Consider the following 109834-nt stretch of genomic DNA (forward strand, 5'->3'; position numbering starts at 1 on the left):
AACTCTAACAGTGTTCCCATATAAACACCGCAAGTTCAACAAGAAGGAAGGTCCATCCAGGGCGACCAGCCTGGGAGGGCAGGGAGGGGTCCCAGCCTCTGCTGGAAGCTGGGAACAGGCCCCAGGGAAGGGCTCACTTGATGTCCCCCTGGTTTGTTCATTCCCTCTGGAAACACCGGGGATTGGCCACTGCCAGAGGACAGGACACAGGGCTGGATGGACCTATGGGCTGACCCAGTCTGGCCCTTCTGGTGTTCTTATATAGACCCCAGATGGATCTGCCCCTGCCGCGACCCAGGAGACCCCGCTGCCCTCCCAGCGCTGCGACAGAGCCGAGTGCTGCCCGCGTGGTCCCTCTCCCCATGGAGCGAGTAACACGGCGAGTCCCAGAGCGGGAGCTGAGTTAGTCTGTACCTATGAAACCAGCCAGGGCTCCTGGGCCACCGTATAGACTAACAGAGATTTTGGAGCAGGAGCTTCCGCGGGCAAAGACCCGCTTGGTGAGACGTGAGACAAAGCAGAGAAGACGCGTGGCAGCTTTAAGCCTGAGCCGGGTCCAGTCAGCGGCTGGCCCGAGAAGCCAGAACACGTCCGCGCTCGAGCTGAGGGGGTCAAGTATTTATTTAGTTCCCTTTCTTTTACTGAGGGATTCGATCCTGTGCTCCCGCCAGCTCATTGCACGGTTATTTGCCAAAGAACGAGCATTCCCAAGAGCCTCAGTAGTCCCCGTGACGAGATGGTGCAGGGGGAAGCGGTGCAGTGGGGGGGCAACAGGCTCAGTCCCCTGCAGGGGTCCCTTTAGTTTCTTCCACCCATGGGGATGGAATAAATTTTGTTGTGCACACCAAGGTCTGTGTGGATGTGAACCACCAGGAGAAACACACATGGCCCACTAGGGGCGCTCTGCTAACCGGCCAGGCGGCACCTGGCTCTCTCCTGTGCGGCCGCCCCAGTGCTCAGCTTACAGGGAAGGCTGGTCCCCCAGGCCAAATTTGTTTGTACTGAGCATGCTCAGCCCCCCAGCTGACGCTGCCACCCTCACTCTGCCCACACCCCCACCACCACTCTCCCAGTACACACAGCTCACCCCCTATCCAAACCTGAACTGAACTGGGGGAGCTGCCGGGCCAGGTCTGGAAGCCTGTGTTTCCCCAGCCCTGCCCTGTGACCCAGGCAGCCTCTTTGGGCCCCACTCCCCAGGGGTGTTGCCCAGGCCTGACACTGGCTCCTTATGCCCAGTCAGAGCCAGCGTGTGCAGCGGCAAACGGGGCCAGGCTGAGCGGAATCTGCCCTACATGCCCGGCCGGCGTCTCTGCTGTCCCGCGTTGGTGCCGGCCCCCCAGGAGCATCCCCCAAGCTGCCCTGCGCCCACAGCCCCTGCACACAGGCAGCCAGGAGCGAGCTGTGCTCCAGACGGATACAGGCGTTGTGTCCCCAGCCCAGCGAGACCGGTGATTGCCCTGCTGCTGCGTGGGCGGCTGCCAGCCAGGGCCATGGGGAGGGGCTTCCTCTCAGGAAACTCCCCCCCCCAGCACCCCCATCTCCTCCCAGTGTCCAGATCACAGCAGAGCCACTGGCCAGCGCAGCTGAGTCCCAGCAGGCAGGCGATGGAGTGAGCCCCAGAGTCCCCCTCCGGAGCACGGTAAGGGGGCAGTGTGGGGCTCCTGCCCCCCCATGAGCCTCTGTCCCACCCTCGTGGGGCTCTCACTCCAGCCGGCTGGGGGGTGGGAGGCAAAGCTCTTCACTAACCTCTGCAGAAGCTGGGCAGGGTCAGTTCCACAGGTGGGGGAAACTGAGGCAGGGGGTGGGGAAGGGAGCTGCCTAGTGTCACACGGCAAGTCAGGGACTGAGCCAGGAAGCAGGACCCTGGAGTCCTGCCGTTAGCTCCCGGCTCTGCCCAGTAGACCTGACTCCTCTCCGCAGCAGGGGCAGGGGGTGGGGTGTGGTGTGGCAGGGTCACCACGCCACCGCCAGGGCTGCAGCCGGGTACATGCCCTGAAGACTGGGGGGCCGGAGCCAGTTCTGTGTATGTGCCCCGGTGACGGGGGAGCTGGAGTCAATGCTGGGTACACACCCTGGGGGTGGGGGTTGAGACCGTGCTGGGTAAGTGCCCTGGGGCAGGGGGAACCGGTGCTGGGTACGTGCCCCAGTGCAGGGGGAGGCAGAGGTGGGTACGTGGCCTGCCAGCTGGGGGCCCCGGAGCCGGTGCTGTGCAGGTGTCCCACTGACAGGGGTTGGCATTGCCGGGTGAATGGGAATGAGCCAAGTCTCTCCCCAGCTGTTGCCTTCCCTGCCCTGGTGAGGCCCAGGGGCAGCTGGCCCAGGCACAGGGGCCCTGCTCTGGGGTCAGCTCCCTAGGCAGACTGGGGCGACTGGCCTGGCCTTAGCGCTGCACCCCGGGGTCCCCCCATCCATCCTGCTTGCTCACCCCCTCCCCAGACACCCCAACTTCACATCCCCCCGGCTTCTGCCCCCCCAAGCTCCCTCTCTCCATTGTCTCTCTGCCCCCCTTCCTCAGCCCTTCCAGCACCAAGGTGCACTTGGGCCCAGGAGGCTCAGGGAGAGGCCGGGATGGCAGAGGCAGAGGCTGGAAATGTGGCACCAACCAACCACTAATTGACCCCCCCACCAAGCTTCAGGCAGAGCCCATCCCCCCTTGTCACAGGGCAAGAGACGCCTACCAGCATCTACTGTCTGTGCCACAGAGCCCAGGGCAGCAGCCAGGAGTCCTGGCTTCCAGCCGCCCAGCTCTAACCACTAAGACCCCCCCGACCCTCCACAAGCCAGGATAGAACCCAGGAGTCCTGGGTCCCAGCTGCCCCCCTCTAACCCTTGGAACCCATTCCCCTCCAGGTGCTGGGATGCAACCCAGGAGTCCTGGCTCCCGCCTCCCTGTTCTAACCACTAAGACCCCACCACCCTCCCCAAGCCGGGGTAGAACCCAGGAGTCCTGGCTCCCAGCTCCAACCACTAGACCCTGCTCCCTGCCTGGTGCTGGATTCGAGCCCAGGAATCCTGGTTCCCAGCTCCCCTCTGCTCTAACCATTAGATCCCAGGACTTCCTCAATTCATCTCTCCAGGCAGCTTCGCCAGAGCCTGGTGGAGTTTGATCCCTGGCTCTGCATGTTACTCCTGAGAAGGGCAGAGCCCTGCCCTGGCCAAGGGAGCAGAGCACACGGGCGCACCGGCATTGGCTGCGTGGCTGTAACCCTGCCCAGTTGCATGGTCTGCCCTGGGGCGCCCCGCGAGGTCTCTGTCCCTGGGCGGGCTCGCTCGCTCGGGGCCTGGCCTGTCTCAGTGGCCCCCTTGTCTGCCAGCATGAGGGGCTCGGCCTCCCCGCGTGGAGGGCATCTGTGGGACCGCTGCGGAGCAGGGGGTGGGGCCGCATTTGTGTTATGGTCTGGGGTACCGTAGCCCCCTGGGGCAAAACTCAGGCCCCTTTTTAATGCCCCAGCCTGTGCCTAATCTCCCCCTGCCCCCAGGGCTGTTTCTGGAGTCCCTACACCCCAGTCCTCCCTCCCATTGCCAGGCCCTGCCCCCCCCGAGCTCCCTGTGCCACCATCCAGGGCTGCCCACTCCGCACCCCTGGCCCAGCACAGAGAGAGACAGACCAGCTTCCTGCCTCCGCCGCCCTCCGGGGTCATTTCCTGGCCTCCGCTGATGTCTCCGGAGCTTGGGGATGTGACTCATGGGCTCGCCGCCCCATGGGCCCTGGCACCACACCAGCCTGACTCCTGGTCTGCTGCTGGGAGCACCCCCTGGACATGGGGCCAGCAGCAGAGGGGCCCGGTGCCCGGCTAGCTTCTAAGACAGGCCGGGAGCTGCCAAGGGGCTCAGGCGTGGGCCTGGTCTCTCTGCAAAGGGCTGCCTATTCAGGGACAGGGCTGGGAAAGGCCTGTCCTGGTCTGGGCCCTTGGCCGTTCACCAGCCACTTCTAAGGGCTCGAAAATCCCCAGGCCGACTCCTACGGAGGTGGGTGCATCCTCCTGGAATCGGGGGGCATGGGTTCTAGTGGTTAGAGCAGGCAGAGATGTGGCATCAGTTCTTCTCTTGCTTTAGGAGATTGGGGTGGAGTGTAGTGGTTAGAGGGGCTCTGGCAGGGGGTGGGGTGCAGTGGTTAGAAGGGCTCTAGCAGGGGAGTGGGGTGCAGTGGTCAGAGCAGTGGTTCTGGGAGGGGGTGGGGTGCAGTGGTTAGAGCAGTGGTTCTGGGAGGGGGTGGGGTGCAGTGGTTAGAGCAGCGGCTCTGGCAGGGGAGTGGGCTGAACTGGTTAGAGCAGTGGTTCTGGGAGGGGGTGGGGTACAGTGGTTAGAGGGGCTCTGGTAGGGGAGTGGGATGTAGTGGTTAGAGCAGCGGCTCTGGCAGGGGGTGGCGTGCAGTGGTTAGAGGGGCTCTGGCAGGGGAGTGGGATGTAGTGGTTAGAGCAGCGGCTCTGGCAGGGGGTGGGGTGCTGTGGTTAGAGGGGCTCTGGCAGGGGAGTGGGGTGCAGTGGTTAGAGCAGCGGCTCTGGCAGGGGGTGGGGTGCAGTGGTTAGAGCAGCGGCTCTGGCAGGGGGTGGGGTGCAGTGGTTAGAAGGGCTCTAGCAGGGGAGTGGGGTGCAGTGGTTAGAGCAGCGGCTCTGGCAAGCGCGTGGTCCCGATGTGGGGCCGTTTGGGCCCAGTGTGACATTCCCCAGAGCCAGCCCCTGGTGACACACCCCGGACTCCTGGGTTCTCCAGCTCCTACCCTGTCTCTCGCACACCCGGGGCTCCCCCTCCCGGCTCACCCCGGGCCCTGTCCAGCTGCGGGCGGGAGGGGGGCCTGCAGGGGTTCCCACGTGTGGGGCTCGCTACAGGCCCGGCACCTCCCCCGCGCCCGGTACCAAGCCCCGACGCAGGGCCGCGGGGGAGCGGCTGGGGCCAGCCTGGATCCGGCCCCGCGGGGCTGCGGGTGTGAGGGTGCGGCAGGGCCGTGGCCCCGCTGTGTCAGAACGGGGGTGCACGGTTGTGTCCGCGCGTGTGCGGGCTGCTGCCCCCTGGTCCTGCCCCACAGCCCCGGGGGGCTCAGCGCCGGCTGGTGCCGCCCCTCCTGCCCCACAGCCCTGGGGGGCTCAGCGCCGGCTGCTCCTGCCCCCTCCTGCCCCACAGCCCAAGCTGCTCCCCGCGGCGCTGCGCCGCTGGAGGCGGGGCCGGGCCGGTAGTTCCCGCAGCCGCGGGGCGAGTGTGGGGCCGCTGGCAGCAGCGCGATGCAGAGCCAGGTACGGGCCGGGGGGCCGGGATCGGGTCACGGCGTCGGGGCTGGGCACTCCCGGGGGGCGCTGTGTGCGAGGGTCCGGCGGGGAGCGGGTTCGGTAGGTCCAGGGGGTGCCTGACGGCCGGCCTGGGTGTCTGGGGGGACGTCCTGGAGTTGCAGGGTCCTATGGGGCTGCAGGGAGGTGTGGGGAGACGTCTTGGAGCTGCAGGGTCCTATGGGGCTGCCGGCCGGCGTGGGGGAGGGTTCCGGGCGCTCTCCGCTGGTCGGGGCGTGTGGGGATCTGGGGGGCTCTGTACCAGGCTGGAGCCCCAGGGCACGGGGGGCCTCGGTTGTCTGAGGCACCAATTTTTTCCCCAACTTCATTTCACCCACCGACTCCGGTGGGACCAGCCCCACCTGCTACCTGTCCCCACCCACCTTGGGCAGCCCCTGGAGGTAGGGTTGGGGGTGGGGAGCCCCGGGTGGGCTGGTGCTCCTGACTCTCTCCCCTGCGCTCTCCGTGCCGAGGCTGGTGCCAGGCCCAGCGGGCTAATGCCAGCTGCCCCCAGTGCTCGCCACTCGCGTGGCCCCTGCACTGCTGCCCACTCACTCCCCTGCCAGGACTGCGGGTGGACGGCGCAGGGCCGGGAGCGTGGCTGGGCTGCGGGAGGTTGGCAGGAGGCATCACCATCCATCTCCCCCCTCCCAGGCTGGACCTTGGCGCACACGGTGGCTGGGAGAGCCCCCCCCCACTCCGTTCCATTGCTCGCAGGGCTCTGGCTAGACCTGTGCCAAAGCCACCACTTCCGTGCTGGCAGAGCAGGGCAAAGTCCTCACCTGGGCCTGCCCCAGTGGGAGCCAACCTGTTTGTCTGCACTGGCTTCAGGACAGAGGGGCCCTGCCTCGGTGAGGCCCTTTCTCCCCCGCCCCCCCGCCACCCAGCTGTGTTTACTCTGCTCCCAGGAAGTGGCAGTTTTGCTTTTGGCTTGGCTGGGGCGGACTGCCAGGTGGGGGAGGGGGAGCGTTTGGAAACTGAGGCACAGCCCAGCTCCCCCCCCCCCGTGCCCCCCAAGGCTGTTGGGAAGAGGCTGCAGGTTGCCCCTGGGGAGGAGATGCCCTGCTGGCAGCTTGCTGCGGCCACACACCAGCGTGGGCGTAGCTGGCACCCTCTTGCCCACAGCCCTAGCAGAACTGGGGCAAGCGGGGATCAGCCCCCACCTAATCCCAGTCCCTTTTGCTGCTGGGCCCTGCCCAGCTGCCCGACCCTGGGCAAGCCAAGTGCTTTCCCCGTCCCCCCCGCTGGCTCTGTCTTGTCTGGGTGAAAGCGCCTGCATGAAGAGCTGTGCGAAGAAGCCCCGGTCTCGGAACCACTGTGATCCGAGCGTTCACCCAGATCCTGGGGTCCGGGGGGGCTCGGCCTGATTGTGCATCTGAGGCTGCAGCCAGGCTGGGATGGGTGGTGACCGAGGTCCGTGAAAGGGGTTGGAAGGAATCTCACACCCGCCCCCCCCCCCCCGTGGGGCAGTTCCAGCTCCCAGTCTGTGTCCCTGTGTGTATCCTGCATTGTGCGCACCTCTGTGGTGGGGGTCTGTGGGCTTGGGTTCAGTGGGGTGGGGTGCAGAGAAGGGGGTGGGGGTGGGAGGCAGGCAGAGGGTGGGGGAGGCAGGGGGGCCGTGGAGAGGGGTGGCGTGCAGAGAAGGGGGTGGGGCATGGAGAGGGGTGGGGGTGGGTACATAGTGGAGGCCAGGGGAGGGGGCTGTATCCATCTATTTCTTTTGTCTCTTGCACTGCATTATAAAGGGCTCTGGTGACCTGCTCTGCCCAGTCCAGCGTTTGCAGCAGGTCTGGGATCTTCAGCTTGGCTTGGTTTTGTCTCTGGAAATTCCCTTCCCACTTGTCTACAGCAGGGGTGGGGGTGGAGGTGGAATTTGACCAGTTCTACTGGTGTAACTAGGCCCTGCCTAGCCGGGGTAATGCACTGCAAAGGCCCTTACCAAACCTCCCCTTCCCCCCAGGACACAGACACCAGGATTGGGTTAGCTCAGCCCCCGGGGTACGACCTTGTGCACACACGCAACCCGTCCCAGCCGAGCTAAGTCAGTTCAGCCCTGCCAGGGCGCTGGGTGCAGCTCTGCTGGTAGGAAGGTGCTGGGAGCGGCAGACGGGGAGTGAGCCGTCTTCGCCCCTTGGTCTGGGTGTTGCAGGACCATACTATGTAGGTAAACATCCACACTGTGCCCTCGGGGTGGCGCTGAGACAAGCATGGTGTGTGAAGCGCAGGAATGCACGGAGACGGCCGCCTAACAAAATAAGCCATCCTGGAGCACGTGGAAGACTCCAAGTCTGTGGCTCTGTCCTGCAAGACCTCATCCCCTAATCAATAATATGGTTAGTCCTTAAGGTGCTGCAGGACTGCTTGTTTCGTTTGGTGAGGTGACTGTATTCAGCGTAGCCTCAGACCTGGCCTGCTGGGTTAACCGCTTTGCTCCTCTGTGCCTCGGTTTCCCCACCTGCAACTTGGGGGTCAATGACACTGACCTGCTTTGTAAAGCACGTTGCAACCTACTGTTGACGAGCTGGGGAGGTGCGTTCTGTGCAAACGTTTTCCGGGGGGGCCAGGCCCGAGCAGGGGGAGGCTCCAGGGGCTGTTTTCCAGTGGCGCTTCCCTGGCCCAGAGTCTGTTAACATCCCAGTGATGAGAGAAATACCACTGCAGCTCCACACTGTTGCATTTCATTTCAGAACGAGGACTGTGCAAGCATGAGAGACAAGTATCAGAGGGGGAGCCGCGTTAGTCTGTATCCTGAAAAACAGCAAGAGGTCCTGTGGCACCTTATAGACTAACGGCTAATTTGGAGCATAAGCTTTCATGGGCAACGACCCGCTTCGTCCCTGACGAAGCGGGTCGTTGCCCATGGAAGCTTATGCTCCAAATTAGCCGTTAGTCTATAAGGTGCCACGGGACTTCTTGTCGTTTTTGAAGAATGACAGAGTGATCTAAACAGAAGTGGAAAGGCCCAATGCTGAAAGCAAAATCCCTGCAAGCGGCTTGCAAACTTTTTCAAGACACCAGGGCAGAGACTCAAATGTGTCCCTCAAATCAAAAAACTGTGGTAAGAGAACCCAGAGAAGGGCCATGGACGTTAACCAGCAAAGCAAAAAAAAAACCCAGCGAGAGCCCAAAAGGGATCCTTGGAAAACTGGAAGTCAAATCCGAGTAGGGAAAATCAAAGGGAGCTGAGGGTCTGGCAAGGAAAGTGCTCAGTAATCCCCCGGTATGTGCCATTTCGATTTGCGCTTAACTCGCATTAATGCAACCTAAGTGCAAATCAAAAGTGCTTCAGCTCCCAGCTGGGGGAAGCAGGGCAGACAGCCATGGAAGGAGCAGGGTGTGCAGGCAGCTGTGGTGGTGCAGCTTCTCCCCAGCTCCCCTCAGCTGGGGGAGCTGGGGAGAAGCCATGCCTGGCTGCTGCAAGCCCAGGGGTGCTGGGAGCCAGGCAGCTGCTTGGTTCCCAGCTTCCCGCCCCGGCTCCAACTTACGTGAAATTTGAGTTAAGCGAGGGCGTGCAGGAATGCAACCCTCACATAACTCAGGGGACTACTGTAAAAATATAATTGGGAAGGTCAGCAAAGAATTTGAAGACCACTAGCCAAAGACTTAAAAAGTAATAGCAAATGTATAAATGTAAATGCATCAGAAGCTTGCGAAAGTAAAAAGTAATAGCAAATGTGTACATATATAAATGCAAGAAGCTTGCAAAGCAACCTGTGGAGCTGCTCGACGATTGAACAGCAAACCGAGCAGTCAAGGATAGTAAGGTCATTGTGGAGCAATTAAACCTGAACCGTTCCTTTTAGGTGACTTGGAAGGGACCTTGACAGGTCATCGAGTCCTGTCCCCTGCCCTCATGGCAGGACCAAGCACCTTCTGGATCAGTGCTTCCCAACCTGGGGTCCATGAGGGTGTTGCAGGGGGTCTAGGGAAAAAAAATAAAAGAAATAAAAATGGTCCTAGGAAATAATTTTTAAAAAATTGTGAAGTTACAATTAATTACTGTTTTTAAATTAAATAATCTTCCAATAATGTTATGAATTGCTGTCCCAAGATCTAGCTTGTGGTTTCCTTTTTCAAGGAGTGACTTGTACAGCGTGGCTAGAATTGCTTCGATGGGGATCCCTGAACAGTTTGGGGCGGTGGTTGGGGGTCTGCAGAAGTGAAAAGGTTGGGAACTGCTGATCTAGACCATCCCTGATTGATGTCTGTCTAACCTGCTCTTAAATATTGCCTAGGGAGGTTGTGGAATCTCCATCACTGGAGATAAATATTTATCTCCAGTGATGGAGATTCCACAACCTCCCCAGGCAATTTAGTCCAGTGCTTCACCACCCTGGCAGCTGGGAAGATTTCATTAATGTCCAACCTAAACCTCCCAGGCTGCCATTTAAGCCCGTTGCTCCTTGGCCTGTCCTCAGAGGCCAAGGACAATTTTTCTCCTTCCTCCTTGTAAACACCCTTTTAGGTACTGTGAAGCTGCTATCATGTCTCCCTCAGTCTTCTCTTTTCCAAACGAAACAGACCCAGTTCTGTCAATCATCCTAGGTCACCTGAGGAGCTGTTTCAGACTGAGGTGTCATGAGCTGAAGTTTGGAACAAACTGATAAACTAAACAGTTATAAGTCACCAGAACCAGGTGGTGTCATAAGAACATCCATACTGGGTCAGACCAAAGGTCCGTCCAGCCCAGTTGCCTCTCTGCCAACAGTGGCCAGTGCCAGGTGCCCTGAGGGCCGGGGGCGGGGACTGAAGCCAGCGATAAAGCGATTAGTCTCCTGCCATCCATCGCCAGCCTCTGACAATCAGAGGCCAGGGACACCATTCCTACCCCTGGCTAATAGCCTTTCGGGGACCTAACCTCCATGAATTTATCTAGCTCTTTCTTAAATTCTGTTTAAGCCTTCACAGTCTCCTCTGGCAAGGAGTTCCACAGGTTAACTGTGCGCTGAGTGAGGAAGAACTTTCTTTTATTAGTTTTAAACCTGCTACCCATCACCCCAGAGTTTTTAAGGAACTCAGATATAAAATGGCAGAGCTACTACCTGGGATCAGAGGTGATTGACGTGTGCATTCCAGCGGGGGCACCAGCCACGTGTCCCTGCCCTGTCCATGCCCCTCCCGTGCTCCACCCTTCTGCCCCATCCTGCCCCTGCTCTACCCAGGCCCCCCTCCTTCCCACCCAGGGGCACCCCACTCCACCTGGAGCAGCCCCCATCTGCAGCAGGGGGTGTCCCTTCCCCATCACCGTTCTCCCCCCGCCCCCTGTTTAACCAGTTAACTGGTGAAACTTAGCACCGAACTGCTTAACTAATTGCCCAGGCTTGTACGTCCCTAGGTGGGATACCAGGCATGTGATACAGAGCGCCTGGCTTGTGGGATGGGGTGCCTGGTATGAGATGGGATACAGGGTGTGCCACTGGGGTACAGGATGTGTGATACAGGGTGCCAGGCCTGCTCTGGGGTTCACAATGCAGGCTGGGGTCCTGGGGGTGCAATAGAGGCTACCTGGCCTGTGATTCAGGGTACCAGAGGTGTGGTGTGTTACATGATGTGGCACCAGGGTACAGGACAGGTGATAGGAGGTACCAAGTGTGCCCTGGGGTACCGGGTGTGCGGTACGGGGCAGCTGGCATGTGGGATGGAGCATGGGCCCTGTGATGGGCTGGGCGCCTGACCCGGTCCTGTGTTGCCAGGTGCCAGGCAGTGGCGGCCATGCCGGTCCTTAAGAACCCCTGCAAGCTGAAGATGGCCAAGGCCAACGGGCCGGCGCTGGGCCCTGGGGAGCTGATCCTGGCCGACGAGCGCAGCACCAACCCCTTTGCGGAGGACTTGGAGGAGAACGCGGGCGACTCCTGCCTGGGGGGCCCCAACCCCTTCCTTGAGGAGGAGGAGGCGGAGGAGGCGGCGGTGGAGGGCAGCGGCTTTCAGCGCAACCTTTTCACCGGCAGCCTGGATGGGCGCTACCAGCGCCGGGCGACGCTGGAGAGGCTGGTGGGCCTGTCCCCCTTCCGGCTGGGCAAGGGCAGGAAGGGGGCAGGCAAGGAGAAGGGGCTGGAACGACGCTCCTTCCTGGGCCGCCTGCTGGAGGGGGAGCCGGACAAGCAGAAGGCACGGCGCTCCTCCGAGGACTTCAGCCTCCTGCAGCGCCTCAACGGGCGGCGCCGGGAGAGCCCGGGTGGGCCGGAGAGCGGCACCCCTGAGCCTGGCGGCGCCCTGGAGCCCAGCAAGCGCATGTCCTTCCTCAAGCTGGGCCGGGCGCGCCGGGCATCGCTGGCTGACAAGCCCGGCCCCCCAGAGGCCCCAGAGCTGGCGCCCAGCACCCAGGAGGGGCAGGCTGTCGCCCAGGCCAAGGAACCTCTGTCAGGTGAGCTGGCGCATGGGAATGGGACACCGGGCCCTGTGTGTGCCTGGGGGGCAAGCCGGGGCACCCCCTCCCGGGGCTGTGTCTTGTCAGAAGTGGGGGAGCCATGGGGCTGTTCCCTGCCTGCCTCCCCCTCTTCAGGACCCCCCACCACCACACACAGCCCCTCTGCCCTCCTTACAGCTACCCCTCCCAGGAGCCTGTGCCCACAGGGCCCCCCCTTTGCTCCCCGCTCTGCCAGTGAGTCTGGCCCTGGGGTGACGGATCCAGTCACAGGCCTTGCTGCACACCGACTGCGGTTGTACGCTCCCAGCCCCGGGGGTGCGAGTTCTGGCTCTGGGAGGGGAGTGGCATCTAGCGGTGAGATCGGCAGAGCTGGGACCCAGGACTCCTGGGTTTTGCCCCTGCTCTTGCACCTTCATATAAGTCTATTTGCCTCCCTGCCTCAGTTTCCCCATCTCCGTCATGGGCTGTCCCCAGAGCTGGGCAGGCAGCATGGCATTGCTCTGCATGGCCTTGAGGCCTGGCCCTGGGAGCAGTATCGGGGCAGCCGTGCTGGGGGCACAGCCCCTGGAATAACGGGGGGGCCGTGGGCAGCACAGGCTGGAGCCGTCTGCCGTGGGTGGGCCTGGCAATGCCTCAGGCTCAGCCCTGGAGGGAGCCAGCAAGGAAGGGCCCTGCCCTGCTCCCAGACCCACCTGGAGGCTAAGCAGATAACTGGATCCTAAAGCTGTGCCAGGGCCTAGAATAACAGGCCCCTTATCACCCCACGGATCAGCTGTGGAGCCGCTCTGTCTCCCCAGCGCCTCACCCCAGGGCACCAGACCCAGCCAGCCCTGGCCAATTAAGGATCCTTTGAGGTGGAAATACCACCCCACCTCCTGCCCAGCCCCGTCTGGGCTTTGTCCCTGGCTCCAGCCCAGGGCAGTCTGGGGGGCCCTGTGGTTATCAGCCTCTGGTGCTGGGAGCTCACACGCTGCATGCAGGGTCACAGACCCACAGGTCCTGCCCACGCGTGGCGGGTCCCAGGGGACGAGGCAACAGCCCTTCTTGGGGGCCCACTCTAAGGGGGTTCAGCCCCTCCGCCTCCTGGGACCACACTGCGCTGAGTCCTCACCACACCTGGTTCTGCCATGGTCCCCCCTGAGGTCCCCTCTCTCCCCCCTGCCCCCGTCCTGCATGCCTGGAGGGACTGGTGCAGCCCTGTTCTCCAGACCAGAGCGACTCCGCCAGCAGGAAATGGGGGTTATTGAGCCTCCAACGCAGCATAAGAGCTCTCAGGCCTGGCTTCCCTCAGCCCAGCACCTCTGAGTCTCTCCTGCAGCCAGGCGAGCCCGGCCTGCTCCCTCTGCCCGGTCTGAAAAACCTCCTTCTTCCAGCCGAGCCTCCCATCTCCCCCTCCAGCCATGACTCCCTCGTCCTGGGGCTTCTCCACCGGCTGGGACCAGCAGGTCAGGTCACCAGCGTCCTCTCTCCACAGTCCATTGTCATCCAGCTGTGCCAGGCCACCAGTCGCTGGGGTCTCCTTTCTCCAGCCCACTGGCTGGGCCCCTGTTCCGAGCTGGTCCCTGGACCAGTAAACACCCTCTTCCTTCACCTCCTTAAACCGAAACAAAGCAGCACAAATGCAGCACTTGAAAGACTAACACAATGATTTGTTCGGTGATAAGCTTTCGTGGGACAGACCCACTTTGTCAGATCAATTTCATTTCCAATACAGCCTGGCATTTATAAGTACAGAGCACCAAAAGGAAAAAGATTGCAATAAAGGCTGACAAAACAAATAGGGTAGAAGAAGGGACACACAAATCTTCTTCTGGTGGTGGTAGGGGGGATCTGGCGGGTCAGACTGATGCTCGTGGGGGTGGTGGAAGAATTCTCTTAGACAGAGGCAATGGAAGAAGGCCTCGAGATCACCACAAAATTGTATTAGGTTTGTGGAAGTGATGGGGCGAAAAAAGGAAGACCCTGGGATAAGAATCAGAGGGGTGGCCGTGTTAGTTTGGATCTGTAACAGCACAAAGGGTCCTGTGGCACCTTATAGACTAACAGAAAAGTTTTGAGCATGAGCTTTCATGAGCACAGACTCACTTCATCAGATGCTGACCAGTCTATAAGGTGCCACAGGACCCTTCGTTGCTGCCCGGGATAAGAGAGAGTCTTCAGCTGGGTTAAGTTCGTGGCTTGAAAGGTTAACAGTATTGTCCGGTGTGTTGTGGTTCTAGTCTTTTTGATTTGTTGGTTTTTCTTGCAATTTTTTTTTCCTTTTGGTCCTCTGTACTCGTGTACGTCAGGCTGTACGGGAAATGAAATTGGTCTGAAGAAGTGGGTCTGTCCCACGAAAGCTCATCACCAAATAAATCATTTTGTTAGTCTTTAAAGTGCTGCGTTTGTGCTGCTTTGGGTTGTTGGAGTACAGACTCACCCGGCGACCTCTGTTACTCATTAAACCGGTAACCCCCAGTGACACCAAGTGCCTTCTCCTCTGCATGCAAACCCAGGGACCCCCCAAAACCCCTCCCTGTGACACAGGGGCACTGGAACACTGCATGGCGGTTGGGGGGAAGGGACACAGGGCTGCGCTCAGAGGCACTCTGGGTTGTCCCCCCAAACCCCTTGGAAGATCCCCAGGCAGGTGCTATGGATGAACCGAGGGGGCCCTGCCCTTGGCACCCACCAGCGCCTGCCCCACTCCCTGCTGCCCTCTGCCGGGCGTGGGAGGCCTCCGTTCAGTGCCTGTAGAGAGCCAGTGTGGAGCCCTGTGGTGTCTGCAGGGTGGCTGGGCCACCTGGGAGGGTCTCTCCTGCTGGGGCAGGGTTTGGCAGGCACAGGAGCTGGGCCCTGGGGTCAGGCTGCTGGCCACTGGGGTGAGGGCAGCGGCTGGCCTGCACCCCGCACCGCCTGTCCCTAGCTAGTCCCTCACCCCCACCCACCTCAGTGCCCCTCACTCCCCGTCCCCAGCTCCCTGCCAGCCCAGCTATGGGGGTCCCATCCCCCCACGCTGCGGGCGCCCCTCACTCCTGACCCGCAGCCCCTGGCCGGCCTGGCGGTGGGGTTCCCCACTGAGCTCTGCTCTGTGCCCCCAGTGCTGGAGATTCTGACCCTGATCCAGCAGCGGGACCTGCTGGCGGCGGACGCGCACATCATCGAGCTGGAGGCGGAGTGCGGGCAGGAGGCGCCGGCCGCAGGCGGCGAGGCCGGGGAGGGCGGCAAAGCCGGCAGCCGCAAGACCAAGGACGTGGCGCTGCTCTACGAGGCCCTGCTGCAGCAGCTGTGGGCCGTGCTGGCCGAGGCCCTGGCGGCCCGCGCCGCCTACCCGCCCCTGGGGCTGGTGGTGCAGGTGATCGAGCAGGAGGAGGCGGAGGACCGGCGGGGGGCAGGCGGCACAGGGACCCGGCCCCGGGCCATGCGCCGCAGGTGGGCCGAGGCAGTGGAGCGGGCGGTGAGCGAGCGGCTGGGCCGGTGCGCGGAGGAAGGTGGCGACGGGCCGCTGGCCGGGCAGGTGGAGCGCCTGAGCCGCTGCCTGGTGGAGGACTTAGGCGCCGTCAGGAGCCACCTGCTGCCAGTGTATCCCCCCGAGTACCAGGCCCTGGGTGTCTACGCCCGCAGCTACCACCAGGCCCTGGCGCGGATCGTGGGCCGCCTGGCACGCAGCAGCCTCTCCATTGCCGAGCTCTACTTCCTGCTGGACTGGCACAGCAACACCTACCCCAGGTGAGGGCCGGGCTGGGCGGTCGTCTGGGGGGGCAGGGAGGGGAGGGGCAGGCCAGCTCTGGGGCAAGCAACCGGCACTGGGGGGAGGGTGACAGGGGGCTGACTCCGGGGGTGGGGTGAGACCAGGTATCCAGAAGCAGGAGTGGGGGGCGGGGCCTGGCACTGGGGTGTGCAGATGAGGGGCGGAGCCTGGCACTGGTGGGTGGGGCCCAGCACTAGGGTGTGGGATGAGGGCGGGGCCTGGCATTGGGGGTGGATGGAAGGGTGGGGTCTGGCACTGGTAGGTAGGACCCAGCACTGGGGCGTGAGGGGCGGAGCCTGGCATTGAGGTATGGGGGTGAGGGGCGGGCCTGGTATTGAGGAGCGGGGCCCAGTGCTGGGCCCCTGTGAGCTGCCACAGGGCAGGACCCCACGCGAGCCCCCGAATGCAGCTCAGGGAGGGCCCCCATGGCTGTCTGCTCCCAGGGAGGTGCTGGGGCGGCTGGACATCGCCCCACTGCTGAGCGCCCATGAGCAGGAGCCCCTGCTGCCCCCCGAGACCCAACGCCGCCTGGAGGACGCCTGCGTCGCGGCCGTGGAGGTACCTCCCTGCCCCATCCCCCACGGCACCTCCAGCCCCATTCTGCCGCCCCACGGCAGCCCGAGGCCCCTGCCCTTCCCCCTCCCCGGTGGTGCCACCCCATTCCTGCCTGGCCCCCCCCACTCCCCTCCCCATGGTGCCTCTGAGCTGGAGCAGGGGGTTCGCCCCCAGCCGTCCCAGTGGTGGGGGTGTCAGTCCTTCGAGCAGCAGCTGGGAGGCAGAGGGGGGTGGTTGGTGCGGCCGTTGCCAGAGCTGCAGGACCCCTCGGGAGCCGGCCGGCTGGGGGGTGGTTCTGGATGACCCAGCCCCCCCGCAAGGGCCCCAACTTGCCCCGTCTTCTCTGTCTGCACCAGGCCAGGGTGGCGGCCGACATGAGCCGGGAGCTGCGAGAGGAGGAGCAGCGCTGGGCTCAGGAGCCCGGGCGGGACCACGGCCAGCAGCTGTCCAGCCGGGTGATCGCGGTGCGTCGGGGCAGGGCGGGGCTGCTGCCCTGGGCCTGGGCCTGCCCCCAGTGTCCGGGTTCCCCCAGGCCTGGCCCTCCAAGTCCCTCCCACTGCCCCCATGTCCCACCCCCACCCCGGCCCACGGATCCCCTCCTGCCGCGCCTGACCCTGGGCGTCGGGATGCCGTGTGGATCTGCGCCAGCTGCCGGGGGCGCAGGGCACAGATGGGCTCTGCCTGGCTCCAGGTGGGCGGGGAGAAGTGCCAGCGACAGGCAGCAGCTTGGAGCCCGGTGCCCCCAGGCTCCCTGCTGCCCAGCCCCCAGCTGCCCACCCCGCCCAGCCCCCTCTCACCCCAGCCCCCAGCCACCACTCCCCCCAGCTGCTGAGTCAGGCCAGGTTGTGCTCAGCCCAGCTGGAGCTGCCCCGAGTTGGCAGCTTGTGGCCCCTCCCCAGGTGGTGCGTGGGGCTAAGGCAGGGTCTGCTGCCCCCCGCCCCTTGCTGTGGTTCGGGTGCCTCGTACCCACTGTAGGCAGGGGCTCCTGGGCTGTGCATCCAGTGGTCTGGGGGTGCTCCCCGCCCCCCAGCAGCTCAGCAGCCTGACCCGCTCCCCTCAGATGCTGAAGGTCCACGCGGACAGAGCCCCCCGGATCACGCCGGCGTTCGGGGAGCAGATCGTGCTCTGCTGCCTGGCCGGGCTGGCCGAGTTCCTGCAGAGGTACTGGGTGGGGGCGCTACAGTGGGGGCTGGGCAGAGCTCCTGGGGGACAGCCTGGGGGGAATCCCGGGGGGGCAGAGTGTAAGGGGGCTGGGGAGGCAGCACCTCTGCCCCTTGGTGCAGCCAACACCCCCCCCTTCCAGCATTGCCCGCGGCCCAGGCTGGGGGACCAGTGGCCCGTACGGAGACACCGGCCCTGTTCAGATTCATCGCCGGTGGAGCAGAGGCTCCCACAGTTCTGGCTGCAGCATCCAGCTCAGCAGCCTGGCGGGAAAGGGGGACTCCCTCCCCGAACACCAGGCAGGAGGACACTGGGGGGGGTGTGCCTGGTGATACAAGGATGCCCTTTCTGGACTGGGCTGTCCCTGGTGGGGGGGATGGGGATCCCCCCCGGGTTGTCCCAGGTGTGGGGGTGGGGATCCCCCCGGCCTGTCCCTGGTGTGGTGGGGTGGGGAGCGCTCAGGACACCCCTTCAGCATGTGCCGCTCCTTGGCAGCTTTCAGAGCAAGGTGGAGCGGTTCCACGACCGGCTGGGCGAGAGTGGCCCCCCCACCGACAGCTACCTGGGCAGGACCATCGCGCTCGTCAACTGCTGCCCCCCCTTCAGGTGAGAGCCTCTCTTCTGCCTGCACAAACTGGGGAGCAGGGGTGAGCCAGCCCTTCCCCCCTCCCCACCCTGGGTCCGTGGACATGAGAGCCTATAACAGGACCCTGCATACCCTGAAGTGACTATGCGCCCCCCAGCCCCTTGCTGCCTCCCCTGTGGTCCTGCCCCTGCGCTCCCCCCAGCTCCCTCGCTGGCTCCCCTGTGGCCCTGCACCCCCCCAGTCCCCTCGCTGGCTCCCCTGTGGCCCCGCCCCTCCAGCCCCCTCCCTGGCTCCCCTGTGGCCCTGTGCTCCCCCAGTCCCCTCGCTGGCTCCCCTGCGGCCGTTCCCCCACCCCCAGCCCCCTCGCTGGCTCCCCTGTGGCCCTGCCCCCCCAGCCCCCTTGCTGGCTCCCCTGCAGCCTTGCCTGGAGGGCCCGTTGCTGCAGGGCATCGTAGGCCGGCTTGCTGATGGGCGCTCTTCTCCCAGGGATTACGTGGAGCAGCTGGCACGGTTCGGTCACCCTGAGAGCGACACCCCCCGGTGCCAGGCCAGCGCCGCCTTGGACAAGGTGACTGGGCTCTGCAACCGTGTCCTGGCCCAGCACCTCTTCGAGCAGCTCCGGGTAGGTGGGTGGGTGTGAACGCAGTGTTTGGCCCCCAGGCACAGAGCCAGGTGAGGAGCGTCTGTGTCACAGGACACAGCATTAACAGGGAGCCTGTCAGATGGGCCTGTCTGAGCTGGGGCGGAGACCCCCCTTCAGGCTGTTACAGGTGTGAACAGAGTTCCTGGTAAGCTGAGTGCTTGGGCGGCCGCCCAGGAGAGATTCAGGGGCTGAGTAGCAGCACCCCCAGCCAGCAGCGTGTGTCTCTGGTGGTGGTGCGCATCCTATAGGCCTTGGTGCAGGTAACAAAATTTATTCCGCCCCATGGATGGAAAAGCTTAGAGGGAACATTGGTGGTGAGCGGTGCCAGGGGACAGCAAAGGGCTGGGCCTGGCTGGGGAGAAGCTGCACCAGGGGGCAGAGGGCTGGGCACAGCTAGGGAAGGTGCCCCAGTGGCAGGGCACTGCCGGCAAGGGGCTGCCCCTGGGTGCTCTTTGTCCGGCAGAAGAGGTTGTGCCCTGGCCCAGTTCCTAGAGGCCTGGCTGAGCTCTGGGTGTCGCCTGGTCCCCATGTGCTCCCTGGGGGTGCCGGGCTCTGCCCTTGCCCTGGCACTGAGCCTGGCCTCCCCCACCAGCCCTACTTCCACAAGCTGATGAAGAGGAAGTGGCTGAGCAGCTCCGAGGCCTTTGACACCATCGTGGTGCTGCTCACGGACTATGCCCAGAAGCTGCGCAGGATGCAGCGGGAGCCGTACCAGGTGGGTGCAGACGAGGGCGCGGCCGCCTGCCCCCGGCTCCATGGCCATTGCCCAGATGCCCCTGACGACTCTGGTGCCACCCTGGGGTGGGCACGTACCTGACCCTGCCTCGTCCTCTGTCCTGTGCTTCTGCCCCAGATCCTCCACTGCCCCTCACCCAGCACTGTGCCCTTGCCCTACCCCTCTCTTGCCCCCAACGGTTCCCTTGCAGGCCCTGCCCCTATGCACTGCTCTGCCCCCAGCCATGGTCCTGGCCCCTCCCCATCTCCCAGCTGGGGAGTGTCTGGGGAGGGCTTTCCCTGATGCATTGCCCTGGGGGTGGAGAATAGCCTTGGCGCCGTGTGCCCTGGCCACGCCCCCATCTGCCCTGTATGGGCCCTGGGGGCGGAGAATAGCCTTGGCACCGTGTGCCCTGGCCACGCCCCCATCTGCCCTGTATGGGCCCTGGGGGCGGAGAATAGCCTTGGTGCCGTGTGCCCTGGCCACGCCCCCATCTGCCCTGTATGGGCCCTGGGGGCGGAGAATAGCCTTGGTGCCGTGTGCCCTGGCCACGCCCCCATCTGCCCTGTATGGGCCCTGGGGGCGGAGAATAGCCTCGGCGCCGTGTGGGTGTGGCATGGCGGCAGGGAGTGGGGCCGTGGTGGGTGGGGGCCCCCTGCAGGTTGGCCCAGCAGCGTCCCTGGGGACTCCCCCTGCCCCGGCGGCTGAGCCCGGCTGTGTGTGCTGCAGGCGCTGGTGAGCGAGGTGCACCGGCGGGTGCTGGTGGAGTACGTCCGGCCCCTGATGCAGGTCCGGCTGGTCTGCAGCTCCGTCAAGATGAGAGGGAAGGTGGCGGCCCGGCTGGCGGACGAAGGGCGCCAGCTGCAGGAGCTCTTCAGCCGGCTGGTGAGCTGGGGAGAGGTGGGGCTGACTCTCCTGGGTGGCTCGGGGGGGGCGGGTGTCCTACTGGGTGAAGCTGCTCCAAAGCCCCGCTGGAGAGGGGTTGGAGGGGTCCGCCCATAGGGGGGTTCCGGGGCAGTGCCAGGCACAGCGGGAAGGGCGGGCGCAGGCTGGGACTTGGGGGCTGGATTACAGAGCGAGGGCGAGTGCCCAGCGTGGGCTGTTGCCTTGTGTGGTGGGACCAAGACGGGGACCCCACGGCGCTGAGTACTGCACGGACATGGAGTCCGCCCTGCACAGTGGGAGGGGAAACTGAGGCACGGTGCTGGGCTTAGCACCAGCCTCCAGCCCTGCCTGTGGGGCCAGCCCCCTCCGGCTGTTGCGCAGCTGTTTGGCTGAGTTCCTGGCGGGTAAGGGCCTCTGCTCCATCGGTTCCTCCCCTCAGTCTCTTTGGGGGTGCCAGCCCCTGTGCAGCACAGGAGGGGGTCGGGGCGGGGGATGTTCTAAGCCCCTGACTCACCCTGGCTGCACCTGCTGGCAGGAGTCGACCTCGTCCTGGCTGAATCCCGCAGTGCCTCACCTGGCCGAGATCCTGCAGCTGGAGGACACACCCTCTATCCAGATGGAGGTGGGGGTGCTGGTGCGGGACTTCCCTGACGTCCGGTGAGTGGGGCGGGGGGACACCGGGGGACCCAGTCTGCACCTCCCCCAGCTGGGAATCTCAACCCAGCCTCAAGGGGAGGCCCCCCCCCAGGGTACCTCCCTCCACTGGCTGTGGGGGGTGCTCTGAGCAAAGCCTGCTTGCTGTGAAGCTGTCCCCTGGGCTGTTCTGTCCGGCCGGCGGGTGCCGTGCCCCAGCCCTGCTGCCCGTCTCAGGCAGGGGATCCACATGGCACCCCAGGGTGCAGCGCTGCTGAGCTATGTCCCCTTCCGTTCCTCCACTTGCCACGGAGGCATGTGAAACAGCTGCCGCAGCTCACCCCAGAGGTGGCTGCATTGCAAGGCTGGGGAGAGGCGTGTTCCGGTGAGGCCCTGCTGGGAGTACAGCTGCTTCCCCCGGCCCAGCAGGACCCCAGCCCACTTCCTCCTTGGGCCCCGGCTGAGTGTCTCAGAGCCAGGTGGGCTGTGGTCCGTGTTGGAGTGGGGGTTCCCCGGGCCCTGCCCCCGATCCCCAGCCAGAGCTGACTTGTTGTGCTGGGAGAACAGAAGGGTTATTAGTCCACAGCACTGAACAGACTTGTCAGCACAGAAACCATCAGTGCCATCAATCTTGGGGAGAGGGGCCCAGAGGGGACCCTGAGCCAGGCCCTGGTCCCACTTCCTCCCTCTCCAGCCAGCCCAGACTGTCCCCCTCAACAGCCCAGTTCCAATTCAACCCAGGCCAGGCCCCTCCTCCCGCCTTTGTCCTGTTTCCGGGGGGAGAAAGGGGTCGCCCGGCTGCCCAGGTGACCAAGAACCTGGAGCCCCATTGCCTCCGTGTGAGACGTCATCCCTCTGAAACGCTCCTCACAAGCTATGCGCTGCTGCTGTGCCTGGGGAAACTGAGGCACCCACCCTGCGTTGCTGCAGGACAGTAGGAAACACAGGCCACCCAACCAGGGGAATAAACCCCTCCCACCCCCTTTGTCCTATTCCACTGCGCAGAGAACAAGCAGCAGGTGCCCAGAGCTCTCCGGGGAGGGACCTGGCCGGCTTGGCCTGCAGCAGCCGTACGTCCCTAGCAATTCCCTGAGTGAACCGGACAGGCACTGCCCTGGGGTAGGGGCTTCAGGACTGGGGGTGCCGGGGAGGGGCCACTTGACTGCACTTTGCCCCAGGGACCCCTGTGCCCCCCACCGTGACCTCTCCTGTCAGGGGCTGTGGGCCGTGCCCAGTGAGCGGGCTCGGACCAGCGTGTGCGTCAGGTAGCTGGTGCCTTTAGGGACGGTGAGCTCCCATGATGCACCTGGCCAGGGGTGTGATGCAGGTCCATGGTTCATTCTGCTCCCTGGGCCAGCAATCAGCCGCCGTGTGAGCCAGGCCTGCTGGGGCAGGGAGAGCCACAGGTCCCTCTGGCTGAGCTGCAGGATACAAGTGGTGCTTGTGTGCCAGCGCCCAGCTCAGCCAGCCCTGCCGAGGGCGCCAGGCTCAGGCCTTCAGCCGCGTCCTTGCCAGGGTCTCCAGCTGGTTTTCCTGTTCTCCTCCCATCTGTCGTGCTCCAGGGACTCTGCCAGCTGCCCTGGGCCTCCGGCTGCTGTTTGCACCATGTGCAGACAGCTAGGGGACTCCCCCACATGGCACGCACTGGTGCAAAGGAGCGAGGCCCTGGGAATCACAAGAGCAACAGGCGAGCTGGCTGGCACCCTAGCTAGCAGGCGGGCGCAGTGTGGACCTGCACGAGCAGGGTCCCACCCTTCCAGGCGCCCCACGGCTGCATCAGCAGGGACAGTCCCAGTGGCAGAGCGCTGTCTGTGCAGGAGCCAGGCCCGTTCTGGGGCAACGGCTGCTGCAGGGCGTCCTCGGCTGCTCCCACCACCTGGGCTCCAGCGCTGTGCCCAGAGCTCACAGGCTGATCCAGCTCAGCAGCCCCCTGGGCGCGGGCCGCCCCCTTCTGCCACCGCCCACCTGGCTTTCCCGGAACCCGGAGTCACAAGCCACGTCCCCGGAGGAGGGGAGATAAAAATACCCACGGCCCTGCCTGGTGCTGGGCTCTGCTCTGGCTGCCTGCGTCAGCCGCAGGGCAAAGGGGGCCTATCGCACGCCTCTTTCCATCTTCCGGGCGCAGCGCTGGGAGGTGACGGACGGCCTGCAAAGCGTGCCTGGCGACGTTTCCTGCAGCCGGCCGGGGCGGGGTGGCCGTGCTTCAAGACGGGCCCGGAGGAGTAAACAAGTGGCTGGACTCAGACAGGAAGGGGGCCCAGGAGCGACTTCCCTGGCTGGGGCGGAGGGGTGGGGGGGCAGAATCTGGTCTGGAGACCCGTGGGGAGGGGCCAAGCGTGGAGCAGGGGGAGGTCGGCGGTGTCTACCCCGCCCATGCGACCCACCTCTGTCCTTTCCCTGCGCCACAGAACCCACCCGCACCCAGGCGGCTGCACTGCAGGGCAGGAGTTTATTTAAAGGCTGGGAAAATGCTCCCCCTGAGCAGGTGACAACTGCATCCCCAGCCCACTCACAATGGGACTTTTCTGGCCACTTTGGCTGGGCGGTGGTGGGACCGCACCCCTCATGGCCAGGCTGAGAAGCTGCCCTGTCTTTGGGCCAGGGAAGAGCTTATTCCCAGGTTTCCACCACCAGCCAGGCAGTGCCAGAGATCAGACCCCTCTGCCCTGCGAAAGGATCTGGGGCAACTGCTCCCCGAGAGGCTCCCCGGGAACCAGCCTCTGTCAGCTGGCTGCCTCTTCCCAGCAGTGAGATTCCCAGGGGGTGGCCCTGGGCCTCGGCGCTCCTGGCTGCCAGGAGGGAACCCCTTGCGGCTGTGCCAGACGCGTCTTCCCGCCTGGAGTGGGTGGGGCGTGGCACACTGTGGGCCAGGCGCCAGCTCCTGCCACGGCCCGGGAGCGGCCAGTGCCAACGCTGACAGGGCCACGCTGCAGAACCGCTGCGGGCCAGGCCCAGCACGCTCCCCTGGCTCTCCCACAGCGGAGGTGGGTGGGGGTGCCGTGTGCCGGAGCCGGGGCTTTGCTGATTACACGGGCGTTCTGCCAGCATCCTGCAAGTGCTGGCCGGAGCTTCCCAGCCTTTAAATAAACTCCTGCCCTGCAGTGCGGCCGGCTGCCCTCACAGGGCTTGTGCCGGGGGGAGCACACTGACGTGTGCGAATATCCCCTCTTCCCCCGCACACACCACTTCGCTGGCCTGGGTGTCTCTGCCCAGGCGGGACACGGCTGCCCAGGCTGGGGGTGTGGGGTGCTGCCCCTGGGCAGGTGACAGCTGCATCCCCAGCCCAGTCACAATGGGACTTTTCTGGCCACTTTGGCTGGGCGGTGGTGGGATCGCACCCCTCGTGGCCAGGCTGAGAAGCTGCCCCCTCTTTGGGCCAGGGAAAAGCTTGTTCCCAGGTTTCCACCACCGGCCCTCTGGGCGGTGCCCTGGTGTGGCTCTGGGCGCAGCTCAGCCCTGCTGGGCTTGTGCCCACTGGCATGGGTGGGCATGGCTCTGCTCAGGGGACATGGGGTGTATGATCTGGCTGTGCCCCATGCGTGTGTGCTGCGGGTGGGCATGGCCCCAGTGGTGTGGCTGTGCCTGGTGCGTGTGGGCCATTGGTGGTTGTGGCGTGGCCCTTGGGGGAGTGGCTGTGTGCCAGGGGTGGTCGTGGCATGGCCCCTGGGGGCGTGGCTGTGTGCCAGGGGTGGTCGTGGCATGGCCCCTGGGGGCGTGGCTGTGCCCAGTGGCGCAGGGGCTGTTCTGAGCAGTGCCTCTCTCCCGCTCCTTGTCCCTGCAGGAAGAAGCACGTGGCAGCCCTGCTGGATGTGCGGGGGCTGCGTGGCCAGGCCCAGCGCCAGGAGATCTTGGCGGTGGTGAAGGACCTGGAGCTGAGCGAGGACGAGGTGCCGCTGTGCCGGGAGCGGGCCTTTTTCTCCGAGATCGCCACCACCCATGAGGTGCGCTGCTTCCCCGGGGCCCTGCCGCGCCTGCTGCCCGCGTGCCTGGCCTTCGGGGGCCGCCTGCGCTGGGGCCGCCCCAGTCCCGCATCTGGCCTGCGCCAGCGTCAGCTCAGCGAGCACGAGGCAGAGAGCCGGGTGTGAACTGAGCCCCTCCTGCAGATCCCAGCGCCAGAGCCAGCTGGCAGGTTCTGTATCCTGCTGGCCCAAGGCCGGGTCAGCAGCCCACAGCCAAAGTCCCTGTGCATCGGTCCCAGCCGCCTGGTGGGTAAGGCCGGGGCACAGGCATCCGCCCTGCTCCCCTCTGGCCCCAGCGCTCCATCGTGGACTTGCTCTCCTCTGCCCCAGGCTGCAGCCTTTGGGCCCTGCTCAGCCCGGCCTCCAGGACCTAGAGAGGCGAGAGCCAGGGCAGCTGCCTTGTCAGGATGATGGGCCAGGCCCCGGGGGCTGGTGCTGGCTGCAGCTGCAGGACCTGAGGCCAGGCAGGTACAGCTCTGAGCCTGTCTTGCAGGCCCCGCTCCCTGCTCTGCCCCTGAGCAGGGAGTTGGGGATGTCCCAGGCCTGCAGGTAGACGCTGCCGTGACCCAGGCACGGGAAGGAGCAGAGGCATGTGACAGGCTGGTGGGAACCCCCTTGACCCTTGTGGTCTGCCGTGCCGGCCTCCGGATGCCCCACTTCCCCGTGCCCGCTGACAGGACAGCACCGACCTGCCAGCGCCCCTCCTGACTGCAGTTTGCCAGCCCCACGGCCGCCTCGGACCCCCCGAGTGCTGGGCTGCAGCTGAGGCCGGGGGAAGAAAGGGCTGATTTCCCCTGGGCGGTCCCTCTGCCCCAGAGGCATTTGCCAGCGTCTGAGGCCCCTACTTCTGTGCCTCCACCTGCCCTAGGCCACCTGTCCATGGGGCAGGGACAGTGGGGGAGGTCTGGCTCAGCCAGGGCTCAAGTTCAGCCTGTAACTGTATGATAAGGAATAAACACTAATTTAAAAGCCTTTCCTAGGTGTGTGGGGTCATGTGCTCGGGTGGGGATCTGGCCAAGCTGAGCTCCCCGTGGCTCCTTGGGGAGCAGGGGGCTCTTCCCCTCCCAACTCCTTGGCTGGTGGGACAAGGAGCAGCTCCTGCTGCAAGCCACAGCACGAACGTCGGCCCTCGGGGGACCCGGAGCCAGGGCTGGTGCCAGGGCCGGGGGTTTCCTGTCTGTGCCGTGGGCAGTGCTTGGCACAGGTGGGCATGTATCTCCCGTAGGGACTCTGCCTGGCTCACACGCACGGTGTGACCCTTTGTCCCAGCCCTGCCTCACCGGGACCCCTCCTTCCTGCCCCCGGCACATCCTGTGTTTTCCAAGAACTGCCTGGCCCGGCCCCTGAGGCACACCACGTGGCAGCCAGGCAGGGGACCCGGCTCGTCCCACAGCCAGACACAGCGTGGATCTGTGCCCCCTGACGGGAGTTTGGGGTGAGGTGCCCCCACCCCCAGGCCCCCAATCCCCAGGGGAGTCCAGGCATTGGGAGGAAGCAAGTCCCTGCAGGGGATGGGAGCGAAGCTGGGAAAGTCGCCGGGGAGGGACAGGTTCCCGCACATCTGGGGCTGGGGGCGATCGGGGGAGGGAGAGCAGCAGGCTCTTATCACCCGGCCTCTGCCAGCGATGGATGGGCCTAGGCCAGAGAAGCCGGAGGCAGGGCCTCCAAGGCCATAGGACTGGGCCCAGCCTGGGTGAGGGGACCCCCCGGTGTCCTGGGCTGGGGAAGGGAGGGGGCTGGCCAGAGCGTGGTACTGTCTGTCTCCCCCAGGCCCTCCCAGTACCAGGGCCTCAGACCAACCCCATAGCCTCTGCTGAGTGACCCTGGGGCTCCCAGCACCTGGCTCTGTCAGTGCCCCTCAGTCCCGACCCACAGCCCCCCGCCAGCCCACCCCCCCACAGCTCTGCCGGTGCCCCTCAGTCCTGACCCACAGCCAAGGTTCCTTCTAAAGTGCATGGCCCCACCACTGCCTAATGAGCCCTGCACGAGGGCTCAGAGCTGCCGTGCATGGAGCTGCAGGGTTGGATTAGGGAAAGGGCTTTAGGGGCTGTAGTCCTGGGTAACAGGGACCCCTTTAGTTCAGGCCCCTGGGCTGTAGCTCCGAAAGCTGCCCTGTTCTGGGCCAGCCCATTCTGGGCAGGGGTGGTGGCTCTGTGCGCTGCCTCCCCCTTTCCTCCCAGTGGAGCCCCCGTGCCTGTCCCCACAGCTCCCATTGGCTGCAGTTCCTGGCCAATGGCATCTGCAGGGGCTGTGCCTGCGGGTGAGCGCCAGCAGCATGAAGCCCCCAGTCCCCCACCACCACCAAGCAGGAGCTGTCCAAATAAGTGCCCTGCCCCAGCCCTGGGCTCCCTCCCAGACCCCACACCCCCACGTTGAGCCCCCTCCTGCACCCCACCCCAACCTGCCTTAGCTGCTCCCCGCCACCCAAATACCTCAGCCCCCACCCCAGCCAGACCCCTCCTCCCCCCCACCTTGAGCTCCCCTCCCCCACTGCAAACTCCTCCGCCCCACCCCCGCCTTGGATGGTCCAGGTGTGGAATGAATTTTGTTACGTTCACCGGCCGGGAGGGGCCGCACTGCACCTCATCCCCATGGGGGTGCACAGAAGAGTCATTCTGCATGTGGCCATAACCAGGTCAAGGGAACCCGGCTCAGCCCCCTGCCCCCAGCTCTGACCACGCCCCTCGGTCCTGACCTGCAGCCCCCTGGCCTCCAGGTGTGGCCCTGCCCCAGAGTGTGGCTGCCTTGTGCCCAGGCATCAGTTCATCCCAATGGGAGGCTGGGGGGTGGGGTGGGGGCCTGACGTGTGCAGCTGCTGAGATCCGGCCTCTGGCACAAACATCCATCACGGCCGCCCGACACCCGCCAGCCTCGTGTAAACAGGGCGAGGAAGGGAGGCCATTCATCCTGCTGGATGTAAACTGTGCTGATGGCAGAAGAATAGCCAAGGAGGCGGCCAGGTCCCCCTGACACTGCTCCCAGCCAGCACCCCCCCCCACACCTCTTCCAGGCCCCCTCCCAGCCAGCACCCCCCCACAACCGGGCCAGGCCCCTCCCCCACTATAATAATAAATGGAGAGACACATCCCATAGGGCTGGAAGGGACCATGGAGGGTCAGTGAGTCCAGCTTCCCCTGCGCTTGGCCGGACCAAGCAGTATTCCTGGCAGAGGGTTTTTATAATCTATTTGCTCCGGCCCCCTAACTGGTCCCCCCCGAAGGGCTGGGCTCACAGTCCCGGGTTTAGCAGACCAATGCTCAAACCCCTGAGCTATCCCACCCCTGCAGGCCTGTTCCCTCTGCTACTGCACCCAGCCAGCCTCCCCCACCTACTCCAGGCCTCCCCACTACACACAGTGCTTCCAGCCAGCCCCAGCCCCCTCCCACCTACTGCAGGTCCCCCTCTGTAATGGGGTTCAGGGGTCCCCAGCCTCTGCACCCTGTCCGCAGGCAGGAGTGACTCAAGCAGCAGGTAGAACGGGAAGTTTATTAGTCGACACAGGCGCAGCCCAGCACAGAGGTGTCAGTACAGCCGGCAGAGACAGTCATTCCAATCCACCTTGGAGAGAGGAGGCCGAGGGGTGCCCCCATCTGGGGTCTAGGTTCCCCTCAGCCAGGCTGGCTGCCTTCCCACTCTCTCTCCCCCTTCTAATTCCTGCTTCTGATTCAGAGCCCAGCTCGGCTCCTCCCTGCTCTTTGTTTGGACAGGTGTTACCTGCCAGCTTAGGCTACAGCCCCAGGGGTCACCCTCAGCCGCTGTGAGCTGTTCTGCAGGTCACACACCCCCCCGCAACTCCATCACACCCTGCACTCCAGGCCAGACCTCCAGCCCGCTGGTCCGGGACAGGCTGCTCACACCCCTTCCCTGGCCTAGGCCCCCGGCCCCACACTGCACGCAGCCAGCTCTCCCTCCCTCAGCTGCCAGTGGCCAGTTGGTGCCCTGGTCTTGTACCCTATTTCCTAGAGCCCAGCTGAGCCCTACAACTGCACAGCAGTGCACCCCTGGGAGGGGTGGCTGGCATGGGGCAGGGCAGGTCCCCCCAGGTCACTCGTGAGCAGGGCCAGCAGGGCCCAGCCCAGAGCCCCCGGGCCTGGCAGGCACAAGGAGACATTGCTGAGCACCCCAATCCTTCCTGACCCAGGTGCTCCAGCATCCTTCAGGCCCCAGGGGCAGCCATGGGCTTCCCACCCTTGGCAGGCCCTGGGGAGGGGCAGTAGCTGGGGACCAGCTGCTTGGCTGGGACCTCTGGACTGCCCTAGTCCCCCACCTTCCCAATCAGTGTCCCTCCACTCCTAGGCCAGAGCACCCCTCCAGAACCCGCCCCCCACCCCAGGTCAGGGCATCCCTCCGAAATCCCCACCTCTTGGCCCTAGTGGAGCTCCAGAACTGCCCTCCCCCAGAGCCAAAGCATCCCCCTAGAACCCCGCAGGGCAGAGCCTTCCTCCAGAAACCCCCAAGGCTACAGTGTCCCTCCAGAACCACCCCCCCCCCAGGCTGGAGCATCCCTCCAGAGCCAACCCCCTGACCCCCTCAAGCAGACCACACCACAAGGAACTGTTGGGGGGCAGGCTCACTGCCCATCCTGCCCCTTCCTAGGGCCATCGACTCCTAGGGCTGGAAGGGTGCTCAGGAGGTCATCAGATCCAGCCCTCTGCCCAAAGCAGGATCAACCCCAACTCAATCATCCCAGCCCGAGCCTTTGCCAAGCCGGGACTTGAAAACCTCTAGGGATGGAGATTCCACCAGCTCTCTGGGTAATGGATTCCAGTCCTTCCCCACCCGCCTGGGGACATAGTTCTTCCTAATATCCAACCTGCACCCAGCCGCCCATTGCATCTCGGCCTGTCGCCTGCCACCACCGAGAACAGCCTGTAGGACCCCGCTCAGGTAGGTCACGGTTGCTATCAAGTCCCCTCCCCCATCCCGCCCCTTCTCTTCTGTGGGCTGAATGAGCCCAAATCTCTCAGCTTCTCCTCCTGTCAGCTCCTTTCCCGCGCTTAGCCGGCCGCTGGGGCTGGTGTAGGGGAGTGAGCCTGGGCCACAGGAGGGTGGGAGGCAGCCACCACTCGCAGGGGTGAGGGAGGCTGGGACCTGCCCTTTGCCCTCCTGGCCCTTTGCCCACGTTTCACTGGCCAGGCGACGCGCCGGGCGGGCCGGGCAGCTATTATAAGCTGCGTGACGCCCCAGGGAGGAAGGAACTCCTACTATAAATACCTGCTCCCTGCATGGCCCAGTGAGGGGCAGCTCCCCTGGGCCCTGGTGCTGGACCCCCGGGGCTGCTGGTGTGCAGGGCCATGGGGGGGTCATGAGGCAGGGCGGGGGTCGGAAATGCGGAGCCTTCCCATGCCCCTCTGGCCACGCTGCGGCCTGGCGCAGGGCCCCGGGCTCGGGGGATGTTTGTCCTCCGGGCAGCGCAGGAAAAGCCGCTGCTCCGGCCGTGTTTCCGCCAAAACAACGCAGCAGCATGGGAGGGGCCCTGCCTGTGGGGAGTCCCTGCTGCACCAGCCTGGCCTCTGCCAGCAAGGGTGTGTGGGGCACAGGGCAGGGCCCTGTCTGTGGGGAGCGGACATGCAGTGATCGAGATCAGGGCCCCATCGGGCTGAGTGCTGCCCAGACACATGTGGGTTAGTACGTTTGCAAGGGACCAGTGTCTCCAGTCAGAGGACTCTGGGGTGGGGCGGTTTGACAGATTGTCGCAATAAGCCATGAATCCAGGTCTTTACCGAAACCCCGATTTTCAGTGTGAAGCCAAGTTATGAACTGAAGGTCCCACATTCATCTTTTGAAGGTTCTGTGCAGGTTGCCGTTCAGGACGAGGCAGGAGAGGCCAGATCTGGAGCAACCACTTTGTGAAAAGTGTTCACCTCCCAGGGGCCGGGTACATGTGTCTTTAACCTCCTGGGAGTTCATTCGAGAGCTCAGTGACTGGCTGGTTTCACCCACGTCTTGTTACTGGAGCATCCAGGGCCCTGGCTGAGGTACATCACAGGTTGTGGGAGACAGGTGTGGGAGCCACGGATCTGACAAGGTTTGAGGTGGGGTATGAATCAGTGCAGGAATGGAGAGCTGGCTGAAGGTTTTACATCTCTTGTTCAGGCAGAGCCTGGTGCCGTTTTGAGCTGGTAGCTCCCATTCTGCCCAGAGCTGGCTTCTGATGCAGAGGCTGGAGAGTCATTTGAAGAATGTGAAGAGCGGGTCTAAAAAAGATTTCTTCCAGGACAGGGGGTTCCCACTGAGTACAGGTTGTAATTATTTATTCATATGGGTTTCAAGGTGGGACAGTAGGCCACAAGAAGGTGTGTGTGGGCGGAGGTGGTTTTATTCCTGTGTTGCAACAGGTTCTGGCAGAGTGTTTGGGTGTCCCTGAAGGGCCAAGATTCTAATATTATATTATGCTGGATTCTGGCCACAGCCTTTGTTCAAAAATCTTTAACATAAATTTACACAAAACAGGGCCCACACCTTTCATTCGAAGTCAGGGATTCCCACCCTATAGGTCGGGACCCAAACGTGGGTCACCATTAGATTTTCTAAAGGTCGCCAGCTGGGCACCTCCGAGCTGCATGTGGCTCTTTAAGAAGCCATTTGCAGCTCCTGCCACTGCTGCTGCTCACTCCTCCAGCTCCCAGTCCCTGCCCTGCCGTGCTGAAATGGGCATGAGCAGTGGTGTCAAAATGGGTCACCATCTCAAAAAGGTTGGGAACCTCTGCTGTAATCAAACAAGGTATGGCAAGAAGCACAGAGGCCGCCAAGTTAGTCTGTATCTTCAAAAACAACAAGAAGTCTGTGGCACCTTATAGACTAACAGATGCTTTGGAGCGTGAGCTCTCATGGGACACAGACCCACTTCGTCAGCTGCATGAGTGGCAGTGGTCCAGAAGAGGGTTTAAAGAGGGAGTCTCAGTCAAGGGGAGAACCAGAGCTGACAAAGTCTGTTCAGGGATGGCAGATTCACTGACAAAGGCTCTTTTTAGTTACTCAGTATTAAATAAGCACTAATTCAGCAAAAGTCACGGGTGTGAAAGCAGTAACTAGGGCTTACGTTGAATTCTGGCATCGTCATTCTTTGGCGAGGAGTCCTAAAGTCTGCATTCCAAGCGAGAGAGAATCTTCTTCAGCCTCATTCAGGAAAAGGTCTAACACGTCAACGTGAGTGACAGAAGCCAGTCCAAGCCCAGAAAGGGTGCGGGGGTGGGTACCATTTATAGTTGTACCAATATATTTATTGCTTATTTGTTCATTTATGTTTCAAGACCATATAGGAATTATGTACCTACAGTGACACCTGCTAGAAGTGCCATGTGGTGTTCCAAAAAACTAAGATTTGGAATTGAACCTACTTCAGCAAGAGAAAACTTACCACACCTTTGTATTCCCGTGTAAACCCGAATCATGGGCAGAGCGCTGATGTAGTCTTTTAGACGATTGGCTTATTTGCGCTTATGGGCTACGTCTACACGTGAAGCCTACATCGAAGTAGCTTATTTCGATGTGGCGACATCGAAATAGGCTATTTCGATGAATAACGTCTACACGTCCTCCAGGGCTGGCAACGTCGATGTTCAACATCGACGTTGCGCAGCACCACATCGAAATAGGCGCTGCGAGGGAACGTCTACACGCCACAGTAGCACACATCGAAATAAGGGTGCCAGGCACAGCTGCAGACAGGGTCACAGGGCGGACTCAACAGCAAGCCGCTCCCTTAAAGGGCCCCTCCCAGACACACTTGCACTAAACAGCACAAGATACACAGAGCCGACAACGAGTTGCAGACCCTGTGCATGCAGCATGAATCCCCCGCTGCAGCAGCAGCAGCCAGAAGCCCTGGGCTAAAGGCTGCTGCCCACGGTGACCATAGAGCCCCGCAGGGGCTGGAGAGAGAGCATCTCTCAACCCCCCAGCTGATGGCTGCCATGGAGGACCCCACAATTTCGATGTTGCAGGACGCGGATTGTCTACACGGTCCCTACTTCGACGTTGAACGTCGAAGTAGGGCGCTATTCCTATCTCCTCATGAGGTTAGCGACTTCGACGTCTCGCCGCCTAACGTCGAAGTTAACTTCGAAATAGCGCCTGACGCGTGTAGCCGCGACGGGTGCTATTTCGAAGTTAGTGCCGCTACTTCGAAGTAGCGTGCACGTGTAGACACAGCCATGATGTATTGCTGCTAGCATCTTTCTGGCAGTCTTGGGGAACCCCCAGCCCCTTTGCTTCCCTCCTCCCATTGGCACCCTATTGAATTCGTCGTAATCAGCTGTTTGTTCATTTCACTGAGCCTGACAAGCCATGTGACTCTCTGCCAGCTGTGCGTAAGAAAGGCCTTGTGCTTGAATCCACACGAAATCAAACTTCTGGTCCTTCGGTATGATCTGCTGCCCTGGTGTTGTCCTTGTTTGGTGAAGGCATTTGTGAGGGTGTTGAGATGCATATCCCAAATTTTTCCTCAACGCATATTCTGGGGTAGCTGCGTGCCTGGCGCTAACCAGCTGATGCCGTGGTGTTTGGGTGGTTACAGGATCGGGGAAGAAAGGTGGTGGTGGGGTCTTTGTGTTTCCTGCAGGTCGTCGGCTGCCGCATTCCCTCGCAGAAGCTGAGTGTGGTGTTCAGTAAGTCCAGGCTGGTGTGAGAACGTTTCAGAGAGAGTTTAAGGGACAGATGGTGATGGCTGAAGTGGTGGTGGAAATCCAGGGGGGGAGGTTAGGTTGTCTGTCCAGAGGGTGAAAACACCATTGAGGTATTTCACTGTTGTTTTGTTCTGCATTTGCCCAGAAATTCTTCTGCATGGTGCCCCAGGAAGAGGGTTTCATATTGGGAAGCTGACCTCGCACCCGTGTCTGCTCCTGTGGTTGGGACAAAATGTTTGGAGGAAAGGGGTGAGGTGATGTGTTTCGGGTGAACAGCTAAGGGGTGTCCACCGTCCTGTAGATACTGAGATAGGCAATGATGCTGCTATTGTGAGGGCATATGGGTGTGTGGGGAGCGGGGGACCCATGAGCTGAGCTCTTGGGAGGTCACACAGGAGAGAGTCAGCTACTGCTCAGTGGATTAGCAGCACGCCCGCAGCCAGTAGCCTGTGTTTGTAGGCTGGTGCACATCCGCGGGCACCTATAACAAAATTTATTCCACCCCAGGTTGGAAAAACCTGGAGGGAACCCAGGATGGGGCCCAAGGTGGAGAAGGTGGTGTTCTGAAGGAGCCAGGGAATGTGGTGGCCTTTCTGGAGGAAGTAGGTTGTGTCCTGGAGGAAGCTGGCTCTTTGTGCACTGACTGGATTTTGGCTGGTTTCTATATTTGGGCTGAGGACAGTCCCCGGCTGCCGTGTTAGTCGCTGTTGCGTCAGTCCTTACAATGGGGGCGTCTATTCTGGGTGCATTTCCTCTTACTCAGCCACCCCTGCGATCGTGCCAACGCCGAAGTGTTGCGGCGACTTGGGTTTTCTTTGATCAAGCTCAGTCCCATTGTTCAGGAAACGAGGAAGGCGCATGAGGCTTAATTACAGCCCCTGAACGCTTCGGCTTCCTCGCATCTGCCATCTCCTCTCTAATTAATGCTGTTTGTCTCGGCCAAACATGTCTTGTAAAATCGGGGGCGGGGGCGTGAGGGCACTTAGAAATATTGTCTCCTAACCCAGCCGCTTTGCTCTGAACTTCTGCACAACACGCACGCACAACATGCTCTTCAGCGAGCTGTGAAGGGCGGGTCTCACACAGCCTCTGTGGGCTGGGCAGGGTCACTAGACACAGCGTGCCCCCAGGAAGGCTGCCAACTTTCTAAGTGCAGAAAGCCGAGCGCCCTTCTCTCACCCTGCCTCTCCGCAGAGGCCCTGCCCTGCCCCTGCTTCGGGGTTCCCCCACTTGCTTGCTCCAACCCTCTTCCTTCTGGGGCTTGCTCTCCCCTACCCTCACTCACTCACCCCTTTCCACCAGGCTGGGCAGGGGGTTGGGGTGTGGGGTGATGAGGGCACTGGCTGGGGGGGTGAGCTGTGGGGTGGAGCTGGGGATGAGGAGTTTGGGGTGCGGGAGAGGCTTTTGGACTGGGGCCAAGGGGTTTGGCATCGGCGGGTAGGCTCCGGGGGGGGGGCAATGGGTTGGGGTGCAGGAGGGGCGGAAGGGTGCATGTTCCAGGCAGCACTTACCCAAAGCGGTTCTCAGAAACTGGCCAGCATGTCCCTCCAGCTCAGTTTGCGCCCCCTGCAGCTCCCATCGGGTGCAGTTCCCAGCCAATGGGAGCTGCGGAGCCAGCGCTTGGGGCAGGGGCAGCGTGTGGAGGTCCCATGACCACTGTTCTGCCTAAGAACTGGGGAAATGTGTCATCAGTTTCCAGGAGCTGCATGGAGCCAGGTAGGGGACCTGCTTTTAATGGGCCAGCTGCCAGGGTCCCTTCTTCACCAGGCATCTGGGAACCCTAAGCCCCAGGCATCCTGCGGCTCATCTGAAAATGACTTTCTCTGCCTCTCCTGTGTGCTTTGGGCCTCATTTCTGAAGACTGTAACATTTTGACAGCATATTTGGGTGGGGAGGCTGTACCTGGGGAAACCCTTGCTCAAAATACCTCAGATTTGGATCCTTCTTGCAACCCAGACTTCCAGAAAGCATAACACTTTTCAAGATAAGCCAAGGCAGCACAGGGGTTTCAGGGCACTTTAACAAACAGCTGTTAAACAGTAAAAGAGTTTCAACCTTACCTATAATAGTGCTACTATCACTGGCTGTCTTAAAAAACACTCCTGTGCCCAAGACTTCCCGTGATTTTACCTAGCATTGTTGTGCTATTAATCAACCTATAGTTACCAAGAACACTTTTGAAATATTGGTGAAACCATGGCTTTTTCCCCCCAACTCCTGGAACTTTCCCAAAGTTCCAGTCAACACTAACAAGCCATTGAGCACCTCGGCCAATTCCTTTAGTACTCTTGGGTGCAAATAATCTGGTCCTGATGGTTTAAACATGTTTCATTTTAAAGTTTAATAGTTGCTGAGTAACATCATCTGAGTGCCTGATGCCCTAGAAACTGTCTCCTTGTTTCTGTAAGGTATGGATACATCATCTAACAGAAATATTTATTGAACCCTTCTGCCTTTCCTGAATCATGATTGATCATATTTCCACCCTTGCTCATACAGGACCTAGTCCATTGCCAGCCCCACTGGTCATAGACACTGAGACCTTAAGCTTCCTTCATCAATTGCCTATATATCCTTACCACTTCCCCACTTTCTACTAGTTATACACAGTGTCTGTTTATGGTTGCTTTGACCCCCTCTTCTTGATTTTTTTATCCAAAGAAACCTTCTTTCATGACTGTGGAAGTGGATACCTTGGGGGGCATCCAATAGAACCTCCCATTGATCAGATTTTTAACAGTTTACACTGTTCTTCCCACCTTGGTTTGATCTCAGGTTTTGGGAGGCTGTCCCTAGGAGAGCCCCCTGAGTTTTGGCATCGCTGGTTGGCAGCTAATTCTGCTTGCGCATGACCGGGGAAACTGGATTGTGCTTATGTGCACCCTAAGCAGCCAGGATAGTTTAGTTCAGTGACTCATTCTGCTGCATCGGCCTCACATAGGAACATCTCAGGGTGGCATGGAAGGGTGAGAGTGGGGTTATTCTCCCCTCCTGTCCTCTTCTTTTGCAAGCGATGGGACTCTGCCGATTCCCTCCCGCTGGGGATGTGTGGCCCTGCCGGAGGCAGAGTTTTCCCCTGGGTGGCATGATGGGTAAAGCAGGCACCACAGCACGGGGGGCAGATCCTGCTGTTCTAGGGTCTGATGTGACCGTACGTGGGCCCCATTTTCCCAGTCCTTGCAGAGCCACATGAACATGTTTAAGAGCAGAGATGCTGACACCCCCCTCTTAACCCTGTCTCCCTTCCACAGCTGAGGCCAGGAGCAAAGCCTGGCATGGGGGGCTAGCAGCTGGGATCCAGGGCACAGGGCTGGTAGCAGAGCCCCCCTGGTGCCCAGAGCCAGTGTAACTGCTGACAGCAGGAATCAAATCTGGGATCTCTGGAGTTTAGTGCAGGAGTGTCTGCGGTTTGAGCTAAGGCTGTAGGGGAGACCCGTTCTTTCTCTCTCTAAGTCCATGGTGTCCAATATGCTCCCTGTTCACCACATACGGCAGATGGGACAGCAGGATGTGGCAACTGCCGTTCAGGAGAGCTGCACACATGATCCGCCCCTCCGGCCACTCCGCACCCCACCACGTGGTGGGACAAGCGCATGGTGGCAGGGGTGGCTCCTCCGGGCTCCAGCCTGTGGGGTGGCTTGAGCCCTGGGCAGCTTGTGCTGCAGCAGCTCCTGGCTGTGTGTATGTGCCTGGCTTGGTGGGAGCACCTGGTGTGGGAAGCAGGGCTGTGGTGATCACTTAAATTTGTCTCAGTGCCACTACATGGGACAGGAAGCACACCCAGAAGGTGGGTGGGTTACACCAGTAGCCAGGACCTGGCCCGGAGCCAGCTGCAGAGCCTCTGGAGCATGAGAAGCAGCTAGGTCAGAGCCTGGGGATGCTGCAGGTCCCCCAGCACCCCTAGTTCCTGCACCTATGACAGCCATCAATGCCACCTCTGAACCTGACAGCCACACACCCCAGCCCCCAGCCCCCAAGCTCGGGTCGTGCTGTCCTGGTCTCACCCCTGGGCCGCACAGGACTTCCTGGCAGCCAAATTCACACCCTGGATGGGAGCTGGATGGTGGCAGCTCCTGCTTCCTGTTTTGTTTCTTTCCTCCGAGGTGGGAGGAGGGGAGGGGTCAGCCCGGCTGTGGCAGGTAAAGGCCAAGAACCAGCAGAGGGTGGGAAAACAAGGGGCCAAAATCCACAGTGGGTGTCAATCAGCCTCCTCCCCCATTGGCTGCGATAGCACTGCTCACGGTTTCCCCTCCCCACCAGAGATTCCCCACCGAGCCAGGGAACGGGGAGGTGTCTGGCCACTGATGAGATGCAGCACGGTCAGAGCTGGTGGATTTAGCCTGATCCATGAAGCCCCAGCTCCTGGAGTCAGGGGAATCCGAGAAACTCTCAGCTTTACTGAACATAGGCAGCTTGTTTGGTGCCAGAACAGCCGTGGGGCCAACCCTGCAGGCCAGATCTTGGTGTCAACTCCAGGCTCGGAGACAGGAGGGAGACAGAGAGGCTCTGCCACTGAGGATTTTGTTCAGAGCCCCGCAGCTTGCACAGCCAGCTGGGGCTATTTCCAGCTCCAAGCTGGCCCCTGTGAGGCTCTGGGTGTCACTGCGACAGAGGAACTCAGCGCCTGGCAGACAGGATGTGGTCCCATGTGTGCCTGGCCCCCAAGAAGAGAGAGGAGGCTGGGGTGAAGGTGAGAGCTGTTTCCGTGGGGAGGGGACCTGACCCTTTTCTCTCTCCCTCCCCTACATTGGCTGAAATCGCCCCCACCCACATCCAGGCTGGTCCCCCTCAGCCCACAGGGCACACCAAGCCTGCAAGGCTGAGCCAGGCTGCTCCCAGGGCTGGTGTGTGGGACTGACCAGGCGAGGAGCCAGGCCCCAGTGCACCTTGTGCGGAGTCGGCCACCCACAGCAGGGCAAGAGTGACAGCTAGTGCCTGGGCAGGGTAAGGCAGGGCTGGACAAAAGGGGAGACACCAGGCCAGGTTGTTCAAGACTCAGGGCCTGAGTCAGACAGTTGCCTACCCTACTGGTGCCTAATTCCCCTAGATACTGACGTTCATAAGCCTCCTAAGCTCTGTAGCTGCCCCACAGCTGACAAGCGGCTCTGAGCCCTAGCACAAGCCAGAGCCCTGGTGCAGGATACTCACACAAGGTAGGCGAGCGCCTCTCCCACCAGTTGGGCCCAATCCTCCAGGTGAGCCCTGAGGCCGCTCCGGGTGGGGACAGGCTGGGAACAGCAATGTCAGCCCAGCCCCATGCACAGGGAGAGCGAGCGTGCAAGGGAGGTGGCCGGCAGGAGCAGCGCACAAGGCGTTTGGGTCACTAGGGCGGGCTGGGGATCAGTACATCAGGGCGGCTCTTTCAGGACCTCAGCCCCTACTCAATCCCCCTTCTGCTGCGCATTACGCCCCTGGCTCTCCCCACGCATTGCATGGGCAGCTGCCCTGTGGGGCCTGAGGCTGCCACCGGCCCCCCCTTTAAAGCAGCTTTCTTGTGCCATCTGCTGGTGAACTGGGGACACAACCCTCAGGAGCGAACTGTATTTGCATAAACACACCTGCTCTGCCTAGGGCCCAGCAGCACCAGCCAGGTGCATTTGGCCAGTCCAGGGTTGACATTCACTTTAGGATTTGACCCAGAGGTGGTGAAGGGTTATTTTCCTGGCAGGACTAAGGGGAAACAGAGCTGGGTTTTACAGGCCCTCATGAAGGGAGGTCACCCCAACAGCAACCTCACTCGCTGAGCAAGCATAAGACCCGAGAGGCCTCCGTGGTTCTAGCTGAGCTATAGAGCTGAAATTGCTGGTTGAGGGGCAGCTGCTTTGGGGAGCTACCGTGGTGTAGTGCAACGGAGAAGAGGCTGTGATGCTAAGGGAACAGAAATCATGAAGGCAGAGCAAGGCAGGTGGGGCTGCGCAACACCAATAGAATGACACATTACCGGCTAGGGGTGCTCTGCTGATCAGGTGGGCGCCACCTGAATCTCTCCTGGGTGCCACCCAAGTGCTCAGCTCACAGGGAACCCTGATGCTGGCCGGTCCTCTCCTCCCTTCGTGGTTTTCTTTGCCTTTTATGTAAATGCATTCCCAGCGTCTCTTAATGTAGCTTGCAAAGTGCCTTCCGGGGGCAGGCGGGTGGGCTCACTGCAGCCTGGCCTTGCAGATGCACTTTAAGAACATCATTTCCATGACGTAGGTCATTTTGATATGGTCCCCAGTGCTCACAGCACACAAGAATAGTGGTGGTCAGTACAAGATTTGCTTTCTGTTGGTCTCTTGCATTGTACCTTTTACACACAGGTTATGGCATTAAACTGGGGCTCATGGAACTGGTCAGGCCAGAGGGCACTCCCACGCTAACGGCAGTGAGCCCCTATCTCCTCTTGCTTAAGGATGCTGCTAGGGTAACGGCAGGACGCCACTTTGTTTGAGCAGACAGAACCGTCCCATGGGCATAACCAGCACTAGAGCCTGCAGTGAATTCCTGGCATATGACAGCATCCCTGTGTAGCTCAGACTTCCTCCACAGCTGGGAACACTGTTGGGTTTGGTGTGGCAGCCTGCAGACTCTCAGGCTTAGCCCTGACCCTCTGTCTCCTCTTATATATAGAACACTAGAACTGGAAGGGACCCTATGAGGTCACCAAGTCCAGCTCCCTACCCTCACGGCAGGACCAGGTATCATCTACATCATGGTTTCCCAATCTGGGGGGCATGAAGAAATTCCAGGGGGGGCACGAGGCCCCCCAGCCCCGCCCCCCGCCATCCCCCCTCCAGCCAAGAAAGAGCCAGCCCTTGCTTCCGGCTCTCAGCTCCTGCCATTTCACTTGGGTGACTCGGTGCAGCTCTATAAAAAGGCAGCCGGCAAAGGCCCATGTGGAGCTGGCTGCCTCCTGCAAAGGTGCATGAGTGTGGCTTGGTAGGGGCAGAGAAGGATGGGGTTAGATGGGGGGCTGGCAGTGCCTAGCTTTGGGGAAGGGGCAGGGCTTGGGTGGGTGGCTCATGGGCAGCTGGCCCGGGCAGCACTGGATCTTGGTTGGCTGGCTCCGGAAGTGCTGGGGCTTGGGCAGGCGGCTTGGGCGGCTGGCCCCAGCGGTCCTGGGCTCCGGTGGGAGGCTCTGGTGGCAGGCCCTTGGCTGACAGGTGGGTGGTTCGGGCGACTGGTGGATGGGTGGCTGGCCCCGGCAGCATGGGCACTCGGGCGGGCGGCCAGCTTGGGATGCACCAGGCACTCACAAGGTGGGGCGTGTGCCGTTAGCCTGGATGGTCCACAGATGGTCTCCTACGATTTCCCAACTTGTGAAGAAAATGCAGAATTGTTGTTCACATTAAATTCATTTGTTTCTGATGTTAAATTACGTTTTTATTAAATTTTGGGGCCAAGAAAAAATATTTGTGCTCGTTTTTAATTTTTAAATAACATTTTTGCATTGAGATTTTGTGTTTATTTTAAATTACGGATTGAATTTTTTGTTGCAAGCGGGGCTGGATGATGGTAAAGAAGAGGTGGTGGGGGTGAGAGTTTCTCAAAAATCAAAAAGGGGGCCTGATGCCGAGAAGTTTGGGATGTGGTGGGGGAGGGGTCCTGTGAATTTCAGGGGGTGAAGAGGGGGGTTTGGGGTGCAGTGGGGGAGGGGAGAGGGTCTCTGGGGCGCAGTGGAGGAAGCGTGCTGGGGGTTTCGGGGTGCGGTGTGGGAGGGAAAATGTGGGGGAGGGGTGAGGGTCTCTGGGGTACCGTGGAGGAAGCGTGCTGGGGGTTTCGGGGTGCGGAGGGGCAACCTGGAGGACCATCTCCGGATCCAACAGACGCGCTCCGCTGCTGAGGGTGCGTCTGGCCCTTTAAGGGCCGGCGCGGAGGTCGGGCCGAATCCCGTCCCGGCTGAGCCTGATTGGCAGGCGGGCGCTCCAATCAGAAGCGGGGATGCCCGCAGCGGGCGGTAGTTGGGGGCCGAGGGGCCCGGCGGCGGGGAGGTTTACGCTCCCCTCCCCCAGCATGGAGCCGGCCGCGAGCGCGGGGCCTCGCGCAGGTGAGAGAGCGGCGGGGGGGAGGGAGGTGGGGTGCGGCGCGCGGCTGCGTGACATCATGCACAGCCCTGGGGGGGGCGGGGGGCAGGGTCCGGGGGTGGGGGCAGCCTGGGGGTCAAGCAAGGTCTCAGAGGTGGGGGCAACCTGGGGGCAGGGCCCAGGGATGGGAACAGGAGGGAGCAGCCTGGGGGGGCAGGGGCCCAGGTATAGGAGCAGGAGAGAGGCAGGGGCCCGGGGTGGGGGCAGGGTCCCATGGGTGGGGGCAGGGGCTCGGGGTGGGGACAGACAGGTTGGGGGCAAGGTACTGGGGTGGGGGGCAGGTTCCTGGGGATGGTGATAGGTAGGACGAGGGGCACTGGTGGAGGGGGGGAAGGTGGAGGCCTGGCAGGCAGATGGGGGGCAGGGGCAGGGGGCCCAGAGGCCCAGGGTGCACTGGCTGGCTGTGACTTGGCTGTGGAGCGCCTGAGGTCCAGCGCTGGGGCTGCTCCCTGGCCTGAGCCTATGTCCCTTGGAGTCACCATATCCAGACAGGCAGGAGCAGGGCCCCCTGCTCCATAGTGAGCTCAGGGTCTCCTCCACAAGCAGCAAGGCTTGGCACGTGTACCCCGTGCTTCGGAGGCATAACCGGCAAAATGGCTGAGATCATTCCTCAGTCCCCTTTCCCCGCAGTGGCAGCAAGCCCGGGGCGTTGCTCTCGCTCGCTCTTCTGTCGGAGTTGTAGGAAGTTTTTTTTCCCTGAGCTTTCTTTGGATGAAGACCTCGCCTGGATTTTGGCCTGTGTTAGTGATTGGAGTTTTGTTTCCCTCTCTGTTTCTGCTAATTTTAAAAGCAAAACAAAAAAGTTCCTTTCTGTTTTGCCCCCGCCTGCAGACGGGCAGGCTTTGAGCTACGCTGCCTCTCCATTTTTCTGATGGACTCGCCCTGTTCACTGGCAGCCCCAGCCAGTCTTTTTGTCCCATGGAAATGCAACCCCCGGCCTGTGCTGCTCTTCATGAACATGAAACTCTGACACCTGCCCCCGTCTGACACCTGCCTCAAGTTTTGCCTCCTGGAGAAATCCATGTGGATCATCTCTGTTCCAGGAGAGAGCGTGTCTTCCTCTAGATCAGACCAGGCTCCCTCAAAGTTGTCCTCTGCTGGTGCCTTCCCAGCTGATTAGCAGACCACACACAGCTGGGAGCATGTGCTTCTACTGGTGACACACATCTGTGCGTGCCTGCATGCACACAACCATCTGTTCTGCACACGGGTGTCAAAAATTAGAGGGAACGTTGTCTGGTTTCAAATACAGTGCCCAGGGACAGGAGAAGGTGGAGCACACAGGCAGACCCGGATCCAGGAGCTATGCAGCATCCTCTCGTAAGGGCCTTTAGACAAACGCCAGCCCTCCAAGGAGAAGACCTCTAAGCCCTCTACATTTACGAAGGCTAATGAACCTACTTTGGTATGAGTTCGGCCCTGGAGAAACGTGTCCCAGTACCAAACTTCTCCCCATCTGTGAGACTAGTACTGATGTCAGGAGCACAGCTGTGAATGGAACCTGTGGGCTGCATGTTAGAGGAACCAATACTGACCACGTTCCAGGTACCACCGTCTTCATTGGCACTGACGTGTGCTCCCCTCATGCCACCAAAATCACTGTACACGCTGGTACGTATCACTGAGGCTATTTCCTCATCATCCCTCTCTCTAGGGCACTCATTCTCACTGATCTCTAGCAGAGAACCCTTCCCTCGGAGGGACAGGGGAAAATCCTGTATCATGACCGAGAGGTTCGTTCCGACAATGATTGGCCAACTATAACTACCAGCTATCAGTACCCAGATGATGTGCCACCATGGAATTCCTGTGGACCCCCATTCCCTGCTTCCTGGAGCTGTTCTTGCCATCCTAGGAGGAGAATAAAGTCCAGCCTTGCATCTGCAACCTGCTCACCCTCACGTGGCTTGGGGGAACAGGGGCAGGGTATCCCCTGTTTGTGTCCCGATGAAGCTGCCCCATCTGCCCACGTCAGCTGGGCTTTCCAGGGTTGCAGAGAGCCTGGATACAGAAACCTCTGTGTTAGAGGAAAGGGCATGTAGGCTGTATGACGAGCTGTGCTCAGCTATACCCACCTAAATCACCCTTCTCATTAACAGGGATATCTTAGAACTCACAGAGTCGCTCCTCGAAATGCTTTCCACCGTTCCCCACCCACAGCCAAACGAGCAGAAAGACTCCAAGAGTTGCTGCAAAACAGTTTTAGACAATATGCGCCCAGTGCAGTAACCCAGGCGCAGCTAATCTGTCCCTTCAGTGAGGAGAGGCGAAGCTAAACCAGCATGCTGGCGATTACCTTAAATTTTAGACTGTGTGATGGAAAAAGCCCAGAAATTTGGCAGGAACAGTCATAGAATATAAATAATAGAGTAACCATATGAATAATGTAAAGTAACATCAAATAATTGCTCAGCAAAATGAACTTCAAACGATCATCACAATGAAAGAAGCTTTTTAACCATACGCTGTTTAACCACCAGAGGGAATCAACTCCTCCTGTCCCTGGCTGCAATGCCCAGTTTCACAGATGTCCCATCGTGTCCTCTCCCTGGTGGTGCTCCATTACTGCTGTGCTCCGATTACTGCGTCTCTTTCCAGCAGGTGCGCCTGTGAACAACAGCCCCGCATCTCTTCCCAAGCACCCAAACTGTATCTCTAGTTCAGCGTCTCATTGGTCACCTCAGTGGCCATACGCTGCGCGCCCTTGGGCCAGGGCTTCTTACGTGGTGCCCTTCAGAGCCCAGGTTCTTCTCCCCAGTTTCCTCAGCAAAGCCCGTTTTTCTTGAACTGCCTTTTCACTGCCAATTTGATGGCAAATCTGAGCCGCCTCTGCAGCTTGAGCTGCTCTCTCGTTGTCTCTCCCTCTCTCCCCCCGGGACAGCGCCTGTGTCGTATCTGCAGGCCCTAGCGTTACCCTTGTTGATCGAAGCTGCAGCAGGTGCTAGCAGCAAGCCTAGGACTGTTACACTAGGCTCACGGGTAGATCTGCCATTCACGAATGATCAGAAGACAAAGTAGCCTCCAAGAGGAGGATCCAGAAGAACTAGATCTTTTCAGGAGGAAGGCGCATAGCTCTTCATCACTCCATAGTGCCACCTGCCAAGGCTTCTTGGCTAATCTTTTAAGTCCTTTATTGGTTCAGGTACAGTGAATGTGATGAGAAGGGAGTGCCCGTCCCTCCTTTTTATAGTTTGTCCCTCTCTTCAGAATCATTTCCAGCTGGGCACCAGGAGAGAGAGTCTGTGAGGAAGGATGTTCCCTGCTGCTTTTTGCTCTCCTGTTTGAGCTTCCTTTGTTTCCCTTCCTGCTTGCTGGCTCTGTTTACTGCTTAAATGCAAATTGATCAGCACACACATTCCTTTTGTTTAGGACAAACAAGTTTCCCAACTTCTATTTGGGCAGGGCTGTGGGGTTTGGAGCATCTGTTGTTAACTCCAGACAGTGGAATATTATAACCTCTGTTTGCCAGTAGCTGGGAATGAACAACAGAAGCTGGATCACTTTATGATTACTTGTTCTCTTTGTTCCCTGTGGAGCATCTGGCACTGGCCACTATCAGAACGCAAGATCCTGGGCTGCGTTGTCTTTGGGTCTGGCCCAGTTTGATCATTCTTATGTTCCTGCAGTCATATGCAGTATTGCCACACTCATATTCCAAAACAATTCAGACCAGCCAGTTGTGAGTTCTCAAATGGTACCTTCCAAGGCATACTGTGTACAAAGTTTATTACAGGTTGAACCTCTCTCATCTGGCTACACCCATAATCTGGCATGATTTTGGTTAGTTGAACAACCACTTGTCATGGGTGTGGCCAAGTTTTCTACGCTCCCGGAAAGTTTGTTAACAGCCCCCAGTCCTGGCTCTCAGCATTCTGTGCTGTTACTTAGCTATAGTTTACACTTAAATGTCTTCTAAGAGCCCACTAAGCAGTGAAAGTTTTGTCAATATTGTCTAGCACGTTACCCTTGTGTGGTCCAGCAAATTCTCTCATCTGGCACTGGTCAGGTCCCAAGGGTGTCGGATGAGAGAGGTTCAAGCTGTACAGTAGTATGTAGTGTGTGAATATGGGGGTACGCTCTGTCACACCTTTACATTGGCTAGAAGCATCAGCCAACCCCTGTTCTCACAACTTTCCCTCCTCGCACAACCTGTCACAAGGATCAGGCAAAGCTGAGGCCACGTATGCAGTTTATTCCCAACGTGATCTCAAAATTTCATCTGAATTAGTCTGTCGGCTTAGTGTGTCCTTTCTCAACCCCCATCTGCAGATGCTTCTGAGGACCTCTCATATGACAGTGACAGAAAAGAACCATCCCTCTCTGGTGGTTTGAGAGGGCAGGCTGTTTCGTCCCAGCGGTTATCCAAATGGATCATGTGGGTGCCCGGCAATGTATTGCCAGATGGCTGATGGGCATCTCCATCCTGTCATTAGTATGCACTCCAGAGCACAGGGGACATCATCTGGTGGTTTGCTTGTATCTGAAATCTGCAAAGCAATGGCACGTGTTAACCAGCTGAGCTTTGCTAAATGCTCTGCTCCTGTTGTAGCTGGAGGTCAGATGCTAAAGGACGTTGGGACAGTGTTACAGTCAGCCAGCTACCCACAGACGGAGCCTCACTGTTACAATGGTCATTTACCCTCCAGTAACTGGCTCTCTCCGGTGTTATCAGTGAGTATCCCATGACCCACCCTCTGCTCCTGCTTGTTTGGAGCACGCAGCCTACAGGATTCTGACTTGGCAAGGGAGCTAAGAGATGACCACAGCCTTGCCATGCTTTATGGAGCTCTCCTACAGGAGTGTAAGGAAGTGCACAGCCCATTGCACAGTCCTGGTGCACACAGCTGTGTAAGTCTCATCTTGTGCACTAATACACCTCAATCCACATTGATGACAACACCTCAAAGACCCACAGTTACTGTACGGTAAGGAATGCTCCGCTGCCCCTTCTGGGTCGTATGTTGCCTTCTGTTTGTCCTCCCCCTACCCTGTATCTCCTCCCCGAGGAAGGGTTGAGCAATTCACCCCTATGGTGTAAACCAGGGGTCAGCAACCTTTCCGAGGCAGGGGGCCGAAATGTGACCTTTTGAGCTCTTTGCATGGTCTGAGTGCCTGTGATACTTTTTTAAAGTCACTAATGGTCCTACTTACAACAGCTTCATTAATAAACAAAGAAAGAGGCAGAGCTTTACCGCTTAGATGGTGGTTGGTGGCAGGGCTGAGCTCCCGGCCTCATGTGCTGCTCTTGGCATGTGTACCGGGAGTTGCTGACCCCTGGTGTAAACTCTTACGGTTAGCGATTTGTAGGTTGCACACCATTCCCAAATGTTTGTCTCTCTCAAGCCCAGGGAATGACGTGCGTCTGCATTCTCTTTGTCTTGCAGATCAGAGTAGGGTGGGGGCTGTCTGTGCGGAGGCCGGGCGAGCTCAGAAAGGCGCCGAGGCGGTGGAATCTCTCGTAGCATTAAAAGAAAAGTTCAGCGTGACTGATTCCCAGGGTTCTGGCAAAGAGGATCCCTCTGGGAGCCAGAACAGGACACAGGGGGAGGCTGTTGGAAAGAGACTGAATAAATCTGACTGGGGCCAGCCAAAGAGCCAACCAAGAGAGAAGCCCCACCAGTGTCCTCAATGCGGGAAACGATTTGGGCACAGCTCCCACCTGATCACCCACTGGCGAGTCCACACCGGTGAGACGCCCCACCAGTGCGCCGAGTGCGGCAAGAGCTTCAAGCACCGCTCCTCCCTCAACACGCACCGGCGCCTGCACACGGGCGAGCGGCCGCATCGGTGTGCCGAGTGCGGCAAGAGCTTCCGGCACAGCTCCCACCTGAGCACGCACCGGCGCACGCACACGGGCGAGAAACCCCATGAGTGCGCCGAGTGCGGGCGGCGCTTCCGGCACAGCTCCTCCCTCAACACACACAGACGGGTGCACATGGGGGAGAAACCCCATCAATGCGCCGAGTGCGGGAGGAGATTCCGGCAGAGCTCACACCTGATCACCCACCAGCGCATCCACACCGGAGAGAGACCCTATCGGTGTGTCCAGTGCGGAAAAACTTTTGCCGGCCACTCGGCTTTCGCCACCCACCAGTGGATCCACACGGGAGAAAAGTCCCACGCCTGCACCGAGTGCGGGAAGCAGTTCCGGCACAGCTCCTCCCTCCGCGCCCACCGCAGGGTGCACACTGGAGAGAAACCCCATCAGTGTGCTGAGTGCGGGCGGCGCTTCCGGCAGAACTCCCATCTGATCGCACACCGGAGGGTCCACCTCGGGGAGAGCCCCTTCCGCTGTCCGGGGTGCGGGAAAGGGTTCCGGCATGGCACAGACCTCATTCGACACTGCAGGAAGGTGAGTCCCCGAGCTCCCAGGGCAGGAGTGGGACACAGGGACGCTGGCATTGCCCAAGGTATGATCAACAGCCGTGTCCCCTCCGTTCTCCAGTCTGAGGTGATTTTTAGACTCCTGCTCTGCCCCCACTGATCCTGCAGCCTATAAATTACTCCCAGTTATTGTGTATTGGTATGTCTACACTACAGAGTTATTCCAGAGTTGCTGTTAGAAAATAAGATATTCCAGAATAAGATGTCCACGCTGCATGGAAGCCCCAAAATAAGCAAAACTTATTCTGAAATAGTGTCTCCACACACAATAGACCCTATTTCAAATTAGAGCCTCTGGAAGCATTATAGCTTATTTCAAAATAGCTCCTGTTCTCTGTCTACACAGCCCCTATTCCGAAACTATTTTGGAATAGGCACTATTCCTCGTGGAATAAGGTTTAGCAAATTCGAAATAAGCCATCCGCTATTTTGAATTTGTTTTGAAATAGTGGTTGCGTTGTGTAGACGCTCGCAAAGTTATTTCAAGATAGCGGGTCTTATTCCGAAATAACTGCTGTGTTGACACACCCTATGAGTGCTGGGCACAGCCACTTTTGAATTAAACTGCAGAGCAATGCCAGTGAACTCCCAGTCCCAGACTTTCCCCTGAAATGGGCCTCTTGTGTTGCTCAGCCATCACCTGGGCAATGCAAGCTCTGGCAAGCTGTCATTTTATTAACAGAAAATGGTGTGCCCCGGCTCTGTTATACCAATCTGAACGCACTGTTTTAGCTAAAACAATGAATAAGTTTATAAACTGCAAAATGGTTTTAAGGGAATATAAAAATGAGGCATGAACGTCTGAATCAGTTACAAGAAAATAAAAGCGCAACTAATCGCTGATTAAACAAGTGAGAGCAAATTTTAAGCAAAGTCTCTCTTGCTATATGTTACTGCAGTCTTGCTGGCTGAATTTCTTTGTTAGGATCTCTCTCCAAGTCCAATGTGGCTTCGTTTGTTCTTCAGGCATGGTAGATGCTGTGAGTAGAGAAAAGGGGAAGAATAATTTGGGGATCTTTGCTCTGCCTTCTTATAGTTCTTTCTCTTCTTTGAGAATCATCTTCAGAAAGTCTTGTGTGGATGAGAACCCCAGCTGTTTGTTACAATGTATATTTTTCCCACACACCCTCTTTTCTGCCAAAGCATAGCCAATTAACCAGGGGACAATCTATGATCTGTTTGATTATGTTGACTCCTGGCTGAGGTGTCCGCTGGAGAACTGGGTTGTGACTGCTTCCCAGACTTGGAACGTCTCTTAGTAATATCATATAGTAAAATATTATAGCTTTATGTCACACGTTTTACCAGGACAATAACTGTCAGCAAATTATGAGTTTTCAAATACTTCACATGACACACATTTTGTACATGGATACAAAATTGGTCACAGTCCTCTGAAAAGGGTAACCGTAGCAGTACAGACTGTCATTCATTCTCTTTCTCCTTGCCGCCCCCTTTCCAGTGGTACAGTTTGTTCCTTCCCTTTAGGGATTGTGTACATGCAAATGTAAATCCAGAATAAAGTCGAGTATGACTTTAAAGGGAGTAGCTATTCCGGATTAAGGCAGTGTGTGGATGCTCTTATTCTGGAATAAATGGGGTTTATTCCAAGTTAGTTTGATCCAAATGTGGCTTGAGGCATGTTTATTCTGGAGCAGTTCTCCGTGGGGACAAGCCGTAAGGAAGGCTGCTTTCTTTGTTGCAGGAGGACTGTTTCTCTGCCTGTCTAATCCAATCCCAAGAATAAATATGTAAAACCAAACCAGGGTTTGGACACGGCTAGAATCTTCCTGCCTCTGGGCATGAACTGCCCTTTAACTATTGGGCTAAGTCTAAGCTGCTATCAGTGGCTATCTGCCAGGCTAGAGGCAGCCCCCAATGCCTTGACTCTAAGGCCAGAGCCCCCAAACCGTCACTGCTTCCTGCCTTTTCCCTCTCAGCAGAAAGCAAAGCCATGTTGGCGTCAGCAGGAGCACACACTGTGCAAGCCCCTGCGGCTCCGTGTGTGGACGAGGAGGCCCAGGAACCTGCTCAGGCATTGAGGTGGAAGGGGCTTTGTTGTTGCAGGTGCCGGTGGCGTTCGTGGACGTAGCTGTGCATTTCACGGCGGCGGAGTGGGCCCTTCTGGGCAAGAGGCAGCGGGAGCTCTACCGAGACACGATGCTGGAGAACTATGGGAACGTGGCCTCTCTGGGTAAGGGCCGTGCTTCTCCACGTGTGTTAGAAGCAGGGGGTCTGGGAGGTTTGACCTGGCTGGGGTCTGAACCTGTTGACTGCCCCTTGAACAGGGATTTCCACTCTCAAGCCTGACTTCATCTCCCGCCTGGAGCGAGGGGAGGAGCCCTGTGTCCCAGCTGCCCAGGACCTGGAGATCCTGAGAGGCGCCTGCACAGGTGAGGGACGGCATGGGGGGAGTGCAGCCCCTCCGAACCCACCGGCGTGGGAAATGGAACTTTGGGAGTGTGGGAAAGCGGTAGGAGCCCCCCCAGTCTGTTCGGCCTATTGCGTGCGCTTTGCTCAGGCAGGTCTCGGCTGGAGATGGGCAGCATTTGTCTTGGCTCTCGGCGGCTGCTTTCCGCCTTGGGGGATTCAGCCGCCGAGTTCGGCAGAAAGGCTCTTAGAGATGCTGGTTATAAAGAGAGAGCACTTGCCCTGTCACCTGCCCTCCCTAGCCATCTTCTCCCATCTCCAGATGGGCACTGGGCATTCGGCTCTGTGGTTAGTTCCCTGGGAGCTGCGGTTATCAGTGACGCTCCTGTGTGTGGTTCCTAAGGTCCCCTGTTTCCCACCCCCAGGGGATGGCTTGTGCCCAGACGGCCTCTTTGTCCCAGATGATGACGGGATTGTGTCTCCAGCTGGAGAATCCTCCCCTGTGAATCCCGACTGGAAAAAACACAAAGCAGCGGGCACCTTCTGGAGCTGCGCAGAGAGAAAGCCCGTCCGTGCCCTGATCGTGGGGAATGGCACTGTAGATGTTGCCCCGGAGATACCTCCCCGGATAAAAACCAGCAGGGCTGCGTCCTCTGGGCCCCCGGGGCCCTGTCCCACCAGACGTGTTCTGCATCGCATGCCGCTCGAGGCATGGGGGAGTCAGCCATGAGGTGTGGGCTCAGGGAGAGGGAGCACGTTCCTGGGGTGATTAATTGTTTGGGGGGGGTCATGTAATGGGGGGCATCGTGGTGGGAATCAGAGAAGGATTCCTGGCTCCACCACTGGCCTTCTGGGTGATCTTGGGCAAGTCATTGCCCTGATCTCTGCCACAGTTTCCCCGTCAGTAAAATGGAGATAATGTTACTGACCTTGTTAAAACACTTCTGAGGTTTGGAGATGGAGAGCGCTAGCTAACAGCTGGGTCGTCTTATTATTATTAGTAAGGAGCAGCTTATTGATCGTTGCTAAGGGGCAGGTGATCAGGAGTGGATTATATTTGTCATTTGCCAACAGAATAATGTCCAAACCGGTATCATCATATCTGCAGTTGCTGCTTCAAAAGGGCCAGTTTTGCAAAGCTGAAAACAGTTATGAGCCAAGTGAGCTGGGAGAAAGGATTTAATGAGGGAATTATGAATGGTATTTGGGAGTTGGGTAAGAACATTGTACGAGATGCCCCTCTAGGAAAAAAAAATTCCCCAAGCAAGGAGGAAGGCTACACAGGTGAAGGAAGAAAAAGACTTAGTTAGAGGAGAATTGAAAGCAGCTATTAAAAAAAAATAGTGTGTGACATAAGGGGAAAAATATAAATCAGATGCTAAAAACTGTAGAAAATAGCTAACGGGAGCAAAACGACACAAGGAGCTTATCTATTGACAGCAGAGTTAAGAACAAATGAACACATGTTAAGAATATTCGGAACAAAAGGAAGACAAACTCTGGTATTTGTCCATTGTTAGGTGGAAATGGCAGAGCTGATGACAATAACCTAGAAAAGGCGGGGGTGTTCAATAAGTATTTCAGTTCTGCATTTGGGAAAAAGCCCGATAATGTACTCGTGCTGTAGGATGGAGAGAAATGCTCTCTATTCCAACAGTGACTAAGGAGGATGTTAACAGCATCTACTTTTAAAGCGGCAGATTCAGATAACTTGCATCAAAGAGTTTTAAAAGAGCTGGTCAAGGAGTTTGCTCACCCATTAATCTGATATTTGGTAAATCTTAATACACCTGGGGCGTTCCAGAAGGCTGGAAGAAGCCTAATGTTGTGCCAGTATTTTAAAAGAGTAAATAGGAGAAGCTGGGTAACTGTATATCTGTCATATTGACATTGATCCCAGGCTAAATAATGGGATGGTAGATATGTGACTTGATTAATAAAGAATTAAAGGAGAATAATATAATGAATGCCCATCAACATGGGTTATAAAAACAGATCCTCTCAAAATAACTTGATGCCTTTATACATAAGGTGCATAGCACTGAGGGAGCATACTTAAGAGCTTTTTGAGGCATTTGACTTGTGAACACAACTTTTTGATGAAGAAATTAGAACAGTACCAAATTAACATCGTGGCTGACGGATTAAAAACTAGCTGATGTCTCCATATGCAATTGTCAATGAAATCATCATTGGTGAGTCTGTTTCCAGGGGGTCCTGCAGGGGTCAGTCCTGGGCCCTACGCTATTTAACATAGCAAGGACGTGGAAGGAGGCGAAAAAAAGTCACTGATCGAGTTTTCAGACGATACAAATGGTGGTGGAATGGTAAATAACAAAGAGGACAAGTCACCAACTCAGTGGTCTGGATTGTGGGGTGAAATAGGAAGGCGCAAGCAAACAACATGCCTTTTAACGGGGCCAAATGGCCACACGCTTACTGGCTGGAGAAAGCAATGACTCCAAAAGAGACTCGGTAACCGTCACGGTGAATCGGCTGAACGGCAGCGGCCGGTGTGATGCTGTGGCCAAAGAGCTCGTGTGATTTTTGGATGTATAAACAGGAGATCCTTGAGTAGCAGCAGAGAGGGGATTTCGCTTCTGTAGTTGACACTGGTGTGACTGCTGCTGGGGTCCTGGACCCAGTTCAGGAGACCATAGAATACTTGGGAGATGGCCAAGGGATATGGCAGTTCCCTGTAACCGGCACTTCTTAAATCAAGCCCTGCTGTGCATTATTTTGTTGTCCGTGGGCAGATGTGTCTGTCCTCAGTCCTGGGGTGCAAATGCGTTTAGCCCACCCAGTCAGTAAAGGGGAGCACACTGGGGCCCTACACCCAGCTGGCGGCATTCGCGCAACTCTCATTTTGGCCACTGGGGCCGGAGAGAAGGCGTGAGACATGGTGACAGCTTCTCACCCTGCCCAGGCACCGGTGGCGTTCCATGGTGCGGACATCACAAGGTGGCCACTGGCTTGACGGAGCAGGGACGGCAGATGCAAGTTACAAGAGCCATGCAATCCCCTCCTGCTCCTGTCGGTTCTGGGGCAGGGACATGAGCAGGGAAGGGTGGGAACACTTAGCGTGCAGCCCTAGGGTGACCAGATATTTCCTGGGGTGGGGGCAACGGCAACCGGTTAGAGACGAAGAACCAAAATAGCTGGGACTAGAGAGTGAGCAGCCATGTGTTACGTGTTTTTTTTCACAGCAAACTCTTTCCTAGCCGGCAGCCCTGGGATGGGGAGGTTGCCAGATATTCAAATATTCTGGATAATAGAAAGGTAGACCTAGAATCATAGAATATTAGGACTGGAAGGGACCCTGAGAGGCCATCGAGTCCAGCCCCCTGCCCTCATGGCAGGACCAAGTACTGTCTAGACCATCCCTGATAGACATCTGTCTAACCTGTTCATAATAATATCTCCAGTGATGGAGATTCCACAACCTCCCTTGGCAATTTATTCCAGTGTTTGACCACCCTGACAGTTAGGAACTTTTTCCTAATGTCCAACCTAAACCTCCCTTGCTGCAGTTTAAGTCCATTGCCTCTTGTTCTCTCCTCAAGTTTTCTCCCTCCTCTTTATGACACCCTTTTAGATACCTGAAAACCGCTATCATGTCCCCCCTCAATCTTCTCTTTTCCAAACTAAACAAGCCCAGTTCTTTCAACCTTTCTTCATAGGTCACGTTCTTTAGACCTTTAATCATTCTTGTCGCTCTTTTCTGGACCCTCTCTAATTTCTCTACATCTTTCTTGAACTAGACAGAGTGAAATGGAGGAAACCTGTAGATGGCTTATGCCCCACTCGGAGCACGAGGGGTTAAGAAGAAGAAGATACCTAGCAATGCATAACACTAAAGAAAGACAAGATTAGATATTAAGAAACAAAAATGTAGGCAGAGTTCTTCATTTCCCAACAACAGTCGTATTGGACACTGTAAACTTGTCCTCTATTGGTGAGATGTATTTGTTTCGACTTTCACTATACTGTACTTACGGAAAATGTAACTAAAATTTACCTATGGTTCAAATGCCGGTTCTTTGGGAGTGCTGGGTAATAGACTGCTGGATATGAAAGAGTTAGTTGTATTTATCTATCTCATGTATGTCAATGGATAGATAAAAATAAATATGTAATATGTAGCTCAGTACCCTCCCCCCTCCCCCAGAGCCAGGCAACCCCAGCTCCCTGCCCTCCCCAAGCTCTAACCTAATACCTGGACTCACCAGAGCTGCCGCCACAGCCATGCGCTTCTCCCTCCGGGTGCTGGGCAGTGAGCAGTCTGGGTGCACGGCTCCAAGCAGGAGCCACGTTTCCTTGGTCAAGGAGCCACCTGCGGCTCGAGAGCTGAGGAGGCGGGGGCTTGCTGAGGCCATGTGAGGGACTTGCTCCACCCAGGATGCAGGGAGGCCTTGCCCATCCTGCCACGGGTTGCCGTGGCCGTGATGTAAGCTGGCGCCCCGCAAGGCTGCAGGTGGCGGCTGGTCGGTTTGGGGTGGCAAGCCAGCTGTGGGTGTCGTGGCGATGGAGGCTGGGGAGGAGATTGTGCCTGGTGTGCTCAGGGGCCTCGCCGTACTGGCTGGCTTGGAGCTGATGGCCTTCCTGAGCGGTGCAGGGGCCTTTGCTGGCTGTCCCATTCCCAGCCCAGCCTGGCACAGGGAATAGCACTGCCAGAAAGGAACCTGCTTCCTTGTTACATAGCTTTGGAGCAACCAGACAGGGAAGGGACGGGACACACCAGCCAAACACATGGTACCGGATGCTCTGCAAATCTTGTCTAAACCAGTTCAGGGGCTTTGGTTCCTCCCCCCATGTTGTGGCCATTGATGGGGTGTTGTGGGGGTAGCCAGGCCCATCTTCTTCTGACCTGGTTTAGGAAGCTGAGCCCAGATGAGAGCACCTGGCAGCAGAAAGCTCAGGTCACGCTGGAGCAGTTGCCAGCTGGTGAGTGGGCAAACATGGGGCAGGCAGAAGTCAAGCCAGGGCTGCCTACAAACTATGGCTGTAGTATCCTGCTTGTTGCCAGAGGGTTGGGAGGGATGGCACGTCCCAGTCCCCCCTGTGGGCTAGTTGCTCCAGCAGGAGGGAAGTGGGGAGATGCCTTGCCCAGTCCTGGTCGGTCTGGCAAGAGGGGAGGAGGAAGGCAAAGGGGGCCTGTTTTTAGTGGTTTCTTGGACTAGCGTGCCTCAGTTTCCCCTGTGTGTTTACCCAAAAGCCCAGGGGGTGGGACAGAGGTGTGTGATGGCTGCAGAGACCCCTACCAGGCAGATGTGGCTGTCGCTGGGGCATAGACCAGAGCCAACACTCAAGCCTGGCACCTGATGGGGGCCTGGGGAGCTGCTGGCCTGGGAGGAGACAAAGGACGGAGGAGGTGGTGGGAGTGACTGAGGCTGGGCTGCTGGACGGGGCCGTGGCTGGGACTCTGGCAGGAGGTCTGGGGTGCCGGATCCCCCCAGGACGGGCTTTGCTGTAATGTCCTGAACGCTGTGCTGGGCGGTTCTGCTCTGCGCCGGGTTCCCAACCTCTGAGCCCTGCCGGGGAACCTGCTGGCTACGGGGCAATGTGCAGCTTCCCCAGCTGTCCCTAGGAGGGGCTCCCTGCGGAGAGCCCAGGGTGTGATCGGGGTGCTGAGTGCTACAAGGTCAGAACCAGGCAGAGTGAGCCCTGGGGCCGTGCAGAAGTAGTGTCCTGGCTGCCATCATTCAGAGCAATGCCGGGGCCCTGGACCTGGGCCCCCATGACAGAAGGATGAAGGAGAAGCTGTGGGGGCTGGGAGTAGAGCTCTCAGCCAGCCTCTGTTGCCCAGGACTGGTCTTAGCAACTACAGAAGCAGCAGCATTTGAGGCTGCCAGTGCCCAGCACAGAACTGGGAACACTCGCTCGGCTAGGGCAGCACCAGCCAATCAGCTCCCTGCTTTAAGGAAGTTTTTGTCAGCAAATTTCCCTGCTGCTTGGGGCGAGCGGCCTGCAGCTCTTTTCCGGACGCAGCCGCGGTGGGGTCTGGGGCGAGGGTTGGAGCAGAGAGGAAGGGGAGCTGGCCACATCTTGGTGCCAGTTGTGTTGGTCGTGTGCTGTGTCACAGAGTGGGGGTTCCCCATGCCTTGTTCCCCCCCCCCCACACAGATGCAGTTCCCACTCAGGAGGGAGAACAGACAGGTTATTAAGTGACAGGGACGCAGCGCAGAACAGACTTGTCAGCTCAGAAGCAGAGAGTGGAATCTATCTTGGGGAGGGGGTGCCGAGGGGGCCCCAGACCAGGCTCTGGCCGCCTTCCTCCCTCTGCCACCAGATGAGACTGCCCCACTCAAGAGCCCAGTTCCAGTTCTACCCAGCCAGGCCCCTCCTCCCGCCTTTGTCCTGTTTCCTGGGGATGAAAGGGGGTCACCTGGTTGCCTAGGTTACAAGGCATGTGAACTCATTGGGTACCTGCAAGCAGTCATCACACGGAAACCCCCACCACCAGCTATGCACTGCTGCTGTGCCTAGGGAAACTGAGGCACCCACCTCATGTTACCACAGGATAGTAAGAAACGTGCAACCCACTCAGGGGAATAAATCCCCTTACCCGCCCCCTTTCATCACATGCTGGTGAGTCCAAAGTTCTCCTGTGCTGAGAACGGGGACCCCACATCTCCCTACACAGTGGCCATGTCTACACCCAGTGCAGCCCACTTCCAGCGTCTGGCCCTGCGAGTGGTGTGGCTGCAAGGGGCTGGCTAAGCAAGGGCAGGTTGGGGGGGCCGCTGTGCTGCAGGGAGCTGTGATGTGGCTGTGATTGTGCACAGGCTAAACGGGGCTGGCCTAACCCCAGGCTCTATATCCAACGACCCCCATCCCAGCACCTGCACAGGTCGTCGGAGTGACCCTGTGTCCTAGGCACCTGTGCATGGCCGGTGGGAACCGAGTGGCTCTTCATGTTCTGCTTCATGCACTTGGGACTTCTTGAGGGCCCAGCTCTGGGCCTGTCTGTGCGCCGGTCTCTCAGCTTGTCTCTTCTCACCCACACATGGCCAGGCTGCTAGGTTGGAGCTGTTTGTGAGCATGGGGTGACATCGTGTGGCGAGGCTCAGCAAGTGGGTTGGGAGCCAAGGCAGGCCCTGCGGCGGGTCCGAAAGCTCCTTGCAGAACGGTCTCACCCTGGGAAAATCCGGTCTGTTCCAGACTCAAGGCTCGTGTGAAAACATGTCCATCTCGGTACATTTTGTTAAGAAAACCAACCCTAATAAAGGGCTCCGGTGGCAACGTCTCAGAAGGGAACATTCCAGGTTGTGTTTTGCAATGAGGTTTTGTTTTAAAATCAATAGTGGGGGGGGGGGGGGTTAAATGGATTTTTAAAAAAGTCAAAATCCAAATGACTGTCATTAATTGACGCCAGATAGTTCTTTACATTTCATTAGGTGGGAAATTTCCAGGGCTTTTCAGTTTTACTTTTGTTTTTTTAAGCCCAAAACCAAATTTCCAACGTCAGGATTTCCCTGCCAACTCCCGCTAGCTCGGTAGGACCCGGGTTTTCTGCTGTGGGAACAGTGTGGCAGAGTTCCCAGGGGAGGTGCGGTCCTTCGAGTTCCTTTTGAAGTTGTCTATCTTCCTCTGGAGCCGCTGTGTCTTACTGTTCTCTTGTGAGTGTTGGTCGTGGGGCACTTGCTGCTCTGGGATGCATGGGGGGAGTATTTGGCAGGCTGGTAGATATTTTTTTGATTGCCACTGTGGCTTGAATGGCCTGGATGCTCTGAGGGCACAGAGCTGCAGCGGGAGGGAAAAATCCAAGCTGGTTCTCAAAACTCACTACTTAGAAGGACAAATTCACCACGGGCACAAAACTTCCCCATGAAAGAGCTAGATATGTTCACAGGGGACAGGTCCATTGATGGCTGGGAGCAAGGATAGGTGGGAAGGATGTCCCTGTAGCCTCTGTTTGTCAGAAGCTGGGAATGGGCGATGGGGGATGGATCACTTGATGGTTACTGGGTCTGTTCTCTCCCTCTGGGGCACCTGGCATTGGCCACTGTGGGCAAACAGGATTCTGGGCTAGATGGACCCGTGGTCTGACCCAGTCTGGCTGTTCATGCGATGGCAATTGGAGGTGCGCGTCACCCCTGCTGCTCCCCCAGCTGCCCTAGGGGAAGGCAGGCACTGAGCTCCCCAAGATGGACTATCCCACCTGCCCATCCTAAAGATGCCCCCAGGGCAGCCCAGACCCTTGGCTAACATGCAAAGAATAGGAGTAGGGCTGAGGGGGGTGGATTACGAGGGGCGGGGGCCACGTCTCTCAGCCACTCCCTGAGTCTCGGGTGAGGCCGTGGGATGCCAGCTCGCCCGGTGGGGCGGAAGGGGCTTTCCCAGAGACTGGACGCGCAGCCCTGGGCCCGAAGCAGCTGCAGCAACACCCCACAGGTGATGGGGGGGAGGTGAGAACAATGGAGTGGCCCAGGTGATGGGGGGGAGGTGAGAACAATGGAGTGGTCCAAGTCACTTGCCCTGCCCAGCCCAGCCCTGCAGGGCGGCATCACACCCCAGCCTGGCCTGCGCTGGGGCCAGGGGCTGACAGGGTCAGGCTGTACCCCAGGGCTGCACTGCCTGGGCCACACCCTGCCTTGTCCGTTGGCAGCCCAGGTGGCATGCAGCCAGCTGGTATGCGTTTGCTGTGTGTGTCCAGCCTGCCCCATGGTTCGCTGCGGGGGGTAGGGGGGAGTGTCTCTGGGTACCATGCGGGTGGGGGGGGTGGCGCGGGGTGGAGACACTCGTGGCAGGGCAGGACGGTTTATTGCAGGTTCCGTGGCCGTGGCCAGGTTACACGCGAGCTGGCGGCAGCAGGAGGCCAGGGTGGGCGATGGCCCTGGTGCAGTTCACCGGATCCTGCTCCATCCAGGGGCTCCTGTCCAGGGGAAGCGGCAGGCTGGGGGGTTGGCTTCTGGGTGGCCATCGCTGGACCAAACCACCCATCCGCCCACAATTCCCCCAGCCCTGGACTGCTGGGGCTGAAGTTCCCCTTGCCAGCAGTGCAGCTCCTTCAATTTCCTGTCCAGCCGGCATCACCCCCTGGCCACCCCCAGATCGGCCGGGAAGCATCTGGCCCCCCTGGGAACAGGCCCTAAGGCATCACCCCGGCCCCTCTCTTGTGGGTGTCACCAGCCCCTGGTCTGGGCACTGCATGTGGGCCCTTGGCTGCCACGCCAGGTCCAATCTGCGTCGGGGGACGCACCCTCAGCTGGGAGCCAGGCTGGTTCCTCCGCCCGGGCTCCAGCCTCAGCGCCTGCGCTCAGCTCCTCGGCTCCCCTTGCGCCGGGGGCTGGCATCTGTGGGGAGAACACACGACGGCCTCATTCTGCAGCACTGGCGGGGGCGGGGGCGGGGGGTGGAGCACAGCGGGGGCGGGGCCTCCCTGGAGCCATCCCCCCACCGGCCGACTCCTGAGCCAACTGGGACCTGCCTGTGGATGCTGGCAGTGGCTGAGCACCGGCCTGGGGCAGAGGCTGGGCGCCTCAGCTGACGCGGGGCAAACGCCGCTGGAGGGAGGGCAATGGGCAATGCCACGGGGGGGCTGGAGCCCCAACCCTGAGACCACAGCAGCCCCCTGCTTCCCTGGGTGCACCCCCAAACCACTGGGACATGCAGTGTCTGACCCCCCCCCGGCACCAGCCCCTCTGCCCCCCGTGCCCTGGCATGTACATACAGTGAGGTGGGGAGGGGTCCGGGGCCCAGCTCCCGGGGTCTCCTCCTGGCCCCTCGCTTGCTGTCTCTGGAGGAGGTCGGGGGGGAATTACTCACTGTATGCTGCCCACCCAGCCCACTCCCCACCCCCTCTGTGCCGCTCTGCTATGCCCCCCAACAGGCTTAGGGCCCCAGTCCAGGGAACTCAGGGCCCAGAGTGGGCTAGGGACCCTGCACCCCAAACCGGCAGCACCCAGAGCCACTTGGCATCAGCAAAAGCCCTGAGGCTCCAGGCATGTCCCCAGCCCTGCACCAGAGCCACCCCCATGCGGGTCCAGGGCTGGGCAGGGGGGCATGGAGATCCCTTCCACCCTCTGCTACTTCCTGGCCTGTTCTCCCCACACCCCCACCCCAGCCCGCTGCCCGGCTCTCCCCTCCCTCTGCTGCAGGGGGTCTTGTTCCCATTTCAGCAATTTCCCAGGGAACCTCCTGTCCCCCCCACCAGTCTTCCCCCACAGCCTGACCCCCCCCAACCCCAGTCACCTGGTTCCACCCCAGCCTCCCCCCCAAAGAACCCCCTGCACCCCCAGTGATCTGCTCCCACCTCAGCCACCCCGCATGGAACCCCCAAACCCCAGTGACCGGCTCCCACTCCAGGGTCCCCTGCACCCCCAGGACCTCCCCCCACAGTGCTTTCAGGCCAGTACCTACCTCTCACTTTTCAATCGTTTCCTCCGCGGCCTGCAAGCAGAGAGAGGCTGGTGAGGGCGGGGGGGGAGGCTGCACTCAGCTAGGACCAACAGGGCACCCCATGGGGAATGGTGCACAGGGCATGGAGCCCCCCACCTGGATTGAGGGGCTGGGACCCTGGCTGAGCTCCAGTGGGCCTCAGGGCCATGCCCTGGCATAAGGCCCTCTCACCCAGGGACGGACAGCGAGTCCCTACCTGGCGGGAGGCCGGGGAGGAGCTGGGGGCCGCCCCAAGCACACAGTCCACCCTCTCCCTCACACTGGCAACACAGCCCACCTCACACACACACGTGATGAAACTCTCCCCCGACCCAGGTGCAGGCCTTGGCCCCCATTGGCTGCACCCCCCCCACATGCACCAGTCACCAGCCCCCACATGCCACATGTCTGCAGCTCCCAGTGTGTCCCTGGCCCCCTGTGTGTGCTGGTTGTGCCCCCTCCAAACTGGCAGCGCCCCCCCACCTGTGCATCCTCCCCCACCTGCAAGCGCTGGCTGTACCCCCACTACGCTAGCCATGCCCCCATCTGCACCCCCTGTTCAACAGCACATGCCAACAGCACCCCACCCACGATGCTGGATGCACCTTCCCACCTGTGTGTCCTGCCCCCCCAACCTGCACGTGCCAGCTGTACCCCTCCCCTACTCTGGCTGTGCTCCCCACCTGTGCACTCAAGCCATGGCCCCCCCCCTCACTTGCGCACACCAGCTGTGCCCCCCTCATATGCTGGCCAAAGCCCACCCTTGCCTGCACGCACCAGCTGTGCCCCCCAGGCTGGCCAGGCTTCCCCTCGCCTGCATGCACCCCTCCCATGCTGGCACACTGACCGCACCCCACCTCACCTGCAGGCACAGCGTCTGTGCTCCATGAACCTCATCTCCTCCTGCTGGATCTTCCCCTGGAGGGGGCTGAGGCGGATGACCTAGCAGGAGCAGGCAGCTCAGTGGTCCCCGGTTCTCCCAGCCTGGCCCTGCTCACTCCAGGCTGTCCCCCTGGGTCGGCTGGGCGAGCTCAGTGTTAACTGGGGCGGGGGGGCAGGGCAAAGAGCTGTCTGGTCTGGGAACTGCTGGCCAGATGGGAGGGAAGCCAGTGCCCAGCACTGGAGACAGGGAGCTGGCAGGGAGAAGGGCTGCCCCCCCGTGCCCCACCCCCACAGGGCACAGCCTGGAGGCCCAGTCTGCCCGCGGGCTCCACCATAAGCCAGACTGTGCGTAACACCACTGCAAGGCCCCAGCAGTCTGCAGGTTATGCCAGAATTACCCAGCAAGCGCTCCAGGCCCCTTCCCCTCCAGCGGCTGGGGCCTGCCACTGCAAGCACCGGGCTGCTCTGCTAGAGCGGCCTGGGTCTCTGGTCACCCCTGGGCGCCAGCATCTCCAGCCACCCCACCCAGGACAGAGCCAGAGCCTGGGCATCCCCCCGCCCCCGAGCCCCACCTGCATGGCCACGGGCCTGGTCTCCACGGCGACACACTCCAGGTCCTCATCGCCGCAGCAGCCGGCGCAGCGCCGCAGCGGGACGCAGGAGGGCTTGAACACGTGCTCGGTCTCATGGGGGAACTCGCCCAGCACCTCCACCAGCGTCTCCAGCGCCCGGCAGTAGCTGCGGCTCCACACCTCCTCGAAGGGGACCACTGCGGACGGGGCGGGGGGGGGGGGGCATCGCCAGCTGAGCCACAGGGCCCGAGGCGGACCACCCTGCCCTGCTCCACCCCCACCTGCCCTGCGCCTGCCCCTGTCCCTGTCCCTGCCCATCCCCATCCCCCTCCCCCTCCCCCTCCCCATCCAGCCTGCCCCGCCTCGCTCCCACCTCCCCTCTATCCAGGCTGCCCTGCCCCCGCCCCTCCTCCTCCCCCCTCTGCTCCCCCAGCCTTGCTGCCCTTTCACAGAGAGGAGCGGAGATGGGGGGGGGGGGCAACAGGCTACAGCCCAGCGGGGGACAGACACTTACCTGCTGCTTTCCGGCCCAAGGGGGGTGCCACCTGCGACACAGCAGGGACACGTTAGAAGCCAGCCCCGAGCACCCCCCAGTTCTGACCCCCCCAGCCGCCAGCGCCCCCCTCACCACAGGCCCCCCAGTCCCTGCCCCTCCTCCGGCCACCAGTGTCCCCTCACCAGAGCACCCCAGCCCTAGCGCCCCTCACCACAGCCACCCCTGCCTCCAGAAAGGGGGCCAGTCACCTCCACACGCCACAGGCCTGCCCCATCCCCCCATGGTGCCCCCCAGGGGGCCGAGGTAAGGCTGCTGGTCTCTTTGCTCTCTGTTTCCTGGCGTCTGTGAGGCAGGGACCGAGGAGGAGCCTTGCAGGGCTTCTGCTCCCACTGGCTGCAGCCCCAGGCTCTGCGGCCGGCAGAGAAGCCCTGGGTCAGGGGAAACTCTGGGCCAGCTAATGCCAGTCAGCCACCAGGGGGCGCCCCAGCTCCATGAGAACCTGCAGGTGCCCAGCCAGGGGGGCCTCGGGTTTCCCAGCTCTGTCCCCGCAGCCTGTTCCCGTTGTGCTATGGGGTCCTGCCCAGGGTCAGCCAGAGCAGGGGGCTGCTCTAGTCTCCGGGTGCTGGGTTCCAGTCCCAGAGCAGGCGGCCCCGGTCTGCTCTCCGGAGGGCTTGATGATGGGGGGGGGGGAGTGGCAGCTACAGATTAGAACCAGAATTGAGGGTGAATTGCGGGGGCGGGGGGATTAGCTGGGTGGGAGCAGGGCAGGGACTGGGGCTTTCCCCAACCCCTCCCTCAGTCTCACCCAGCTCACCCCCCCGCCCCTACCGGCTGCTGTGGTCTCACGAGAGTTGGGCTCCAGGGCACCCAATTCGTCCCACAGCGCTAGAGCCCGGACGGGGGGGCGGGGCTGGGGACGCTATTACCCAGACTGGGGGGTGTCTGTCTCCTTAGCATCCCGGTGGGTCGCTTTGGGGGGTGAATCTGCCGCAGCGCCCGGACTTCGGGTCGGACGGGGCGGGGGAGCCCCCGCGGGGCATCGGGCCTCTGGGGTCACCCCCCCTTCCGCCGGGGCCAGCGGCCCCGCACTGCCAGCAATGGAGTTCCGGGCCACGGGGCCAGCGCCGGGAAGGGGGACACGGGGGCGCCGCTGGAGCTAGGGACCCTCACTGAAGCGCACGGCCGGACCGGCCGGAGGGACGCGCCACAAACCTGGAATGGGGGGGGGGGCTGGAACCGGCGGGGGGGCCTGGAACCGGGGGATAGGAGCTGAGGGGGTCTGTGACCAGGCGTCTGGGGGGCTGGAACTAGATGGGGAGCTGGGTCCGGAGGACGGGGGGGGGCCTGGAGCTGGTTGTGTCCGGGGGGGCTGGGGCAGGGAGAGCTGAGTCCGGGGGGCTGGGAGCCCAGGGGGGCTGTGTCCCGGGGCCTGGAGGGACTGGAACCGGCGGGGGGAGGGTGTGGAGACCGGTGGCTGTGTGCGTGGGGGGTGGGAGCCCGGGGGGGGCTGTAGCAGGCTACGGGGAGGCTTTGGTGGGCCTGAGCCCCAGGGAACCGGGCTGGGCGCTACCCCCACTAGCAGGGCCGGTCCCAGCTCCAAGCCGACACCCGGGGGGGCGGCAGGGGCCCGGGGCTGGGGAAGGTAGCGGGGGGCCGGCCCCTTACCTGGCAGCGGGCTCCCCAGCCCAGCAGCGCGGCCGCCAGCAGCCACCGGCTTCCCGGGCCCATGGCGCGGCCCGGCCGGAGTCTCTGCCCCGGGGCGCTCAGAGCGCTGCGCCCGGCCCGGAGCCCGCCAGCGACTGGGGCTGACCCGCGGCTCTCCGGGCTGGGGCGGCGGTGGGCAGAGCCAGGAACAGGGACGCGCCAGAGGGAGGGTCCGGACCTCCCCCAGCCGGCAGCCATCGGGGGCGTTTTTCGGAGGTCACCCCCCCAATGGCCCCCACCCCCGGGGAACCCGCCCAGCGCCCACTGTGCCCCCATCCCCTGTAACCCCCAATGGCCCTCACCCCCGCATAGCCCCCCAGCGCCCCGTGCCCCCACCCCCAATGGCCCCCATCCCTGCGTAACCCCCCAGCGTCCCCTGTGCCCCCACCCCCCTGTAACCCCCAATGGCCCCCACCCCCAGAAACCTCCACCAGCCCTATCCCAGACCTATGTGTAGGCTGCCCCTAGCGCCTCCCCCGCCTGCGCCACCCCAGCCCCCCATGTCAGAGGGGGCAGAGCCGGGTTTGCCCTAAGCCAGCGTTCCCTGTAAGCTGAGCGCTAGGGCGGGTTAGCACAGCGCCCACAGCCGGTACGGGTCTAGGGGTGGTGCACATTCGCCCAGGCCTCGGTGCACATAATAAAATTTATTCCGCCACCGGATGGAAACGGTTCACTGGATCCCCGCCCCCAGGGGAGCTGGCGGGGCGGGACCCGGCCGGGAGCTCAGAGGGAAGCGGGGGGCGGGGGGTGCAGCCCAGCCCAGCGGGAGCTACTTAACTCGGGGGGGAGCTGGGATCCACCCCACCCCCGGGTTCCAGCTTGGGTCACTGGCTCTCAGCTCCCCCTGAGCACTTTGCTCCGCCCCAGGGGACCCCCGGGGCTGCCCCGCCGAGGAGTCCAACCCCGGGGGAGCAGCAGGGCTCCGCAGCGCCGCGCTCCGCACACACCCCACCGGGGGCACGTCATTGTTCCCTCCGGTTGCCAGGAGCGGCTCCCGGCCAGGCCTGGGCTTCCGTTCCCACGCTCACACCTCGCCGGCGGGTGTCAAACAGCAGCTGTGGTCCGCCCCAGAGGTGGCTGCCTCTCGGCCAGCGCTCTGCCAGCGCAGCAGTGCCTGGCCCGGGGCTGGCTCAGCCTAGGGCAGCGGCTCCCCACCTTTTCACTAGTGCGCAGCCCAGTCACCCCCAACCCGTTCACGGACCCCCCCCAGTCGCCCCCAAACCGTTCACGGACCCCATCAAAGCCGGTTCTAGCCGCTCTGCGCGCTGCATGGAAAAGGAAACCGCCGCAAAAGTCTTGGACCGGTTCACAACCTGGCGGGAAGATACCGTATTTAATTGAAAAGAAGGGCTGGAGGAAACTCGGGCCTGTACTTGGAACTTCTCTGCCCCGCGCCTTCTTAAAGGCCCACCTGGCTGGGGGCCTTTGGGAGGGGTAACCGCCCCGCGGCTGACACCGCCGTAGGGGGCCACCCTTGCTTGCCCCCCGCGAGCTCTCTGCCCGGCACGGACGGACGTGGGCGAGCGAACAGAAACAGCGCTCCAGCTGGTGCCTGTCTAGGGGTTGTCCTGTAGCCTCGCTCCTGCGCGTCTACACACACCCGGATCAAGGGGGGGAGGGGCGCATGTAAATTAGCCCGGGCACTAGGAATTCAGTGCCCTCCCCACATCCGGGGCTAAGGCTCGAACCCAGAGCGCCGAGTGCTAGTTCAGTACCTAGCTACACTCCTTCCGCTCCGCGACCGCAGCGAGGGGCCTCCTCCCTGCACGCGCTGTGGCTGGGAGAGTGGCGGGGCTGAGGGTGGGAAGGAGGAGGTGGTTGAGTGGGATGGAGGTGGAGGAAGAGTCTGGCTGGCGAGGTTGGGTGGGGAGAAGAGGGCTGGGAGGGTAGGGGGCTGGGAATAGGGGGCTGCAGAGGGGGAGCTGATGGGGGAAGGGAGTGGGGCTCCAGGGCGGGGTAGGGGGCTGGGAGTGGGGGGCTGCCGGAGCCAGCAGGAGTGGGAAGTTGCCAGGGTGGGAGTAGAGGAGTGGGGCAGTGGAGTGTGAGATGGGTGGTTGGGCTGGGAGTGGGGGGCTGCAGAGGGGGAGCTGATGGGGGAAGGAGGTGGGGGCTGGGAGTGGGGAGCTGCCACACGCCAGAGGGCTGAGGGGCATCTTGCCTGCCTGGGATCTGCAGCCTCTGGCTCACGCAGTACCCATCCCCAGTTGCAGCATCTGGGCCGGATCCTGCCCAGCTGCTCCCAGGACAGAGGCCAGCAAACAGGCGGAAGGGCTGTGCCGTGAGGCGAGTGCAGGTGACCGGGTCAGTGTGGCCACCTTCAGAACAGGATTGCATCAGCAAGCTCAATTCCTGGATGCAGCTGCTGTGACACTTGCTGGCTTGGCAGGCCGGCAGCGCGGCACGCGGATACAGAGCCGAGACTTTCTTGGCAAGGAAACATCCCCAGCCGCTGGGTCAGTGCCTGCCGTGGAGTTAGACGGCTCCGCCAGCCCCAGCGTCCCCATCTGCTGCATGTCAGCTCCTGGGATCCCAAAGCACCACAGCCCAACAGACAAACCACGTCATACACAGGACTCCTGCGCCTGGTGCTGAGATGCAGCCACTTCTGGGGTGGGGCACTGGGGCTGCTCATACATGGACCTCCTCTCCCACGGCTGAGCTGCAGCTGCCTTTGTAAATTCATAGCGGTTAAGGCATCATTAGCTCATAGACTCATGTCCTGTGTAACAGGGATGTCATGGAGTGTGGAGGGTCCCCAGGCCCTGCACCCTACCCTCAGTCAGTTGTGACTCATGCCACAGGTAGACCAGAAGAACACGCCATCACACAGACGTGTCAGCTCAGAAACCAGAAGCAGTCAGTACAGTCCATCTGGGGAAAAGGGGCCCAGAGGGGGTCCCTGAGCCAGGGCCCTGGCCCCACTTTCCCGGCAGTCATTTGAGACTGCCCCACTTATCTACCCAGTTCCCATTCAAACCAGCCAGGCCCGTCCTCCTGCCTTTGTCCTCTTCCCAGGGGAAGAAAGGTGTCACCTGGCTGCCTAGGTTACAAAGACCCTGGAAAGTCACCCTGTACATGGGAAAAGTCATCACACTGAGACTGCCATCATCAATTCTGCACTGACACTGTGCCCAAGGAAACTGAGGCACTCACCACCGGTTACTACAGGACAGTAGGAAACACACGCAACCCAGTCAGGGGATTAAAAATCCTCACACGCCCAACTCCATCACACTGGGCCCAACACCAGCCTGGCCGGGGCAGTTGGCTGCTCCTAGTGCCTGGGGCAGCTGCACAGCCCAGGGAGTGGATAAAGAAATGGGCCATCATTTGCCTAGGGGCAGGACAACAGCATGGCCTGGTGCATAACATGGGTGGGACTGGCTGCCAGGACTCCCCAGTCCTGTCTCTGGCTTGGGGAAGGAGCTCTAGTGGTCAGCGCAGGGGGGGGTGGAGGCCAGGACTCCCGGGTTCCACTGTGGATTCTGGTCTCTTTATTCATCCCCTCTCCTGTGCAGTGGGGCTATGACACCTAGTCACCCCTCTGAAGGGCGTGGGGACCGGCAGAACACCACCCCCCTGTTGCTGCCTGAGCATCAGCTAGGCCATTGCCAACAAGCCAGGCACCCTGACTGAGCAGTGTCCCTGTAACCCACCCACCTGCCGGGGCCCCTCCCCACCAGCTGGGTTGCAGGGCTTGTGACCCGTTTAACCAGCGCCGTTCTTGAACCCCTGCACCGGGGCCCATATGGGGAAGCCAGCTTTGAAATCTCTCAGTTCAGCCTTGGGGGCTAGCCCCTGCCTCCCAGGTCACAGCCCAGCCCCTCAAGGTGTGGGGGTCTCAGACCCCAGGTGAGGGGGGAGGTAAACAGAGCAGATTCCTTAACAACCTGCCCCCCCCCCCCCCGGGGGATTTTCCTCCTGCAGCAGAGGGTTAGAGAGGAGGCGGGTTGGTGTCATTGCAGAGATGAGAAAACTGAGGCACCAGGCAATGCTCGAACTGGCCCAAGTCAGCAGCAGAGCCAGGGACTGTCTGCTCCTAGGCTGGACCGCAGCTTCCCAGCCCATCTGGTGCCCAGTGCAGACGTGGCTGGACCCACCTAGGGCTGAGAGGTCACTGGTGCGGGCGTCCCTGAGATGGGAAGGGACAAAGCTCCATCTGTTAGTCATTGACCCCCCATTCCAGGCCCCTGCAGTCCCTGGGCTGACAGAGAGGGTGAAACACATGGAGCTGACTTGGCTTAGCAGAGGGGGACGTGCCCAGCTGGGGCTTCCCCAGTCTCTCCTCTGCCACCAGTTGGATCCCCCTCAGTCCCCCAATCTCAGCCACCAGCTGCTCCTGGCCCCCGGTCAAGCCCCACAGCGAGAGGAGGGGGAGCCTCACACCCCGCCTAAGCTGAGGGGAGAGTCACCTGCACGCTGGGGGAGGTTGAGGGTGGAGGTAAGAAGTGGGGACAGGCTGCTTTGGGGACACCCCAGGCCTGTGAGGGGTGCCCCAGTGAGAGATGGGGCCCTGGCCATGTGGGCTGGCTCCCGGGGAGCAGGCCCGGCGTGGGAACAGCTGGGGAGAGCCAGGCTCGTCCCTGGGGAGCGCGTGGCTCTGAGAAACGCCGGAGGTGATGGCTGCTCTGACGTGAATGCGAAGGGTCGGGGCCACAGCAGCGTAAACAGGGCCCGGGTTATTCCTGGACGTCCCCAGCCGCCCCTGCGCCTGGGAGCCCAGTGCAGCCCTGGCCCCAGGCCAGCCTCCTCCTTGACCCTGTGTCTGTGGAATGGGTACCCCAGTGCACGGGCCCTGCTGGGAGCCAGTACCCAGAGCCTGGCCAGCAGCTCCCCCCCACCAGTCTGAGCAGCTGAACCAGCCCTAATGGACTATGCACCCACCCCACCCCCAGCTGTGCCTCCTTCTGCAGCACCTCCCCCTGGGCTGAGCTGGTCTGGCCCTGGGGGACCCGAGCTACCCAACCCGGGCTGTGCCAGGCTCTGCCGCACCTCCCACCACCCATGGCCAAGCTGGGCTCAGAGTGGAGCCCCTATGGCCAAGTGGGAGGCTAGAGAATGCAGGGGGGTGGTCTGGAATTGACCCTCCACGTCCCTTGCCCTGGCCACTGACTGCTTTGCCTAGAGGGGAAGCTGCTTCTGGGGAGGGGCATTTCCCTGCTGGACCCCCCTCCAGGCTCACCCTGCTGGGAGAAGGGAAGGGCAGCGGAGACCCCCAGTCTGCACTTGTGCTCCGGCCTCAGCCCAGGTGTTTGCAGGGGAGGTGGCTCCCAGGGCAGACAGCGATTTGGGCCAGGGATCCAGAGGGGGCAGCAGGACAGGAGAGAGAGAAAGATCAGATAGAGGGACAGACAGCTAGAGGGTGTGTGGGGCCAGCCAGCCAGATAGACAGATAGTGTCATGGAGTCGGGGGGCGGTCCCCAGGCTCTGCCCCCATCCTCAGTCAGACACGGCTCTCGCTCAGCAGGGAGATCAGACGGGTTATTAGGCGACAGGGACAGAGCCTAGAACAGACTTGTCAGCACAGCACCCAGAGGCCGTCAGTGCATCCATCCTGGGGAGACAGGGGCTGTCTCCCTGCCGGCTGTGGGCACTGCCAACACCACAGGCTCAAGCCTGGCTCCCTTCTGAGTCAACAACCCCCGGGATGAAGCCAGAGCAGCCTACAGGCCCTTGGAGCAGCCTTCCATGCTGAGGATGGGAGAGGGCACCTGGACACCTGGGTCCCCCTGGGGCAGGCCTCTCTCATTGGACTGGGGGTGGCACTCGGACACCTGGGTCCCCTGGGGCAGGCCTCTCTCATTGGACTGGGGGTGGCACTCGGACATCTGGGTCCCCTGGGGCAGGCCTCTGGCACTGGGACTGGGGGGAAGGGGTACACCTTGGTCCCCATAGGGCAGGCCTTTAACACTGGGACTCAGAGGGTATCCAGACACCTGGGCCCCAGGGCAGGCTTTTCACACTGGGACTTGGTGGGGGGCACCTGGGTACCCCGTAATACAGGAGGCTTCTCTGGGCACTGCTGATAGAGCCAAACCAGGGCAAACAAGGCTCCTTACAGGCCAAGGCTGAGGTTCCTTCACTACAAGGCACCAAGCCAGTCATAAAGAGCATCCCTGCAGCCTCTCTCACCAGAAAGAAGCAAACCCCCCAGACCCTCCAGCTTCCCTTGTGCCCCCCCAGTATCCCTTCTCGCACAGATGAGAGGGTATGAAAACCGGTCTGGCCAAATCCACACAGGTTCCTCCAGCTCCACAGGACCAGCCCCATCCCCATCCCCAGGTCAATGTATACTTAGATCTTACCCCAAGCGGTGTGCTGGGCCAGTCCATCAGACTCTGAAATCTAAAGGTTTCTTAACAAAGAGAAAGAAAGAACAGGGCGAGAGTGTGGCTGTTAAAGCCGTCAAATACATACGTCAGTCACAACGTTCTTGATGCCGGCTGCAGCCGATGGAGCAGGCGGCTGTCCAAAAGGTCTCTGGAGTACACCCTTTGTTGGGATGGGTTGGCCGTCCTTCCAGGCACAGCTCGTAGCAGAGATGTTCCTGTAAACTGCAGACTGGAGACTGAAGATGACAGGTTGAAGAGAAAACGGAGGAGACTCAGGGCCCCTTTATACCCTTGCCCAGGTGGAGGGAATTTCACTGTTCCTCCCTGTGTGCAGGCAGGTCCCAAATGGAGAATCTCCTGAGCAAGTCACCTGTCCGTGTCTTTTGTTAGGGGCATTCTGCCACTGGCAGACTCCCAGGCTCCACACCCCCAGCTAACTTCATAGACATACACCCCATGCCTGTGAGGGGCACCCCGGCAGCAGATGGGGCCCTGGTCGCGTGGGCTGGCCCCCGGGGAGCAGGCCCAGCGTGGGAACGGCTGGAGAGAGCTGGGCTAGTCCCTGGGGAGCGCATGGCTTTGAGAAACGCCGGAGGTGACAGCTGAGGCGATACAGACACAGAAGCAGCATCAGCAGATTCAGGGAGCCACCAGCTTTCGTCAGCCCCCTTGCTTGGCCCAGCTGGCACAAGATTTGGTGCAAACCTAGGACAGCGGTGGCAACCATGGCCCTCACATTCATTTCAAAATCCATTACTATGCATCACTAGGGCAGACCTTTCACACAGGGATGGGGCGGCCTCCAGACACCTGGGTCCCCCAGGGCAGGCTTTCTACACTAGGACTTGGGGGCACCCAGACACATGGGCAGGCTTTTCACATTGGAGCTGGGGGTGGGGGATCCGGACATCTGGGTTCCCCTGGGCCAGGCCTGTGGAAGAGGGACTCAGAGGGGCACTCGGATACCTGGTCCCCTGGGGCAGGACAGATGTCCTGTGTCTGGGAGCTCGGGAAGCAGAGGCAGCCCCCAGCTGACTCCTGCTCAGCTGAAGGCTGTTTGGGGGTGAAGGAGAAGCTGACCCTGCTGTGCAGCACCCCCAAAGCAGTGGGGCTGGGGCTCACCCATGCCCTGGCGTCCCGCTGAGATGTTGTTCTCCCAGGTAAGTGCTGATGGCATTATCCCTTCGTTCACTGGGGTCCGCCCCAGCCTGCAGCCCCTCCCCCGCAGGCTCCGTGCCCCTCAGTGTGCTGGGTGCTGAGCTCGGCGAGGGGGGGACGAAATCACCTCTGGCCCCGTGCTGCCCAGCATGCTCCCAGCCCCAGCAACAGGGAGTGCGTGAGGGCTGTTCACTCTGAACCCTAACAAGGGCTGTTCACTCTGAACCCTAACAAGGGCCAGGCAGCCTCACTTTCACCCAGGGCCTCCTGGCAGAAACCAGCCAGGAGTGGGGGTGGGGAGGTGGGCCTTATAGCTGCCCCATGATTGTACGAAGGGGCTGCACACCCCTTCTCCCCTGCAGGGGACAGAGACATGCAGGAAAGGCCCAGGCCAGGCCTGGCAGAGGCTCCAGCATGGAGCCCAGAGCACTTTGCCCTGAGCCAGCTTGTGTATCAAGGGCTTAGCTTCACTGGGCACAAGCCGCAGCGGTGGGGCCCTGGCATCTGCCCAGCCCGTGTGTGTGTGTGTGTGTGTGTGTTTTCCATCCCTAGCTGACCTCCCCTTGCTGAGATTGATGATGCTGGGAGATGGATGGAGCCCAGGGGCTCCCCCGCTGCAGAACAGTGAGTTGGGCATCGGTAGTATCGCCCCAGCCTCCCAGCCTGGGCTGGTTCCACCCCCTACCTGGCAGAAGGATGAGGGAAGTGAGGGCAGAGCAGGTGGCTGCTGCAGCAGCTGGCCCTGCAGAGCTCTGTGAAACTCAGGTCACAGGTGGCTGTTTGCTAAGAGCACAAATCCACAGAACAAGCTGAGATGTGTGTCCGCCCCCTCTCAAGGAGAGACACCGGGGCTGGGCGGGCGGGCGGGGGGCAGGGAATGAGGGGCCTGGGCAGAGCAGGGAGAGGGGACCCCAGGGCTGGGCAGGCAGGGGACAGGGAGTGAGGGGCCTGGGCAGAGCAGGGAGAGGGGACCCCAGGGCTGGGCAGGCAGGGGGCAGGTAGTGAGGGGCACAGGCGGAGCTTGGGGGCTGGGTCAGGATTAAACAGCACTGCCCAAGCTGGGGCAGAGGAACTTGGAGCTGGGGTACCAGGGGCCTGTGAGTCAGGATTAAGGGGCCCTGGCACAGCTGGGGGTGGGAGAGTCCCGGCAGGGGCTGCAGGTGGGACGGAGGGACACTAGCAGAGCCAGGTTGGAGGAGGCTGTTGTGCTCCCATCTCAGGCTGCTGCCACTCCGGTAACCATGGCCCACCCAGGCCCTGTGGCTGCAACTGTCCTGGATCCAGCAGGGCCACATCCTGGGCCCTGGGCGGGGGCTGTGGTCGGTCGAGTGCCACACTCCCCACCTGTGGAGCAGAGCCCTGGGGCAGCGGGGGAGAGTGGATCAGCTGTGGCCTGGAGCGGCTGCAGGCTGACACCCCCAGCCAACCCCCCCCGCCCCCCCCGGAGCTGGGATCCCCGTGTGCCCGGGGTGCATGCCCGGGGGAGCACAGCTGTTGTGTGGGGGGTTCCTTGTGTGATGGGGTTCGGGGTCCCCAGGCTCTGCACCCCGTCCGCAGGCAGGAGTGACTCCCACTCAGCAGGAGAACAGCGGGTTTATTAGCCGACAGGGCTCAGCGTCGCACAGAGGAGTCAGTGCAGCCGGCAGGGACAGCCAGTCCCATCCATGCCGGGGAGAGAGCCGGGGCCTGGCCCCCTCCTTTGTCTCTCTCTCTCCCAGCCCCGATTCTGCTTCCCAACTCCCAGTTCCAGTTCAAACCCCTCAGGCTCCACCTGCTCCTTTGTCTGCAGTCCAGAGGTGTCACCTGGTCCCCTTGTTGCCCTCAGCAGGAGCCCCCCGCCCTCTGCGAGACACCCGTACACACCCGTATCCCCCACTCCATCACACCTTGTCACCCTCCTGCAGCTTCCCCCGCCCGGCTCCCGCCCGGCGGTGCCAGCCCTTGTGTGGGGACCCTGCGGTGCTGGGCTCTGGCCCTCCGGCGGGGATCTGGCTCGCTCCAGCTGCAGCCCACTGCTCTGAGACCGGGTGCGTCCCTCCTCCGGCCCTGCCACGCCGTCTGTCTGTCCAGCCATGCAGGAGGCAGGGGCGCCCTCTAGCGGCCAGAGCCCTAAGTGCCACGCCCAGCCCAGCCCAGCCCCTGCTGCAGCCAGGCCAGGAGTCTCAGGCAGAGACTTGGCCGGGGCGGCTCAGTGGGACTGGAGGCCTCAGAGCCTGTTTCCAGCCATCCCTATGACCCTCCTATCAGACAGCCAAGAATTGAGACCAGAGCCCTGGCAGGGGTAAAGGCTGGGAAGGAACCCAGGTGTCCAGGGCCTCACCCCAGCACCCTGCCTCCAGCCTACCCCCCACCCCAGAGATGCCATGTGCTCAGCACCCTGGGGCTCACCTGGCATCTCCCTTGGCCCAGGGGCGCTCCTGCAAAGGCAGGTTTGACATTGGCTTTGTGGCTAGTTCTGCATCTTTAGGACAGAGAACTGGGGTTGGGGTGCAGATTTCCACATAGTTCCTTTAGGAATGCCTGGCCCAGGACCCCTGCCTGGCACTGCTGGGGGCCCCCAGGAGCTCTCAGAGCCATGCACTGACAGTGCTGGGGGAGGGCAGAGGGGGGTAGTACCTGCCTTTCTCCGCAGCAGAAGGTGACCAGACACATGGGGCCTCAGTGATCGTATGAACAGCTCTTCGGTAGCCATTTCCAGCCATTGATCGCAAAGTAGGCTGAGCCCCGATCTGCATTTTACATGTGGGGAAACTGAGGCACGGAATGGGGTGAATTACCTTGTGGGTTCCTGGTGCAGCCCAAGCTGGCCAGCTGCCTGAGCCCCGCGCTGCCAGGGTGGCCTGCTGGAGCCCCTCCCCTCCCCCAGAGCTCCCCATCTAACCCCATCCTCCTCCCCCCCTCCCTGGTTCTGTCTTGGGGTGAGGGGAAAAATGGGGTGGGGGAGCTGGGTCACCTTGTGCCCCCCTGGAATTTCTTCACTCCCCCCAGGGGACACACCCTCAGTTTGGGAAACCGAACGGTCAAGGCTCCTGCACTAAGTTCCAGAGGTCCCAGGTTCAAGTCCCCCTGTGGGTGGTTACAACACCTCACTCTGTAGGCAGCTATGCCCAACATGGGGCCCCTGCAAAACCCCAGCTTGGGGACCACTGAGCCCCACTGTTCCCCTGGCCTGAAGGTTTCCACCGTTAATGTCCCCCATGTGTCTAAATCAACCCCCCACACAGCCAGGGGTTGGCTGGATAAGTCCAACCAGCTCTGTGCCCAATGCACCCAGGGGTTTCACTCCCTGGCTGTTCCCCACTTGGGGGTCTGTGTGGGTAGGAGTCTCAGGGTACAGTTGCACCCAACCCACACTGCGGGAGGAGGGGAACCAGGCTTAACCTTGGCTCCCTGCTGCACAGAGCGTGCCAGGCACAGGCCATGCCAGTGCTCAGAGACGGGGCGATCAGCCCAAACTGGGGGTGGGGGGCACCTCTCCTGTTGGCTGGCACAGCGCTGTGCACTGGCCTCCCCAGATCCCATTGGCTGGCCCTCCTCACCCAGGGGTTGCCCCAGCCTGTGAGCTGGGCTGGGCTCACTGCTGGACAGCTGCTAACCCAGACAACAACCAGCTGTGGGGGAAAGCTGCTGTGCGCACATACACCAGGAAGCCAAGGGACTTCCAGGTGCCGACGCCCTTTGCCGGGACGGGTGATGCCATGGGCCGGTGTCCGCGCAGAACAATGGATTGTTGTCTGCAGCTAACGGGACTGGGAGCAAAGGCTCCTGCTTTCACTCCCTCCAGGCCTTCGACTCTGCACGAGGGGGAGCCTCTTAGCTGGGGAGACCCCAAGTTCAAGCCTCACCCTTGCTGGGGGCTTGTATCTCCCAGGACTTCATGCCTGATTCTTAACAGCCAGCACCAGGACCCAGGCACTTACAAACTGCCCCTTTACCAAGAGGTGACGGAAAATTGCACCACTGGGGATAGAAGCCATCCTGGGGGGGCTAATGTATTGCACCTGCACTTGCTTCATCCAGTGGCCAGGTCATCCCATGCCCGGCAGGGCTGTGGAGAGACCCCTCTGAAATCCAGGGCATGCAACATCCCAGAACACTGCTCCCCAGAGAGGGCACCGTCCCCTGGGAACGGGGCTGGAAGCGGGACGGTGCCGGGAAGAGTAGGCATGAGACAGGCTGAAGAATGAGCCCTTGCTTGTGTGGTGCTGTGGCGTAACCCCTCTGCCAGCCAGGGCCTTCCAATGTCCAGGCCACTGCTTAACAGTCACCTGGAGGTCGGCCCCAAGCCTGTGGGAAGGCCTGGAGCTCTGTGTTATTTCTAAGAGCACAAGAACGCCAGAACAGGTCAGAGCAAAGGTCTGTCTCTAGCCCAGGGTCCTGTCTTCCGACAGTGGCCGGCACCAGCTGCCCCCGACGGAGTGAACAGAACAGAGAATCAAAGTGAGCCCTCCTGTCGCCCATTCCCAGCCTGGGCAAACAGGTTTGCAAGACCACCCCTCCCCATCCTGGCTTACCGCCACTGAAGGACCTTATCTAGCTCTTTTCTCGAACCCTGCCGAAGTCCTGGTCTTCCCAACATCCTGGGGCAAGGAGTTCCACAGGTTAACAGGGCATTGTGTGAAGAAAAATGACCTTTTCCTTGGTTTAAACCAGCCGCCCATTAATATCCTTGGTGACCCCTAGTTCTTGTGCTAGAAGGAGTTAAACCACACATCTTTATCCACTTTCTCCACACCAGTCCTGATTTTATGGCTAGATATCACATCTCCCCTTAGTCATCTCTTTTCCTAGCTGAAAAGTCCCCCTGTCTTTTTAATCTCTCCTCATAAGGCAGCCATTCCAGACCCTGAATCATATTTGTTGTCCTTTTCTGAGCTTTTTCCCATGCCAAGATATGTTTTTTGAGATGAGGTGACCACATTAGCACGTAGTACCCAAGATAGGGACTTTACTAAGGAGTTATATCGCAGCCGTATATTCTTCTGTTTTATTCTCTACCCTTTTTAAACGATTCCCACTGTTCCATTTGCTCCTTGACCAATGCTGTGCCTTGAGTGGATGTTTTCAGGGAACTATCCCCAGTGACTCCGAGATCTCTCACTTGAGTGGCAACAGCTAATTTAGACTCCATTGGTTTATATGCATAGCTGGGATTGGGTTTTCCAATGTGCATGACTTTGCATTTAGCAACATTGAAGTTCATGTACCATATTGTTCCCCAGTCACCCAGTTTCCTGGGATGCTGCTGTAGCTCTTTTGTGTCTGCCCAGGAGTTAATGCTCTTGAGTCATTTTGTATCAGCTGCAAATTTTGACCCCTTGCTGTTTACCCCTTTTTTCAGCTCATTTTATGAAATTGTTGAATAGGACCGGCCCCTTAACAGGATGTGTGACTCAGTTTACCCAGCCATGTCCTATTGCTACTCACAAGGGCCTGACTTTAGTGGACTGCCAAGTCCATTGTAATTAAGTTTCAGACAAGTTTAAAACTTACATCTGGTAAGGGCTCACAAAACCACACAGTCACTCAGATTGTCTTCAAGTTTGGAGTTGTCTCACCAGGGGGTTCCTGAGGGGGGAAAACACTCTCGAAAGGTGCATGCCTTTTGTCTAGGGGGTTGTATCCTTGGTTATGGATCAAAGTGGTATGGTTGTGGTGCACACCAGAGAAGACAGATACACACCTCAGTCTGCTAGCTGGAAGGTTGCAAAATGACATGTTTTAATTTCTTGGAATTCAGAAAGATAAAGGATCAAAACCAGAGAGAGACAGAACAGGCTGCTCCCACACACCCCCTAGAGCTGGAAGGGACCTTGGGACGTCATCTAGTTCAGTCCCCTGCCCTCTTGGCAGGACCAAACACCATCCCTGGCATCTCTTTGCCCCAATCCCTACATGGCCTCCTCAAGGATGGAGCTCACAAGCCTGGGATGAGCTGGCCAATGCTCAAATCACTGAGCTATGCCCCTCTCTCCCTGCTGCAGTGAGGCCCAGCTCTGCCCTGTGCATGCTAGGCTGGCTCTCTGCAGCCCAGCCACAACCTGCTCTTTCTGCAAGAGCCCCCGAGCCTGCAAGCAAGGCCAGGAACCCCTTTACAAAGGAACGGGATCGCTCGCAGTTTTAACAGCGTCCAACGCAGCATGAGTCATTTCTGGGCTGGCATCGCCAGCCTGTCTCCCTCGCGGGACACAAGGGGGCACTTGCTCCTGGTGGCCAGTACACCAGTGCCCCCCAGTGGTGAAAGGATGAAGACGCTTGGCAGGCTGGGAGGGAGGGTGGCTGGCGCAGGCTCAGAGCCTGGGTGCGATCAGCTCAGTGCCTGTCTCCTTGGCCATGTGGCCTGTGAGCCCATCTCGTGGGGTCGCCAGGTGCCCAGAACATGACCGCTGCAAGCTGGGTGCTGGGTGCGTAGCTGGGGTCGTTACTGGCTCTCACGGCTCCCAACAGCCCCCCGGCTCTAGGCCCCACGTGCACACAGCGCTCTGGTGTGTTTGGACCATTGAAACGCCCTGGCCTCTTCCCCTGGCGACTTGAGGGTGCGTGTCAGCAGATGGGTTGACCTCTCGGCGTGTGGGGACAAACCCAGAGCACCCGAGCCACTGCCCTCGCCCTGCTGCAACGGGATCCCGGCTGCGGAGCTGCGCCGGTGCCACCAGCGGGCAGCCTGTGCCCACGCCTGCTGGGTGGTGGGGAGCAGGTACCCCAGTGGCTGGGAAAGGTGAGGTGTCAGCTGGGGACGTGCGGCTGTGGGTCCCTACTGCTCAGCCCAGGCTCCCCGGCGGCAATGAGCAAAATGTAGCCCTGGGGGCAGGAGGGGCAGAAAGCAGGGCCCCTCCCCCCATTTCCCTGGAGGTGCCCCCCCAGCACTGCTGTGTCCCTTCCGAGGCAGCTCAGCTCCCCCAGCCAGGCACTCGGCGCAGGATGTGGGGCCCTGGCTTGGCCCTCCGCACACGGACACCCTCCAGGCCCCTCTCTGAGGACAGCCCTGGATAGAGGGGTGAAGGCCACAGGGGCAGTGGGATGAACCTAGGGCTGCTGCCCTGCCACCTAGGAAGCTGTGAGAACCAAGCACCCCCTGGGCTTGGGGCAAACCACCTCTGCCCCAGCAGGGGGGCAAATGCCTCAGCCTTCCCTAGAGTATGGGGAGCCCCTGGGCCAGGAGGGCACCTTAGAATCATAGAAGAGTAGGACTGGAAGGGACCTCGAGAGGCCATCGAGTCCAGCCCCCTGCCCTCATGGCAGGACCAAGCACTTTCTAGATCATCCCTGAAAGCCATCTATCTAACCTCTTCTTAAATAGCTCCAGTGATGGAGATTCTACCACCCTGCAGATATCTCCCTGGTCCTGGAGCGCAGGCGGCACCAGGCCCAGCCTCAGTGGGGGCTGAAGCTCGGGCATCCCCCAGAGGCTGGGGGAGGTGCGCTGAATGGGGAAGGCTGGGGCGGAGTGTGAGCCAGGCAAGCTCGCAGTATGGAACAGCACCACCCTTCCCTGCCTCTTATGCCTGCTGCCCATGCCTGGTGGGGACCAACGGCCCGGTTGGGGAGGGCCCCGCAGGCTTCCCTGCAGCATCCTGCTGTCCAGCTTGAGCGTTTGCACATGCAGCAGGTCCAGCCCGGCACTGCAGGGTGCCTGGACAGCAGGGCCCCCCAATTGCTGGGGAATTGCACAGCTGACAGGAAGACACAGGAGGGGCCCACAGAGCCCAGGCTGCTGCTTAGCTGAGCCACCCCCTTAACTGCTCTGCTGCTGCTGCTGCTGCCGCCGCTGGAACTGGGGACCTGCCCGGGGCTACAGAGCCCCCTCCCTTGAGCCAGGCCCAGAACACCCTTCTGCCCAGGGGTGATGGGGGCTGCAGCGTGGGAGCCTAGGCAGGGCCGGACAGAGCTCATGCTGGGAGGGGCAAGCCGGGACACCAGAAGTGCCCTTAGGGGAGCCACCGGCTTAGAGCTCAGAGAACCTGGACCAATGCCCCCATTGGGCCCTCCTTGCCCCTTGCAGAACATACACCTGCCTAGGGCACCCCACAGTTGGGGGCAACGATGGGTCTTAGTGTCCACCCCTCACTTCCTCCATGGCTCTGCATCCTCTGCAGAGGCTGTAGTGCAGGGGTACACAAAGGAGGGAGCAGGGCAGGGCCCCTCAGGGAGGTGTGAAATCCCTCCCATTTCATCCAGCCCATTGAAAACGTTGAACTGTTGCCAGTTTTATGCCAGTTTTATGCCCATTTCCTTGACCGATCCATCACGTTTTCACATTGTACAGATGGATTTCCTCACACGCACCAAAAGGGCTTTGTTGACCTGAACACATTCAAAGGCCTGTGGGTTTTGAGCCTGGTAGACAGGTTGGCGGCTGGGGGACCCACCCCAGAACCTTTGCTCACCCCTGCAGTAGCCCCTAAGAGCAAAAAAACCTGCCAGAGCCATTGGTAAAGGTGGTGGCAGAGCCATGCGAGCAGTAACGAAGCCCCCGGATGGGCATTTGCCAACCCCAGGGAAAGCCCAGCCATTTCTGCATTTAACAGGACCACAGGTTAAAATTTGCTTTAAAAAGATTTCACCAGCGTGGGACTGGGAATTATAAAACCACAGAGCTAAAAACCCCCACCACCCTCCACAGGCTTCTGTCAGGCGCAGGGGCCCCATTAATCCCCAGGACATCCCTTCACCCCAACCCTGTCTCCTCTCTGCTCTCCACACCCCCATGTGCACCCTGGACGCCCCAGCTCCAGGCAGGAGCCAATGGGGGCAGGTGGAAAGGGGCACGTCCCCAGCTCCTGCAAGGGGGTCCCAGGATGCATGCAGGGTGTGGAAGCAACCACTGGCCTAGGGAGAATGGAGCTACGGCGAAGCTGAATTGGGCAAGGGAGAGGCACAGAGCCCTGCACAGGAGGGCGGGTACAATGGGCACCCAGCACCTCTTGCTGGTGCAGGAGGGGGGACCCCCACTCAAGTGGCACAGAGATTGGGCTGCAGCATCTGCCCACAGGGCTCTGGCTGGTGCTGGAGGACTGCGGGGGGGGGGGGGGCGGGGGAGACAGCACACCTGGGGAGGGGCTAGAAAAGGAAACCAGCCCCCCAGGGGGGTTGCCACAATTTGTTCTCATGCAAGGGAAGGGCTCTTCTCCCAGGCTGCACGCAGGGGAAGGGGGACAGCTGGACCTGGAGAGGGCTTTGGGTAGGCAGGGTACAGGGTCAGGATATGGCTAGTGCTCCCGCCACATGCCTGATCTCCCATTGCAGGCGGAAGGGAAGGCCCTGCTCCCCTCACCAGCCGCTCAGCCAGGCCCAGGGCTGTGGTCCAGCCCTGGCGGCTGGGGCTGCCCCTCTAAAGCCCTCACACCTTTTCCTCCAGCAGGTTCACCGTCCCTGCCCTTTGGGGTTCCCTACCTAGGGCTGCAGCAGCAAACTCCCAGGGTTGCCCGAAGGGAGCCCCTTGTTTCCATTCCCCACTGGTAAGAGGGCTGGAGCCAGGGTTGGGCTTTTAAGTATCCCCAGCACAGGAGCTGGGGGGCTTTCCCTACAGAGCCCCCTGCGGCCCAGGCCTCCACCCCAGCCATACTGCCACGGGAAGGGCCAGCCCCTTGCAGGGCCTGCTCAGAGCCAGCCAAGCCCACCCCTTGCCTCTGGGGCAGGAAGCAGAGATCAGGAAGGGGGTAAAGGGGCCTGCTGCAGCCCCTCCGTGCCAGGCCCCTCCCCAAGCAGGAGAGCTGGGCACTAGGAGAAGGCGCTGCAGCCAGGCAGCCCTAAGGGGAGGGAGAAGCACCACCATGAAGCTGAACTGGGGCTGGTACCTGTGGGTTAAGAATACCAGCCTCCTCCTAAGCTGGCTACCCTCCTGCCTGGCACCAGGCAGGGTGGGAGCATAGCCCCAAGCTCCCAGCACAGGCTCAGCTGCCCAGGCTGTCCCAGCTGGTGAATCCTTCCCTAGTGGGCCTGTCTTGGAACTGTTCTCCTTGTGGGGCAGGGAGCTGGTGCCAGAGTGGGGGCTGCAGCAGACAGGGCTCCCCATAAGCTGAACACTTGGGTGGCCACGCAGCAGCAATTCAGGTGCTGCCCGGCTGAGTCGCAGGGTGGGTCTCTGGATGGTGCACACCCACCCATGCTTTGGTGCAAATAAAAGTTATCCCGCCCCTGGCTGGAAAGAACTAGAGGGAACCCTTGTCGGGGCGGGGGGCCAGGTATCAAAGCTCCCCGGAGAGCTGCCACCCTCCCCTCGCCTAAGAAACGCAGCTGGGGCGCTCAGGGCAGGGGGCCCCTGCCCCACAGCCGAAGGGCACAGCGGAGAGCAGGGAAGGAGCAAACCAAGCAGAGGCTGCGGCCAGCTGCCCCAGCTCAGGCCTGGCTGGACGGACAGACCCTGGCGGCATGAAACCGGTGCGTGTTCAAAGCTGTTTTTATTGGCCACTTTGCAGAGGAGTCAGCACAGGCTGGGAGGGGGGGCGGCGGAGGCTGGCCCAGGCCCCCCCCACAGAAACACAACTCACAATACAGCACAGGAAAATAATAAAAAACTAAACTCTCCCCCTCGCCGGCGCTGGCCCAGACGCAGAACGCCCCCCCTCCCCCCCCAGCACAGAGCTCAGCACGGTCAAAGCGCGGTCACACGGGCAGGGCACACGGCACGCGGCGGCGGCGGCGGCTGGCACGGGACAGGCCCGGGCCACAGAAGCGACACGGCTCTCGCGCTTGGCCCACTGGCGACGACGGGAGCTGGACGGAGGCGGGCGGCGCAGCCCCAAGCGGCGGGCGGCTGGGCGCCGGGGCAGGGCTACTCAGCATGCCCAGGGATGCCTGGGGCGGAGCAGGGGGGAGCCCAGGGCTTAGAGCCGGCGGCAGGGCTGAACTCTGGGGGGGGGGGGGGTGTGTGCTGGTCTTACACGCCCGCAGCCGGGCACAGAGGCACCAGGCCTATCCCACTGGGGGGGGGGGGTCACAGGGCAGCCCCCAGGGGTACAAGCCCCTGGAAGCGAGCGGGAATGATACATGATGGGAAAAGGGGCTCGGCCCCCCACTAGGCCACCTTCGCGCCCAGCCCCCAGCCCACTAGCGGGGAGCGGGAACCGGACGCGGCGTGCTCCGGACGGCGGTGAAAGCCGGGGCCGTACAGGGGCGCGGGGCCGTTCACAGTATCGCAGGGGGTGCACTTCCAGCCTCACCCAGCCGTAGGCAGCAGCTCCCCCCCTCCGGCCCAGCCCAAGCAAGTCCGAGAGCGAGGGGCCAGGCTGGGGTAGCCAGGGAGCGCTGGGGGCACGGGCCGCTGCGGGCCACAGCTGTGCCCAGCTCAGCCGGAGACACACTGCGCCAGCTGTAGCAGAGGGCCGGGCAGGGCCACCCCAGGCAGCAAAGGGCGTGGGGGGCGCTGAGCCCCAAGACGCAGAAAGGGGGGGAAGGGGATTTTGGAAGTGAGTCAACAAGGTCGAGCAGCCCCCGCTCCCCCTCGGTCCAGTCCCTCGGGCAGCCGCTCACTGCAGGAGGCCACCGCAACCCCCGTCCTAGCCGGCGCAGAGGGCCGGGGGGCTCAACCGTCCCCCCTGCAGCCCGGCTCCAAGAGGTCCTGCTCCTCCGGGCGGATTAAACCAAAGTCCCCCCCCCGCCGCGTCAGCCAGGAAAAGGGGCGGGGGCGTGAAGGACCCCCGGGGCCGGCCCCTCCCTGTAACTGCCGGGCCCCCCCGCAGGCAGGGCGGCCGCAGGCCGGGGTTGGGGGGGTGGGGAGTGGCGGTGGGCAGCGTGAGCCCCTCCCCCCAAGTTCGCGCGGACGGGCCGGCTGGGCTTTGTTTGGGTTTTGTTTCACAAAGCGAGTAGCGAGGGAGAATTCAGGGAGTCGGAGGACTGGTCGCTGCTGCTGTTCCGCTGGTGGGTAGCTCCGCAGGTTGATCCCTCTGGGTAGGTGAACACAAACGAAGATGTATATGAAGGATTAACCGGGTACGGGTCGGTCAGCGGCTCAGCGTGTGTAAAGTAAGAACTAGAAAACGCTACCTCCGCTGGGCCCGGCGCGCCCGGCGCTGGCACGCCGAGGCTCTGCTGGTAGTGGAGAGGCACAGACGGGTAGGCAGCCGGGCCGAACGGGTCCTCCTTCACGGGCACCCCCAAGGAGCTCACCTCAGCCGAGGGGCCAGGCTGGCTGCCCAGCTCGGGCATGTCCTCGTAAGGGATTTTACAGCTGGGCTTGTGAGCCACCAGGACGAATTCCAGGCGGTCTTTCTCCTTGCGCAGCTCCGCGATCTCCGACTCCAGCCCGGCCTTCTCTTCCTCCAGCTGGTCGGTCTCCTGGAGGGGGAAGAGCAGGCGGGGTTAGCGGGGCCCCCAAGCCAGGGCTACCTGGGAGTCTGCTCTGTGCGCCCCAGTGATGGGGTGGATGCCTGGGAAGCCCTGGCCACGCCCCCATCCCAGCAAGGGGAGCTGACAAGGGGCCCTTCAAGGGCGGAGAGACTGGCTGTCTTCCTGGCAGCCAATTAGGGCCCTGCAGGCCCTATAAAAAGCTTGACGGCTAAGCGCATGCGAGTTCCCTTTGGGAGCTTGAACGGGGGCGGGGCGGGGGGGTGTCCCTGTGATGCTTGGAGACCAGCAGCACTTGGACAGCCCCGGCCATGAGCAGAGCTCAGATCTAGCCAAGACCCAGGCCCTGTGGCCAGAACCTGGCCGCAAACCTACAAAGGGAACTGACAGCCCCCTCGCCAGGCAAGTCAGATCCCACCTTGTACCTACCCTATGCCACAGAGGGGCACTCCAGAGCTGGCAGACCCTGTCACACCCCCCTTCCCTGGGGGTTACCTCCCTGTGCCATACTCCCAGAACCCTAACACCCAAGCACTCCGGTGAGAGGAGGCCCCCTTGCACTCTGACCCCTGGGCCGCAGAGAGGATGCTTCACTCAGTCTAAAATTCCAGACTCATAACCCATTCCCCTGTTCTCTCCATTCCCCTCAGGTCCCTGGCCTGGGGCCGCTGGTGCAGGTGTAACCCCCACACCTAGGTGTGGTGGCACCTAGACCACTCCCAGACAGAGTGAGTCTTCTCTACCGTCTTTGCTTTTAGCTAAGCCATAGAGGCTCCTGCAATAAAGCTCCACAGGTCCCGGGTTCGAGTTCTGCTCCCACCCAACTGGCTCCCAGCACAGCCAAGGGCCCGGAGGACACCCACCTCCCACCGAGATGCTCGCCCCGAGCAGCCACGCTAGCCCCCAGACGGCTGTGGCACTGGAGGAGCCAGCGCTGCTGTCCCCGGTAAGGGCAGGGATCAAGCGCGCCACTCGCTCCACCATGCACCTATGCGGAGCCAGGGCACAGGGAACCACGTAAAAGGGGCCACGTGAGCACTCACCGCCTGGAGTCGATCCGTCAGCTCCCGGCGCCGGTTCCGGCACTTGGCTGCCGCCAGCTTGTTCCTCTCCCGGCGGACACGGCGCTTCTCCTCCTCCTCCGGGGTCAGCTGCCAAAGCCAAGTAGGGGAGGGGGGGCTGGTCAGCCAGAGTTTCTTTAGCTCTCCTCCATGCAGCCCAGCCCTACATCTTATGGGGAGCTCTGCCTATGCACCAGTGCAGTCCGGGGCCCCTGGCCTGACCCCCTGTCTGGCTAGGAACTGCACCAAGCTCTCAGCATCTTGTGCTACTGGGGGAGACAGACTCATTCCCAGCAGACTATAATCCCATACCCATAGTGCATTCACTAAGGCGCTGAGGCCTGGGTCCAAGCAGCAGTAATGGCTGGACGATGCCAGCAGGGGAAGGAGCCCTGGGGGCACAGCTGAGTCAGATTTCCAGCCAAACCGCTCTGCCCCATACAGCTCCCCCTGCATCTCACACTGGGACCTCCCCCACCCTCCAATGCCCTCTCAGCCCGGCCCTCCTGCCAACAGGCTGAAGATCAGAGCTGCTGGTGTGGGCAGCTGCCCAGCGTGGCCAAGTACAGTTCCCCCTAAGTGGGTGCTCCGATCCTAGGGTCCCTGCCTAGAGGGGGCATCCCACAGGCAGGGTGAGGGGGTAAGTGATGGAGTTAGTAACCTCATTGCTGATGGCCCAGAGGAAGTTCGACAGAAGAATGTCCCCCAAGTCCGCCCAGCTCACCATTTCCTCCCTTGTCCTCCGGGGCCGAGCCCGAGCAGGGCGGGACGATGGGGTGGCAGCGGCAGAGGGGGCAGCGCTGTAGGCACCCATCCCTGGGGTGGAATAGCTGGTCCCAGGCAGGTCATAGGGGTCCACTGCAGGTGGAGGCGGCTGCTGCTGCTGCTGGTGAGACAGCTGTTGGCCTTGAGGCTGCGACTGAGCCATGGAAGAGATCAGAGTGGGCTGCACCAACCACTGCAAGTCCTGGCTAGTCGTGATAGCGGTGACTGTGGGCACGAAGGATCCTGGCATCTCCCCAAGGCCACTGCACTCCTGAAACACACATGCACCGAACATGGTCGGGGCTGGCCAGAAATAGGTCTTCCCCAGTGCCAGCCTGTGGCACCTAGTGCCCACTGCCACCATCCTCTGGAGATAGGGCACAGAGGCCCCCCAGTAATCCAGAGGCACCCTGGCCACAACACAGCTGAGACAGTAACACACGATGCCAGGGGAACACATACCCTAGCCTGCCTCTTGGTCCATTTGCCAGACAGTGCTCACCATGAGACACTGTCAGGCCTGACAGAGACCAAAGCTGTGGGGGGTGGTTTCCATGGTCCTCTGCCCTCAAAGGGGGCTGCGGGTGAGCATTGGACGGCCAGCCCTAAACTATTCTGCACAGACATCCCCTTGGGTGTGCCAAATTCATCCCCCAGGATGGGCAGTATGCTACAGCTGGGGGGCAGTTGAAGGTGGACATCTGGGCAGTAGGAACTGGCAGGTGCATTGGAAGAATTTTTATCGTGGGGATGGGGGATGCAGAGAGCTGTTGTACCCATGTTCCAGTCTGGTTTATTCTGGGCCTCCCCTCCAGCACACCTCTAATTCCTGCCCCCATGAGAACCGGGCTGAAATACATCAAGCCCATTCCACATGGGCACCGCCGGTGAGGGGCTCAGCTTTGGGCCCTGTTCACCAGCCCCCAACTACAAAGGAGATGGTCCCCTCTCTGAGTAAGTAGCCCTAGTTCCAGAATGACTATTGTAGGTCACCAGACCCCGGGGCACCCCAGACCACAGCGTCCAGCAGGGAGGGCAGCACAGGCCCCAGCAGAGCCATTTGTATTTTCGGCATGTTTGCACCCCTGCCTTGTCTGAGCTTTGCATGTCTCTTGCACAGGAGCTCTAGGAAGCAGCAGGGCTGCTCTATTTTGGAACAGAAGACACTTTTTTGCAGCTCCGGACTTTGGTCTTTTTCAGGCCTCAGAGCACCAGGGTCAGAACAAGCTCAAAAATAAGACTCCCTTCTCCAAGGGGGGTTTTTGGGATTCCCTCCCCAACCTGAGCCCTGGCAATAGCTCAGCTAAGTGCTAAGGAGAGACCATCCATCGCCAGCCACATGGGGGTGTCCCCCATGAGCGGGGGTCACAGGTGGGGGGCCACACATGCCTGGGGGGCTGCCCCCAACACTCCAGGCAGGGGACACATGCCAGGGGGCGGCCATACACTAGGGGGCTGCCGCCACATGCTAAGCTAGGGGGCCTACACTGGGGGGCTGCACGTGCCCAAGGCGGCGCCCCCCCCACCACGCAGGAGACACACACTGGGGTGCTAGGGAGGACGCCAGAGCTGGGCTGTGTGGGTTATTATGGGCTGTATGGGGGACACACACTGGCGGACTGACCCACCATGCGGGGGGGACGGACATGCTGGGGTCCCTCCCGGCCTAGCTGCTATGGGGGACCCCCAGCATTGTGCTGGGCACATTATTATAGGCTGCATGGGGCGGGGGGACGACACTGGGGTCGACAGCGCGGACATTCCCCACACGCTCTCCTCCCTCCCCTCAGGGGGCGTGGCCTGGCGGGCCAATCAGCGCACTCCGCTCTTCCCCCCCCCTCCCGCCCCTTGGCAACGGGGGCGGCCCCCGCGTTCCAAAATAACCCCCGCGCCTGAGGGGGCGGAGGTACGCTCCGTGCGTGCCTAACGTCAGCACGGAGGGTTCCAGCGCGTCACACGTTACGCACAACCCCGCCTCCCTCTCCCCACGTTCCAGCGGCCCCCCCCCCCCCCCCACGGCTCGGCGCGTTAAGCTGCGGGGTGGGGGGGTGGAATGCGGACCGGAGAGAGGACAGAGCTCCCCAGGACAGGTACCATCGCCCCTCCCGCATCCCTAGGCTCCCCGGGTACCATCTCCCAGCTCGGTGCCTCCCCCTGCATCTCTATGCCCCATCGACCCCCCCAACCCCGCATCCCTAGGTTCCCTGGGTACCATCCCCCCGCATCTGTGACCCATCGCTCTCCCCCCCTCCCCGCATCCGTAGGCTCCCCGGGTACCATCCCCCAGCCCTATGCTCCATCCTCCCTCCCCCCCGCATCCCCGGACACTTTGTTCCCTGCATCCCTGCTCCTCATCTCTCCATCCCTCCGCAAATCTGGTTCCCCAGAGTTCCGAGTCCCATGTCCCCTTCATGCTTGGGTCTCTCGGGCCCCCGGGAACCATCGCCTACCATGTTACCTGCATCCCTTGTTCCCCATCGCCCCGGCCGGTACCATCACCCCCATCTCCATGTACATTCCCGGTACCAGGGCTGTTTGCCGTTCCCCCCCCCACACTATAATCGCACCCCACCCCCACCACTTCTCCCTGCCCCCCCGAGTGCCATGCCCCGTGTAGCCTTGGGTCCCACCGCTCCCCTACCGCCCCAGTGCAACCCCCCCGCCCGTATCCCTCTGTACGGTGCAGCCAGGCACCGTGCCACTCTGTCCCCCTCCCCCAGACACACACACGGGACACCCCCGCTCCCTTACCTGCGAGGCGGCGGCGGCCGTGGGGCTGCCGAAAGAATCCACCGAGGACAGGTACTGGGACTCGGCCGAAGGGGACGAGCTGCACCGGGAGGTGGAGTCGTAATCTCCGGGGAAGCCCTGATACATCTCCCTGGGCACAGGGGGGAGCCTGTGGCCACGCTGGGGGCGCCTGGAAGCCAAGGCTGGTGGAGGGGCGGCTGCGACCCCGGCGCAGGGGGAGCCAGCTAGTCCCGCAGCGAAGTGTCTGTAAAGTCCCGTTAGCGAGCGGCGGGGTCCGGCAGGGCAGAGGGGTGCGAGCCGCTCCGCGCCAACCAGGCAGCGGGGCCCGGCGGTTCCCCCTCGTCCTCCTTCACCGGCAAAGCTGCATCGCGGCTCCGGCCTGGAAGCTGCGCGCCTTGGGGCGCGGGGGGGGGGTGTCTCCCCGGATCCCAGTCTTTTTCTCCACGCGGCTGCTCCAATCACAGCCGCATCCGCAGGGTCGGGGGGTTCCAACGCCCCTTGGCTGTTAGTGGGGTCACTTCACCCCCGGCGCCTCGAAATAATCCCGCAGCCCCTACAAAGTAGCACAATCCAGCGGCGGCTTCGCAGGCCTCAGTCCCACAGCTCGGGGGCAGTGGGGGGTCGCTGGGGTCCCCTGCAGCCCTGTCCCGCGCTGTCTCCCCGCTCTGCAAAAAAGACCTCCGAGCTCCGGCTCCCCTCGCAACTTATGAATGAACCACGCTCCCAGCCGCTCCTATTTATACAAGAGGCCCCGCCTCCCCGTGACGTAACCAGGAAGAGTCCTCCCCACTCCTCCTAAACCAGGCACAGGGGCCACTCCGGGACCCCAAACTCAGGCTGCGCCCTGCCCTGTCCTGCCTGGGGCCCCCCTGAGCCCCGCGCTCCTCTGCCCCCTGGGGAAAGGGGCGATCTGAGGGGCCAGAGGGGAGGGGATTCCTAGCCCCGCCCCGCTGGAGTTCCTGTGACGCACTTAGCCATATATGGGCTTGTCTTTGCTGTGTTTGTTTGGTATCCTAGCAGAGGACGTCAGAGGGAATCCCTTTCTCTGCGCCCTGGCTGGGGCTGCCGCTGCTGGCGAACGAGGCCGGGTATTAATAGAAACTTTTACTATCGTTCTAGAAATGGCCTGAGCCACGGGCCCCGCGTCGCAACTGAGGCTCGGAGGTGGGGGGAGGCAGCCCCTAGAGGGAGCACCCCGGAGGGGGGGGGGGCATGAGCCCCCTAGAGGACAACGCTGGAATCGGCGGCCCTGGGAGAAGCCCCCTCCCCATTCCCATCTAGGGCCGGCCTGGCCTCTCTCACCGCTAGTGGCGGCCAATAGGCAGCCTGCAGCCTCCCTGCCAGGGTCTCAAAGCGCCTTAAATGCTTTCTCTGGAAGCCTGGCTCAAGGCACTAGTCCAGGTGCTTCCGAGGGAATTCTGAGCCCCATCCTCTGCCATCCAGGCCCAGCTGCTGCCGTTGGCTGGTCAGACCTGAACCCTCCCTCTCTGGGGAAGTTGGTGGTAGTTTTGAAATCTGCAGCCTCGGAAAAAGGTGACTCCTGGTAGCTCTGGGGAAGTGCCCTGCCCCCCTAACTTTCAATTGCTACATGGGGTGTCACCCTCCTGCCACTTTGGGTGGCTCTCCCTGGGCACCACTCACCATGGGTCTGGGAAATAGTCCATGCTTCTGGGATTTGCTCAGGGCAGTTGTGGGCAGCTGCAGCCCTGTCTCTGAGCATGTCTGGCTCTCTTCAGCCCAGCTCTTTCATGTCTTCCCGGACTGCAGTAGAGCTGCCCAGAATACAATGGATGGAGAATTTGAATGACTCGTCCCTTATGCTCTGACTGGTTCCTTGCTGATCTGGCCAGTCATGTCTGCCCCCTGCCCCTGAATATACAGCTAGGAAAAAAAAAAGAGAGCTTAGGAGTCTGAGGTGGAGGATGCAGGAATTCAGGGCTCACCTCCGGAGGGCTGCATAGCCCAGCATTCAAAGCAAGGGAAGGAGACAAACACCCTAGGTGCTGTTCCAACTCTTGCCCCACAAAGGAGGGGTGACCTGGAGCAATGGAGGTCCTCTGTGCTGCCCCTTCTGTAGCTGGAAATGCTGCTGCTACCAACCACCTACCTCCCAGGGGAGCCATGAAGGTCCAGGAAGAACTTTGACCCTCCAGCTGGAGGGGGCTGGGGGCTTTACTGGATCCCCTCGGTGAGTCCAAACAGCCTCCTGGGTGAGGAGCTGCAAACCCCTAACAGCTCTCCCTATGAGGGCTGTTGCTGTTTGGCGGGGGAGGAAGGGAACTTGGAGAGGTACAGGTGCTTCAGCTAGACCAATTAACAGCTCACTCCTAGCTTGAGTTTCTCCTGGGCAGCTGCCTGCCCTCCTATGGCTGTTGGGAGCAAGGGAGCTGGTGGATGTTACAAACCCTCCCTCCAGGGGTGACCCCATCAGGGACCGCTGGCAAATTATTCCAAGTGCATGGAAACAAACCCCAGCCCAGTTCTGGCTTACTGTCTGCAGGCCACTGCTGTGCTGCTGGGACTCCGCTCCCCCTCCCGCTTCCTGGCCTGTCTGTAATAAGATCCTGCTTATGGCTGGGATTCCCCCGTCCAGCCTCCAGTCACAGCACTAGGAAATATTTCAGGTTTCTAGGTCACCAGGTCTTTGCCGCTCTCCACTACCAGGGGCACGGAGCCGCACCGGGGTGGGGTGGGCATTTCCCCTGGCTGGCTGGAAGGGAGATATTATTGTGCTGTTGTCTGGGCCACGGTCTCAAGTTCATGGCTTCGTAAATATCCTTTTCTGTGGCTTTACCGTCTTTGGGGGCAGTGTGGGGCCAGTGATAGGATCTCAGGGGTGGTATGGGGCCAGTGACCGGATGTCAGGGGCAGTGTGGGGCCAGTGACCGGATCTTAGGGGCAGTGTGGGGCCAGTGACTGGATCTCTGGGGCCAGTGACCAGATCTTAGGACTCTGATAGAGTACTCAGGGTTTCCCCCCACTTATTCAATTCATCGTCCCAAAGCCTCCTTTGCCCCTGTGCTGCTCACATGCCAGCCCTCTGCCAAAGGGAAGTGATGGCGTTCTTGGTACTGTGAGTGTCCCATATCCCAAGGAGAGATTGTATGTCCTGGGCAGGTAAGGTCTGAGCATGCAGCCTGAGTTGTGAGCCCCCCCCGCCCAACCACCCCATCCCCAGCTGTCCAAAAAGAAAACAGAATGTTAGAAATCATTAAAAAGTGATAGAGAGTGAGGCAGAGAACAGCTTATTGCTTCTATATAAATCCAGAGGAAGCCCACATCTTGAATGCTGCCTACAGGTGGGGTTGCCTCATCTCAAAAAAGATATTTTGGTTTCAGAAAAGAGCAACAAAAATTATTAGCAAAACCAAGGAGAAGTCCTGTGGCATGTTATAGACTAACAGATTTTTTGGAGCACAAGTTTTCGTGGGCAAAGACCCGCTTTGGCAGATGCGTGATAAAGCTGGTGTCTGCCCACAGAAACTTATGGTCCAAAAAAATGTGTTAGTCTATAAGGTGCCCACAGGACTTCTCCTTGGCTTTTGAGGGTGCAGACTAACACGGCTCCCCCTCAAAAAAGGATTAGGGGTTTGGACCAGTTGCCGTAGCAAGAGAGATTAAAAGGACTTGGACTTTTCAGCTTAGAAAAGAGGAGATTCGGGGGAGGGCAGGGTGATAGAGGTCTATAGAATCATGACCGGTATGGAGAAAGTGGATAAGGAAAAGTTATTTACTTGTTCCCACAACATAGTAACTAGGGATCACCCAATGAAATTAATAGGTAGTGGGTTTAAAACAAACGAAACAAAGTGGTTCTTCACACCAGGTACCGTCAACCTGTGGAACTCCGTGCCAGAGGATGTTGGGGAGACCAGGTCATTAGCAGGGTTCAAAAAAGAACTAGATAAATACATGCAGGTTAGGTCCATCAAGATTTATTAGCCGAGGGGGGCTGGGCTGGTGTCCATAGGCTCAGTTTGTCGGAAGCTGGGAATGTCTGACAGGGGAGGGATCGCTTAATGATTCCCTGTTCTGTTCGCTTCCCCTGCGGCACCTGGCCTTGACCCCTGCCAGAAAGGACACTGGACGAGATGGATCCAGTCTGGCAGTTCTTATGTTCTCATAACAGCTGCTGCAGTGGAGGCTCAGCGCCTCTGAGAAGGAGGCCAAAGAGGTTGCAATATGGTCTGGTGGACAGACACCTGGGACTCAGGACAGCTGAGGTCCAGGCCTGGCTCTGGGGGACTGGGGCTAAATCAGTCCCCTCCCACCCTTTGGGCTGTTCAGCTCATTCTGCGTGTGCAGCGCCTGACAGAATTGGACTTCTATAATGCCCCTGCCTGGCCGATGAGTTGCAGTTTGGGAGGGAGCAAGGACTGCTCCGGTGTTCACCCAGGAGGCTGACTAACTACCCGCTCTGCCCAGCATACAGAGGAGGAGGGTTATTTTATGGCTTCTTTCCCCCCTTCTCCTGGGCTGGGGGGGAGGGAATGTCAAAAGTCCCCAAGCGGCTGGTGGGTTGCAGACAAGCTTGGCAGGCGGAGAGGAACAAACATTTTGGGTTTAAAATAAGCTCGTCCTCCCACTCCTTCGTGGCTGCCGATCGCCCGTTGGATCAGACGCACTTGTTTTTAACAGTTGCTCAACATCTGGTTAATATTTAGTCACCTGATCCCACCACAGCTAATGCTGCTGGGGCTGTTGGTCTTGGCTCCCTCCCCTTGGCCTTACCTGACCCCCTCCCCTGCCGCCCTTCACTCCTTAGGAACTAGGTCAGGGGGCCATGTTCACCCCAGTGGGATTCCCTTTGCTGTGGGTGTTAGGGCTTCCTAACAAGGACGGGGGAAGGACCCTTGAAATTCCCAGGAGGCTCTCTGATCGTGTGGGGCGAGACATCCTGGGGGCAGCCCAACTACATAGGTGGGGGGCATGAGGGGTTAAGTGCCCCCCTAGATTTTATTTGCTGAAGCCAAGTGCCCTCACTATGTCCCCTCCCCAACAGGGCTTGGGTCACCTCTGCCCAGCTAGGGAGCAGATTTTGCTCTGGGCCTCAACTTGATGAGGCCTGTTTGTGCCTCAGTTTCCCCACATGTTGCAACGGTGTGCGTGGAAAGGGGCTGTTCGCTCTCAGGGCAAGCCAGGAGGTGTAAGTGAGGGTGTCCCCCAGTGGTCTGGGAGTATTTGAAAAGAAAATACCAAATCCAGTTGCCCAGAGAGGGAACAGCCAAGAACCTAGAGGCAGCTGGAGATGGAGAACGAGGTGGTGTGGGGGCTTTCTCTCACCTGGAGCCTGATGGAGGGGGTCAAAGAGGGAGAGGGACAGAGCTTAAATCCGGGGGTTCCCTATGGCTTAGCTGGGCGTGGGGTGACCAGAATGTCCCACGCTGTTACCTTGAGTTCTCTGGGCGTCCCTGCAAACTTCCTCCTTTGTTTTGTGGTTCAAAAATAAACCTGATTGCTTTCACCACGTCGGCGTGGTTGCTGAGCCAGGTGGATTCCCCAGCAGAGTGCCCCTCGGGAGTCTGTCTCTGGGGGTTGTTTGCAGGGTGCTGCAGGCCTGAGGGGGCAGGGAAGCTGCCCACAGAGCGAGACACCCTAGGGGTCTGGCCCAGTGATGGGCTCCTCCCCTGCCTGTTCCAAGGCCAGAGCACGGCACCGACGCTGTGCACCTCCCACACAGACGTCCCGGGGTCCTGCCTGGGAGCAGCACCTTGAGGAGTTGGGCAAAACAGCCCTGCTGCCCACAGGCCTGGGGCCTGCTGAGGGTGCAGCTGCACCTTCTCCAGGAATCCCCTTTGCTGCCCTAGCTGCTGCTTGAGCTCCAGCTGCAGAAGTGGTCCTGGAGGGACGGCCTGCCCTGTGAGATCCCACTTGTACATGGGGACAGAACTGTCTGCCTGGTGTGTCTCTCAGGACAGCCTTGGAGAATGCAAAGGGGCAGAGGGGGGAGCTGCTGGCAGGGGGACACTCGGGCCTGCAAAATGCTGGCTAGGGCAATGAGGCTTCTGTGTAAGGGACTGGACTCTCTGGCCTGGCACAGCGCCCTGGCCTCTGAATCAGGGCCGGGGGGGGCACGGTTTGGAGACAGGACCGATGGCCCAGATCCTGGGGCAGGGGATGAAAATCCTGGGCACAGATGGGAGAAGCCGGAGGGCTAGGAGCTTTGGGGCTAGGTGGCTCAGAGCGTGGGGGAAACCAGGGGACAGAGCCAAGCAGCAGCCTTGGCCCCTGGATGCTGTGGGGCAGGCTCCGTGCTGTGCCAGTGGGGCTTCTCCCCACGAGATGAGGTGGTTTGGAGCCAGGTTTGGTGCCCCTGCTGGGGGACTCTTCCAGTGGGTCAAAGGGGAGCCTGTTCCAGTGGCTGGGCTGGGTCTGGACGGAGCAGACCAAAGCTGGCCGCTGTTTACATTCTCCAGTGCGTGGCTCATCACCACAGCTGGAAGGAGAGTGGCAGCCGCAGACGTGCCAGGCTGCGGTCGCCGGGAGGGATGGGACAGGGACTGGCGGGGAGATGTGAATAATGCCCAAGCGGAGCCTCACCCGGGACCCAAATAGAACCCTGGCTGGCTTGCCCCAGGGTCCCGGCAATGGCAGACGGGCCCCTTCTGGGGCAGGATATCCTCAGCAGTCTCTCCCCGGCCCCAGTGGTCCACCCAGAGCTGCTGCCTCATGCACCCACCACCAGCCAGGGGCTAAGGAGCAGGACGTCTAGGCAGGTCCAATCCAACTTGGCTGGGACCCCAGCAGAGCCCAGTCTGCAGCCACCATGGGGGGCTGAGGCTCTGGGCTCGCGGGCTGTGGGCTGTGTATGGCGGGGACTAGGCCCTGCAGTGTGGGTGCCCACCGAAGGGATGGCTCCCAGCGGCTTGCTCTGCTGCTGTTGTCTGGATGAGGGGGCGAGGGGATATGTAGGGAAGGGCAGAGCTGGACCTGGTCAGACAGCAGAGGTGGGGAGAGGCATCACCACCTGGGATAAGATACACAGGAATAAGGACAGAGTCTGGCCCCTCCCGCAGTCACTCACAGTCCCCCCCAAAAGCACATTCAGCCCCCCCGCCTCCTCAGGACACCCTGCTCCCAAGGCACGCACAGTGCCCCCCCATCAGACATCTCCCGCCCCCCAGTGCTACAGGACAGAGTGTTATCCGCTCTGCCACCCATTTTCTGCCCACACTCGGCTACACCTCCTGAGCTGTCCCATCCCAGGGCTCTCTGATAAGCCCCTGAATGTAGCAGACTCCACAGGACTCAGCCCAGTTCCCAGTCGGGCAGGGCTCCGCTTTGCACACCCTGGCACTAGCGGGACCCTTCTGTAGCAGTCTTGGCAGAGCCGCAAGGACAGACTGGGCCATACCGGCCTCAGGGTGGCCCCTGCAGACCCAGTCTTGGGGTCCTTGGCAGGGCAGCCTGCGGGAGCATGGCCTGGCATTGAGCAGACGGAGCAGGGCAGCCAAGGCTTTCATACCAGGAGCTGCTCTGCCAGCCACTTCCTCCAGCCTGACCCAGGCAGTAGGAAGAGGGGATCCCACAAGGCCCTCCTCTGGGGCGGGTGCAGCCAAGTGGGACAGGATAACTTCAGTGGGTGTCTCTGCGATGGGTCAACACCCAACGGCCCTTAACCAGGAGCGTGGGGCCGGGGTCTCAGGCAATGCACATGACAGCAGGAGCCAGGGGAAAGCCAAGTGACACAGGCCTGGGCTAGGTGTGGTTCCCCCCACGCAGCTGAGACCCATCTCCAAGCGAGCTGTAGCCAGAAGCAGGGGCACAGGCTGCCCATCCTGTGGGTACTCAGCAGAGCCCGGGAGTGACTCATGGTGGTTCAGGCCCTGGCAGCAAAGTACTGTGAGTCTAGAACAGGAAAGGCCAAGCCACAGCTGTGCCTGGGGGGCTGGCAGTGGGCGGCTCCCAGATCCTGCCCCAGCCCTCTCCACAAGGCTGCTCTGCCCCACAGGGCTGCAGCAGCCCAGCAGCCAGCTTTGCCCTGTATTATGGGTCCCTCTTTGCAAACCATGCGGCGGGAGCACCCACAGACCCCTCTGGCTGCCTAGTGTTGGAGATTAACAGGCAGCCCCTGCAGCCCTGAGTCCAAGGTGGTGGGACAAACCTGCCCTGGTGCGGGGGGGCAAGTTGAGGAGTCAGTCATCTCTGATTATGGGGAGGGATCACCCAGGTGACCCAGGAGTCCAGGCATTGAGCTCCCCCTTCCTCTGCCCACTGCCCCCAGCTCCCCACTGCCAGTAACTGGGCCCAGGGGTCCTGCTTTCCTTTCCCCTTCCATAGCCAGTAACTGGAGCCAGGAGTCCTGGGACCCAGCACCTGCGACTGCAACGGCCCCCCCACTGCCAACAGCTGGAGCCAGGAGTTTTGATATCCCCCACCCCTTCCGCAGCCAGTGGCTGCACCAGAAGTCCTGACCAGCACACTGATTGGACCCAGGAGTCCTGGCACCCAGCCCCCTCCCTCTCCCCATTGGGCCTCCCTCCCCTTCCGCTGGCCTGCTGTCCCCAGGGGTCGGTACTCTTGGGCTGGGGTGCCCTGATTAGCTGGGCGGCGCTGCAGCCGGGCGCCCCGGGCTGGGCTGGCTGGGGAGGGGACTGCGTACAGGCTGGCGAGGGGCAGCCCCTGGTTCAGCGGGGGCTGTCCAGCTTTGATTCAGGCTGTGATTCAGAGTCGCAGCGTGGCCGGGGCCAGGAACACCGCCAGCGGCTGATGTCACTGGCCAGGTATGCTCGCTGCCATTCCGCTCCGCTGACTCACCACTGGGAGCCTGGCTGGGCTCCCGCTTCCCAGCACCCCGCGTTCCCGAGCATCTAGAGAGACTAGTGGTCAGAGCAGGGGGCTGGGAGCCAGGACTCCTGGGCTGTGTCCCTCCATCTGTGAGGGGTGTGGGGGTGTAGTGGTCAGAGCAGTGGGGCTGGGAGCCAGGGCTCCTGGGCTGTGTCCCTCCATCTGGGAGGGGTGTGGGGGTGTAGTGGTTAGAGCAGAGGGCTGGGAGCCAGGACTCCTGGGCTGTGTCCCTCCATCTGGGAGGGGTGTGGGGGTGTAGTGGTCAGAGCAGGGGGCTGGGAGCCAGGACTCCTGGGTTCTAGTCCCAGCTCGCGGGGGATAGGGTCTCATGATGAGAGCTGGGAACCAGCTGGGTTCTGTCCCTGGCTGCGGGAGGGCCGTAGTGCTTATTGGTTACACGAGGTGGGGGAGCTAGGAATTAGACTCACGGGCTCTGGCGCTGGGAGGACAGTGCTGCCTAGTGGCTACATCAGGACGCTGTCAGAACCCCTGGGTTTGGTTCCCGTCCCTGGAGCAGGAATAGGGCTCAGTGGTTAGAAGGCGGGGGGGCTCTGGAGTTAGGATTTTGGGGTGCTCTCCCCACCTCAGGCAGGGGAGTGGGGTTTAGCGATTGGAGCAGGACTCGGTCCCAAGGCGTCTGGGCTCTAGGGCTGACTCATTGCTCGGCCAGAGGCAAGTTTTGGTCCCTGCCTCAGTTTCCCCGGTGTTGCCCGGCGCTGAGGCAGCCGGCAGCGCTCAGCCCCACAACGGGCTCAGGCCGCACGCCCCGAGCTCCCACCCCTCGAGCCCTGGGAAGGCGCCTCCCCGCGTGCGACGGGTCTGGCCGCTGGGGCTTCCCCCGCTCGGCTGCCAGGCCCCAGGCATCATCGCGCTGTCACGGGGGCGCTCCCCAGCCTGGGAAGGCGCGGCTGGCGGCCAGGGCCCGGCCGGGCGGGGAGCGAGGCTTTCGGAGACGCGCTGCGGAGCTCGGCCGGGCTGGGGCCTCACACAGAGGTAGGGGGCCGGGGCTTCGCGGGCCGGGCTCGCTGCGGAGGCGGGGGGCGGTCGGGCAAAGTCCCTGGGATCCGGACACCGAGTGGGGGAGCAGCGCTGGGGGGCCCGGGACACGCAGGGAGATGGGGGGGCACAGAACTAGGGGGGGCGGATCGGGGCCACACAGAGCCCGGGGGAGAACGTGGGACGGGCAGCGCCTCGTGGGGGATGGGGCACCGGGACAGACGGACAGAGCCTGCAGGGCACTGGGATGTGTGTGTTGGGGGGGGGCACCGGGACAGACGGACAGAGCCTGCAGGGCACTGGGATGTGTGTGTTGTGCGGGGGCACCGGGACAGACGGACAGAGCCTGCAGGGCACTGGGATGTGTGTGTTGTGCGGGGGCACCGGGACAGACGGACAGAGCCTGCAGGGCACTGGGATGTGTGTGTTGTGCGGGGGCACCGGGACAGACGGACAGAGCCTGCAGGGCACTGGGATGTGTGTGTTGGGGGGGGGGGCACCAGGACAGACGGACAGAGCCTGCAGGGCACTGGGATGTGTGTGTTGGGGGGGGGGCACCAGGACAGACGGACAGAGCCTGCAGGGCACCGGGATGTGTGTGTTGGGGGGGGGGCACCAGGACAGACGGACAGAGCCTGCAGGGCACTGGGATGTGTGTGTTGTGGGGGGGGGCACCAGGACAGACGGACAGAGCCTGCAGGGCACCGGGATGTGTGTGTTGTGCGGGGGCACCGGGACAGACGGACAGAGCCTGCAGGGCACTGGGATGTGTGTGTTGGGGGGGGGGGCACCAGGACAGACGGACAGAGCCTGCAGGGCACTGGGATGTGTGTGTTGTGCGGGGGCACCGGGACAGACGGACAGAGCCTGCAGGGCACCGGGGTGTGTGTGTTGGGGGGGGGGGGCACCAGGACAGACGGACAGAGCCTGCAGGGCACCGGGATGTGTGTGTTGGGGGGGGGGCACCAGGACAGACGGACAGAGCCTGCAGGGCACCGGCATGTGTGTGTTGGGGGGGGGGGCACCAGGACAGACGGACAGAGCCTGCAGGGCACCGGCATGTGGGGTGAATACCGGGACGGACAGACTCTCCGGCGGGACCAGGGAGGATGGATGGGTGCTGGGACGGACAAACGGACCCAGCACTAGGGCGACAAACGGAGCCGCGGAGACGGGAGGGAAGAGCCGGGACAGACAAACGGACTCAGCAGTGGGGGCGCTGGGACAGACGGACCCAGAGCGGACGGAGGGCTCCGAGATAAGGGGGCCGGCGGGACGGACAAACTGACGGAGCAGCGCTGTGCCGGGGGGCGGGGCGGCGGGACGGACAGACAGCGGCGCGGGGGGGGTTGGGGGGGGCTGTCTAGTCTGTCCCGATCCTCTCCCAGCAGGGCCGCCGCTTCCAGCGCCGCGGGCAGCCGCCGGCGAGTCCAGAACAAACAACCCGCCAGTCGCCGTGGAAACGGCGTTCCATCCCCGTCGACGTCAGCACGTCCGGCGTTCGTTTGTTTGCATTGCCCGGCAACCGTGCTGCCCTGGCAACGGGAGGGGCGTGGGGCGGGGCCTCCCCGCGCGGGCGGGCGGGAGCGTTCCTAGCACCGCCCCGCGCGGAGCGCCTGGCGCGCGACTGGCGGGGGGGGGGGCGGAGACATGGCGAGGGGACCGCGGCCGTCCCGGGGGGAGAGATTGTAGGAGTCTGGGGGTCGCGGGGAATAGCGGGGCGCACTGGGGGATAGGCGGGGCATGGGGGATAGCGGGGAGGCGCCGATGTGTAGTGGGGAGGTCACGGGAGGACAGCGGGGTGCATCATGGGATAGTGGGGGTCATAGGGAATAATGGGCGGTTAGTGGGGGGGTCATGGGGGATAGTGGGGGTCATGCGGGGAGATTGCGGTGGTCATTCAGTTACAGTGGGGATCATGGGGAATGGCCGGGGTCACTTGCGGCTCATGGGGATCATGGAGGGAGAGAGTGCAGCAGTCTGGGTAGTGGGTGGCAGGGGTTCCAGGGCATAGTGGGGGTCATGGGGGAGATTGCAGTGGTTACTCAGACATAGTGGGGATCACAGGGAATGGCCGGGATCACTCGTGGATCATGGGGGTCACAGAGGGAATGGGAGCACAGAAGACATGGGTGGGAAGATTGCAGTGATCCCTGGGGGTCACAGGCAGGGTTCCTGCAAATGTGCAGACTAAATTTTGTTATGTGCACGGAGACGTGCAGATGCGCATCACTAATAGAAACCCAGGCTGCCAGCTGTGGACACTCTGCTACTCCCATGGGTGGCATTAGATTCTTTCCTGGGTGGCTGTCCAAGTGCTCAGCTTACAGGGAACGCTGGCCATGGATGGAGAATAGTGGGAGCCATGGAGGGGGGATAGCATAGTCAAGGGTTGGGGGGGGGGAAATACTGGCTGTGGTTGGTGGGGATAGGTGGCAGGATGGGGTGTTGCAGGCAGCATAACACAGAGGCCAGATACTGTGAGAATGGCTCTGAGAATTAATGACTCTGCAAATAGGTCTGTGAGAGAGCAGCTTCCTGTGCTAAACAGGGCTCCGTATCGTCCCTTCCTGTCTTACATCGCTTTGCTCCATTGCTCTATGGCTGGTAAACTTCAGCCACGTTCACCCCAGAGGTGGCTGCATCTGAGCCCCAGACGAGAGATCGCTATAGGCCGAGGGGAGCAGAATCCCAGTATTGCAACTCAGCCCCTTTCTAAACAAGTGATAAAGTGATTTATTTGGGGGGCACAGCCCCCCGCCCCAGGAGGGAGACAATGACACATAAGACACTCTCTCCTTTTTCCTTCCTCCAATAACCACATGCCATCCTGAGGACATGGCCTGGAGCATGTAGGGAGAAGGGTCTGGTCTGGTCTCTCTTTGCAGGACAAGCGCCCAGGAGTTGGAGCCAAGCTACTGAATTCTCAGTTATGTCTCAGATCAGTGTTCCTCACTCTGGCTCTTCCCTGTGGGCTTTTGCAGGGCTGGGAGGGTCCTGCGATTTGGAGGGATCTGGATTCAGACTGCATGGTGGATGCTGTCTTGCTTGGCTCATCAAGGGCCCTATCCTACTGTGCGTCCTCCTGCTGAAAGCAGAGGAGGAAATGCTGGCTACCGTGAGTGCTGGGCAGCCCCTTACCAGCTGTCCCACCCCTGGCCTTGCTCTGTGCCCTGCTGCGCTGAGGTGTTAGGATTATCAGGAGACAGGCACAGGGACCTGCTCTGCAAGTCATGCGGTGATGGGGCACCCAGCCTTTGCAAGGCTTTCAAGGGCAGGGCCCGGTGCTCATCGCCCACAGCCTGGTCTTGCTCTGGGTGCCCCTGGGGGTTGCTGTCTCTGTACAGGTATTGCATGCGTGCTTGGCTGTACCTTGAGCTAAGCTGGGCAGGGAAGAACAGAACGACTGTGCCTTATAAGAGCAGAGGAAAGAGGCCACCCTGAGCATAGAGAGGAGCTGTGTAACAGGAGGGGTGATGCTGGGAACAGACACTGGGACAGGCTGGGAGGCAGGGGAGCATGGACAGGCTGGGGCGTGAGGATCAGATGTTCTGGGATGAAGCTGCTCAAATGCTCTGCGTGGGGGAGCTGTCCCATGCAAGGAGGGCTGGGCCCAGTTGGATGCTAACCCAGAACCAAGCCTGGCTCCTTTGTGAGTCTCATGGAGGCAGTCTTAGGAGTGGCTGAGCATTGCACTGTTTCCCACCTGCCCCTGGATTTAACTCTCTCCTGCAGAGCCCAGCTTCAGCTCCCACCTTTGTTCTCCGAGCCAGCCAGTTTTGCCCCACGCGGTTCCACACGATGCCAAAAGCTGCCTGTTCCGTCGGGACTCGCTCACCCTGCAGAGTGGTGCCCTGACAGTTGATGGTCAAGAGCTGCAGACCCTGCGGGTTTGCTACAACGGGGGATGCGTGGGCTCCAGATCACTGCCCCCCTTTGGTGGTGTGTGGCTGCCGGTGGGAAGGAGGGAGTGTTCTCGTCCCTGGCCAAGTGGCAGCACTCACTCCAGCCAGCTCCCAGCCTTGGCTGTCTCCTGAACAGTTGGTTGTGTGGGGGATTTCCCCATCTTTGCCTCATTTCTGGGGTTCAAGGGTTTGTGCCCAGGGATCTAGTGCTTCAGGGACCCTCCATTTAAAAAATAGGATGGTGGGGCTTGTTACCTGCTTTCCCCACCCAGTGATGCTCCAGGATTACTTGAGGAGGGAGCAGGTGGCCTCATAGTGTGTCTCTTGTAATATCACCTCCCTGGGGTTGTTACCACTCTGCACACCTGGCTAGGAGTTCCCATGTCAGCAAATATCCATGAGAAGCCCCTGGAGCTCCACAGCCTGCGGAGGTCACCCTGTTCTGGCCAGGTGACCTGGGGCCAGTCTCAATGCCAGCCCATGCCTCTGTGCACCCATTTGTGAAATGGGGATAATGATTTCAACCTCCTGTGTAAAGCACTTTGAGATCTATGGATGTAACACGTGAGACAAGAGCTGGGTGGTATTAAGCCGCCTCCCTTCCCGGGCTGTGCTGTCACAGATGCATATGGGGGTGCATTAGTTGGAGCATTGACGGCAGATCTAGGGAAGTGATTGTTCCCCTTTACTTGGCACTGGAGAGGCCACATCTGGAGTATCGTGTCCAATTCTGGGCCCCCCATTACTGTGAGGATGGGAATGCACCGGGGAAAGTCCAGCAGAGAGCAGCAAAAATGATGAAGGGCTGGAGCACATGACCTATGAGGAGAGGGTGAGGGATTTAGGCTTATTCAGAGTACAGAAGAGTGAGGGGAGATTTGATAGCAGTGTTCACTTCCTGAAGCGGGGTTCCAGGGGGGATGGAGAGAGGCTGTTCTCCGTAGTGACAGATGACAGAACAAGGAGCAGTGGTCTCACATTGTGGTAGGGGAGTCTAGGTTAGATGTTAAGAAAAGCACTGGAATGAGTTACCTAGGGAGGTGGTAGAATCTCCTTCCCTAGAGGTCTTTAAGTCCCAGCTCGACAAAGCCCTGTCTTTGGATGATTTCTGTGGGGTAGCCTATTGTCACCTTTCCTGTTCTTGATCACAATGGCCTAGGTTATGAGCTGGGCAACAGATGGCCACCAACGAGGCATTCAGGGGACACTTTTCAAACACAGGACGGCGATTTTGTGATGGTGTTGCCCTCCTTTCACACCGACGTGACAGCAGGGAAGAAAAGGTCCCAACACTAGACATAACTGCCTCAGTGACTGGACTGAGCATCAACAAGGGAAAGAGCAAGACAATGAGGGTCAACCAGACCAACACCACCAGCATCACACTGGGAGGGGATGACCTGGAAGACGTGGAGCAGTTCACCTACCTGGGGGGTATTATGGGCAGAGACGGAGGAACACATAAGGATGCGGGGAATAGGGAAAGCAACAGCTGCATTCAAGACTCTTCATCCCATACGGAGACCACAGATAAGATCTGTGAAGATGAAGCACGGCTCTTCAACACAAACGTGAAGAGTTGTGCTCTTGTCTGGATGCGAGATCCGGCGTACTAAAAAGTCCTCAAATCACAAGCTACAGACATCCATAAACAGGTGCCTGAGGTGTGTCCTTCACATCCGCTGGCAAGACTTTATCACAAATGAGGAGCTTTGGAACAGAGCAAGACAAGAACCAATTGATGTTCAAATCAAGAGGAGGTGGGGAGGGCTGGGCCACACTCTCAGAAAACCACCGTCCAGCGTAGTCCGTCAAACTCTCCCATGGAACCCGCAAGGAAAACGTAGAAGAGGAAGACCTCGGACCACATGGAGAGGATCTACTGAGACTGAAGGGCAACAACTGGGGTACTCCTGGGGTCAGCTAGAAGTTTTGTCCCGAGACTTGGAGGAGAATTGTAGATGACCTGTGCTCCACCCAGAATAACAGAGTTTAAGTCAAGTAAGCTCTGCTTTCAGCAGGGGGTCACACTTGATGACCTCCTGAGGGCTCCTCCAACTCTCTGAGTCTCTTGCCTCCCTGAGCCTGTTCCTCGCTGTAAAAGTGCCTGCTAGTGGTGCGGGGGGGAAAAGCCTGGTCCTGACCCAATCAAGAGGTTGTAGCATGGGAACAACAAGGTGCCCCAGCGCTGGGTGCAGGTCCAGCTTCTGTGCTCGCAATGCGTGGGCCTCTCCGGGTCTGTGGTTCTTTTGGGCCGGTTTTCTCACAGCCCCCATTTCACTGGGGCTGCCCCCCAGCCCAGCACGGCAGGGCATGTCCTTGTGTGGGACAGTGTCCATGCACTGCGGTGGCTGTGCGTGTATGATTCCCTGCAGGTTGTCGTGCACGTTCAAAGGCGCACACGTGGGGGAGCGTCAGCCTGTGCCACTGTGTCCTCTGTGAGAATGTGTGTCTGTGTAAAACTGTCTCTGCCTTTGCAGGAACGTGTAAGTGGAACTGTCCTGTCCTGTGTGTGCGAGATTAGTGTGTGCGGTCGTGTGGTGTGGGTTTGTGTGTGGCGTGGTGGTGCTGGTTTGCAAGGGAGATGGAGCGCTGTGTGAGTGAGGGCTATGTTTGTGTGGCATGGACTTGTGTGTGCTGTGGAGTTGTGTTTGTTTCAGGGCATTGTGTAGCGTATGTGCGGTGTAAGTTCGTGTGTGGTGTCGGATTGTACGTGGGTAAGTGTGGTGTGGTACTGTGCTGTGGTGGCGGGTTGGACCGTGTGGCCTAGGGTATGTTTAGGCTGATACGTGAGCAGAGTTACGTGTGTGGTGTAGGGTGTGTGTAATGGAAACTTGAGGGTGTGGTTGTGTGTGTACAGTGTGGAGTTGTGTTGTGCACAGTGGGGGGGAGGGGGGAGGTGCAGGGTTGTGTGCGGAGCAGGGAGTTTGTGGTTGTGTGCTGTAGGGCTGGGGGTCCTGCGAGGGGGTGATGGTGTTGGATTGCGTTTGTGCAGGGTGTGCGCTGTGCTGGAGGTGCGTGTGTGCGCTTGTGTGCACAGTGCAGGGGTGCGGGGAGAGGCAGGACAAGAGCCGTTGTGTCCAGTGTGCAGGGGATCGAGGTGGGTGTAGGGGGTGAGGGGGCAGGTCTGTGTTGGGCACTTGTGGGGGAGGTGTGTTTGTGGCACTTGTGGGGCAGGAGGGGTGTGTCACAGTGGGGGAGTGGTGTGTGCTGTGGCGGGGAGGGCAGGACTCCGTGCAGGGAAGGGGGACGGAGGTGTGTGCCTGGTGCAGAGGGGCAGATGTGCAGGGGAGGGAGAAGTAGCGGTGTGTGCTGGGACAGGGGTGTGTGCGTGTGTGTGCGGTGTCGGGTGGCTGGGGGGAGGTGTGCATGAGGTGTGTGGGGCAGGTGTGTGGGGCGGGGCTGTGGCTGAAAGGTGAGGCGGTGCTGGAGCCATGGGCGCAGGGCTCCCAGCCAGGCTGCTGTCAGGCTCCCTCCAGCCTCTCCTCGCTCAGCTGTGGGCTCTGGCTGGGCTCCAGGGGCTGGCGCCGCCTGTGCATAACAGTCTTGTTGCTAGGAGACAAATATTTAGATCTTACAAACGGGAAGGGAGTGAGCTGGGGCTGCAGGCCGGGGTTGGGGGGCAGAGGGGCCGATGGGCCGGGGGGGGGCGGCACATGGAATTGTGGTCTGGGGTGAGCTGGGGCTGCAGGCTGGGGTTGGGGGGCAGAGGGGCCGATGGGCCGGGGGGGGCGGCACGTGGAATTGTGGTCTGGGGTGAGCTGGGGCTGCAGGCTGGGGTTGGGGGGTTGCAGGACCCTGGAAAGGGAAATGGGAGGGAACAGGACTCTAGCAGCCAGGGGTTCTGGGGCCCGGAGTGAGGGACAGGATGGGAGTGACCAGGGGTCTGCAGGCCGGGAACAGGGCTGGAATCAGGGACCAGAGCGAGCTGGGGTCTGCGGGCTGCAGTGTGGGGCAGACGGACTGATGGGCTGGAGGGTGCCAGGGCCTGGAGTGGGCAATGGGAGTGAATGGGGCCTGCGGGCTGCAGTGGGGCTCCTGGGAGCCGTGGGTGCTGGGGGAGAAGAGCTCGTGGCCACTGTCATTGGGGGGGAGGTGGAAGTGCCAGTCCCTTGCCAGCCTGTCTCCGCTGTGGCATGCCCCCACCAGGCCGGGGCGACCCCGGACACAGGGCTGGCTCAGGGAGTAAGCCCGACTGTGTGCCCCTTGGCTGCCCCTGGGGTTTGGCCCCGCCCAGGATGGCTCCCAGCGAGCACAGCCCTTCCCTCCTTCCTAGAGGGAATTCCTGGGGAATTTCTTGGCTGTGGCGTCGCATTCTTCGGGGCTGGCCTAGCCTGCATCACGTGCATCCCCCGCTTACATAACTGTCCGCTGGCGAGAGCCGCACCAGCCCTTGTGTTTGTTTGCTGCCTGGGTTGGGGCCCCGGCAGGTCGCTAGGGGAGTCGGACGACGCTGCCGGCTGTGTCAAAATGCAGCGCAGGCAAAGGGATCGCAAGGGCCCCCCCCTCAGGCAGAGCTGGGGCTTGGGGGACGCGCAGGCCAAATCTACCCCACAGCCAGAACTAGAGCTGGGCTTTGGGCTGAGCCGAGCCTCCCAGCAAGACCACATTGAGGGAGAACCACCCCCGAAATCGTGCCCCTGCAACCCGTGGGGGGGTTGGAATGGGGGGTGCACGACTGGAGCCCTACTGCTGAGAGCCATGATACAGGGATGTGGAGGCTGGGAGCTGGGGCTGGGATCAGGAATGAAGTCACTCTTCCTCCAGGATAGAGTGTTTGCATGGGGAGTTAGCACAAGAATGGGGATTTACTCTGCATTGCTGCGCCACTCGATCGCCCTGTCCGCGAGCTCCAGAGCTTAATGGGGAGCCTGTGAGGGAGAGCTGACAAGGCTGCAGGCCGGCCAGCTCCCTCTCCTCAGTTATCCTCCTGGTAGGTCAAAGCGACCCAGTGCATGGCCAGCTCACAATGGCCGGAGGAATGCAAAGAGCCTTGGCCGGGCTGGCTCCTGGGCTGAGCTGGGGCTACAGGAACAAAGAATTTGAGGCGTGGGCAGCGCTGGGCCAGGTCTCCCCCACTCTGCTTTCTCAGTTTTTGTGGAGCTGCTGTGGGGCCAGCCAGTTCCCACACGATTCTGGCCTGAGACCCTGAGGTTGTGTGTCGCAGAGCCGGGCACCAGCTTCTGCTCCTGTGATGTCCAGCTTGCTGGGCTCCATGTGGGGTTCCCAGGGTGGGTGTGGCAGGTTCCCTCGCCCGAGTTAGGCAGCTGTGTTCCCTGTGAGCTGAGCGCTCGGGTGGCTGCCCAGGAGAGATTTCAGTGCTGTCCAGCTGGTTAGCAGAGCGCCCACAACCTGCAGCGTGTGTTTGTATTCGTTGTGCACATCAGCATATGCCTTGGTGCATGTAACAAAATTTATTCAGCCCATGGACGGAAAAAATTAAAGGAGCCCTATTGGCCTGGCATGTGATCTCTTCTGGTCTCAAAGGCTATGGACCAATAATGGACGTGGAGGTGCTCAGTATATCTGAAAACCAAGGGGTCTCAAGTCCCCCTCCCCCCTCTCCAAGGCAGGCCACTTTTGATATTTTGCCTGCACCCTCTGGCCCTTTGGGTTAGGAAGAAAACCCTGAAGATATGACTAGGGAGTAAATGAGGCACTGACGTCTGCCTGCCCCGAGTCGGCACACAGCTGGGACAATAGCTCTGGGAGGTGAAGCTGCCCTGTGCAGTTCATACAACGTTCACTCTGAAACCTAATGATGACAACTAGGTGCTTAATCATATTAACTTTTTCACTGCTGCTTACAGCACAAGAGCTTGGGGCGTCATAGTATCAATCAATTACAAGTGGCATTTCATGGGTGGGGTACAGGACAAGGTCACTGCTTTAGCATTCCATGTGTGAGACAGCCCAGTCAGCCATCTCTATAGATCAGTGTTGTGACCCATTTCTCATGTGACTCCAGGCTGAAATGTGAGGGTTGGGGGGCGAGGCAGGAGGCGGGAGGCAGGAAGTGGGTAGCTCGGATTTGCAAGATATGTTAGCGCAAAATCGTGCTGAGATTCAGAGGGAAAGAAATGTTTTAAAAACCTGGGTCCCTGGAATTCTCAGCAGACAAAGCCAGCAGCCTCCCCTGCCCGGGCTCCAGGATGGCATTTGTTTGGAGCAGCACGTATCAGACTCATTATAGCTTGTACAGCGTGTGTGACGTACCACCAGCCAAGGCATAAGGAGAGGCAGACAGGAAACTGGGGTGGCCTGGTGGGGGAGACAGCAGGAAAAATGGAGGGAGCAGGTGATCTGGGGATCACGGCGAGAGGTGCAGGTCCTGGAGGGGACAGAGTGTGGCACTCATATTTTTGAGCCAACTCAGTGAAAAATCCTTATGAAAAATGCAGAGGTCAGTGAGCTGGGCACTGGGCTGGCCCTCAGCAGCCCTGGGTTCTGGTTCTGTCCCCATCACTGTGTGGCTATGTGCCTCAGTTTCCCCATCTGCGAACGAGGCGGACGAGCCTGGATGCAATATTAATAACAGAGCAGCTCAAGGTCATGGTCAGATGCTAGTCTGTTTCACTTGTGCGTTAGGGTGTTAGAGACGGGTATTAGACTTACAACAAGGTGTTACAAATTTATGAAGTGCTTGTAAGTTGCCGTCTGTATGAACCTGGCCTGTACTCGCTCTGTTACAGGCTCTAAGGTGATATTTCAGGTTTAACTTTAGGACTGTCATAAAGGCTCGCTCTGCCCCTCTGAACCCCGTCAGGAGAGATCGTTTCCTGACATCGAGCAGGGCTACCAAACCCGGCCATTGTGGGTCATTGCTGTGAGAGGACTTTGTGAACTGCCCTTTGCACCCATGTTGGATGGGTGCTAGGTTTGGGTAACTGTTGGGGGTCCCCAGCAGGGGGTCCAAGGAGTGCTGACTTGCCCATAGGATGGAGCGGGGCAAGCACTCAGGGTGCATGCTCTGGGGGAAGGTAGAGTTCAGGGGCTAGCAGGGAGTGCCTGCAGGGGGAGGGGTGCAGGGAGGGGCAGGGGCATGTGGGGACACCCCATTTAGGAATTAAATTTTTGGCAGGAGCATAGGCGCGTGGTGCGTCTCCTGAGAGCGACCATGAATCACCCATGGGCCTGGCGTCAGCCACAGTGAGAAACCCAGCCACCACCCACCCTGCTCCACCCTCGCCCTTCCCATCTACCGCACCTCACTCCAGTCCTTCCCCCAAGCCGCTGCCCCACCTCTTCCCACCCCTGCCATGCCCTGCCCCCTTTCTGGCTCCATTCCACCTCTCCCCCACAAGCTCCCACCCCTTCTTTTCCCAGCTTCTGCCCTGTCCCCTGCTTGGAACCAGAAGGGCAGGGCAGGCTGGGGCTGGTTGCTCACTGCTCTCAGTGCCAGGACCTCTGCTGACCTACCAGACAATGCTCCCTGTAAGCTGAGCACTTGGGCAGCCACCCAGGGGAGATTCAGGTACCTCCCAGCTGATTAGCAGAGCGCCCACAGCTGGCAGCCTGGGTTTCTGCTGGTGGTGCACAGAACAAAGTTTATTCCACCCATGGATGGAAAAATAATTAGAGAGAACATTGGTGCTGACCCCTGGGAGGGCAAAAACTGACCCCGTGTTTCCTGTCTCTTAACCAGTTAGATCCATGGGAGAGACCCTTCCCTCTTTTCCCCAGACAGCTTATTTTGCTTAACAGCCCTTGGTGAGGCACCTTGTCAAAGGCTTTCTTTTTGTCTTATCCCAGCAGCCTTTCCAAGGCAGGGTTCTGACCTTTTGACCTCTATGTACCATCCCAGAGCTGGTGATACTT

The 109834-nt window shown here is 60.6% G+C and overlaps 4 protein-coding genes across 11 annotated transcripts; 2 read left to right on the forward strand and 2 right to left on the reverse strand.

The window, feature by feature from the left end:
• The first annotated feature begins 1546 nt into the window (after window positions 1-1546).
• EXOC3L2 (exocyst complex component 3 like 2) lies at window positions 1547-25464 on the forward strand. Its single transcript, XM_075016292.1, has 12 exons — window positions 1547-1642; window positions 10958-11628; window positions 14712-15339; window positions 15805-15919; window positions 16273-16380; window positions 16977-17077; window positions 17573-17683; window positions 18150-18285; window positions 18899-19021; window positions 19751-19906; window positions 20442-20563; window positions 24321-25464. Exons 2-12 carry the CDS (start codon window positions 10977-10979, stop codon window positions 24622-24624), a joined length of 2556 nt encoding a protein of 851 aa, XP_074872393.1. The 5' UTR covers window positions 1547-1642; window positions 10958-10976; the 3' UTR covers window positions 24625-25464.
• A 15627-nt stretch (window positions 25465-41091) lies between these two features.
• On the forward strand, window positions 41092-57189 carry LOC142024617 (uncharacterized). 4 transcript variants are annotated; one of them, XM_075016756.1, is made up of 5 exons: window positions 41092-41151; window positions 46573-47540; window positions 49640-49766; window positions 49861-49965; window positions 56957-57189. In XM_075016756.1, the coding sequence occupies exons 1-5, from the start codon at window positions 41118-41120 to the stop codon at window positions 56962-56964; spliced, it is 1242 nt and encodes a 413-aa protein (XP_074872857.1). In that variant the 5' UTR covers window positions 41092-41117; the 3' UTR covers window positions 56965-57189. The 4 variants fall into 4 exon arrangements, with proteins under 4 accessions (XP_074872857.1, XP_074872855.1, XP_074872856.1 ...); XM_075016754.1 differs by lacking the exon at window positions 56957-57189 and adding an exon at window positions 50368-55866; XM_075016755.1 differs by lacking the exon at window positions 56957-57189 and adding an exon at window positions 53704-55866.
• Window positions 57190-58676: 1487 nt separating this feature from the next.
• LOC142024504 (snake venom vascular endothelial growth factor toxin ICPP-like) lies at window positions 58677-64088 on the reverse strand. The gene is made up of 7 exons (XM_075016567.1): window positions 63938-64088; window positions 62291-62321; window positions 61777-61973; window positions 61185-61264; window positions 60305-60334; window positions 59616-59681; window positions 58677-59238 (listed from the first exon to the last, which is right to left on the reverse strand). The coding sequence occupies exons 1-7, from the start codon at window positions 63998-64000 to the stop codon at window positions 59202-59204; spliced, it is 504 nt and encodes a 167-aa protein (XP_074872668.1). The 5' UTR covers window positions 64001-64088; the 3' UTR covers window positions 58677-59201.
• Window positions 64089-81711: 17623 nt separating this feature from the next.
• On the reverse strand, window positions 81712-88983 carry FOSB (FosB proto-oncogene, AP-1 transcription factor subunit). 5 transcript variants are annotated; one of them, XM_075016316.1, is made up of 5 exons: window positions 88329-88983; window positions 85474-85848; window positions 84795-84902; window positions 83452-83742; window positions 81712-83351 (listed from the first exon to the last, which is right to left on the reverse strand). In XM_075016316.1, the coding sequence occupies exons 1-5, from the start codon at window positions 88452-88454 to the stop codon at window positions 83286-83288; spliced, it is 966 nt and encodes a 321-aa protein (XP_074872417.1). In that variant the 5' UTR covers window positions 88455-88983; the 3' UTR covers window positions 81712-83285. The 5 variants fall into 5 exon arrangements, with proteins under 5 accessions (XP_074872417.1, XP_074872416.1, XP_074872415.1 ...); XM_075016315.1 differs by having other exon boundaries at window positions 81712-83742; window positions 85474-85731; XM_075016314.1 differs by having other exon boundaries at window positions 81712-83742; window positions 85537-85848.
• Between the last annotated feature and the right edge of the window lie 20851 nt (window positions 88984-109834).

Source organism: Carettochelys insculpta, chromosome 22 (genome assembly GCF_033958435.1).
Source record: "Carettochelys insculpta isolate YL-2023 chromosome 22, ASM3395843v1, whole genome shotgun sequence".
NCBI lineage: Eukaryota > Metazoa > Chordata > Testudines > Carettochelyidae > Carettochelys > Carettochelys insculpta.

Coding starts and splice junctions, on each gene's coding strand:
- EXOC3L2 (XM_075016292.1), top strand. CDS start 10,977: ATGCCGGTCCTTAAGAACCCCTGCAAGCTGAAGATGGCCAAGGCCAAC. Junction 15,920..16,272: donor CCTGCGTCGCGGCCGTGGAG/GTACCTCCCTGC, acceptor TGTCTGCACCAG/GCCAGGGTGGCGGCCGACAT. Junction 19,907..20,441: donor AGGAGCTCTTCAGCCGGCTG/GTGAGCTGGGGA, acceptor ACCTGCTGGCAG/GAGTCGACCTCGTCCTGGCT.
- LOC142024617 (XM_075016754.1), top strand. CDS start 41,118: ATGGAGCCGGCCGCGAGCGCGGGGCCTCGCGCAG. Junction 41,152..46,572: donor GAGCGCGGGGCCTCGCGCAG/GTGAGAGAGCGG, acceptor TTTGTCTTGCAG/ATCAGAGTAGGGTGGGGGCT. Junction 49,966..50,367: donor CCTGAGAGGCGCCTGCACAG/GTGAGGGACGGC, acceptor TCCCACCCCCAG/GGGATGGCTTGTGCCCAGAC.
- LOC142024504 (XM_075016567.1), bottom strand. CDS start 64,000: ATGGGCCCGGGAAGCCGGTGGCTGCTGGCGGCCGCGCTGCTGGGCTGG. Junction 61,974..62,290: donor CTTGGGCCGGAAAGCAGCAG/GTAAGTGTCTGT, acceptor CCCCGTCCGCAG/TGGTCCCCTTCGAGGAGGTG. Junction 59,239..59,615: donor GGACCCCTCCCCACCTCACT/GTATGTACATGC, acceptor TTCTCCCCACAG/ATGCCAGCCCCCGGCGCAAG.
- FOSB (XM_075016313.1), bottom strand. CDS start 88,454: ATGTATCAGGGCTTCCCCGGAGATTACGACTCCACCTCCCGGTGCAGC. Junction 84,903..85,473: donor TCTGGGCCATCAGCAATGAG/GTTACTAACTCC, acceptor TGGCTTTGGCAG/CTGACCCCGGAGGAGGAGGA. Junction 83,743..84,794: donor TGACGGATCGACTCCAGGCG/GTGAGTGCTCAC, acceptor TTCCCCCTCCAG/GAGACCGACCAGCTGGAGGA.